Source organism: Hetaerina americana, unplaced genomic scaffold (assembly GCF_022747635.1).
Source record: "Hetaerina americana unplaced genomic scaffold, ioHetAmer1.1.p SCAF_3, whole genome shotgun sequence".
In the NCBI taxonomy this organism is placed as follows: Eukaryota; Metazoa; Arthropoda; class Insecta; order Odonata; family Calopterygidae; genus Hetaerina; species Hetaerina americana.
In genome coordinates, this window is record NW_027286874.1 from 3,962,475 (window position 1) to 4,106,653 (window position 144,179).

General features: G+C 39.0%; 4 protein-coding genes across 4 annotated transcripts; 3 read left to right on the top strand and 1 right to left on the bottom strand.

Moving 5' to 3' along the window:
- The first annotated feature begins 1,262 nt into the window (after positions 1–1,262).
- LOC139690523 (uncharacterized) lies at positions 1,263–66,828 on the top strand. Its single transcript, XM_071587985.1, has 10 exons — positions 1,263–1,518; positions 52,004–52,109; positions 53,591–53,724; positions 55,709–55,821; positions 56,652–56,761; positions 57,863–57,941; positions 59,612–59,748; positions 60,246–60,425; positions 62,414–62,648; positions 63,236–66,828. The coding sequence occupies exons 1-10, from the start codon at positions 1,411–1,413 to the stop codon at positions 63,483–63,485; spliced, it is 1,452 nt and encodes a 483-aa protein (XP_071444086.1). The 5' UTR covers positions 1,263–1,410; the 3' UTR covers positions 63,486–66,828.
- A 3,068-nt stretch (positions 66,829–69,896) lies between these two features.
- Paip1 (Poly(A) binding protein interacting protein 1) lies at positions 69,897–88,742 on the top strand. Its single transcript, XM_071588774.1, has 8 exons — positions 69,897–70,360; positions 70,429–70,571; positions 76,610–76,783; positions 80,993–81,102; positions 82,023–82,323; positions 84,254–84,541; positions 84,715–84,815; positions 86,388–88,742. The coding sequence occupies exons 1-8, from the start codon at positions 70,207–70,209 to the stop codon at positions 86,491–86,493; spliced, it is 1,377 nt and encodes a 458-aa protein (XP_071444875.1). The 5' UTR covers positions 69,897–70,206; the 3' UTR covers positions 86,494–88,742.
- A 9,283-nt stretch (positions 88,743–98,025) lies between these two features.
- LOC139690731 (BAG family molecular chaperone regulator 2) lies at positions 98,026–103,254 on the top strand. Its single transcript, XM_071588253.1, has 4 exons — positions 98,026–98,144; positions 98,231–98,470; positions 98,555–98,667; positions 99,173–103,254. Exons 2-4 carry the CDS (start codon positions 98,248–98,250, stop codon positions 99,488–99,490), a joined length of 654 nt encoding a protein of 217 aa, XP_071444354.1. The 5' UTR covers positions 98,026–98,144; positions 98,231–98,247; the 3' UTR covers positions 99,491–103,254.
- Positions 103,255–105,179: 1,925 nt separating this feature from the next.
- On the bottom strand, positions 105,180–112,444 carry Rab23 (RAS oncogene family member Rab23). The gene is made up of 6 exons (XM_071587806.1): positions 112,272–112,444; positions 111,399–111,520; positions 110,283–110,451; positions 108,004–108,083; positions 107,115–107,323; positions 105,180–106,271 (listed from the first exon to the last, which is right to left on the bottom strand). Exons 1-6 carry the CDS (start codon positions 112,302–112,304, stop codon positions 106,120–106,122), a joined length of 765 nt encoding a protein of 254 aa, XP_071443907.1. The 5' UTR covers positions 112,305–112,444; the 3' UTR covers positions 105,180–106,119.
- Between the last annotated feature and the right edge of the window lie 31,735 nt (positions 112,445–144,179).

A 144,179-nucleotide genomic window follows, 5' to 3' on the forward strand; every position in this document is an offset into this window, starting at 1 on the left:
GATGTTTCCTACAACTGATGAAGATTTTATTTTGCATTGTTTCGAAACAATACAGCGCAGCGTAGTATACACAAGTTTGTGATTACTTATTCTGAATCGAAATGAAAAGCAATTAAATGAGAAAAGTGCAATTTTTTCTGCGACAATGAAAATTAATGAGATACCTAAATCAGGGTTAGAATTTTTCTTGCACTTAAAACTCTATTCTTAGTCTCTGTGCATTGTTTGAGAGCAATACATCTTATCGAGGGATTAAATAACTCTTTAGATAGACGTTGCCTTTAATGAGTCGGTCTAGGTGACAACTTGTTGGCCAAAGAAAATTCGTGACCATATTATGATAATTGTGCAAAAGAATGATAATTAGGAACATAACTGCACTTAATCCTAAAACCAACTCTTAATTTTACCGAGAATTATTTTCATCATAATCATTTTACTTCGCATTCGGTTTCATTTATTCTCTAGAAATGCCTTTTGATTCGAAGATAGTCAAGAAAAATAATTAGGGATGAATCCTTACTGTTCTATTACGGTTGCTATACCTTCTTCTTTTAAGATTACACCATACTTACCCTCGGTAAGCTTACTAAGGGAAGCAATATCAAACGTTTTTCCCGTTAAAAAAACTCATGTCACTAGACAAATTTATGTACATATGCCTATATTGTGCTATCCAAGAAACGTGAAGAATCTTAAGGAATCCAAGATTGGAAAAGTCAATATTCTACGCCAATATTTGTTTACTCTTTTCCCCTTATTCCCTTGGAAGGTTGTGAGGAGTGGTTCCCAAGTATGTACTCAAAACGACGTCCAAGGTTCTTAGAAGAGGACAACGAAATACCTAACTGGAAAGATCCTGCAGCTGTAAGCCGCCAGTTTTTTTTGCGGGGGCCCTGGTAATACATCCCCGCTGGGGTCGCAAAGGCCGTTAAAAATTTTGAACGCCGCCCACAACCTTTCTGTGGAGGGGCACGCGATACCCCCCGTTTATAGTCCTGCTGCGTGTTATGGGTGAAAGTGAAGAGGTGGCGGTAGTGGTGCGACGCCAGCGCCACGCCGACTCCTCCGCCTGCGCGAACGAAAGGGAGGGGGAGGTGCGGCGTTGCCAAACGGGGCGCAGGAATGTGTGTCCAGTGGGCGTAGCGCGGCTCTTGAGCAACGTCCTCATCCCACCACCCGATCGCTCCTTCTCCAGTCCCACCAACTGGAATCCCCGCTCGTCGCCGCCGTGAAACTCGACTTTCAGTCTAGAAGCGAGAGCCGACGGGAACCCGGCCCGCCGAGAGAAGAGAGTTTTGCTCTGACCGCCTGCCAGTGTCGATTCCACTTATTGTGTTCCATTTGTGCGCGTGTTTGTGTGGTAGTGTGTTTGTGAGTGTGTTGATTTGTAACTCGGACTGGGGGAAGATGTGGGCGACGGGCGTTGGAATCTCCGTCGTCGGCGGGAGGAGGCGGTGCTGGTCGACGGCCCTGCTGGCTCCGGCCCTGATTTGCTGTACCCTGTGGGCGTCACTGGTGAGTGGGTGAACTCTCTTTTTCTCGAGGCTACCTCAAGGAGGAAGGACGACGTTGGTTTCTTCCCAAGGACCCTAGGTTGCTATTTTTAAAGAGGCTGTAATATTTTCTTCGCTAACTATCACGCCTTCTACCGATATATCGCATCTGGCCATCACTGCAATGGTGACATCGTCAGCCTCTTGCCTATGTCAAGAGCACCAGGCAAGGGGGAATCGTTCCGGGGACGAAATTGATGTCGACAAGGTGGAATGTCGTCCCCGTTTGGTCCAAGGGCGACCACCGCAGGCTTTTAAATTCGCGGAGGTCTCCGTTCAACGAATACAGATAGTTGGGATAGTTAGCATTCAGGCCGTGTAGGAACTGAGTTTCTCGGAGAACTGGCAGGCAGCGGCGGGGTCCTTGAAGGTGCCGTTCCAACCTCGCAGGTTCCCTCCTACGGGCCATATGCTCCCTCTGTTGCTCCACTCTTTGCTCTCCGTCCTTCGTGATCGGCGACAAGGGTCGTGTGCTCGGATAAGAGGGGGGTGTCGCCGGAGGTCTTTCTCAGGCGCGCCCGGCGAGGGAGCAGGCGGCCCTCCCCCCAGTAGGCCGGGAGAGGAGCAGCCTTGCGGGCGCGTAGGATAGGCGGGTGGGTGTGGGTTAAGGGAGTGCGTGTGGAAAGTGAGGAGGAGGTCACTCCTCTCACCACTTTCGCCTCCTTTCTTCCCGAGCTCCCGTTTCTATTAGCAAGCGAGCTCTCATCACCTTTTTTTCCCGTGAACTCGCATTAGGTATGCCTTTCGTGGTCATCCTTTTCTCAAATGGATGATACTCCCTTTCACAATAGCGGATTTAAAATCCAGGGAGTCCTCTTCGTTCGTTCAGATCTCTCACTTGCAAGGTTTGCGATTTGTGAAATGTTTGAGACGTAAAAAGAGTTTTTAAATTTTCAAAATGGAGTTGCCGGGATTGAAAGAAAATACTTTCGCGTCACGCCGTATTTGTGAAGAGTCCCGGGGTTTCATCGTGGGTGAGGATGAGTAGAGCATCTCTTACAGTCTCTCATAAAAAACATATGACAGGTGAAAAGGGATGTTGGCTCTCACACGGTCTGACAGTTTTCCTTTCGAGTGCTGATGTGCTGTTTATGCTTGTGATGTTTTCCCCCGTCCGGCCAGATTTTCCTTTATGTAGTACGTGCTCCCAGCATACGCATTCGTTATCTACCACCCTATTAAAAAGTCGCGCTTGCCCAATGCAAGTTTGATGGTGAATTGACATTCGAGGGACGACAGTCGATCTGTGCCAGCCGCCAAGAGCCTCCCGTGGCATCTTTTATTCACATATGGCCGTCCCCTTGGACGTGGAGCCCCGTGTAATTTGCAGAGCCCGTGCGTGCGTCACCTTCTCTCTCGTCATTTGTGGGTGGGCGTTCGCACATACGTACGTATGCACGCCTACCGCTCGCGTGTGGGCGCAGGCAGCCAAGTGCTCTCTGAGCGGAGGGAGGAGACGGTATCCGCAGCCGCCGCTTTGTATAGGACCCGGGAGAGGAAAATATCATCGCTTCGGGGCGACGTAGCGGTCTTCGAGGACTCTCACTCACCCCTCCGCCCCCGCCCCGTTCATCCTTCTCCCTCCCTCCCCCCCCTTCGCGTGCGCCGAGTGGGTGCGGCGAATTTCATAAAGCGATCTTTGCTATCTGGGAGTGGGGAGAGATGAAAGCTGAGGGTGAGGGAAGACTGCTTTGGAGGGTGGGACGTGCGGGCTCACATAACCAAACGATAAAACGTCCGCAGGCGCGTTCTTCGTCGTCGGAGGTTGAATCATTTTTCCTGCTAAAAATTCCTCGCACGCCATTCCACAGAACTTGATACTTGAGGGCCCTTTTAAAAAATTACGGAAATTGCCATGCTTTCCGTGCAAAGAAAAGTCTCCTTACGTAGTTCTTCGGAAAATGTTTTAATCCAGTCACCGAAATTCATCAGAATGTTGGCAAGTCATGAGAATTTTACTGCGATCCTCGAAGCAATCTTTATTCACTGACTCTCTTTCCTCTCTAAAGCAAGGTTGATCACTGCGTAATATTTCTTAAAAATGAGAATTCAAATAACGAGAAGGTTTTGTGATATGTAGCTTGTATATGTTAAGTTCATGAATATATGCATGAAATACGCATTTAATATCTGGATAATAGGTATAGCTATTTTATAGGTGTATATATTTGGTTACTAGGTAAACTGCCATTTAAGACAAAGTTCAATATTTTATTTTGATTTTTTCGCTATTTTGGAACCGTTACTGTATTGGCCCCTTTCGGACGTCTTTAGGTTTTTATTTAAGGGTATGAGCTGTTTTACAGATCTTCCATAGTAATTTGTTTTTACTTAAGGTACGATTTCAAAGCTTCAATGGGAATAAAATATAACTAAGTTCACGGTGGGACGGCTGTGAACATTTCCTTGCCCTCTTAACGCCTCACCATGTGGTGCGCGATCTCCTTTAGTCTCCACGCTTGGTGCACGGAGTGAAGAAATTGAAGTATTGTCGCCTTGTTTGCCCAAGCATTCAGAAGTCACTGCTGATCCGTATTTCTTTTATGCCGCCCTTCGAATCGTCACTATACTAGACGGGTTTGCAGAGACAAATCGCAGATTCAAGCCAAACATTTTGGCAATTTTAAAAATTTTAACCCGGAAGGAGATGAGGAACGGGAGAAAATAACGTTTGGAAGAGAGAGCGTCTGAGGGAAGTGTTGGAAACAAATACGGGAAAGATCTTATCTGTCATGTAATACGGATTCTGTGAAGAACCCCAAAGAGTGGACATCCGTAGGGTTTGGGGACAAAGAGCGAAGGTAACCGGAAGACGGCACTTGGGGAGTAAGGAAAAAGTGGAGGGTTGATTGTTTATCTTCTGAACTGCAACATTGTCAAAAGGAAGTCTCGCATATTCCTCCTTTCCCTCCCCCCTGCTTTTACTTTCTCCATACTTTGTTTTGGGGAAAGTATTGTGACCACGAATGAAAATTAACTTTGCGATTTCAATGGAAATGAAAGGTTTTAGGCCCGTTGATATTCTTTTGATTAGTTCCAATGGCTTTTGGTTCGCGTGTATGTGCCTTGTATTGTTTTGACTCACAACTCCAAGTATATTAATCTGAGCAGAGTGAAATTTTATTTGAAGTAATTATGGCTTTGAGAAGAGAACTGACAGAATTTGGATGAAATCCATTCGCCGAAAATGGTGCGTCAATTTGGGTTTTTAACTATCTGGTTGGCTTTTCGTTGTTAAAACTTGGAAACGACACTGAATTTTAAATAAGAATCGTGTTTTCGAACACAACTGTTACCCGTTTTTTGGGTAAACTTTTTTTAATGAAATATTTTTATTCCTTCATAAATTTATTTCCTCATCCATTAATTTCTATGAATGACTGCTTTGTGTAAAGTCTGAGCTCAATTTTCAGTCAAATTTTTGGAAGTAATTAATGCCAATATATTTCAATATTTCTTAAAACGCTTGTATAACTCCATCTATTGGGCAAATCAAGAAAACTGGCTGCGTGAAGAATTTATCTTGGCTTTTATGTACCTAGTAAATGAAGGATTTTTGTTTGTTAGTGAAATAAAGAAGGCGAATACTTCAAATTCTCTATTACCGCACAAAAAATACCATTATGTGTAGCAAGTTGGAACAGATCATCAGTAACTGAAATTGAAAGGAAGGATGTTCTGTTATGATGAGGGAATGCAAGGACGTGACGTAATTATGAACAGAGTAAATTGGGTGGCGGGTAAAAGGAATGTAATTAGGTCAGGAGGATTAGATGTTAATTATTTTGGGTACAAATTCTATTTGGCACATGTGGGAAAAAATTCGGAAGATTATTTACAACTCTCTATGTTACGGTATAATAGAATGTTCACATTAATTTAGCGCTTAATATTAATTTTTACTTTGATGGATTTTATAGGCGAAAAATGATTTTCTATCCAAATTATATATTTTTCCCAATTAATCGTAATAATCTCCTCTCTCCCGAATATTTCTGCTAATCAAGCGACAACATTGAGATTAATCATTTGATATCACCTTAACTTGGCGTTGAACTTAAGGAAACGTTCAGCAATCAAATGGTATGACGCACTGTGTTTTCCTGATTTTCTTTGCAGATGCCAATCGCCGCGCGTATCCTCTCCTTGAATTAATTCGGCATCTGAACAACTTCCGGGTGCTTGCGTTTGTTTGCGCGGAGTCTGTTGTTCATATAAAAAATTCTCCATGCTGCCAGTGTTTTTCTTGCTCGAGGAAACGAATTACCATTTATACAATACGGCCGTGGTCGGGATTTCGTCTCGTCATCTCCACTACCGCGGAATTGGCAGCGCATACGTCATTCGAGATGATGGGATTCGGGTTCGATCCTCGGAAGTGATCGCAACGGCCGAGCAGCAGGGTATCGGTCCTCACTTGGATTAGTACTTGCGTGTATTGCGGGAGACTTCAACGCTCGTCTGGACTTTTTTCAGGAAAATATTTGAAACGATTGTCAAAGACGGGATACACATCCATGGCCATCCAGAGGAGATAAGAGCATAATTATTAGTCTAGGGTTTTGATTAAATTTTGGCATTTGTGAAGAATTATGCAAATTCACGGTAACATAATACGGCAAGTATCAAGACATTCAGGAATTGTAGGAACATGCGGCAGATGACCTCCTATACATCTGTTATATTAAAAGTCATGCCGCTTCTTGGAATCTTAGTTTTGCCCATTTTGTTTTTTTAGATGGAATAATTGATTCTTCATTCATGAGGCTTAATTTAATGGCACTTTTCCGCCTCAGTAGAACTTCGTTAATAGTAGTGGCTCTGAGAATCTGTGCTCCGTAGGGGTTTTTTTATATCATTCAATGTTTTTGGCAATGTAATTACGGCATGTGATAGCTACACTGAAGTAGAAATGCTGTGCAGTAAAATTGGGGAATCAGCCACTCCTGCACATCTAGTTAGAAAATGTATTAATCTATGTCGAGTTAAATAAATCTCATTTTGAATATTTTCTCATATTTCTTCAAGTGAAGCTGGAAATCCCATATACATGAAACAATAAGCGCTCATGCTCATTGCTTGCTCGTCGAATCTCCATCGGCGTTCTGCTATTCCTAGAAAATTTTTTTCTGCACTGCAGTACTCTTTAAACTAATTTGTCAACTCCGTTCTTATCGTATTTTCTTTAAATTTGCATTGAAATCCATACCCAATATCGGTATATGGATGACAACTGTTATTAAGAGTGCGTGATCATTAGGTACGTAGTTTACGAATAAGACGGAGGAAAAGAATGGCGTGAGCTTCGGAGGAATGAGTGTAGATACCATTTGGTGGAATCATTTATATGTGAATTGATTTCGATTTATTCATGCAGAATGCATTCTGTCGCCTCCTTTTTGAGAGGATGATAAGGCAAGATAGATATGCGTTATTTTATACTCAAATGTCACATTTGAACGTTATAAAAATAAATATAATCGACGTATTATTGACCACAATGCATACTCTGCATTCTCCCAAGTTTTCGTAATTTACCGATTCGTGGCATGTGTGCAGCCGGCAATACTCAGTGGAATGTTTGAAATCGCCGGGTGTGTTGTTGCCCAGTTAGCGACTTGTCAAAATCGAGAAAGTGAAAGTCGAAGCGTGAGCGAAACCCGCGCGTATTTAATTCGTGAGTCATGTGGTCACGCCTTCGAGTGCTATTGCAGTCTCACGAAAGAGCAAAGCCGCTAACCGGTTGGACCCTGCTGGCGCGACTGAACTTCGTGAGGCGACTTCCGTCCAACGCTTCCCACCGAATAGGCAAGTCCAGCTCGCGGCGAGCAATTGAATGGCGATGCCGCGGGTGACCCCCTGCGCAGCCGGGCGAAGTCGCCAATAGTCGTTAAGTTCCGCCCATCCGCTGCCAGGAATTCAGCTACCCATCCGTTCATTTGCCATTAGGCCCCCTAAGGCCTCACGAGCGATGATGGGTGCGCATTATGCCCCTTTCCTCCGGTGCCCCAAGTATTCACGTGCGCAGAGAATAATGATTTTTAATACCTAAGTTCTGTGAGCTGTACTGATAGCTAATGGCATTGCTCATTTATATCCTATCGTAGTCAGTGTTGCGTGTCATAAGACTAGGAGCCAATATCAGGGATCCCATGGAAGGTAAATTCATGTTGGATGAGCACGCCAAGGAAGACCTTGGTCATAATCCTCGTCGTGGGTAAATGATCATAATGATAGTCGTAGGAGCGATTGTGAAAATCGTAACAAGTATGAAAATGGACGTCGTAAAACATAATGGGTCTCGTTAAAACTAATGGGTGTCATCACTTACTCATCTCAATAGTTGGGGGTCCAGCGCCCATTGTCGTTTGAATGAGTGTCTTAAGGCGAAGGGGATATGTGCGTGATGCCACCTCAGAGCGCGGTTTTGAAGAAAAAATAATTTCCCGACCCTGAATTTGGTTTCACAATTCCAGTTGCAGTACATATTATTTTGTCTTTCAATTCGAAAAAGAGGCCAATTAAGAAACCTGCATCGACAATGGACAACCAATTGTTATCTGAGAAGCTGCGAAAATAATTGGGAAAAATCATTTCTTCTAAGATAAAGAATTCATTTCAATGGAAAAATGCAGGGTTTGGATGCTTATAACCACCGAAATCGATCGATCGAAATACGCATCGACTGCATGGCTCCAACTATGACGTAACAGCCATTCTCAAGTTTAAGTTACTCAAGCTGACAGAGTACGTGGGCGGAGGAAAAGGCAAAGAATTCACACTGTGGTTTGAGTAAGGGCGTTGGCTCCAAAATCGTGTCCCTTAGTTCACGGGCCGACCCGTAGGTGCTCATTCTCCGTTGGTATTTGTCAGTTCACGATATATGCAAGCTGTGCTCCGACGACAAACGAGCGTGTGTGCTAGTAGCATTTATCTCTGATAATCTCTGGGCGGACGTTGGCGCATGACAGTCCCTGCGCCTACCAACCCGTTAAAGGGCCTCATGTTTTCACACACAAAGATTGTATAGAGTTGACGCGAGCAAGGCGAGGCTCGGGAGTCAAGGGACAAGCCCTCTATTGTCGGTGTGGCTCTCGGAAGGATGTTGAAGGCTGTTGGCCGGGTCTTTGTTTGAAGGGCAAAAGAACAAATGATGTGACGTGTCACGGTAGCCAAGGAAGTTCCGCCCGCTAATAATCGACCTTAAGTAGTTGCGTAGTCTCTCTCGTGGTATCACAGCCTTCTCTTTGTGCCTCGCTGCTATATTATTTTTCTTTTTCAATTTCAATAATTTTTTTCCCGCATCCCATTATTTTTAGTCATATTTTTCTCGCCAGTGTCAATTTTGTCCGGTTTCCAAAGAAATAACAGGAATGATGATACATTCATAAAATTAATTTTTAATAGTTTATAATGAGAATAATACGAATTCCCCTCGTGACTATTTTTATATAAATTCATGTTTGTCCCACCTGGCATTTTTGTAATCTTCAAGGAGTAGTTTTTCCGGGAAGGAGGAATTTCTCTTGCTAATTTGTTCAAAATTGACGATTGGTCCCAATCGAGTGTCAGTTTTTCCGCCTTAAGTAGTTATAGTATTTGCGCTTGGTTTTGTTTGAAAGGGTTGTGATAGATCTTTCAGCTCACATCGCTTACATAAAATGACCTAATCATGGTGCATGATTGGTAAATCTCTGCGTGATATATGATTGATAAATATAAAAAGCTTTTAATTACCAAGTAGTTGCAAATTTCCACTGGTTGACAAATTTATTTCCTCCTAGGTTTTGATGCACTACATCTTTGTGCGTGGAATGACTACATAAGTGATTTTATATGTACTTTTATTCGGTAGCAAAGGGAGTAGGGGTAGTGGAGGGAAGTGCCATTAATTGCTAATATGTTTCAATTCCACCAAATCACTCCAGATACTCTATAACTCATGAAAACTCTTTCTAAAAAACACTTCGTATTTCACTCAAGTTCCAAGTGAATACCGCTTGAACAAATATTTACTGGCAGCATTCTTCAAAATAATATCGCCTTGTTCCCTTGCCATCTCCTCAAGTTAGCTGCAAATTTTGGGAAAATGTCATTTTGAATAATTTATTATTACATGCGAAGTAATTCTTCGATCATTGTTTTCCTCTGATGCAATCATTGTTTTTTTAATTTTTTGAGTTAATATACCACTGTCGGGCTACTTACCACTCGAAGCCCTCATTACTCTCATTTCAATGTATAGAGTGCCGGGAGAGAGGCTCTTTGTGTGAGAAGTACCTCGAGATTGAATTGAAATGAAACGCTTACTTTTCCATGTCTTGGTTGCTTCGAGAATTAAATGACTAATTAATTTCAACGAGGAAACAATCTAGACCATCCTCCTTATTTCCCCCGTAATATTCGACGAATTACGTCTACAGTACATCTTAGAATTCTCAATTGGGCATCTGTGTAAGGATTCTTTAGTTAGTTATTTCATGTGTCGGAATAATTGCCGACTGTGATCACGAAAAACCTGACTTCACTCCAAAAGACGTGACGATGTACCGATGAACTCAAGATTTTTTTAATCATTTAGTAGTTGTAGTGAAGGTGTATTGTGATGAAAAGTTCATTCCAGACTTGTGCTTTGGCGCTATTTTATAGAAGTTTCGGTTGGAATATATTCAGCCAAGCACTTGAACGGCACTTAACTTTTTACGTTACGTCTTTGTAGGTAATATATCTAGGGAACTTGGGACACGCTAATGGAAGAATTAATTCGTGGATGAGGTGACCGCGGCATCATACAGGTAGCTTTCCAAATCGTAAAAGGGGCAGTCTTCGAGAGAAGTTTTTAGGATTCGTCCCACATGTACCTGACGTATCTCATTGCAAATTACGCTGTTCTTGTACATTCATATTACGGAGGTGAATAGACCTTGGGATGGGACCGATCGTGACAGGAATCCCTTTAGCCGCGCAAAGTCCTGTGTATTGAAACCATCTGGGTCCCTCAAAACTGAATTTGCAACTTGTCCATCACCACTACCTCATCGATGCACGTCGCCGAGTGAAGGTTTTGTCGCATTCGAGACGGAAATTTGTAATCGTTCGGTTAATACCATTTAACTATCTTTCAGGTAGAATAAACGAGAGAAAATGCAGAAAGCTTGCGAATAATGTTTGGTAAAAATCGAAGAATATATTCGCAAGAGTGCAAAGTATGAAGTTTGTTAATACAAGATGTTAGGATTACACGAGTTTGACATCGTTAAGTGCTTTCGTCGAGTGTTGTTTTGCGGAGACATCAACGACCGATATTTTTCCGGGCGGCCTGCCACTCCGGCGACTTGCTGCATTCTGCTTCGCGGGCGAATGGTGTGATGACCTGAGCTAGTCGGTCTTTTGCGTCGATGATTTAATATAACTGCTTTCGATGATTCAGGTGTACGCTTAAGGGGTCAAATCGTCTCCCTCCACTATCTCTCACTCCCCCGTCCCCATCCTTAGTGCTTGCGAATTCACCGGCTGCTCCGCGCGAACTACTAATGAATGGTAAGTCGTCGTCGTCGTCGAGTCTGACCGGCACAGCAGAAGGGTGTCCCAAAAGCTTCGCTGTGAATTTCTTAATACCTTAACGGTAAGGTACCCATTTTTGAAACCTCGAAGAATCTTTTCGATTGATGATCCTCGGTGGCGTGCTATTTAAACCGTTTTCACTGACAAATTCCAAGAAAATGGAGATTCCAAGGAGATGTCGCGACAGTAACTTTAAATGGATTCATTCGCTAAGTGTACATTACATTTGAAGAATTTCAGTGTAAAAATCATTCGCCTTGACTATGGCGAATGATTTTTATGCTCTGAAATTGTTGCAATGTAAGTTTTCATTGAATAAAAGTGGTGAACTGTCATGTCTTTGGTATCAATTTCCACGCCGTATCAGAGCTTTGTGAGTTTTGATCGCATGGTGCGAATCTTAAGTCTGGATTGTAATTCAAGAAAGGAGCCAAGTAAGAAGATTTGAAGTCTTATTCAGCGGACTAATTGCAATCGAAAATGTCAAATTGACAACTGTAGGCGCCAGACAGCCTGATTTCGCCATTGATTAGCCACTATATTGCCCACGATGGTAATATGTTGTGGATTCTCTCTTTACTAATAATAAACTTCCCCGTTTTGTAAAACACCATGCGGATTTTTAATATGTTCGTACGATCTTGGGAGAACCACAGGGAATCCCAAACCATTTGGAATTTTGACTTATGTTTTTTCATAATCGTCTAGAAAATTAATAAAAATAATACATTTAATTATACTCATTATACAGTTTTAATGGCGTACTGAAATCCATTTTTTATACGTATGTTCCAGATAATATCAATATCATTGAACATAAGAAAAGTTAACCTTCGAAATATATATATATATTAGTTTGAAAGATGAGCAGATAAAAAAGGTCGCTGAGCAGTAGAGGATATGCATATCCTCTACTGCATAAAACGTTGAGTGGAATCATTATTATTGTCCATAAAAAATGTCATGCCGATATAAAATGGTAATAGGCTTTCGAAGATGGTAGCTGACATTATTGGCGTGGGAAATGGGAAGAGAAGTTGCTCACTGCAATAATGGTAATACGAAGTTCATTGCAGTGCATGAAAGAGTGGTATCCTTATAAACAAGTAATGGACTCACATGTTTTAGTAAGTATAAAAAATGATGTAGAGATGAGATCAAAGGAGTTACGTTTTTTACTTGGAAGAGGATATTGTTTGTGTTTTCATGTTCTTGCTGGGAGGGGACCGGAAAACGGCAATATTTGTGGCAGTCGATAGTGTACGTAGGCTTTGAAGTCGCCGCACTCAGAATCTTATTAGAGCTATTAAACCATTAAAAGCCGCGAGGAAGAACCATAACCGAGAAATCCACTGAAGCCCAAACTCTTATTTTTTGAGAGAACAGTAATTTGAATTCACCCTCTTTTGATTAGCTATTGTTGCGAAACACAAATTTTGCACTGTTAATGCGCATGCGTTCTTCCAAAGCATTAAAAGTATCCCATTCTAGGTATGACGACACATACAATGTGAAGTGTGCGAATATATCTTCGTATTTCTTTCGTTTGAAATTGCCAGACGATGTGGAACTTAATGTATTACGAAGAGCGTGCATTCAACCGGATGTAATTCCCCATAATCTTTCATATTCACTTATAATCTTAAGCAAGTTTTTTTGGTACTCATTTTCTAATCGTCTACTCTGATGTACTAGACGGCTTACATTTGTGTCGTTTTTGAGTGAAGCAGAATACAAAAAAGATAATTTATGAGGAGTTGGAACTATTTGGCTGGAAAACCGGGAGGGGCCCGAGGACTCCATGAATACGTGCACAATCCCATTTTCTGTCGTCGAGGCACGGCGGAAAGCCGTTCTGGGCACCACTTTAAAAGCGCTATCGATGTAGGAAGTTAGGACTAAGTCTTGCGAAACGATGTTGCATCGGAAATATATCAACGCTCTCGTGAGAAGTCTGTCTGAACATCCGTCTGGGAGATATACGAAATAATTCGCGGCAAGGAAATTGTTTACGTTGGCGAATTTGCGTAATAGTGTGGGTGGACACTATGATTTGCTTCTTATAAACATGACGCGTGTCATAATCTCTGGTGTCCTAACGGCGGCTGCCAACTTTCGCTGGCATCGAGTCCGGCTTCGCCATTAACTTCCACGAATGTGGCCGGTTCGCCTCCGTCAGTCTCGCGAGGCCGAGACAAAAGTGGTTGCCCTTTGCACGGTCGCCGCGGGAGGAAAGTGATCTTGCCGAGATCCCCCCACATCCCCTCTCTTCATCTTTCTTACCGTTAGAGATATTCACATAGGAGCATCTAAGTAATGATAGACGATTCCAGTTGAGTGCACAGATTGTCGAGGGCCACTCGTTGCTTGCGTTCTCTTCTCTTCTACCACCTCCCTATCGAAACGGAGATCTCCAAAACTACCAGTACAGGTGGTCTACCTTGCAGATTAGATATGCTCGGTCTTTACAAGCTTGGAGCCACGTTCCAATTTTCTTTTTTATCTCCTGCCCATCTTTATAGCTGAGGGGGGGAACGGGACGGTCTGTCAGGAGATTGTTTCGGGCCGCGGCGGCAAATAACCTCCCAAGACACACGGAAAAGGGGCCTACATTGAGCGCATAGAGAACGCTCTCAATGAAGAGATGAGTTTTGGCAGTCCCTGAAAACAAAATAGGGGACGGGAGGAATTTATAAACAGTGCAAATCACTTTTCTTTCTGTTCAGTTGCCTCCTTTGGCTCCTGACAATTTGCACAGCCCCTCATGGCATCCCGGATTTCCAAGCCCCGGCCTCCCGTCTTCCTCGCACACATCCAACCGCGCCGCCCTCCCTTCTATTGCAGCCTTGGGGATTCCGCAAATACCTTCGACGTTTTCTCCGCTCGCTTTTTCTATTTTCCTCATACAACTTCATAGTTTCTTTTTAATGCAGTCTCACACTTGCTTGTTTTTACTCGACTCTAAGGAACAAAATTTCTCCGCACCCACACGTACGTCTCAGATGCCTTTCATCAGCACTCATTCTCATCAACCAAAAGCAATGTTTCCGAATCATACACTCCTACGACCCTTCTTATAGTTTAAGCTCTATATTGTGAGCTTTCCTTTGTCCCTCCACCCAGATTCATTGCCATCAGCTCTCTCCTATTTGTCAACACATGTTGTAGATTTATAAATATCCATACTCTTTCTCCCTTGGGTATTTGACCTGAAGCCTCAGTGTAGAAAACCTATGTTGTCTTCTGTACTTAAGTAATTTTTCCGTAGTTAGTGTTTCGTCGTCCCTTTTTCTCCCATTTCTTGTTGGTCCTATAATTTTGGCTGCACAAAACTTGGTTTTGAAAAGACTTCCTTTCGAATCTGGCGGTACCTCAAAATCTCCCTCATTGCGTGCCACCTCGCACTACCCAACGCAATCAATCGGTGCATTTTTATGGCAGTCTGAAGGACTTTGCATGTGGTGTGTTAAGTTCTACGTTATTGTTTCCTGTTACAGCCGTCGTTAACGTCGGGCGAAAGAGAACTTGAGGCTCCCGCCATCCTCTCGTTTCCGTCCTCGTCTGCCTCTGTTTTCCACGCACGAAAATTGCCTCCCATCACCTCCGATCGCCCCCGAAATTCTCGGAATACACAGAGCGAGCGACTCGACAAGAGTCGCCCTCCGGGCCGCTCTCGCCCCCACCGCGGGCCGCAATTCCGAGCACGCTCTCCTTTCGAGGAAGAGGCGGCGAAGGGAACAGGTTTGCGGCCCACGCCGCGGAGGTGTCGCCACCACCGACGCCCATCCTCGTCCTTCCCTCCCTCGGCGGCGGCGAGGAGGGCAGCGAAAGGGTGCTTGTCCTTGCAGCGGCGGCTGATCACGCCAAGGGAACAATCCATTCCGTGACCATCTGGGCTGGCCCACCGAAGTGCTGCGACCTTCGGGGGGACTTCTTGTAGCGCCGCGCGCGTGCAGCGTCGCGATTTTGCCTGCAAAATATGCGCGGGAAGACGCCCAGCGAGGGAAGCGGAAGCGCCGCGGCAGAGATTTCGCGTGCGGCGATAGACGCGTAATTTATTTTCTGCGGTCCTGCCGGGATCTATGTATACAAACTCCGGGCGATACACAGTTATATCAATGTATCGACACTCATTAACCGAATGATCATTGCCTCCGCCGGGGTAGAGTTCGTTCGTTGTCGGCGTAACATATTACGTCTGTGTGTGCTGTAATCAAGTTGTCACGTTTCCACCATTAACGCCGGCCTTTTCCATGAGCCTACGGCCGTGAGCTACGAAATTTGCCAGCTTAGATTCTTTCACTCCTATTGACAGCTTTCAATGGAGGAGTTAGGCAACTTAAGGCGCTGGACTAAACGAGCGAAACAGTCAGCGATACGACGCAGAATACCATTCTCCGGCAAATAAATCTTCAGCACCTGTCATTATTCCTAGAATTGACTCAGCTCTCTCTTAGATTTTGGCATTTCCAATTGCTAATACCTCGTCCGGTGTCTTCCAGCATTATTCTCTTCACAACCATATGTTCCCCTCTCCTCTCGTAATCTTCAAAAATTGTGCCGTACTGTGTGCACGCTGTACTAATAATGCTTTATCAATTTTAAATTTTTTAATGCACCCGTTTTTTCACCCACCCTTCTAAGGCCTGCTGCATCAGTTTTTTAGCATACCATTCAATTTTCATGTTTGGCCTGAATAATGTTGACATCTCCATTTCTTGAGGTATTATTTTCTTTCTGCTGTTAAGGCTGGCAGTGCCACATCCAGAGGTCTCCATGATCTATAGGTTTTGATTAAATGTTTTTTCAATGAATCCATAGAAACTGCGAGAGATGTCGCGACATTAACTTTTATCGGGTTCATATGCTAATGCGCAGTGCAATGTAACAATTTCAAAGTGTTAAAATCGTTTGCCTTAACAGGGATTCGAACCCGGATCCCTGTTAAGGTGAGTGCGGCCGAGTGTTTATACGGTGAAGCTACCGAGGCGTCCTCTTACACTTCGAAATTTTGGGGACTTAAAAGGAACAAGATGTTATGAGGAAATACCATGCATCCACACAATGTCACAGGTATTCGTAGTCATGCCTGTTGCTCCGCGAGGTTAAAGCTAATACTATGGTGTTTTCGCCTACTGTTTTTCTTTAATTTCAATAGTTATGTTTTTTCCCATGGGTAGATATTTCTTCGTGGGTAGGATTTATACTTGTACTATTCTGCTCAGAATATCATCGATGCTCTTGACGACATGGAAATTTTCCGGTTTCAACCCAGGGAATATTTTGAAGGCTCCTTCCTCATCTCTTTCACCCCTTCGCAAATATGGTGACATTTCCTCGCCGATTTCCCTGCATTCCTCTCCGCTGAACTCACTTCCGTCGGATCGCTTCGGGCACTCTTTAGCTCGAAATTCGTTTAGTACGAAAGCCTCGTACCGGTTCCCTGCATTTCTTGTTTTAAGCCGATTTCCGCCGCTCCCTTTGTGCGCATGGACTCCTGCCGATGGTTCGTTTCGTAATGGCAGGCACTCGCCCGGAGAGAAAGATCGAAGTTTGCAGTGAGTCCTGCCTCGGGAGTCTCGCGGTGACGTCTTTTCCTCAACGGGCGCCGCGAATGGGTGAAATACGGACACCAATGGACCCAAGGGTTGGACGTCCGGGGAAGTTCATTATTTCGTGCTATAATTTTGCCAGATATCACACGAGCTCGTGAATAGTAAATATTCCCAGGTGCTACGATGGTTTTGCTTTAGGCAACGTCGCAAAATCTGCACAGTTACTATTGCCTATGCCTATTTTGGAATCCGCATTATTTAAGGATGGGAGGGTACTTTTTACCTGGACTCGAAGTATTATCGTTTCCTAATTCTACTTGTGAAATTATATTTGATCGTTCAGGGATAATACGAATCCTTTTCTCCTAGTGTTTGCGTTAAGATGATTTTCTGAACTATTGACTCGGTCGCAGTATTCTGATAGTTGAATGTTAAGCCACATGAAGGGCTTTATCAGAAGCGATTTGGAAACGAAAAAATATTATTTAGCCCCGTGGTGTTATTGAAGTCTAAATTTTTATCAAATGATTGCCGTTGTCAACATTATTTTTCTAGGCGATGTGTACGCTTTCTATTTGCGCAATAGAATTGCTTACTCTAAAGAGTAGCTGTTATTTATTTACCAATATTGTATCACAACGCGCCACCTCATCTATTACTTCCCCTTCTAATAATTAAAATTAGAATGTGCGTGTCCCGATAACTTTCATCTCTTTGTTAGTCTACGGCCGTCCTTCCCCATCTCGTTTCCCTTGCGGCCACATTTCAATTACTGCCAGTCCCCTCTCCCGCCTCCCTCCCTCCCGCCCCTAAACCGCATCCTCTCTCACGCCAGACCGGTCTCCTTACACCCTCCACCCATAGCTCCCGCCTCCAGTAGACGCTGTGAGCTACATTCCATACTTAATTAAAATTTTCTTCGCCTTTCTTCTCGAGGCATTCGTCATTAATTCTCTCATCTCGCATTTGCTGCCGAAATGTGAAAACTGTTCCACTTGCCTCTAATGCATACTCTTCAAAATTTTAATTTAAAATTTAAAAAATTAACTTCACTTTCCGTTTTCCGAACAGCGTCGGGATACCTTGACGCTACTTTCCCAAGGTTGGTGCGTTTTACATATCTCCTCGCTCATATCATGTTAATTCAGCCGAGCCATCCAAAGATGTTCGCTTGAATTCGTTTTCCATCGATATGAATCAAGGTCCGAGGTCGTTGACTCCATACTCTTTCCTTTATGTCGTTTTCTCACTTGTTGTCTTCAATAAACATGCCATACGAAAGCAAGTGGCTTTCCCCCCTTCGCGTCTTTCGCAGTCCTCTCTCTCTTGACTTGTCACCGGGCGGATCGTATCTCGTGAGGATCGAAAAATCGTGCTTGGGGGGGTGGATGGGGAATGCAGTCGAAGTGACTAACTCGAGGCGAGTTTCCGAGAAGACTCCTCTCGGGTTTCTCCGAGGCGGCGACCGCAGCAGCGGGCGACGCCGTCCGACCCCAGGGGCCATCCAGAAAATTCTCGGCGGTGCTACTCGTCACGAGTTACGTCAGCGGAAGTCATCCCAACCGACAGCCGCCCCAATAGTCTCGTAGTATGACGACGCACCGCGATCGCATCCACCCTCCCCCTTTTCTTCTCTCCTCCAAGCGGGTGGAGTCACTGGCGCCCCCTAGCGTCGTCGACGCACGGAATGTTACCCTCCCTCCTCCAGGGTAAAACCCGAAACCACCGTCGACCACCCACGTTCCCGGGAAGGCAAGGGTTATTATATAAGGCTCGGCACGCTGGTGTCGGGCATCAAGGTCGGAAACTGGTCCCCGTCGCCCTTATAGTCAATCAATCTCACATATTTTTGAATCTCCACTGACAGTCGAAAGGTCTATCAGCCATGGGGTTTCGGAAATTAATCGTTCGTGCATAGGTTTCATTCATGTGAATGCTACATTTGCTCCAATTGAGTGTCTTTAGTATTTTGAGAATGGAATTGTGAAACTAGTCATAATGGAGGGGGCATCCGTATTCTTTCATGGCGTCTGATTCGGCCGAACAATTCAGTTGTTAATATGCTATCCGTCATCGTTGGCGTCATTGAAATATTACGCGCTGAGCTCGACATTGATCGCGCATGCGTCGTTTAAATTCAGGAGTATATTCTTGATGTCTTCGTGTGTGTGTGTCGGGAGATAATCTTCGCATACAATTTTGGATTGCTATTCTTCTCAGTATTGCATGAATTAATATGGTAACTTTTGAATCATATTAAATGTCGTCAATCGTAGTTTATTTGAAACTGTGCAAGGATATTGTATTATTTTACATTAGTCGGGTCGACCGACTCAGCTATATCGAAATCGATTTTGACATCCTCCCGAGTTCAAACCGCACCCGACGCGAGGGAAATCATTGGCGATAGCGCACTGTGCAGTACTTGGCGTAATCTAATGAAATAAAACTCGATTGCGATTACGGTTATATGCCACTAGTTTCGATGTATTTCATAATTTTCTAAGAACTACGAAGACATTGGTATAACCTTGTGAATCATCTCCATTGCTGAACCTTTAAGTAATATTTGATTGGATTCATTATGAACTATTTTGCTCCGCGAGTATGAATAAAATACAAAGTATAATGATCATGTCCGTCCCAAAACATGTATTGAGACCTTGAACGCGGAGTATCCGTGTAATTATCCGTACTGGATAATAACCCCGCGGAGTAACAGCGGCTCAAAAACGAAGTCGCTTACTATATGCCCACTGGAAACCATTGGATGGAGTGTTTTATTTCCACTCATTATGTTAAATTGATTTTTTTTAATGTTGAAATTTTAAATTTCGACACGAACCCTCAATAGATCTGAAGAACTGATTAGGGTTTAGTTAGTTTTAGCGTAATTGTCGTTTTTTTATACGAAGCTCTACAAACTTAAAATTTTGGCAGATTAACGCTCTTTCCTTACGAATTACGCATTTAATTTTGAGATACTTTTACATGCATTTTCTATTAATAGATATGAAATAATTATTAGATGTTTGTAACCATGGCAGTATCCTGCGAGTTATGTGTTCAGACACGCATACTAATCGACCCGGAAGTTAGTTCGATAGGCGAGGGCAGAGCGCGTCTGTCAAAAGAGAATTGAGGGTGGACAGATCCCTTTCCCTGTGCCACCCACTTTCCCTCCTTGGAGCCTTCCAGCCGCGATTTCACCCGGTCGTGTCAGAGGCTAATCATTCAGTTGGCATCCTAATGCGTTGTCAATTCGGTCCCTAAAACTGCCACAACTGCAGAATCCGGAAGTTATACACAGGTATATGTAGGTATATGCGGCATTAATTTCTGCATGCACGAAGCCAAGAGTAGGTTCTCGTGTAAAGTGATGGGTTAGTCTAAAAACCGCCTTTATTGAATTTGAAGGTTACTATTTCATTAATATTGAAAAACCCTATTACATATCATGCGAAGCCCGACCGCGGATAACGTAGGCAGACCACGCATCCCCCGGTACAGCGTAAGCATGTAGGCCTTCTGGGAGTGTGGCTGTTATTCTCAGCGCTTCCTAGATTACCGCGTCAGTCACGGAGGTTTGGGCATCGAAGATGGAGGAGAATAATAGTTCCACCGGAGTCCGTCTCACAATAATACATTTCAATGAAGGTGTTTACATGTTTCCATGCTCGAAGAAATTATTTAATTATCACTGTGGGATTTATTCTTTAAAATAATTGAAATGCCACTGTAAATTGGTTATATGTATATGTGTGTATAAATATATGAATTTATATGGGTATATATATCATAAAAATATATATAAACACAGATGTAGATTTTTAAACCATAGAAACACAAAAAAAGAACACTCACATGTGTTCTTTTGACGTTTTGACGGCACGGATGACGACCGCCGTGTCGTAGAAACGTCAAAACATCATATGTGAGTGTCCTTTATTTGTGTTTCTATGGTTTAAAAATCTACATCTTTGTTGATATATATTTGTACGTCGCCGAAGAGCGTTCCATTTCGAATATATATATATATATATATATATATATATATATATATATATATATATATATCTTCGAAAAAGAACGATCTTCAGCGAAGTACAAATATATAAAAACTTTGATTTTAACATTTAAATACAGAGAATGGACACTCATATTTAGTTTTAACGTTTCGACGATACGGCCGTGCCGTTTAAACGTCAAAACTAAATATGGAAGTATATTTTCTCTGCTTTTCTGTGTTTAAATGTTTTAACTATATATAGATATATATATATATATATATATATATATATATATATATATATATATATATATATATATATATATATATATATGTATGTATGTATATATATATATATATATATATATATATATATATATATATATTTATATATATATATACATATATATCTCTAAATCATATATATATATATCAATAATTTTATATATATATATATAATTATTATTATTAGGTAATCTACCGGCTAAGGTAGGTTTTTGGATGGACACAGTTACCAAATAAATATTTTGTGATTCCTAACAAAACACAAAATCCAGCATCCTACTCTAACTCAGGACCCTCTTCAGCTCTGAGTACTTTCTTCCTCCCTTCATCCCGTCCAACATTCCTATCCTGTTCCTTCCCTTTCCTCATTTGCCTAACATTCTCCCCTCTATTACAGTCTTCAACATCCCACTGCCTATCAATACGCCCTTCATACATTTTTCCTGCCTCCATAGGATTTCTCCCAACAAACCCGTCCTCGCCCACCATACCAAGTACTTCCTCATTTGTTTTCCTCTCTGCCCATTTCACCTTCTCCATTCTTCTCCACACCCAAATTTCAAAATCCTCCAGTGTACGTCTATCCTCCTGCTTCAATGACCAGGTGCCGCGCCGTGCATAGCTACGCTCCATATCAAAGTTTTTACGAGTCTTTTCTTAATATCCTTACTCAACGTCCCTGTCATCAACTCCCTCCTCCTTGTGAAATCCTCCTTGCCTAGCGCAATTCTTCTCCTCACGTCCCTAATACTTTGACCTTGTTGGTCCAAAACACTTCTGAGATACGTAAACTGTTCTACCTGCTCTAGTTTTTGCCTTCCTATTTTGATGTTTAGCTTAACCTTTTTCTTTCTAGAAAATCGCATAACCTTTGTTTTATTAGTATTAATTCTCATCCCATACCTATCGCACTGAATTTCCAAGTCACTCAGCAATGCTTGCAACCCCTTGGCTGACTGATAAACTAATGCTTGGTCATCAGCGAACCTAACTGATTGTGCGAATTCCCCGCATGTGTTTATATAGGTAAATATTTATCTTACCTGGCCTGTAGAGTGGGATGTTTGGTCGTGTTTTGTTAGGTAAATAAAAATATATAAATAAATATAAAAAATATTTATTTGGTAGTTGTTTCCATCAAAAACCTACCTTAACCAGTAGATTACTTGATAAATGTATGTGTGTATATACCTATAAATGTATAAATGGGTGCGCGCCCCGATTCGCCGGCCATTCGCTTTCGTCGCTGTTACGGATGAGAAGTTCCCTGTTGGGAAATGAACGTTGTTTCTGAAAGTGAATTCAGCTATGCGTGGGCGATTTTTTTAATACAGCAATCGGCCAGTGACCATGTTCTATAATTAGTTTTAAATAAACAGCTGAAGAGAAGGTGAAAATTAAAAGCTGACATAAATTAATGGTCATCATTGAGTATCTCAATTGTCTCGAAGGAGGTTGTTTCGTTTTCACTAATCAGCGAGGTGAGTGGAGGGGTACTAAGGGTGTCGCGATTCGCTCTGCGGCCATCATGGCGTCGATACTCTCGCTCGCAGATTCCTCCGAGCTTCTCTTTGGTCATAATTTTATTTTTCCTCCGTTAATACAAAGGAATATGAGCAAGCCGTATGGTTGTTCGGAGGAGCTGTCATCGTGTTGACATGCTATTTCCAATGGTGTATGGTCGTACACGGCCCTGAAACGTTAATCGCTTTGGTTCGATACGGCGATATAATGACTAAACCTTCCAGTGCCTACTCGTATATACGTGCCGATCGTACCGAGAAATGAAATAAAAAGATTATTTTATACCCTTCTAGCCTGGTCTTCTTCCAACCGGATGGGTGGAAGTATCAGTTTCTCTGCCCTGGCGAGGAATACATAATTTTTGTTGGAAAGTTGGGTTAATTAATTTTGTTATCTTAAATATTCAATGGGTACGCAGAATTTTTAAATATGTCATCATTCAGATCCCTATGTGAAGGTTGTAAGCGAGTTTATAAAGATAACGTGACGAACCATAAAGGCAAGAGAAAGAAAAGTAAGTTTTTAAAGTGTATCGATCTGGGAATAAACAGAGTTATTAACTCGGAAGGTCGGTTTAATAGGCGAGGGTAGAGGTAACCCAATACTAAGACCAACGGCGAGTGAAATTTACACGTCGACAGGGTAATAAAGCGGGGTCAGCGCCTTTCCTCCTGCCGACTACGGCTTCCCAAGAGGAAGATCTGGAACCCAAAAATCACGCAGCTCGGGCGAAGTTGCAAGTTCCCAGAGGCGTCGCTGAGAATCGAACCCGGGTCGTCCGGTTTGTAACCCAGTGTTTTGCCCACTTGACTAGCACGTCCCCGAACTGGAAAAGATTTCCTGAAATGAAATTATTTCTGAATAATGCAGCAAATAACATGAAATTTAAAAAACATTGCAATTAAAGCTCAAATTTCAGTTTTTTCCCAGCTGTAATACTCAGTTCATTTTTTTCCTTTTAGATGACAATAGATAGCTTTGACATCGGTGCCATAAAATGCTGAATATCTTCATGCGCGCCCACTCTTGAACAGGGATATTTAAATTCTTCACGAATGAATATATAGGGTAGATTCCAATTATTCACGAAACAAATAGCTCAAACTCCATTGCATATCATGTCCAAGTCATTTGCATATTCATTTTCTCTAGGCATAGGGGCTGCATAAAATATTTTATTTATTGACATAATTTGAAAAAGCGGTATAATACTGGAAGAGATTTTTTTTCTGCGTGGCAGAAGTGAGTAGTATCGCCACCAATTCATTGCGCAGAAAATGTATAAAAATAGAATCCCTTTGTCTTGGAGTTCACTTTTTCGCCTCAAATTCCTTTCCGTTGGAATTAGAAATGTCGTTCCCATTCGTCGAGCGCGTTCATGCGCAGTCGGACAAAAAATGAACGTCGTTTCCCTAGCAGGAATACTGCCATTATCTCTCCTGATAAAGCCACGGGCACTCGAAGGCGTCGCACCCGCAGGGCTGCCAACCTCCTCGGGCCCTCCAGAATTCTCTCGCGGGTGTCGCTGGGAAAATCTCGAAAATCTAAGCGAAATCGTTTCCTTCCTCGATTCGGCGTCTTCGGGGACAAATCGCGGCGCTCGAGCGACGGGAGCAAGAGGAGGCGGGCGGCGTCCTTGGTTATCCATCTTGTGCGGGGTGTGGGAAGGAGGGGAGCGAGGGGGGGGGAAGGTGTGGAAGGGATCGTGGGGCAGGTGCTGGCGAGGCGAGGAATATGGAGGGGAGGGGGCGGGTTCGCAAGAAATTCTCGATGCAATGAGCGACGGCGGCTGTTAATCCCGGTCGTGATGCGGAGCTCGGAGGCGGAGCCCCCCCCCCCGGCTCCGATTGTTACTGGGGCTCAACGACGGCTCTGTGACTGAATTGGAGGTCGGTTGAAATCGCACGTCCTCCGATTTAGCGAAATGACTGTGGCGGAATAGCCCATGTGTGAAAAGCGAAAGTACTTTGGCGCGTGCAGACATAAATCACGAGGTGATAAAGATTTCCTCATTGGCCATGCTGACCATCGAGGACTTAATGGCGAACCTGCCAATGTAGTAATCTTGAGGAATTCAGCTCAACTGCACCATCAACCGATTACTTAAACCATAAACCAAATAGCTGAAGAAAATTGAGAATTTTACGATTGTGTTTGGCGCATGATATAATACCATGGTAATCATGCCTAAGTTTGGTTTGATAAATGGGTGCAGATATTGCACTGTTCTAAGCCTAACGACGAAGGTGCCTCGCTCGTGGGCGGGGTAATCACGGTGGGCCAGATCCTTTCCCCGTTACACATTAATTTTCCCAGTTAGACATGGTACTCGAAAAGTCGCACAAGTCGAGGGTGTCCAAAGTGATTCTAACTTTATTCCAGCATCTCCGAACACTCGAACCACATGAGCGTCAAGCTTGTAGAAAACTATGAAAATAAGAGAATTTTAATCTCCTCTATAGAAAACTGGTATTTAATATGTGTGACCTTCAGGTCTGGTTCCCTCGATGCGATTAAATATGACTAAAATACTCTCTGCTCCGAGTGAATGGCGTACATGCGAATAGCTGGAAAGATTTGGGACGTGGTAGTCCAGGGGGTAGAGCACTGGGCTGCTGACCTGATGGCCCGGTTTCGACTGCGGGTGATGCCTCTGAGCTCCCTCAGCTTCACCCAAGCTGTGTGATTTTTCGGTTACCAAATCTTCCGTTGAAAACATAAACAGCACAGGGTAAGGAACTAGTCCCCCTTATTGCCCTGTTGATTATTGAAGTTCGTAACCCGTATAGGGTGTTCAGAATTAGGAGAGCTCTACCATCGCCTATCAAACGAGCCTTCGGTTTGCTAATTGTGGTGGTTTACATGTTAGGCGATGGTGCTCATATGTGCGAGTGCAGCACACACTACAGACTGCAGTATGAGGTACTCTATCTGCGAGCGTAATGGCAAAAGTTTGCATGTTTAGGCAGACCGGAATGTTGACGTAGCTTCAGATTTATTTCTCATCCATGGAAGCCATGGATTACTCACCGAAATCGAATTGGTGAAGAGTTTAGAGACAAGTGGAAGGAAAGTACGATTAATGAGAGAGAAGTTTGGCCTGAAGGCTGTGTTAAGTCAATTACGATCTTCAGCCCGAATAAAAGTAAAAGGTCAGTTTGTGAGGTCTGTTGGAAGACCATTTTAGCTGTACATGGAGCAAGGGTAGTAAGTACTAAGAATAATCAAAACAACATAAGTACAATAAAATAGGCGCACGACTACTCTGGCAACGATCATTTTGGACTTAAAAGAAAAAAAGGAAGACTCGTGACGCCATTTCAGTAATGAGAACATTAATGGAAAGGAAAATGGAATGCGACCAGAATATCATTGCGTGCTTCGTTGATTTCGAGAAGGCTTTTGAAATAATAGAGAGTAAACAGCTGATGAAAGTATTGCGGAATATTGTAGAATACTTGGAGAATCCACCCCAAAGTAAGATGGAAAGGAGTTTGAGCATTGCAGTGGATGTGACACGAGGTGGGATTTGAGCCCACGGCCATCTGATTATCCGGGTAGTAATTGGACCGTTAAGCTAACCCAGCTACTGACTGATTTCACTCGCGTTGGGCTATTCAAATAAGGAAACCGTGATATTATCGTCTCTCTTAAGAATCCAACGCTGTGAAATCATTTGCATATTCTCCAGAGCAACAGGTTGACTTGTGTAAATTTTCCTTGAAGAGATTGTTATTTTATGAAGAATATATCGCGATCAGCATAGGTATTCTCACGCACTGCTAATAAGCGATTTCTTTTTGCGTACTACTATTCTTTTCTTTTTTTCCCATTCCATACTCCCATCATTTTAAAAATTGTGATTAGAAATTTTGGTCATTTCCTTTGCTAACAGGCGTAAATGTGACAAAACTATGCATAAAAATATAATGAAGGTTAACGCGGAGATCTCCGATTTCGGAATAGGGAACGTTTAAAATTTCCTCCAGCTGGCCTTGGAATATCGAATTTCCCTCCAATAAATTTTACATTCCGAAATTCATTACGGTAAATCCTTTCGCTGAACAGATATTTTATAAATAAATCGTCTGAAGAGAATATGTGTATAAAATACTTGCATATGTCCTTAATTTCTCCTTAAAAACCGCACACATCCATGTTTGCTTGACAGAAAACAAATGAAATCCTATTTAAATGCCAAGGACAATGTAAGTTTCTCTGGAAAAGGGCGTGGTGAAGGAAAACGGAGAAGATTGTTAACGTTTTCTTGTCCACAAAAAGTATAGTTTTATTAATGTTAATTAAGGAATGTAATATGTGTGATCCCCCTAGTGTTGGGAGTGATTCGACGTGATAGCAATGTGGGCGAAGCGTTCGACTGCTGACGAGATGATCCGAATACGATTCCTGGTGACTTCGGGCACTCCGAATTCATCCAAAGTGTGCTATTTTTCGGTTGTCGGATGTTCACGGGAAACCACAGAAAAATAATCGCCCCGCCCCTTATCATCTGTTTAATGTGTCAACTTCACGCACGCCTCAGAACTTAGCGCAAGGTGAGCGTACAATTCTTTCACCTACCAAACCAACCACCGAGGTGGGATGGTAGCGTCGTTGGTCAAGAGTTTGGTTTATCCGATGTTTTCAGGCTTAACTCTGTGGAAATTCACTATCACTGAAGTAAAAAAAAACAATATATCTTTCCAATAAATTTAGGTATGACTAGTTTCAATCGGCGGCATCCTCAGATACCCGAGGATGACGCCGATTCGTTGAAACTAGTCGTACCAAATAAAATATTTGGTGGAGAGATTTATTGTCTTTTAACTTCAGTGAAGAGTTTGGTTGCTGCTAGGGGGTTCCCGGGGTACAATATTCTGCTTTTCTCATAAGCATTCCTATGGACAACGCCATCTTGAATCCTTGTGTTCTGTTATGGTTGCTAGAACTTTCTCGTAGGCGGAAAAGAGGCACAGAGATTGCCCCCTCCTCCCCTTTATTGCCATTGCCATGATATGCGAAATTGGCACTCCATAGGGCTTAGTTTGGTGCTATGTCTACCCTTATCGATGAAAACCAACGTTCGGGTTGAGTGCTGTGATGAAGATTTCACTTAATCGATAATACGGGTGCGAAGAACTCAAAGAAAAAGGCTTAAATTTAATTTTCTGTAGCATTAGGAACTCCTTTTTAATCTCCAGAACTGCGAAAGCATATTCCATATTCTTTATCAGCGAATTCCCGTCGGTAATACGATCTGGTGGAAGTAATCATTGCATTAGTCATCTATATCTTCGAGATTTTTTGGTTTAAAGTCCAAATGCGTATCTGAAAACTGCATTTTATTAGACATTGCATCTGAGGAATTTTTAATGCCAAACAAGTTCATCTAGTAGTTTTTTTTCTATCTAAGTTCCCTTATTTCCCAGGAAGTTCCTCGCTACTTTTCATCATATGTTCGTCGTGAGACTGCATCATTGGTTCATTCAAACTCCTCTTAAAATCTGGTCACAGTATAGGTGCTCACTAATTTTGGGTCAGAAAACTTCTCTTACATTTCTGCATCGTTAATCTCCAGGACTTGAACTTAACGCAAAGTTTGACAAATGAGATACATCGCTTTTCATGGATTCTACTCCGAAACAAGATTGATTTTCCGTGTTGGAATATCAATCGGTGTACTTTTTGTGTGAAAGTGTTTTTCCCACTCCGACTCGAGGAAAAAGCAACGGAACTTCGGGTATGTAATTTGAAGTCGGGTAACTGCAAGTGCTATCGCTCGTTCATCTCGAAAACACGTTCCCAGAATACTTTTTACACTCATTATCTTCGGAAGTGGACATTTCACACTGTCGCATGACTCTTTAGTTTGTGTTGCATGCGCACTTGTCGAATTTTCATTGTCGCTCTAAAAGAGGGCGGGTTTCAAACTTTTGGATAGACTATTTTGTCTCCATTCCTCAGCTCACTGAGTCACCCTGGGAGGAGAATAGGTGTTGAAATTTATGTTACTTTCGACTAAGAGACTAAGTCTCTTTTAGGGTCCCTTTCCTACGAGGTCAGGCCAGTCAGTCTCGATTCCAGCGCCTCCGGGGGTGCATTCCAGGCAAATTCAGGTCAAAAACATGACATTGAAGGTTCTTTCTGATGGCATTTCGAGATTATTTTGTCTTTCCTGAGAAACCTGTGTCTTGTTATTCATAGTATCCGCGGTCAGTATAGAACTTTCCCATTACCAACGTCTTCCCTTGAATCTGTAATCTCAGCGTTTAAGTAAATGATAACTTTTCAAGCCGAGAGATGGTGGCACATAGCTGGCTACTTTATACTGAGATACTTGACTCGCTCATCGTGCTTGAAGTACTCGAGGATGAATTAGATTCTTGTGAAAAAATAAAAGTCCGTGGAATAGGCCACCTTAAGGTTTCCTCCATACTACGGAGAATGCTAATGACACTCAAGGTATTTCCCAATTAGCTGATTACAAAGCAATGTTGAATCTGAAGCACAGGAGATTCGAGTTCCTTAAAGGTTCGTACGAATATTGAACTTTCAGCAAAATTAGACCTGATATGTTTTTCACTCCCAAGGATTATTTTTTCTTCTTTGGAAATCGAAATCTTATTCACCATAAGTGTTGCAAAGTTTTTTCGAACGCCTCGTAGAATCACATGGCATAAATAACATAGTTTCTGGCATAACCTGGTGGAAACCGTTCATGATGAAAGGTGACACTTGCCTTTTCCACATCAAAGAGTCTTATTTAAGACCTAGGTTTTGTTAAAGCGTAAAATCTTCAGGTAAATGAACCACCAATTTACCTAAAGATGTTACATTGTGAAGAAACCAAGGTCGTAAATGTAACTATTTCATGTGGATAAGCGTCGTCGTTCATCAATTACATGGCATCTTGCGCAACGCATACACATCTGAAGTTTATGAGAAAAACCATATTTGCGCTTTTCCACAGGTTTATTGGTAACGCGTTTCGGCATCTTCAGATATAAGACTGTACTTGTATCTGCTACCTGAAGATGGTTCTGTGAACCGAAACGCGTTGTATATTACCGATAAACCCGTGGAAAAGTGCAAATTTGTTTTTCTCAAAATAACGAACTTCCACTACATCTCACCTGAATCTGTTGAATGTATCTGAAGTTTATATTCTCGTATCAAATAAATAAGTGCACGCAAATTTGTTGCACCCGCACGTTATTAACTATAGAAGAAGTATTCTGTGTTTCATTTTCTGTTTACTCTAAAATAAATGTTTCACAGGAAATAGCAAATGTATTTGATACGGCCATACATGCGTATATTTTCATTCATTCAATGTGTTCTCCCTATTATAGGAAGGTTATGGACGCTCCCTAAAATGACTTATTTAAATCTACTTATCGAAGGAACTTCCCCTTTTTTCCTTCTATTATTATTTCTTTCGTCATCTAGTCGCACCTTCCACTTAAGAATTATAATTAACACAGGACATGGTTCACGCTTCAAGCCTGGGACTGTTAACATAATCACTGAAGAGCCTGTGATTTTTTCTTCCCGATTATACTCTGCACGCAGCCGAGATCTCGTGCCATGGAAACTGGTTGGTCAAGAAAGGATTGGAGTCCTCTCACTATTTGGAATAATCTCATTATAATCGACCATGGGAGCGAGATGCAAAGGCATATATTTCACAGATGACCTCGTGGGAACAATTAATTAAGATTTTGTTGACGATCGATTTTTTGTTTCGCTACTTACGAAGCTGTGTAAATGGGCCATGGACAATACGAAGTTGAAGTTCGAGTCTACGTCAATGACGGCTGAAATACCTATCCGAGTGTTGTAAACGTCTTAGTTTGTTACTGACGGCTTATGACGTCACATACCAGATAAACATGGGATGTAGTCTTCTTCCGCGCATTATAATCGATCCGTGTAGGTCGCGCGTAAACGTATTCTTGCGCATGGACGTCGTGGCTATTTACGGGATACTTCAATAAAGCTTTTCTAGATGCATTTGAATAAAAATATTATCTCTCCGCTTCGTGCTCATTAAGACAATCTTGATTTCTTTTCAAGGTAGCATAGAAATCAAAATTCTTCAATTTTCTCAAATTTCAATTCCTCAAATTAAAAATATGCCACAAATATGATTAACGAAATGCTATTATCTATGTATAGAAAAATATGTCTAAGGCGTCCAACGATTAAAACTGAATTAGAAAGCATTATATAGTTCATCAACACTCCCATTTAATTTTGTAAGGTCATTGGAAAATTAATTAGAGTGAAGTAAAGAAAATAAAGACGTCACTAGCATATCCAATTTTCTTACAAAAGGTAACCAACGGTCATTACGAGGAATATAACGAGATTCAAATGGAGTGTGGTCGACTTTAAGGTATTTCGACGGCTGATATACCATATCGTAACTCCATCTCAACTTCGTCATTCTACACATCACAGAGTGGTCATCAATGACGCACTGAGAGTAGGCGAAAATAAACGCAAGCCTGGTAAATACATTGAGCACGAATTTCAATCATCTAATTTGTTCACTGATTTCTCTCTCGTTATCAAACTCTGTAGTGAAATATTCTGTACTGCTTTAACAATAGCTATTTGTTCACTCGGTTTCAGAAGTTCTTGGAATGCGTAATTATTTTATTATAGCTTAATTATGTAAGTAGCGATGGTGATCGAGATGGTGCGGGGGCTAACGTACTGGCTTCCCACTCAGAGGGCCCGGGTTCAAATCTTGGCGGTGCTGAATATTTTTCAGAGGTTTCAGAGGTCGGATGGGACGTTAAGCTGCGGACCCCTTGGCGCCTTTCGTGAAGAGTAGACTAATTCTGACGCCGGGGGTTTCTCTCCACCCTTTATCCTTTCCTGTCCATCCCCTATGGCGCAAATGACCTCAGCTGTTGGTCGCCTCCACTAAATACTACTACTACTATTGTGAGTTACGAATGAAGTTAAGATGCCACCTCTTCATGGAATGAAGAACACAATATATTTTTCCACTGTTCTTTATTTTGGTACTTTTAGTTGCAACGCTTAGGCGTCATCATCGACGCCTAAGAGTCAAAACTAAAAGTACCAAAATAAAGAACAGTGGAGAAATGCATTCTGTTCTTCATTGAATGAACGTGAACTTCCACAAAGTTGAGCCAGAAACAATTGAAGACATGTCAGCTCTTAATTATTGTTTAAATAAAAATTATTATAGGCCACTGGAATTATATTAGGGAATCAATTTCGTTGAAGCCACCAATGAAGATATATCGACCTAACAATTCAAGGGATTAAAAAAATCAAGAAACCCGTTCTAAAGTCATTGGACACAATGGAAGACTGACTCGAAGATTTTCAGATTTGGCTGGCGCATCGCGAAATGCGTGCATAATGAATTTTCCGGAGGAAAGGAATGGGCAGGGGGACAGGACTCTGCGGAAATTTCAGTGTCGCGCCATGTCTACCCGTAAGTGGGGGAGACCTAGTTAATGGCGTTACGTATATCTGTGACACTCAACAGGGCGGTGGTCAGAGTGTTGGCAATTGCTTCGCAGAGACGTAGAGAGGGGGGTGGGGGGGCTTTGCAGTTCCGTATCCATATATGCACGGGCGTATTGTTGACGCATATCTGATATAATGCGTGATGCTATCTTTCAATACACGTCACGCAGAGAACTGTTCCGAAACGGAGTCACTTTTCAAATCACCGCAAAAAATTTTAGTGGTCCCAACTACTCGAATAATTTCTTCTTTCGCGTGTTTCGTTCGCTCTCGTTCTGCAGTTGCGCCTGCGCTTTCGTGTGGGCGGTCAGAGGCCGGGGTGACGGGACGGGGGCGGACAGGTATCCATTACCTGCACGCACTTGACTGGCAAGAGAGCCGACAACCCTGACCGCCAACGATTTGCTTAAATTGATGATTATGGCGTAGTCTTCTGCATTTGTTGATGGCCGATCCCAATATGTGTTCAAAAATTTCCCCAAGGACTACGCATTCTTTTAAACTGGCTAGTTTATCTTGTTTTAAATATTCATTTCGAGTAAACCTTTTTATTCACGGATTCACCGAGGTACGTTTTCATACACGCAGTTGTTTAATACGATTAATTATCATTTCATTTTTTTAAATTCATAAGCGTGCCTAAGAATTGAGGAAGTTTCAGGGGGAAATCCGAAAAAGGCTGAGAAAGTAGATGGAAGAAATATTGGAAGGTAGGTAGTGGGATGTTGGATGTGGGATATATAAAACAACCATAAACACAGTAATCAACCTGAAGGTCGGTTTGGTACGTGATGGTAGAGTTCACCCAGTACTAAGCCCGACGGCTTGTGAAATTCACACATCAGGGTAGGTGGTACCTGTTCCTTTCCCTGTGCCAGTTATGGTTTCCCAGGAAGATCTGGTACCCACAAAATCACATAGCTTGGGTGGAGCTGCCTGGCCCAGGAATCGAACCCGGACCCCTCCAGTCAGCAGTCCAACGCTCTATCCCTACATATATATATATATATATATATATATATATATATATATATATATATATATATATATATGTATATATATAATATATACACATATATTTTCATATATATATATATATACTCATTTATATAGAAACAGATATAAGGAAAAGGGATAGGAACACACATAAAGGACGAACACAGGAGAGGTGGGGAAGGCGGAATCAAGCAGATCACGAATGTAAAAATATTTCCTAATCCCGGTATAGGAAATATGTTTACATTCGTGATCTGCTTGATTCCGCCTTCCCCACCTCTCCTTTGTTTTATGTTTGTTCCTATCCCTTTTCCTTATATCTGTTCTGTTTCTATATGAATGAGTATTTGTTCGCCGTTTGGCGGGATTTCGTGTTTGAATGTGTGTGTGTGTGTATATATATATATATATATATATATATATATATATATATATATATATATATATATATAATGGGCTGACACAATATAACACAAATAGAATAGAATAGCAACATTTAAAAGGACACTCACACGGATAATTGTTCGAGCTTTCGGCCCTCTCAGAGGCCTTCTTCAAGAGAGACTATATATATATATATATATATATATATATATATATATATATATATATATATATATACATACATACAGAAGCGGAACGTAGGGAATGCAAGAGAGAAGGGAGCCTGGGGCTCGAGTGCTTACCTTCCTTTAAAATGCTCCCACATTTGGCGCTTCCCTCAGTACATTTGATCGTTGAATCCAAATCCCTCTCTGAGTAAGAGTGAGTAGCATATTTTTAGTTAATTTACTTTGCTGATATTTTATTATTTTGACCTTATTCTCACTCTGAGGACTCTCCGCGTTTACTGACAGTTGCAGAGGGACCCTGCGATGCGATTGGCTGGAGATCGATACCCAAATCCACGATCAGGGTGGGGTGGGGGGTGGGATTGGGGTTGGGGGCAGTTAAGGACGCGCCCGGAGACTGGAGCGATAGGGAACAATGGAGACCCCCTTTTACGTTCATGGTCGCGCGTTTCGAGTTAACGCGAGGATTAAAAGGAGTCGTCGCCGATAATAGAAGCATCATTGCGGCGTCGTTGTCCGTGGCGCATTCCGTGCGAGAGAGATCGGTGACACGCGATATGTCGATCCCGGGCTTGGATGCACTCGCCAATTGTGTGCCTATTCACTTTCCACTCATCGGCCGGCGTGTCATTTGGCTCATTCGCAAGGTCGGAGGTGAGAGACCTTTATTCCGCCGCCACAGGCGTTAACGACCCGACGTCCAAAAGAGAAACAGCTCCGGGATTGGCACTCATGATGTCCGCTCAGAATTTCTTCGTTGATTTGCAAGTTTCGATATCAAAACCTCACGTAAAGCACGAGATAAATTGAAATAAAAAGCCATCCAATAGCGATACGTGATGGGAGAGTTGATGGAGAGGTGTTATGGGACATATCCATCGTGGAAACGTCGGCAAATGGCATGCATAGTAATCCCATTGAATTAGAGCTCTCGCTTAGAATTTGGACGGGACATTTGGCTCCGTTGTCTACGCCAGCGTGAGAGGTCGCACGGGTGGGGATGCTTGGATCACTCCATTTCTCTCACTATTCCGAGATTTCCATCAGTCGCCCTCTTTTGTTAATAAACACGTTTATTTCGTCTTCCTCTTCATTCGACGAGGAGTTTCTTTGCATTGAAAAATATTAGCGCGGAAGATTGCATGTTTTCGTTGGCAAAAATGCTGAGCATTAAAGTTTGATATAAGATCGATTGGGGTGTGCACTTTCAAACATGCCAATATTATCGGCTGCTGTAGTAAACTACACGGCTTGATGGATAAAGTCACCGACTTTTTATGCTAGAGTCCTGGGATATTTCATATTTTTTTATTTATTTCATATTCAGCTCACGCTTATGCACACTCCCCGTTGGACCAAGTACACTCAGGGCGCCAGGGAATCGTAGCGTAGACGCGCCAGGGATAGGAGCAACCACCAAAATCCGTGCGAGCGTACCTATGCGTAGACTTAGCAAAGTGAATCGTTAACCGTGTCGATTTTGCCCATCCCTTGAACTAGGGTTTCCTACCAATTAGGGTTTATGTTTCCCTATTCGTGGCGGTGCGGGGGTCGGTGATTTCATTGATGCATGATGAGTTTTGGTGCCCCCTCTTCGGCAAATTGATGCCAGACACGTTCTAAGTATTTGGCTAAGTTTTCCAAGGGGTAGAGTGGAGGGGTGATCACCCCCTCCCAAATCCCAACCCCCCTTTTATTAAGCTTACACCACCTCACTCGTTCCTACCAAAAATCCAAACCACTTTGGAGGGGTTTGGATTTTTGGTAGGGAGTAAAGGAGGGGAGTAAAGTAATTTTGCGAAATATGTTGTTATATTTCGAATTAATTAAAAAGGTGTGTCATAGTTAATATATATTGTATCTAGGCTGATAGCCTTTGCTGACGATTTTAATTAAAGAAAGATTGGTAAAGGGTGACAAAATACTCTGTAGTATGTGGATATTTATTAAAATAGAACATACGACGCACTACTATCTACGATACAATACGTGGGCGTGGCGTTTTTACGTGGCCAAGGTCCCACCCCCCCTCCCCCACAGACGCAACCACCTCCGAGTGACATCCGATGTGAGAGAGATGCCGAAATGGTCTCTTGGTGAATGAAACGAGGTTGACAAGTTGCCCATCAGGCAACTCCAAATCAAAAGAACGCTCAATCAGTATTGACAACATTAGTATATGCTGCTGACAACGGCGGTCATTATTTTGCTTTACTCATGTAAAATGAGGACGTGGTGGTCTAGTGGGTAGGACGTTCGACTACTGATAGGAGAGCCCGGGTTCCACTCCCGGCGAACCCTCAGCTTTACCCGAGCTGTGTGATTTTCCGGGCGCAAGAACTTCCTTGGGAATCATATGCGGCACCGAATATAACCCTCATACACAGATGTGTGAAGTCCCCACGACATATAGGGATTAATACTGGGTGAACTCTCTACTATCACTTACCAAACCGACCTTCGGATTAATTACTGTTTTTATGGTTTGTGTAAAATTTGATACATGGCAAACACACCATAGATTAATTCATTTCGACACATACCTACGCATACCTGTTATTCTCAAAAATTTTCGGCTCAATTGTTTTTATTCGGCCTTCAAATTATATACCAAATTGAATGGCGTACATAATGGGTCATTAACTTCCCCCTCCCCTGCGATGGGCACCCCAGGGACACTAGGAACACACCCAAGGGAGTAATTAGAGTCGGGAGGACGAGACTCCTTAGAAATACCTTTCAGGGTTAATTTCGGAGGTTTTTCTTGGCTCCTTATATGATGTGCGTCGTTTCGCTCTCGGTCCCAAGGATTTTAGCCATCAATGAGAATCTTCGCGTTTTCACACCTTTTACTCTCATGCAGATGAGAGAACGCCCACGACGGAATGCGGTACGCGGCGCACGTGTTTTCCTTAAGTAGAAACTTCGCTTAATTATCGCTCCGGGTCGTCCCCTTGGAAAGGCACGTTAATTTCTCAACTCACTCGTCGGATCATACCTCGGTCGTTACTGCTATTACGAGTACTGTCATCATCGTCATCTAGGGGAAGAGTTAAGGAGGTTTTGGCAGACATTTGAAGACGACAGAACACGTGGACGCAGGAGATATTGAGAGGGGCAACGGGATGCTTGAAGTGGTGATTGGGAGGAGGATAATGGAAAGCGAGGTGGAGAGAGGAAACGAATGGGCATTTCAATTGGAGTTTAAAGGGGGGTAGACGGTATACAGGGCTAAAGAGTGTTTTATTTCAATTTGTAATATGGCTCTAAGGATATTTTGTGTCGTGTCAGTTAGGGCTATGGAGTGAAGCAGTGTGTAGTGCCAGCCGGGTTCATCAAAAATCTACCTAACTGGTAGATTTTTTTTAATATCGTCGATCGACGCCAGGAGGAAAGGGGGGGGCGGCACTTTCGGTTTCTCCCCGCTCTGCCTCGTGTAGTGGAATTCATGTGTGTGTGTGCGTGCGTTCTAGAACGGGCAACGTCCACTTTCCACGCTTCGCAGATGGATAAACGAATTACATATACACATAGGTGTGTGTGTGTGTAGGGGGGGATGACCTCCCTCCCCCCGCCTCCCTTCAGCCCCATCCCATTCCAGCCTCGTCCAGGAAATGGGACTTTCTCCTCCGAGGTTGGTCGGCGAACCGCTGGATGTGCTGCGGCTCCCTTTCCCTCTCACCTACTCTCCCCTCCCCCCCACCCAGAACAACATCTCTCCCTTCCGTTGAGCCATTCTCAGTGTATGTGACCAAAGTTGTGACCTATGGATAATCCCTGGCAAAAGCGTGGACCGCATGTAGTATACTAGAGAACAGTAGGGTTACCCGCGGGACAAAAATTTGGCACCCATCCATCAGCAAGTATTACCGTGGATACCCTCGGCTCGTCGACTTTGATATCAGCGATGGTTACCGATACACGCACGGCGCAATGAGTACTTTAACCACCCACGGTTAATCCCGCTGAATGAAAGCGCATCCGTGATTTCCACAAGGTTGAAAACGAGTTGAATTAAATTTTAAACGGTTTAAATTTGGATTCATATTCCCGTGTGAAATCAAGTGTTTTAACAATGGGGACTGTTGTTTCTTTTAAATTTCGATGTGGATTTACACTCATGGGAAGTGATTGCTTGGACTAGAAGTTCGAACTATTGTACGCTCTAATTCAAGACATTCTAAATTATCAGATACACGTAATTTCAATCTTCTTGGTTGTCTTTTGATGCTAAACTGGTGGGCAAGCCGCAGGTTTGCTCTTAAATCATACCCATTTTATTAATAGTTTGGTATTTATTTCAGTATTTAGTTGCATCAGTTTATTTGTTGAAAATCATAACTTAACGAGGCAACTAGAATTTTCCGATCCTCTTATTAAAATTTTGAGATGCTATATTCGTTTTCCAACAGCAACTGTCGATATATATATATATATATGTATTTATTTATTTATTTATTTATATATAGTGGGTCGCGGTAGTCCAGTGGGTAGAGCGTTGGACTGCTGACCGGAGGGCCCGGGTTCGATTCCCGGGCAAGGCACTCTGGGCACTTGCAGCTCCACCCAAGCTATGTGATTTTTCGGGTACCAGATCTTCCTTAGAAACCATAACCGGCAAAGGGAAAGGAACTGGCCCCCCTACCCTGATGTGTGAATTTTCACACGCCGTAGAGGGCTTAGTACTGTGTGATCTCTACCATCACCTACTAAACCGACCTTCGTGTTGATTACTGTGTTGTTATATAAATATATATAAAATTAATAATAATACATTACGCATATTAATTATATGCATAATATGCATCTAAACATGACAAATGTATGTCATGTAAGTCATCCGTATTGTGTACATCGAGCAAAAACTGCAGCAGTCATCTCGGATATTTTATCCATATCGCCATATTAACATTATCGTCCTCGTCATAACGACGATAATTATCGATCCTCGACTGGTCGGTTCTTTAAAATTATTCATATACTCGTAAAATTGAGTGGGAGGAAGCGTGGAGACGATTGGTGGAGCAAGTCACGATAGACAAGGAGAGAGAAGTAAGACCGCCAAGGAGAAGTAATATGAAGGCACGAAGGGACAAGCCGAGTGAATAATTGAGCGTACAGCCGCGTCAAACCCATCTTAGGATCGATGACCCGTGATGATGAATCAGAGCATGCCATGCCATGACGGTGAAAATATTTTAAACGATGGTGCATTAAACTTTCCGCAATGGAGAGGTCTTCCACTTCATTCGCTCTTGTTCGTTCCGTGGAAAATATCGATGTCCGGTTATGGAAGGGAGGCTGGAAGTAGGGAGAGGGAATGGGCGTCCGCGGCGTCTGTCGTCATGGCGCGTCGTCTCCCGTCGCCTCCATCTGCTGCAATTGACAGCTGGAGCGGAGGGCTTTCATTGACGACTCCTGCCCATGCCCATACATAGACGGCCGTGGTCACTCCTTTAAGGTGGTAGCCGGTGATCATGCCTATCCATGCTCATCTTGTTGAATCTAGTTCAGTGTGTAAGTAGGCTGATAGCTTGACCGTAAGCATTTATGACCTTCCAATGCTTGTGCGCATCGGCATTTTTTATTTAAGATTTCTCCGTGGTGCTAGTAAGGCCATATACTCACACAGAGCGGCAGCATTCTTTGAAAGTTTAGAAAAAATAGCAGGACGTCAATTCTGGAAAGCATTTCATGCATGGACACTATTACTACGCACAAGCATGGTTATACGTTTACATATGGATTTTCACACTTTCGCACTGACAGTCCTTGTTACTGACGTATCAGTGCTGTTTTTTCCGCGTCAATTCAATGCTGTCTCGAGAATCCAAGGGCTTCTATATGTACCCAATGCATGCGTCTCGGTGAACTTGGTGAGCGAAAGAGTCTGGTTTCCAGCGACGTCTGAGCAAATGTGTGCTCACTGAAGTATGCCGTGGGATTGAGAAATGATGCGAAGTAAGACTCTATTTTGAGAGATTGGCACGCAAGACTATCCGCTTCCCCTCAACCGTCCTCGCCCCCTTAAAAAGTCTCACGCGGAGTGGTCGAAACGCGGTCGTGTTTGCCCAGCGAGCAGATGTGACAACGCTATGAGAAAGGCCGCGTTCGTTTTGTGTATTTAGATCTGTATTTAAGTGTGCCTAAAAAATAATCTCCTGGTAATGGCGACTGAGAGGAGGTTCACTCACTTTGTCCACGACAAAATTCGGTTAAGGTTTCCCCCAAAAATATTTCAAAAACACCTAACTTTCAAACATCTAGGAAGCGCATTTTTGACCCAGGTTTTGGCCATCCCACTCATTTTGGACATCCCATATGCGTCGTTTCCATCGGTCGCATTCTCACAACCTACTTTCAAGAAAAGAAATTTCCTGAAGCTTGATTTTCAGAATGAGGGGCGCAATGCCAGGATTCATTTCTATGCCCCAAGCCGATGTTCATTCTTCAATCAAGGCGGAATGGAAAAGCAGTATTAGTAATTTACGAAATTTCGTTATAACATTGTTATGGCATGAATGGTATGGCGTGAATGTGATAAAGTGATGTTGCAAGAACGAGGCAGTTAATATTATCGACCAGCTCTCGCATCTGATCGCTGATTTTTCGATCACAGGATTTTTTTCTGGTTCATATTTTGTGGAATATGATGTTGCTTTTTTTTTAACGTGAGCATGATTCATCTTGTCACGGACTAAAGGTGCTTTTGGTCAATTATTAAATGTGCATTGATTTAATTGAAATTCGGAAAATACGTTCGCAAAATCTAGTGAAAATCTTCAAAAATACCACAATCTTTTATATTGAAAGATGTCTATTTTTAAAATACAAACAGCGTAGCCGTGTGAGGCACGTGAAATTCCACCCTCAATGCTTTAAAGTTGGTGTTATCACGTTACTACCAAGATTCTCCGTATCATGGAAATCAAATTTTATTCCGACTCGTCGACCAATGTGGATTTTAAATCTGATTGCATAAAACTAACAATCGTCGAATCAATAAATTCAGAGCGTGATTCGCAACGCGGTCGCATCTTTTGTAATTATTACAAAAAATTCAAAGTGTGCTGGAGTCACACAAACTTTGCGGTCTCGCGGCGTGCAATCTCTCGCTCGTTTAAAAAAATGCGGAGGTGGAATGAGTTTCTTAAGTTTTGTAAGTCGAAATAAAAATAATCGTAAAAGAACTCAATTATTGTCTCTCCAAAAGTTATACTCGGAGTATTGCAATGTTTGAATGGAGGTGAGGAGGAGATGGACGGAGCAAAACCGGCCACCGCGACACTTTCACTTCCTCTTGGGCCTACGTAATCAACGATACACAAAATGCGCGCTCTATCTGCGCTCCCTATGAAATGCTAAAAAAAACCGTTATGCAATGGGAGGGGAGGTCGAGGTCATCTCTTAAATGCATCGCGCGCGTCAGGTAATGGACACTCCTTCCCCTGAGTGCCCATCCTCCCCTCCGCGCGGTTTTCTTTGGGACGCTGTGCGAGTGGGAAAGGGTCTCAGATCACATGAATTTTGCACTCATGTTGCCATTTTTTATTAAAATGTCCGAATTGCTCTCTTGCTGGGGATTCTTGACGGGCAGAGAGAGAGAGAGAGGGAGAGATGAATGAGGATTTTAAAATAATGAATTTCGCGACGCCGGGCCCCTTTCCTTCCCCACTCCCATCCTCCACCAAATACCCTTCCCCCCTGCCCCGTTCTGTCCTCCCCTCCCTCTTCCCGGCTCCTCCCTTTCCATACCCATACGAAATTCGTCATCTCCAAGGCTATTTCACGAAAGACGTTTCGTCCTCTTTGGGAAGAGAAAGTGATCATTTCTTTCCTGACAGCTGCGTACACCGTGTTTTTCCCAGTATGAATTTGAAGTTTCCATTTTTGAACAGTCGTAAGGTGTTAACTTTTCGAGGGAATTTTTATTTTTTGTGAATTTTTTAAATGTGTGCGGATGGAGAGATCAATGCAAATCTTCCATTCCTAAGGCTTGCTGTGTTTCGACCCACCTTAAAGCGCATGCACGCTGATGGGAATACAACACTCAAGTTTATTCAGCGAAGTGCCGTGGAGTCTGTATTTCTGGGAATATTAAGTATATAGTATATCCACGTGAACAAAATAAAGGTTATACGCTTTGCGAGAAGGAGAAAAGCTAAGTTAAAAATTCAAATAGAAATTCATAAACCAGAGCATATGGAACAGTTAAAGCATCTCGCAAGTGTTGTTGACCAAAATAGTCCAAGTAGTAGGGAAAAGTAGAAAAAGAAGAAATGCGTTAGGCAAAGAGGCTTTCACGAGGAGGAGAGAATTGATGACAGGGACGTTGAATAAGGATGCTAAGAAAAGGCTCTTCAAAACTTTGATGTGGGGTGTAATTATGTGCGGCGCGGAAACGTGGTCACTGAATCAGGATGATAGAAGTAGTTGGGAGCTTTTGAAATGTGGGTGTCGAGAAGGATGGAGATGGTGAAATGGACCGAAAGGAAAACAAATGAGGAAGTGCTGGCTATGATGGGGAAGGAGAGGGGATTGTGGGGAGAAATTATAAGGGGGCAGGAAAAATGGACGAAGTGATCGGCAGTGGGATGTTGAAGACTGTAAAAGAGGGAAGAATGTTAGGCAAACGAGGAATGGAAAGGAATAGGATAGGGATGATGGACGGAATGAAGGAGGAAGGAAGTATACCGAGATGAAGACAGTCTTATTGTAATATTGGGTGTCACGTTGTGTTTTGTTAAGAGAGATAAAGGAATTTTAGCTGGACCGTTGCATAGCCTATGCCCATCCAAAACCTACCTTAATGGGTAGAATAACAATAATAATAATTAAATACGCTCTTAAACGAGCTGTAATTGTTACATCGTGAGAAATCTTGACAGTGCGAATTAAAAATAATTTTTTTTACTGTCAATTTATTGACAACCTGATAATTAGAATGCATGATATAAATACTAATAGCCCACACATACGTACACCATTCAAAGCCTCCTTCGTACATGTCCTAGATGAGTGCATACATGTGAACTCTATGTGAGGGACTTAACTGTGCATGTACCGATGGCCTTTTATTGTAATGGTTTTTAGGAGCTTCGGAAGTTGAGACCATCTGAATAAATCCGAATTCTAATTGGTTGAGTATAAATGCTATTTTCGCTTAACCGTTTGAATGGCATTGGAAAGGAATCTCCAGTTACATATTATTTTAAATCTGTGTCTACGGACACGTTGAGTCGTACAATTCCAGGGCGCCAAATAGTATCTGGGGGGAAACTAACAGAGCGGGGAGACCTCTTCTAATGCCGAATTACTTGATGGACGACATCGAAGTGTGAATATTTTGTAATCTTATGCCGTTCAGTTGGTATTCACCTATGCCTAATTGCTACAATTTTCCATGTTCGTGCGTAGTATGTAGCGTAGCTCACGCTGGTTGATGACGCGCTTGTCATTTTCTAGATAGAATTTTAAAATACTATGCGCGGTCTGTAGAAATACACAGTCTTTTTGATACCATGACCGATGTCAGGTCATCCAGTTCCCGGCCAGTTTTTCAATTTCGTCGGCCTCGCAAGAACGGATATGCGAACATCATTTCAATGATCCGTCAATATATCCCCAGGGGAATTCTAAATGAACTTTTGGAAACCACAGCAAGCGATCCGAGGGTCGGTTTGATAGCCGAGGGTAGAGCCTAACTTGTACCTAAGCCCAATAATGTGTAAAATTTACACATTATCAGTGTAGGGGAGGGTGGCATTTCCCCAGGTTTCCCAGGAAATTCTGGTACTCGAAAAACCACACAGCTTAGGTGCTTAGAGGCATCCATGGGAATCGAACTCGCCCCCCCCCCATCGGTCAGATTCGCAGCTGCATCTGCTAAACCTCACGCCCCCTATAAAATTTTCATGGGCACTGAATCACGATAAGTTCATGCATTTGCTTTGGCCCCTATGGATAAATGTACGAGAAACTCATAGAATTCTTCAAAGGGGCCATCGATCGGAACGAATACTCAGTGGAATTACGAATACTCTTCCCGTCACTTGTGTTGTCATTTCTTAAAATCATTTGTATAAAGGGGAGAAACAAGAAATCTTTTAATTCCTGGCGACTTTTGAATTGAATTTCACCATATCTTGACCCCATCGCTTCGATCGTAGAGGTCGCCGATATAAAGTCATTGTTTATTTGGATGAAGTTTTTCGATGAACATTATCTCTTGGGGGATAGGGACGGGTGAGAATGTTCTGAGGGCTCCCCTTAAGATTAAATCGGCCCGGGAGAAAACTTTACAGCTCTACAGCTTTACAGCCGAAAAAGTTTTACGACGATTGCGTTGGAATTTATTCTGCGTGAGCGTCGTTCGCCATTTCCATCACGTCGCGAAATTGCGGCGAACGTTCAGATGTGGCGTCGTTATCCTTCAACGAAATGCCGTAGAATCTCTTGGTTATGATCTCTGTAGTGTTTTGCGATATCGACACATCTGGAATCGCCCGGTGTTGACAACAGTCGCAGACTTGGGTCGTGAGTGAACGGCGATCTTGTGGCTTTAAGCGATGTCGAAAATGTTATACGGCGATTGAGGACACATACCCGGATTCATGCCTCTGGGATCATTTAGAATGTTCCATCGGAGAATCTTATTTACTTGCCGACAATATGTTTCGAAGCAATATCCTTGGATACGGCTTGTGATTACATTACGAAGGCACATAAATTAGATATATTTTGATGTGTTCCCGGCCATATGTGATCACTGCTTTCTTCACTCGGTTTTTATTAACACTGACTAGGTGATGAAAAGGTAATTAAGACCAAACGTTTTGACTTTGCGCGAGTTCTTCCGGATGAGAACAGAATTAAATCGATTGTTGACCTTTCCGTCGTTATCGATTGGCAATGAGGTCGATAGTGCATTCCCAGCTGGCAATTGGCCCGGAGAGGGCAACACATCTGATTGGATCGGGAATCCGTTTAGAGGAGGATTGGCCTTCGGGAGGTTTTTGTCGGTTGGGCGTATAATAGGTTTTGCGGGAGAAAAAAAAGAAGCACTCTCTCCGCCTCCTCGGCCCTGCACCCGCCGCCCACAGCACGTCGCGACCGACCTGCCACCTGGCGGCGTGCTCGGGTGTCCCCCACGTCATCGCCAAATATGGATGGGTGCGAGCGACGGCGAGGCGGGGGGACGAGAGCCCTCCACAAACAGAGAGGCTGCGGCGAACCCACAACCCCCCCCCCCCCTCCTCACTTGCCCCATAGGCCAGCCACCCCCTCCCAGTCTTTACCACGATCATTCCTCGCCGCGCGAAGTCGTCGACAGCGGGGTGCGCGTAACCACAGAGGGAAAATGGAAGACCCGTTGCTGGTGGTTATAAAGTGGTTGGATCGACTGTTCTCGTGTACCTACTGATTTTGCAAAAAAAATGAGATTCTGACACATACACTTTTCAAACGCAAAACGATCGATACGAATTGTCATGATGTTCCGAAGAATCTTGAATATGAAATTTGGAATGCTGATGTACTCATAGAAACTCCTCTCTTGATTAGAGGAGAAAAGATTAATCCTATCGTTCGAGTTTAAAAGAAATAGATTATTCCAGGATTTTTTTAAAAACACAAGCCAAGGCACCTCTTTGCGGAGGGTTTATTTCGTTAACTTTTAGTATACGCGTTTATTTAGCATCTTAGCAACTATATTTTTTTCTGAGAGGGTACGAATGCTGAAAATAGAAACGTTCATTTTTTTGTGTTTGCATGGCGTTAAGATACCGACATCATTTTCGTAAAAATGTCGCTCCAAACGAATTTGTAGTGTTTCCAAATTTTGTGCAAATTGAGTAAAAACATTGTCAGTCCGCAGACGTTCAAAGTATAATGTATACTCCAATTAAGAATACTATTCATTTAGTATTTTTCTCTCATTAAATCCTTAAAAACTCTCTCCGGCAACGATACTCCGGCGAACTCCAACAATAATGCAGAAGTTTGTCCGTTTTTTCGTAATCTAGTCGTTCCTAGCCTTTGTAATGGACCCCTCAGTTGGGCTTAAAACGTTTTTTGAATATCTTTCTCCGAGTGCTTACAGGTATATATATATATATATATATATATATATATATATATATATATGTATATATATAAATAATATATATATAAAAATAATATATATAAAAATAATATATATATATATATATATATATATATATATATATATATATATATATATATATATATATATATGATGTAGAAGCAATCACGAGAGTAATACAACATTTGGACGGCACAATACAACACAAAATAAAATAGATAACACGTAAAAAGACCGTCACATTTCAGATTGTTTCAGCTTTCGGCCTTCTCTGATGCCTTCTTTAGGTCATACTCTGAGCACACCTCTTGAGACCTCAGAAACTTATCCCAGCGTCTCTACCACTTTTAAAAACAATCGGCAAAGTCATTTTTCGCAATGGTCATTAGCTGCCTTGTCTGATTCTCTTTAAGTTAAAAATCGTTGCAGTTGCTGGATACTTGCTCCTAGCCGCAAACGATGACCCAAGTTTTTCTAAAGACAGTCATGACTGGAGATGAGCCATGGGTCTTTAGCTATGACCCTGAAACAAAAGTCCAGTCTTCTCAAATGTCGGTTGACGAGATAGAAGAGAATGCGACGAGGTAGCCCAGAAAAGACCATTCCATAAAGGACTTTGCCGATTGTTTTGAGGATTGGAAGGGACGCTGGGATAAGTGTGTGAGGTCCCAAGGGGAGTACTGCGAAGTGGACTAAGGCCCTATTGTTCTGGGTCGGCTATTTCATTCAAAATATTGCATGGCTGAATAGTTTCCGGACAAATCTCGTATACACCATCGATTAAGTAATGATGCCCAGTTTATATTATGTCGTATTTGAGTTGCGCTTGGAGCGTGAAGAGAAAAGTTAAAATAATTTAAAATCCTTTACGCATTCCATCTACTTTGAGCATGAGGGAACTGGAGGATGTGAATAGTGTCGTAGGGCAATGTTGGCCCAAGTGTCAGGGAAGTGCATGTTTCGAAGTAGTGGACAGCGGCCAAGGCCCCACCGGCGCCCCCGATCTCGGGGGGTTGGTGGGAGGCAACCTTCTGGGAAGGGGTCAGGGGGAGGAGGGTCTCCCTTGCCGGGGGTGCATCCTCTCTCCAGATCACGTGACCGAGTCCTCCTCGACTGCCGCATGCTTGTGCATAATCGCTGCTTATTTTTTTCAATCCATTCCGCGGGCTGTCGCGAGTGACGCAACGCAATGTGATTCACTAACGGCGATTCTCGGATCGCAAATTGTTGCCATTCACCGGTAGTGAATCACCGTGCGTCACATTATGCCTTGGGAGTTCGAGTCAATTGATTCGAATTATTCGTCTACAATTCTTTACCTTCAGCGGGAAAATACATTCGCCATCGGGTGTGAGGTAATCGTCCGCGCTCAGACGCCTCTATCACGCCCTGCCCACAGGAAAGGAGTTTTTATTACCTTCTGGACGAGACTTGTGTCCCTACCGAGTGGAGAATGCCATACACCTGAAATATCGGCACCACTGAAGGGCTTTTTTTAATGACTGTAGTGCATTCTTCCCTTTAAATAACCGACGAGGAAGCCGTGGACAGTTTTTATATAATTGAAATGTGGCGAGCCCATTTCTTCAACCCATCTTTCTGTACAAGGCACTGGGGTTGCTTTTTTCTGATATATGGGGCTAATACCTTCGTATGTGAGACTGAAAGCTTGCATTTGGAACAGTGCGTTGATATTTCGCCATTTGTAGTCCGATATCTGGTGGTGTGACATCAGTGTGAACACATTTCATTAATCTATATCACGATTACCACGTCCAAAGTTCAACGGATCCGCTCATTGAAGAGGTGCATATTTTCTATTAATACAGAAAACTGCGGAATTTGGTGCTCTATATATATTCAATGCCATATCCTACTCTTGTTAAGTAGTAAACGTATGTCCAAGGAAAGTCGCGAAGCGCGACCACTTAGGTAGTGCACGTATACACCGTGCAAGGTTTATAAATTGCTGAATGCTATTAACTGAATCGCTAACGTTATTTCGACAGATTATTGTGACTTTTATATAATTATTTGTCCTAAGAATAATTATTACCCGTATTGCATGGGTAGATATCGTGTGTGATCACGCGTAGAATTTCTCTAAGTGCATCTCAATCTGTATCGCCAGTATCGCGCTACTTCATTTTCAATGGAGAATTTTGGCAATTACGTATCGAAGTGATCACCGCATTCGACGATATTTTTTTCTTCCCCTTCATCGATCTTATTTAGTGAGATATTAAGTCTCCTTCTTAAAACATACTTATTCGTCAAATTCGTCCGTTCAAAATTTCCGCCCATTGTCTTGTGCTTGAACTCCACACTTTCGTAGAGATATATCATCCCAGCACTATGTACCATCAATTCCAAAAGTTTATAGGAGCACCGGAATTCAATGCCATTGAAGGTCAATACAAAGAACGTTCTCGCCTTTCCTGGATTTCCCGGTGACTGCCTGTAGATTTGTGGAAGCGACAGGGCGTAAGGTATATGCACACATCAAGCCGGTCTACGAAACGCGTGCTGGGAGTTCAACATGCTGCAATTGTCTTTTACGGGTACATAATCTCGTGAGATTTCATTTTCGTTTTCGTGGTTCATTTGATGAAAAAAACCTTGCTCGTCCGTTATTCACCGATATTTCTTGAGGTAACAAGTGAAATCAGACAATCGCTCTTATAAGCATGAAAACAATAACACAATAAAACTTAGAGACATTTAAAAATGTCAGGGTAATCTCGCGCATTGCGTATACCGTAGTCTCAGGGAGACTACGGTATAATGTATTATTGTTTCAAAATTAAAATGAAAAATAATTTAAAAAATTTTAAAGACAAATATCACCACAATTTGGCAAACGCTAAGCGTACTTATAGCACTTGGCTAACGCAAGGACTGCATCTATATTTGTTCTAATGTTGACGGGAAGGCTTAGAGTTCACAACTTGAAGTCTCATTTCTTATACGTGTATCCTCATGTTTATGGTCACCAGATTTTGAGTTCTCCGACACCAAATCCGCACCTTAAATCCGCCAAGCCTCGTCTAAATTTTGCTCTGAAGACTGAATACTTTGAAGCAATTAATACTATATTACGACAAGCCGTAACCTAATGCGGCAGGCGTCCTCAAACGTGTGGCAGGCGAGCAGGCGTCCTCAAACGCAAGGGGTTCTGTAAACCGATATTTGATGATCCTATCGATTTGTAAAAATCTTTCAGTAAAATATATTTTGTTGTCTCGTATTCCAATTCTATTTTAAAGTCTCTTTTGAGAGTCGGAGTTTAATTTGTTCTTCATTTTCACTTAAGTTCTTAAATGAAAATGCTCTTTTTAAAGTTGAATAAATGTTGAAAACTCTTTGTCGACTCTTTTTTACGTCAGATTTTAAATTTTCTCACTCAACTTGATATCCATTTCGACGCATGAAGCACTTGGGTACAATCACTCGATTTTTGCTGCAAACTCTGATAACACTTTCTAGGAGTATACATTTTAAGCTTTACAAAATAAAATACGATTTTGCGCCTTAGATTTTAAAAGATATGTAGAAACACGTATTTTGTAGATAGTATATTGGTGGCGTCCGTGTCATATATGTTAGACACTCTGAAATAATAGATACAACCTTGGATTCTCTTCAGTTTTCGTGTAAGCCAATATTCGTCTTTTTGTACGACGGCCCAGTTTTCCGGTGGGCAATGCGGCGTGTGCCCTCTTGCTTACCGAAAGAGCGTGTGTTCGAAGCCAACCTCAGCCGTACCTTGTCAAGCCATAGATTATCTTTGTTTGAATTTGCGACACGACGGGGGCATGGTGCTGTAGGGTAGTTTTTCTCCACCACAAGCCCGTGGGTTGTTCTTAAAGTCTTCGAAAGTGAATTTCACTCAACATTTTCCGGAACTTTCTTTATCGGAGAAAGAAAGGAAATGTTGACGTTTCTGTAGAGGTCAAGTTTCCGTGAGAAACTTAAAGTAATGCTGTTGGAAATTCTTACTAGCAATTAATGGGGGGATTCTTGGGAGTATTATATAGGACCCAAAGGGTTAAGGGGCAATGTCCTAGTGGAAGGAAGGTTCAGATACCGACTGGAGGGTACCAATACAAGTCCACCTGACGCACCTGGGCACTACAGATTAAACCTAGTCCGCGTCTACACCACATCTCTCCGGGGAATTGCAAGCGAAGCTAGGAAAAGGAAGTGGTCCCTTAAATTCCGCGATTTCACGCGCCGTTGGGCTTGGCGCCAGGTGAGACCTATCCCTCTCGCGTATCAAATGAACCTCCTGCCTCGATGACTGTGGCGTGCCTTTGGGAGCACCTCGGAGGAATCTCAATTTCTGCTGGGGATCCAGCACGCATCACTAACCACCGTGCTTGCTTTCTCTTCGCATAGCAAAAATCGAATCAGCCCGACAAATAATAATTAAATTAATTATTATTTGTCGGGTATCAAGTTGAAGATGGCATATGATTGAGTGATGCATAGGTATTTGTAATGGCCCTTGCCGTTAAGTGTTAGGATTCCAGTGCATTCTTTCCCACCACTTGGTTACGTTGAGGTAGGGCCAAGAATGACTAATGCTCGAACGCCCACGCGGACACGCACGCGGCAAAGAAGTTCCTGTTTCCCGGGGCTATGTGCTCTTTCGTCGAGATATTCCCTGTGGCAAGGGACGCAAAGCGCGCGTATTCAATCAAGGGGTAAGGAGTTCGTGGTATTCATCGATATACCTAGTCCCACGCTATATGCTAATGTGTCCTGGGTGAACTCTACATCACCTACCAGGCAGACCTACGGGTTTATTCCTCGGCAAAGCACTCTGGGCACCTGCAGCTCCACCCAAGCTATGTGATTTTTTGGATACCAGATCTTCCTGGGAAACCATAACCGGCACAGGGAAAGGAGCTGCCCCCCCTACCCTGATATGTGAATGTCACATGCTGTCGGGCTTAGTACTGGATGAATTATACCATCAACTACCAAACTAACATTTGGGTTGATTACTGTGTATATGTGTATATATATATATATATATATATATATATATATATATATATATATATATATATATATATATATATATATATATATATATATATATATATATATATATATACACACACACACACACATGCGTAGATATCGGAGGATAAGATATAAATCGTTCTATATCTGGAAAAATTATATTCCTTTACTTTACAACTTCATGAATTTAGGTACTTAATTGACAAAGGAATTTTAATAGAATGATATGACAAGGCCTTTGTGGATTCAATAGAATTTCTTACAAAGGCTAGGCACAATAGGCGTTTGTCACAAAATGTTAAAAAGAATTATTGAATGCATTTATAATTGAGTGAACATATGCTAGATGCTGGGAGAAATTTTTGCTTAGCAGCTTGAGGATTTAGTTACTAATCAGATGGCCCACGTTGGATTCCTGGAGACTTTGAGCACCCCAAACTCCTTCCAGATTGCATGATTATTTGGGTTCCTTTTCAAGGAAACCATAGATTAAAGACATAGGGTATGAGGCACTGGTCTCAGGAATTTCATATTCTTAGTCCTCTGAAAAATCTTATTGTTTACAATGCAGTATAACTTTCACTAAAGCAGTAAAACTTTCATCTATATTTTTACGTAGTTACACATCCTTGTCAACCACATTTACTAACTTGAGCCGTATAATTAGCATTATGTATTGATGAAACCTTGACTCAAGCAGTTTTTAAATTTCATCATTATGAAATTTAGTTCCTATACTGGAGGAGTTCCTGCTTCGGGCATTTTTTGAGTAGAGAAGATAATTTGAACATCAATCCTCAAATCCCCTATCCAGCAGACAAAGCATTGTCAGTAACTTAGCCATATTTTCCCCAATGCGGCGACCCATTTTGATCAAAGAAATAGGTGTTCTATTTATTTAAAAATTTTTCATATATCAGTGCATTCACATTTTCTTATTGAGGAAGTTTCTCGATTTATAAATATGCCTCTTAAAGGTGTTTTGTTCAAAGTCTACAGAAACTGACTCCGCACTCAGAATTGCACGTTCAATAGTCTAGAAGATATTTAATACCATATCATATCTAATAAATTTGGCCTAAAATGAAAAATAAATGTGTTTGCCATTTTTATTCCTTTTGTATTTCCCCTCAAATTTCCTGGCCAGTCTAAGTGAACTATTACAATCAGATAGATGCCTTTTATTAATTGACCAGATCATTCACTTAATACATAATTATTTTTTGAAATTGTGTTGTGCTCATTCAATGAATATTCATTTAGTAATATTGTTTTTTCTGTTTAATTTGATGCAGGTGCCCTCTGCCAGAGGTGTCCTTGTTGACTTCACTCCAGCAGTAACTGCAAGCTGCAAGGGAGGTTACATGACCATTCGGGTGGCCACCAACCAGAGCTATGCAGGTAAGGGTTCCCTCCACCTTAGCCCACCTCCTCTATCTTTACGCCCTGAACTGGCTGGGTTCATAATTACATTTTAATGATTAAATTCATCAATGAATGAAAATAATTTATTGTAGGCTAACCTTTTTCCATCCATATGATCTTTCTAAACATCAGCAGGGGAGTACATAAGTAGTTGGATTTTAGTTGCTTTCAATTGATTATTTGCAGTACCACCTCAGTCTGAGTTTTTTTCTGGCCAAAGATACCATGAAACTCATGAAGATAGACAGCAGGAGAGAAATGCAGAAGTTAGTGAACCAAAATATAACCAGTTCACATCAAAAATGGATAATCTTCAAGTTAAAAATCACCACGTATCTATTTAAAAAGATTAATTCTGGTGATAAATTCCATAATAAAATAATGTCTTAATAAAACATAAAATTTAAAATTGACGGTTATGAGAAATTAATACAAATGGTTATTAAAACATTTGCTTCAGTGAAAATTTTTGTTCATAAGGATATTAAATTAGACAATCACTGCTACCAGGAAAATGAGTTTGGAATGTGTGAATGTATCAAAGGATAATGAAAAAGATTGATGTAACTAGATCACTAAATTAAACTATTAATAAGTTTGCCAAGAGGAAAATCTGTGGGAAGCACTGAAAAGGAGGAGTTTTAAAATCTCAGGATTCATATGCTCTGAAATTTGCTAGGCAATTTTCTTATGGTGCATTGAAACAAAATCAAGCAGTCTTTAAAATAATTTTTTGGATTCTCATGACTCTTTTGTAAATTTGTAGTCTTTTTTATAGTATATGTATATGCATACTCCTTTCACAAGGAGGAGGGAGTTGATGACAGGGACGTTGAGTAAGGATGTTAAGAAAAGACTCGTAAAAACTTTGATGTGGAGTGTAGCTATGTACGGCGGCGCGGAAATGTGGTCATTGAATCTGGAGGATAGACGTAGACTGGAGGCTTTTGAAATGTGGGAGTGGAGAAGAATGGAGAAGGTGAAATGGATAGAGAAGAAAACAAACGAGGAAGTACTTGGTATGGTGGGCGAAGAGAGAGGTTTGTTGAGAGAAATCCTATGGAAGCAGGAAAAGTGGATGAAGGCGGTATTGACCGGCAGTGGGATGTTGAAGACTGTGATAGAGGGAAGAATGTTAGGCAACCGAGGAAGGGGAAGGAACAGGATAGGGATGTTGGACAGGATGAAGGGAGGAAGAAGGTACTCAGAGATGAAGAGGGACCTAATGTTGAGTAGGATGCTGGATGTTGTGTTTCGCTAGGGGTCACAAAATATTATTTAGGAGCTGCGTGTATCCAAAAACCTACCTTAACTGGTAGATTACCTTATAATAATATGAATACTTTTGCTACTCACACTCACTGCAAAACTATCTACCCACAAAAAACTTCGTGAACATTGTAATTGTATTAATTGTGCAATGCAATGTTGTTTATATTGTTCCCTCACATTTTCAGGAGCGGTACAGTCAAGAGATTACCGCACACCAGCATGTATGGCCTTTGGCAATGGCAGCCTGGTGACAACCCTGTCAATCAACCTCCTGGCTGCCCCGGGAACCCCAGAGTACTGTGGTGTGCTGGTGAACAATGTTAGTAATAATAATAATAATACTTTATTCATTTTAAAAATGGTACAACCATATTAAATGTCGTCAATCGTAATATTACTTAATATATAAACATAAGTTCTTAAATGTGATGAAGATTGTCACAAAAGAATTCATCCAATGAGTAAAGTGGGTGAGCAAGTAACCAGGTATATACCCTATTCTTGAAACTCTGGATACCATCTGATTTCAACTGAGTAGGCAGATAGTTATACAGTCGTATGTTCATATTGTGAAATGTGTTGTAAGTTGATGACAATCTACAATAAGTAGTATTTAGATTCGATTTGCCTCTTGTGGAATAGTTATGGAGGTTGGATCTTAATTGGTAAGTTTCTAGATTAACTTTCACATGAATCAGAGCCTTAAAGATATACAAACAAAATACAGTCATTATTCTATACCTAATAAAAAAAGGTTTGCAGGAATCATGTGGTGGTATATTAGCAAGAGAGCGAATAGCTCTCTTTTGCAGTAGCAAAATTTGTCTAACATGAGGGAATGACCCCATAACTCAACACCATAATTCAAATGACATTGAATGAAGGCATGGTAAAGTGTTAAACGATACTCATTTGAAATGATAAAGTTGAGCTTTCTTAACATATAAACAGCTTTACTAAGTTTATTACAGGTCTGACTGATGTGAGTCTCCCAATTAAGTTTTGTATCAATATAAATTCCTAGTATTTTAGCAGTTTCAATATCAGTTGTTTTTGATTTAAGACTGCACACAATATGCTGAGTTTTGTTAGTATTTAATTGTAAATGATTAACATCAAACCATTCCTTAGCCTGTTTTTGGGTAGCGCTAGATCGTAACTTTGCATCTTCTGAAATTTTTATTGATAGACATGCTTGCACTGTACATGATTATAATAGTAAACATGAAAAAGCACCAAACAAATAATCATATAATTTATTTTTCCTTTAGAAATGGTATAGGGTCTGGATGTTATCCATTAATAGGTACTTTGTCATGATTTGAAATGTTACTTTACATGCTAATAATAATTAAGGAAATGATATCTCACAATTAAAATAAAAAGCCTTTGCTGCATTGCCAAAGAAGAAAATAATTGATTTATCAGGGAGATCAGTTTTCACTTGGCAAAAGACTACACTTTAAATGCAATTATAATCTCACCGCAAAAACTCCAGTCTTCAACAATATTGCCAAAAATAAAAGAAAATTAAAACAGAGTCAATGGTAGTCTACCATCTCTTGTTTTACTTGCCATTCTTCATTTAGTTCCAATGATTATCATTACAATAGACTTGTAAATGAATAGTGAGTGGTATTTGAAGATTAATTTGATATTGTGTTTCATATAAATTGAAATCCCAATAGTGTAAATTATTTGGCTGAAAATCTCATTATAATTTTCGTATTTATTTTTATATAAGGTGTGATTATGTTTTTATATTTGTGAAGCTTCATTTCAAAGCAAATGCATAGAAATTCTTCCTTTCAAATTATAGAGGCCATATCATGTACCTCATCAGAGATAGAGGAATCCCAAAAACATCTTCTGAATGAATTTGGAAAATGAATCTCTGGGGGAAGCCTTCTTAAAGGCTTTTCTAGTGCTTTATAATGACATTATTAAATTTTTCAGCTATCTCTCAGACTTACCTCTCAGGTAGTGATCTGAATTTCTACCAATGCAGTAGATCATCTACCAGTTATATGTGTTATGTCAAACTACTTAGCAGTATTGTGACATATAACTGACTAAAATGTGAAAAAATATAAGTTTTTCATAGGGATGCCTTTTAGATTATGTACGCTCATATATGACCTTAATTGAATTATTTAATAGGATGTGTTTAAGCAAAAAGTTCCTAGCAGGTATTATTCAGTCCTCTTCATTTTCCACCCAATTTAACTGTCAAACCAAGGTGGGCTTATTCATAATCAGAATGTATGTATTTAATTAGTATTTGATTTTTGTTTCTTCTTCAGAAAACTGAAGAGAGATCAGTTCCTATTGCTGTGAGGATACATCAGAGGCTTGAATTGACAGATGACAAGTTCTATGTCATTACATGTGGGAAGGCAGGCTTTAAGAATGCCAAGTAAGTAATTTTTTTGTGGCTTATTTAATTTTCTATGGCATAAATATTTAACAAGTTTGGAAGACCTATATTGTGAGTTCAAGTCCCAAATTACAGATGAAAAGACTTATGTGTGATAGAATTTACATGTGCTCTAACTATCATGTGCTCTAACATCTAACAAAGCTAAACATACATTCAACTATAAGTGTTTGCCCACATAATGATTCTTCTATTAAATTGGTATGTGCTTTTATATAGGGTCATCATTCTAGAACATTCATTTCCTCTTATTCATTGATGGAGGCTAATTCAATTTCCTCAAATATAAGGAAGAGAATCACTTAAAACCACCCTCTCTCCTCAGGAACCCTTATTCCTATTTTGTGTTCCATGAAAGTAATCCTTGCCCCCAGCAGCTTTCTCTTCAAATTATTATATTAACTTTCTTTGCTGTAGTTTCAAGAAATCTTGTAACTTATGGCTAAACTGTGCAAAACTCACGTCTAATGAAGCATTACCCTCAACACAGTTCACCATTAACTTCTTGTATAAAAAGTGATTGGATGTTTTTGCAGAAAATCATCCTCAAATAGAACTTTGTCAAGATTAGAAGAGGCCCTAACAGTTCTGGAATTTCACCTTACCCCTTCTTTCAATTCCTTATCCCCTTCTAATAATCTTTCTGTAATTAATGCTGTTAATTTCAAAATGAGGTTAAAAATTAAAGGTATTGCAAGATTTTCCCCATATGTCATTGTTTATTTGAAAGTTTTCATTATTTTGAATGATCTAGCCTTTAATGTAGTTTCTCAGAATAGATTATAAAAACCTCTCTGTATCTGTTGCAGGAATGAGACTTCTTTAGTTTCTCTGAAGCTCCTTGAGAAAGGAAAACGGGTCCATGAAGTGGTGTACGGAAGGGCATACACTCTGCGTGCAGACATCTCACGACCAGATGGTTAGTGCCTAACCCCATCTCAAAGAAATTCCCCTGATAGAATATCTAAATAAATTCATCTAAATAAACATACGTATTAGATAGTTTGAATCACCTCAACTAAGCAGTGAGTGCAGAAAATTTGAGCCAGTTTGTGTCATAGTTTGTTGTGCTGCCTGCTGTAGTAGGGCTGGTAATGTTCTGGTATGGCAATATGTAGGTCATGGATTTGGTACCTGTTTCTAGGCTGAGTAACATGTTCCCTGAAAGGAATGAATTCAATTGTATCAAAAGTTTTTTCTTTTATGTATCATCTCATTTTTTGCATGTAACACCAAAGGGGCAGAGGAACTTGTAAACAGCTAAAATTCAAAGATAGCAGAGGATGTGTGCATTTACTCTCAAGTTGCCAGTGGCATTACAGCTTTAATTACTTTTTACCCATTAGCAATACTAGTTCATGAAACGCTTTAAAAAATGTTTGAAATATGAGGTCAACATTTTAAAAAATTATAAACTTATTAAGGACACAAGCATCATTTAAAATAAGTATAAAAATATTCCTGAAAATAAAATTAAGGAAAGAAAAGGCCTGAAATGAATAAGAATCAAAAATTAGAAAAGACATTCTTTTCATGTTATATTTTCCCCCTCATGTTCTCTTCCTGTCATTATTTTTATAGTTGCTGTGAAAATTTGAAATAGTCCACACATCCCGGATGATCACCATTACTTGTGTACTAGTGTAAACTAAGCCTTTATTTGTGCAGTTTTTCACAAAATTTGAATGTCCTTTCCTCCTCCTCTTCCAGCTTGTTGTTACTATGTGGTATTGGGGTTTTACTATGTATGAGTATAATCAAGATAAACCTGAAAATTAATTCATTTCTAATGTAGTTCAATTTTTTAACTCTTGGATTCTGACAAAATACTCTATCTTGTAATTTCTTATGAGAATGCCTAGTTCATTATCTTATTTACATTTCAAATAAATCAATTTGAAGATGCATGTCCTTTGTTAAATGTTACTTTGCAAAAAATAGTTCACTAAATGGAGTGAGATAATTTAATATTTTTGTCCATTCCTTATTAATGTTTTATTTCAACCCCCTCCTCTTCCAGGCACATATGGAATTCAAGTCAAGTCCTGCTTTGCATTCAACAAGAGCAACAGCAGCTTCCCTCTCATCAATCACCAAGGGTGAGTCCTTCTTGACATTCCTGATGCTAGAATTAACAATTTGGGCCGACTTAAATTTGTATCCTTTGTCCTTGATTGATGTCACATTCAATGGGGTAAGATGTATTACTGCAAGTATTCTGTCATCAATTGAGTGCATGATATTGTGCTCATTTGAAATAAATATTTTGGATATTAGATGCTTACTACACATCTTTAAGTACTTCTAACACCCAAACACATTTAAAGAATGAAGCATAGTTTTGTAGTGCAGTGGCTAATTTATGGGGTAAGGGAGTAATTCTCCTTACCCCTTTGAAAAACCATAAAATAATTATTAATCTATTTTGAAGGTTCTAAATTCGATTTTATTAAAAAAAGGTCTAGTCACCTTTGAGTAAAAGTACAGTTTTTCTGTTTCCAAGGAACCACCACATTTAGAGGCTGGTCCAGCCCCTGTTTTTCTGAAGTCTAATGCTAATGAAGATATTACTCTTTTGGATTAGTAAATGTAATTCCTCAAACTTTTCTACTAATATTTTTGCCAAAAAGTTGAAATTATATTTATATCAATGACGAGGTACAAATAATCTCCACATAATCAAACCAAAACTGCTGTTCTCGGTGGAAATATCAACTACAAGCTCTTAATGGTTGCACCATCCAGTTATTTTTTTGATTTTTATTATTGTTTCCTTCCTGAAAAGCTATATAGAATGTAATGTATGTATTTAATGATCAAATACCAACATATTATCATATATGTGTATAAGTAATTCTTTGTTCTTCCAAATAATATGGTGGAGGTTGGTCATGAGTTAAAGGAGCTGTTCCTTGAAGCTATAATAGTTGCTCAAATTAGAGGAATTGAAAAAATCTTGAACCCTAGGTAATGTAGTAAATTCCATTTGTTCTAGCCATCCTAATATGAGTGTGAGTATATGATTTGGATTCATATTGGCCAATCTGCTATGAGTTTAAGCTAAATGGTCACATTCGTTGAGCACAGGAGCCTGTGACCTTGAGTGCTGCACTCAGTATTAAAGTGGTTCGATACAGTCTTCATAGCCTTCCAATGTATCCTTTCATTTGGGAATGAAATCTTTCTACTCACCATTGGTACTCTCAGGACTGTCACTCCAACCCTTATGGCTAGTCATATCCATACCTCCAACCTCCATTTGTCACTTGGAACGAATATATTGAGAGTACCAAAACACTTAAGTAATTCACTTGAAAGACATGCTATAGCTACCATTGGCAGTGTAACTTCTAACCATCTTACAGTCAGTCCTCATACTGTGATTACAATCCATTCGATTTATGATTTAGTACCTTAATAAACACTGTTAGTATGTGTATATCAATTTATTTTATTTAAAATATGAGGGAACTTGTCAGGCACAGTGTATCTTGGGGGAGCTGAAATCTTTTCTGTCACAGCATGATGCTATTGTTTCCTCTCCACTTCACCTGGAACATCTATCTATGCCATTACATGTTTCATAATAGGCATTTACTTGGAAAAAGTAACTGGCACAAGTCTTGCTTAAGACTGTATCCATTACAAAATTCAATTCGATGGGTAATTATTAGTGCAAACAATTTTGAGTATTCTTTATCAAAGCACTCCACTGGCTGCATCAAAAATATTCAGGTCTAAAGTTCTAGTGGCCTCTCTTCTCTTCCAGGTGTCCCCTCAGCCGTGTCATCTCGCCTTTCAAGTATAATGAAAAGTTGGGTGCTGCTGATGCAACCCTTCGCTCAATGTTCAGGTTCCCAGACAGCAATGAGGTGCACTTCCAGTGTGACATTGCTGTGTGCAAAGGTGAGTGCTAAAGCATCTTCATGTCTCCCTTCTCTTTTCCACTCTCTGTGTAGAGTGGATAAGTCAATCCCTTTGAAAAGGGAGGAAGTAAAATAGTCCACTTGCTTCACCATGACCATCAGATGATTGAAATACAGAGTTCCTTCCATCCTCTTAGGTGATTTTCCATGTATAGTGTTTCTGATGCATGAGATTCAATTAACATAGATAACTTAAATTTGGACGACAATATACCACCTTTAGGCCAGGGAAGTATAAAGAAATTAAGAACAAAAAGCAATAATATATTACTTGTGAGTAAACTTGTTCAATTTCTCATGAGTGTAACATAGAATTGCATAATCAATCTGCTCTTCAATGTAAAAGAGTACAATATTGAATCAAACTTCATTTAATTATGAAATGAACTTCTATATGCTCTTCCATTTGTAATTTCACATTTTCAAGTGGGGGAAGGGTTGACTTTGTTTAATGGATTGGCATCTCTTTTCCCACAGGCACGTGCACAGAGCCACGATGTGGAGACAGTGAGGCCCTTGAGGCCCTGCCAGCCCCCCAAGCAAGGGCTCTCTCCTTCGCCACCTCACGAGATGCATATACAACTGATGGTGTAACTGATGATGGGGTGCTCATGGCCAGCACAAGTGTCTTTGTTCTGGAGCCTGGTGACACCCCAAGTACGTCACCTGTCCTTCACTCCTAAAAGGCCTCCTCCCTTCAAGAAATTTTCTGAATTAGCTACCTCATTTTCTCACCCCATAAAACAATGAATTTTCACCAATTCATCAAAATTTCTAGGCCTGATTCAGATAAATTTTACTCGCTTTTAATAGCAGAAAAGTTATTTTTAATAAAGTACCTTTAAATTTTACTTAGCAGAGTATATTTTTTTGTAAATGTAAATGTTTTGTGGTCAAGTTGAACCACTTCTTCAGTTCACGGTTTTTCATTATTTCAAGCTGAACCTAATTTGAAACATTTTCTAACCTGTCACTTTAACTTAGTGTATTCACAACTCACAATTGGTTTTTGTTTGTAACTTTATTACATGCTTTTTCTTTAACAATATGTCCTTGTTTCAAAATGAAAGGAAAGCAAAACTGAAAAAGCAAAATACTCAGGATGCTCTGTCCCATTAGTGATATTATTATTATTACTTTTTATTTACCCAGAGATCACAATACAAAAATACCAGATGGGTGATGTATGTACATGATATATGGCATGTCAAAGAGGAGCGAATACACAGGCTCAGTTAAGATACATAAAAGAAATGATGCTCATAGTTACATAAATGTTTGGCACAAACCCATGAACATTGGCTGTAACATGCACATACAATATCAAATTCAGAAAAATCATTGATCACAAACATGAATCAGACCATGACCATTGCTAGAAACTAAAAGTATGAACTTACTGGTCGGGAATATTGTTGAGATATTCATCAACCGAGTAAAACATATTGCGCTGTAGATATCATTTTAATTTATGCCTGAATGCAGCAGTTCCCTGTGTATCCTTGATACTTTTGGGTAGTTTGTTAAATAATCTGATGCCCATTTCATTGGGTCCTAATTTCAATGCTTTAGTTCTTATATTCCCATAATGGAAGTCATTCCTGCCTCAGGTGTAATGATGATGATAGGCAGAGTTAGGAGAATAGTTGCCGATGTTATTTTTTATATATAGAATTGAAAACATAATGTAGATGCATGGGAGTGGTAGCAAATTTAATTCACGGAAAATAGGCCTTGATGGAGCATTGTGAGGTCTATAGGTACTCACCCCAGGATTTATGCTATAAAAATGAAACCCAGCTCAATTAATTGATTATACCCTAAGAAATGAAGTTTCATGAAAGTCTTGAGAGCTGGCTCTGAAGAAAAGTTTACAGTTATAAATAATAACTTGTATAAAATTATTAAATTACATGCTACTGATTTCAGTAAATTTTACTCCTGACTTCCCCAAGTCTGAATCTAATAAACTTTGTGCTAGATGTAGTCATGCTATCAGGACTAGATTCAAAGCAGTATGTAAGATGGCATGATGAATTGGTGAATTTAGGTTATTATTCAATGTGGATTAGTTTTTAGCTGAATGAGGAAAGGGACACCATTAGTGTTTTGTGTTTAGTGTATGCATGACTGCTTGGTCCATAAGGAGTTAAACCTTGGCTTAATCAGCTGATTTTCACCTTTTGGAGTAACTATGACTTATTATGGGAAGAAAGCAGTCACCTGTCGTCATTCTCGAGGTTTATCACATTGTTTCACATTATTGAATATTGATCTGTTAAATCAGCTTCCATTCATACTCATTTTAGATGTAGTAAGGCTATTGCAGTGCCTGTTTTATATTTTTATATTTACTGAATGTAAACACTGGAATTAGATAAACATTTTTACTGTGATTTCAGTTCACCCCTGTTTTTTTTTACCCTAAAATTCAATCAAAATATTACTCCAAAAGTACTCTAATATGTGGGAAGACACCTCACTCCTCTTTAAGTAAGGCATATAATCCATTTTAAGTGTGTTACTCCATAAATTATATGGGATAGTCCAGTAAAAATCATTCACATTTGAATTTCCCTAGGGGATAGGAATTGTGTGGGAGGATTTCTATCCCTCACATTAATTGAGTCTCGATTGTCCCACAGTGCTGCAGGAATTGTGCGATGACAGCATCAATGGAGTGCGTCCCCCTTGGCTCCTTTATCTGTGCATTGCATTTGGTGTGCTTTTCCTCATTATGCTCGTGGTGAACATGTTCCTCTGCTCAGCCATGACATGCTCTTGTGCTCGAACAGAGATTGTTGAGAAAGAAGCACCACCCAGCATCATTGATGACTACGACCCATACCGAAGCTGGCATGGCTCCCAGTATGGCTCAAGGTAAGTGTCAGAAGTAGTTTTGGGGTTGTTTGGTGCAGTCCATTGACCAGAAACAGGAATCAGATCTCCTAGTTAGTATGCATATTAATGGAAAACTAGAATTCCATGTTCAAAGATAAATAAGCCAATGCAGACCTGTGACTACTTTGGTGCTAGTCTTCTGTTATAAATTAGCTTGATCACGTTTGCAACAAACTTGACACTAACTTTATGTTGCAATATTTCATTCCCTTTTGCCTGTAATGACTTTTGAGTTTTAAATTCTTATTTTCATCTTAGTTTACTACTCATGAATTTTTAAATTATTGCAAGTGGAATTCAAATGGAAATAATCTTGATTATCCAATATAATATTCATAGGAAATTCAATTTAAATGGCTCATCAAAGTCATAGATAAATAGACATTCATAAGCAGTATCACTGGAAGGTGATATATGCAAAATTGTATGGTTGAGAAATTAGTTCTCATATTGAGAATGGCTAAAGAAAATAAGCTGTGTACATTAAATCTCACTGATTCCAATCTGTGGTTCTTTTGTTCATCTGTTGATCATTTCACCTGATCTCTGTAATTACTCTTTCAAAGGTATTCCCTTAATGGGAAACCAGGCTATGCTTCTGGAGGTTCAACAATGAATTCAACCCGATCTGTATCCACCAATAGCGACCACTACGCCATAGTCCATTCCCGTCCCGGCAGTCGATATTCGGTGCCTGCCACTGGCACAGGGCACAAGGGGCATCACCACCAACAGCAAAACCTTGGTGGCAGGGGCCCTGGATCAGGGGGGGCCTCATCCCCACACTACATGGCTGGAGGAGGGAAGATGCAGTAAAGGCAGTGACATGCCTTTGTTATGGTGTCTTGTGCGGAAGCCTCTTCAGTCTCACCTGCATCCTCTGACCCTCATGATGTAATTAATGTCTAATGCTCATATCCTGGTTTTCTAGGGTCCCTAGAAAGCTGAATGGTTTCTTTGATATGACAGTGATGTGGGGTGTCAGTGCAGCGGTGGAACTGCTGTGTTGTGATAGAGGTGATGTGATGACCTCTAAATCAGAGCGAGAGAGGAATTGATGAGAGGAGGTCATCAAGAAAGAGTTATGGATGTTAAATTTGGGAGAGGAATGAATAGAGCAAAGGTGATTGATGGGTGGGTGTGGTAAGTGTATACTAGTGGGTGTGGTGAGAGGAAATGAGAAGAATTTAAAGAAGAGAGGAAGAAAGGATTGTAGCCATCAGAAATATTTTAATTACCACTTATCATGTGATTGGAAATATAATTGCTATTTGGTACACAATTATGACGTTTGTTGGAGTAAGAACATTTTTGTCTGACCTAAAACTATTATGACAATGTGCCACATTTGCATTAATTCAGTTTGACTGAATCAATTCATTCTGAAAAACATTGTTAGAACGTTTGTGCTATATTTGAGGAATTTGTGCTAAATTAGAAATGTTACCTTCAATGCAGATTAACCCCCCCCCCCCCATGCTGTGCTTAGAGAAGACCAGAAAAAGTGTAGAGCTCAAATATAATTTTGATTTTCTCTCCTGTTCCCTGGTTGACATTTAAATCTTTCATTCGATTCTTCCTTTGAAGTTTTGCTTTTGTTGACAGTTTTTATGCTCGGAAGCCCAAAAATTTAATGTAAATTGTAGTTTTATGATTTTTTTAATATTGGGATCTGAAGCAGAACTTAACATCATCAGAAAAAATTTCTTCAACTCAGAGAAAATCAACATCTCAGAAGGTATTTTATCATTTGTTGGAATGCACATGTCAAAGTTAAACAGAATTTAAAATCTAGATTTTGGGAAAATATGATTTTTGGGGAACTGAACTTAAAAGGTCTTGTATATAGAGGAGGAAATAAATCAAAACTATACATTAGGGGAATTGAATCCAAACGCATACACCACTGGGACTCATAAATGAGATTAAAAATATACCTATATATTCTTCTTAATGTGCCAATCATAATTCTCTTTCCTTTGCCCATAGTAATAATTGGAAAGAAAAGACTACTAGATAAATATGCTAATCTTATTTCTCTTTTGTAATCAAACTGATTACCACATGAGAGCTAATCTATAATAGTGGTGACGATCATTTTTAACATTTAAAATTATCAATGCCTATAGGTCAGTAATATCACTAGTGCTTTTTATTATGAGTTAGTCATTTTGATGTATTACTGAGAGATTATACACTATTATCAGAGGGAATATATGGGTATATATTTTATAAATGCATGTGTCCCTCTCAATGCTCTGTCATGCTTTTATGTTTCCATCATAATGCAATTTCAAGAAGACACAATAGAGAACCCATGTACAATGGGATTACATGGCTGTTGGAACTGAGTCAATCAATAGCAGTTAATAAAAATAAACAATTTTCTCATATTTTTTAGATTTTGGGATTGGTTGATGCACTATGAGTGTACATCCTCTGTTTAGCAGCAGGATTCAGTCCCTATTTTACCAATATAATCTGTCTATTTGTTTTATCTGCTATGCCCTGTGAGCCAATTACGTGCATAATATAATGGGATACTCTAAGTATTCTTTTTGTATTCATCACTGAGTGAAAAGAATTGTGCTAATGATTAATATTCATAATTGGTAATATCCATCACTCATCAGAGTTATTATTATCATTTGATAAAAATAGTCTACTGCTGATAGAACTTAAAAGGTTTTATTTTATTATAATTAACTTATCAATTAATTTTCATGTTATAATATAATTCTGAAACAATCTATGAATTAAAGCCAGAGTGTATATTTTCTCTGGCTTTGCTGTTATAATATTTTGTTTGGATGTTCAATTCAATCATTATGTTCAAATGCAAAAAAATATGTGATTATTTGGTCTTGTCTGACAGGTCCATTCTTAGAAAAGTGGTCAATGAGGTTTCATAGTCAAATCAGAAGATATTAAAATGTTATTCACGGAGTAAATTTCAATTGTGAGCATATTATTATAGAGGATGCAGTATCATTACGAGCATTTATTGATCAAGTGACATCTTTGTGGAACATACATAATTAGAGTCTATGTTTGGGGCATTGATGTCACTAGATGCAATCGATAAAAAATGATTGGGTACTATGCAACTGAAATTCCACGGGCAATATTTTAAGTATAGAGTGTATACACTAACATTTACTTACTATAGAGACATTTGTTTAGCATGTGTGTGGTATGGTTAAATGTGTGTAGGCCTAAATGTGAGTTCTGTAGATACATGTGAGAGATATTTGCGTGCATGAATGTGTGATTACTTTCAAAAGTAGGTGAAGAGAAAGAAAGACAAGAGTGACTGGAGAAGTTAGAAGATTCAACTTAAGATTGAGATCCTCGTTGTATGATTTGAAAGCTTGAGTGTATTGTGTGTCTGTGTGACTTGTACATTCCTAAAAAACCTCATGTGGGAATGTTTTGAAAATAATGTTGGCAAAGAGTTTTATATTTTGTTAGCTATTAACAGAATGTGCTCCTGTTTTAACTCATGGGTGCTATCTAGAAAGTAAGATGTTTTGTGTGGATGTTTGCATCAGGATTTTAAAATCATTTTGTACACTAAAATAAAATAATCTAGCCACTTGTACACCATTGAGTGATTGTCACTTCAATGCATGTACCACTAATGCCATTTGAAGTAATACTGGAAGGCCTTTCTGGTCCATGGTCTCACTCTTTCTTACTGCAATGCTGATTGGAGAGGAATCAGATTGTGGTCCATTGCTGTACCCTCAGATTGTGGTAGGTATTGAATGATTTAACTGAGAACTGTTGGCCACTCTTGCCCTGAAAGTATGTGGATCAAGGAACATTGGAAGGGAGTGTGCGGCAGTGGGCTTTCCACTCTGCAGGGTGTTCATTGCTTTTATTAAGTCTTCCAACTTCATCCATGCCATTAACAGATAAAGAAAATATCTGAGAGTGGACCTTAGTGCAATTAAATGTTTGGTTTTATTGTTTTTGAGACAGAGCATCAACTTCTTTTAGTGAATACATGCAGTAGCTGTAATGCTGTAAGCATGTAGTATCAATTATTGATGACTTTTGCTATTATAATTGAGTAATCACAATGCAATTTTTGACTGATATCTTTACCATCAACTTATGCTATGTATTATCTGTCCAATAAATTACTAATTTTAAACCTGCTGTTTGCTATTAATTGACACTTGGTTTGAATAGAGTATTAGATTTATATAGTTTCAAAATTTGCTCCTTCAAACAATCGAGTTTTGATCCACTAAGGCAATTCTTCTGAAAAAAGCAATTAACCATTTACACTGTCGATTTAAAATAATGAACAGAGGTGGTCTTTAATTGAGGTGCAATTACTCTTCCCATTTAAGTCAGTGTTGATAGGCCCTAAAATTCCTGTCTCAATGAAATGTTATTGCAATCATATTATTCATGAAGAGTAATTTTATTGAAATCATTGATGGAGTTCATATATAATATTTATATAAGGCCTTGATGTGAAGTGTTACTGTGAGACAAGGGTTGGTGTCCATCCTTAGACCAAATTTCCTCTTTCAACTTGAGGAATCCTTCCTTGTTGTTTGAGTTAAGGATATTCATTGTTTATGAATTATCTCTGTTTAAAGTAAAATCAGCTGAAAGGAAGCATTTGAGAAAATTCCCATGATTTACTAATATCTGCTCTTACTTCTTGTAATGCAACTCAACTTCTCTCCTCCTTTTTGGTGAAAACATTGATGATTGATGTATCCACTGTTTCATCTTAGAGGTGAAGCAGTGGTTCTGCAAGCCAGTCCACACAATGCCTCACTTATCAGTCTGGATGTAGGGGATGGAACCTTTCCGCTCCTTATCATGAAACAGAATTATCCCTTCCACAGAATTCACATCATCCTCCAAGAAAAACATTTCAGTTCCCTCATCAATTGATGAGCTACTACCTGGCTTACACTAATATGTTGTGGTGGGACATGGTGGTGTCTCAAGAGATCTTCTCCCAGTTTCAAGTCCAAGCGATCCCCTTCGTGGATGATTATTTGTTGCTGGTGAAGGAGGATTTTCCTCAGCATGTCATGTTGTAGTTGTCAAATTATCTACTGAAAAGCCAGGAGCTGAAGAGCTTTCAAACATCGCAAGTGCATGTTGTAGCCAATGCAGTGCAGCCTCTCCCAATACTGCACTGCTGCCTCTCACCAAGCATTTCCTGCTGTGCATTGACTTGTCTTTTGGTGCATCAATGTTAATCAAACAATTATTGATTATCTCTCCAAATGATCCGACGTACTATGCCTTCCTGCCATCTTGTGTGATCAAAAATGTCTTTTAGAGAAAGCTGCACTTGATCTTATATGGTAAGAGCAGCTTATCCACAGTAAATGATTCTTTGCAATCTTCTTTTTATCTGTGTGCAATGATGCTACACCTTGAAAATGGTGATTGTGGTTACTTATTTGAATCCTGGGTAATTTGTGGATGGATCTGCCAGTAAATCGATATACATTTCAGAGAGCCATGGATCCTTACAAGACTACATGATTTCTTTGGACTACTTCCCTAAGGAAGTTGGGATGGTGATGTATACTGCTATTCTCTTTAGAGTTATTCACTTGTGTCTAACATGACATAATGTGATATCCTACATTACAGTAAAACCTTCTTCAATTCCTTCTGCCTCAATTTGGTCTGACATATCCACTATCCTTATCTTCCCCCCCAAGATTTTGACAGAAGGAGAACCTTAGGTGCCTAAGGTTCGCCATTCTGTCAAAGTCTTCAACACCAATGTCTATCAAAATGCTTTGCATCAACTTTTATTGCCTCTTTTGAATTCCTCCCAACAATCTTCTCTATTCCTTCTAACATGTCCAGTACATTCTCATTAAGTTTCCTTCCTGTGTGTTGCACTTTTCTGTTCTCTACACCGGCATCTCAAAGTCTTCAATTTCTGCTTATATTCTTACCTTCCTGACTATGTTTCCCAGCCATACAAAACTATACTCCATATGAAAGTTTTCACTACTATTTTATTTCTATCCTTAATGAAGTTCATTGCCATCAGCTCCTTTCTCTGTACAAAAACCTCTGCCTAATGCATTTATTTTACTGATATCTAAACTGCTTTGGCTATCATTGTCTAAAATACTTGACAAATGGGTTAGCTTTTTTACCTGTGTTAGCTTACCTCCAAAATTAATGTTCAAATTCGTTTTCATGGCTATCGAGAAAATTATCACCTTTGCTTTATTTACCTTCCCATCCCATACTTATCACACTGGCTATGTAATGTGTTCAATGGAGTTAGAATTTTAATCCTTCAGTTGGCTAGCTGAATAAAGGTTGATGATTTGCAAATCTAACCGATTTTATGAATTACCCACCGACTTTAATTCCTACATTCAACTGTTGCTATCCTTCTTTTACCATTTCCTCTGTATAATAGTTGACAAGCATGCGTGATCATGGACAGCAATGTACTTAACTCAATATCTAAAACTCTATTTCATACTATGACTCTCAATATACTGCTGCACTAAAATGGTCTGATACATGTATAGGTTCTGCATAAGTCACCTATGCCCACTCCTATATTCTGCATTAATTTATAAATTTACCTAATTTATTCTGTTGGATGCCTTTCCTAAAATGACAAAGCAGATAAATCTTGGTTGTATTTTCATATTTCTTTCAATCAGTTACCTCAATACTGCTTTAGTTTCATGAATACCACCTAATTATGAACACAAATCGATAATCTGCAAAGTAATCATTTTTCCTCTTTATCATTCTTTTATTGAGGATCATCTCAGCTCACAGTGGCAGTAAAAACCTATCGTCCTTGTACCTACTAGAAGTCATTACAATGAACTGATATAGTATAGTTAAAATAATTTGAAGTACTGATGAACATTTACTTGGTGGAGTAGTTTATTTCCTATTTTGCTCCACATTTGTAGCGTGTATTATTAATTAACATTATCCATCATTTTGGATTTGCACTCGAATTATAATAGAAAAAATTTTGAATTTTATCTATTAAAACATTTGATTCCAGTATCAAATGCCATACATATAACTTCTAAAAGTTGTTTATATTATTTACGAGGAAGGAAGATGATGTATGCCACATGGCAAATTTGAAATTCCCTCTTAAAACAGCTCTCGATGAACGCCGTGGGTGGCAGAAATGAGAAACTCACTAACTGCGAGACACGCTTGACAATCGATTGTCAACTTAGAGGAAGGTGCATCAAGTTTTGTTGCAGCTGACAGTTTCAGTGGCCAAAATACGAGTGTTGCCGTCATTGTGTATGAAATTATCTTTTAGTGTGAGAGAAATTAATTCTTTGTCGAATATTGAAGATTGACGATTAGTTAAGAGTGCGTTTGATTGTGATTACTTCCGTTAAAATTAATTTTCTGACGCCTTTGACTTCATTGAAGATTATTTTGCTTTGGATGATGGTTATCTCAGCGTTTCAGTCTTCAGTTCGGCGAATTTAGCGAATTATTTCCAAGAATTGCCTATACAAATTTTATATTAGTAACAATGAATAATCCCGGAAAAGACGGAATGGGCAGAGGAAGAGGTCGTGGTATGAGGCGCGAAAATCAGGCAGAAAGGCGAGATCATCGTCGTCCTGTCGATGCTGGCGAAAAACAACTTCAGGATGCGTCATCATCTAATGAATTCATGCAAAGAGGTGTGTAACACAAATTATTTGCTGCTAATAATACAAGTATGTTGTGGTGACATGTTGGCTTCTTTCAGGGTCTGGTGCTTCAGTACCACCATCTGTTGCGAATGCGGAACCTAAAAGCACAAGTGATCTTTCTAAGACATCAAAGTTGTCTGCCGATGCAAAAGAGTTCTATCCAAAGGGCTATCTTCCTCAACAAGATCATAATGCACAGGTGAATATCGTTTTTTTTTCAGTTTACACCCCACTTGGTACTTCTATATTTAGCCCATAGGAAAATATAAACTTGAAATCTTACGCTTTGAAATATAATTGTAGTTCAGTTTTTATCCACATTTTTATTCTTGAATCTAATTCATTATTTATAACTGTAAATACTTCCAAAGTGCCACATGGAGATATCTCGGAGTGAGAATTAACCAGTGCCTCGTGTACAACCCTGTGCGCGTTAATTACACAATGCATATTTATTCAATGCTTGAATTTTAAATTGAATCAAATGGCATTGGCCGGATATTACTTGTTGCCGTTGGATGTTCTACTTGGAAGAATTATATTTTCCTCGGCTGATTTTTTGGCCATTTTATGGTTGGATTTGTACATTTTTTTAAGCCCCTACTGTCGGTCCTACAAATCCTCGCATGAAAGTTGATAAAATGGCTGATTGAAAAAAATCCATAATATTCTGCGATTTTTTACAGAAAAGTAAGTTTGAATCTCTTATGTGAATATGAACTATTTGTGTAAAGATGTAGCAAACGCTTTATTAGTCCACAATGGTTTACTGATGCCAAGGAGAGGTTTCATTTTTAAGGGTGAACATTGATGCATTACTTGGGTAAAATTTTCAATCGAATTCTTTTGCCAAATTAAAATTCTTATGAGAATATTGCTATGCAGATATATGACTAAGCAATGCACAGTGCTTATATTAAATCGGCTGTGCTTTTACACTAGTTGGTGGAGTCAGAGGGCTTGTAACTGTCTGTCATTATTGCCTGTGAGTTTCACAGGCAATAATGTGAACCTTCTAACGACTTGTTGTTATCACAATCATTAATAAATAAAAAAAGCCAGCAATGGCATTGGACTTGGACTTGAGGACAATTTTCAGCAGCAGCTCTATAGCTCTTACCTCTTAATCTTATTGGCTGTGTTTCTGCTACAGTGATTTATTGGTGCCACCCTTTGTATTGATTTTAAACTTCTCTTGTCTTGCTGTTGAATTTTCACTCAGAATGAATTTGTCTTTTGTACTACATGGAAATGGTGCAACTTCTTTGGCACTCAGGTTGTATTCATTCCTTATATTTGTGTGAGAAGTGAGTTCTGGGCTTGGTCTTCTATGGAATGCAGGCAGTGAGGGACAAATGGCTTCAAAGTATCATCAAACTAACTCGATGTGAGAATGGGTGAGCCCATGCATATTTATGGGTTTAATTCGTTTGCATAATATCTTATGGTTGTCCTTTATATCCAAGTTTGAAGCTGGTATAATGTCACTTCCAAAGTGTTAAACTTGAAAATATTGGTGTTTCTTGCCGTCTGTCATATCTTGAGGGTATTCAGAAGCATTCTTCATCAGGCCTTTTTCAACTCTTGCTATTGCCAGAAGGACCATTGTGGCACCAAAATGACCTTTGCCATTGCTGCACCAAATGATCCTATTTATGTTGCTACAATAATCTCTAAGGCTGTGTGACCATTTCTCAAGTATGTCATCCTGCATCTCAGATTGTTCCTTTGTTTTTCATTTGGAACTACAGAGGAGATAATCATGGACAAAATATTATTAAAAGGGTTTTCTTGATTTAGTCAATGGCAAATTAATTCTGATATTCTGATTGCAAATCCTATATTCCTCCATCAACCAACTAATATGGGACAGTTTCCATCACTCTTGGGCGATGAAAATGGAAAAATTTTGCTTTTAATAAATAAGAAATTTATCCTTTTGATCACTAGACGTACAAGAGATTTTAGCGTCCGCCATTACTTGAACAGTTAAGGTGAGCTTATCACTTTAGAACAGGCAGAGATTTTAAAAGAAACTATGGGTCTGCGGTTATTCAAATAAGTGTATAAGTGCCACCCTTATTTTCCTCCATCATCATAGCTTCACTTCACTGTGAAATCACTCCCCTTACGCAACCTTTCTCCTCCTTTTCCATTTCCCCCTTGTATGGCCAGTTGTGTATTTATTAGTGAGATGACGATTGAAAGCATCACTCAAAGGCCAAATTAAAGCATTAAAACTTGGGGTGGGGTTGATTTTGTTCTTTTTGTACTGTGTTGATATTAGAACTTTTAAAAAAAGTGGTTTTGTAAGAATTTCATCTCTATACAGCTATTATTACTTAGTATTTTAAAATGGTCATGCTTAGTAGGGAAAACATTGATTCGGCTTAAGTGCTCTTTATTCAATAATATTTTGGGTTTTATAGGAAACATCTCTGTTGTGACCATTTCCTCTTTCAATGAGTGTACATGAAACTTAAGAAATGGCATAGTGATACATTTGTTGCATATTATTACTAGACATAGTATATCAGTCAAGGTAGTTTTTTTATCGACCCATGGTACTAAGCATTGCTAAACTTGTAACATGACCTTAATTTAAAAAAAAACTACAGATTGCCTCTTCTAACATGACCCTAAATTTTGTTACACCCTGGATTGCAATAGACTACTCTTTTGCCCTACTTACTTCCTGCCTCCATTCATTCCATCCATCATGTCTGATCTTTTCCTCATACCTTGCCTACGCAAAATTTTCCAGTCCATCTCTATGCACAGAATCCCTTTTTCTCAATATATATTCCTTTTATAATTCCTCTTAGCTTCCTTCTCTTTTCCCTTCACAAACCAAGAGCTTAATTTGTTTGTCTTTTCATCCGTTTTTCTCCACATCAAAATTCTCCACTTTACAACTGCACTTTTGCCTCAATGACTAATTTTGAATTATGCAAAATTAGGTGCCAAAGTAAGTTGTCATAATCTTGTCTTTACTTAATGTCCTTGCCCTAAATTCCCTCTTATATGTAAAAACTTATTTGTACAGTGCATTTCTTGTTTTCCTTACTACTTGACCCATTTTCATTAAAAACACTGCCTGCGAATTGAAGTGTTTTGATTTAAACTCTCTAGCTATAAAAAAAATTGATGATGTAATGAAGAAATATAGCCTGGTGATAAATTAAATCTTCCTTGTAAAGCCCGGAAGGGATTTGTGAGGAAGGCAGTGGGAGACCACCTCAGCTATATTTCCCATGATTTCATAATGGACCTATGAATAAGAGATGTCTATTTTGATGAAATTTTATTTCCTATGACCGATCCCACTTCATATGTGAGAGTCAGGGTCCAGAGGAATAATTATTTTGGTACAGCTATCGTTCATTAAACCATAAGTAGATTATGATGAGGAATGAAATTGAATCAGGTCAGGAATAGTGAACTGTCATTTCTGAAGAGTGATTATTCCAGGGGTCAAAGCTGAAGTGTGTGTTTGTAAATGGTTTGCAAATTTTTAAATTATGATATAGGCTAGATATAACTGTTGAAATGAAATGAAATAATTTACCTTGTAATTCCACACACTTTATTTAAAAAAACGACCCAGGTTTCGACTTTGAACATGATCATCAGGTGGTCCTCATAGAAGCAAACTTTGTACATATACCTTCTGATCAAAGGAGGGGGGGGTTGGTCAGAGAGGGAGGTTGGAGGGGTAAAAAGGTCACAATGTAGCTGGGAAGAAAAGAGATTTACATCTTTTTGACTCGGTAGAGTGGTAGGTCTAGGAGTGGGAGGGATACAAAATTTTGTTAACAAGTTCATCTTTGCAACGGACACATTTCAAAATTTCTAACTGCTCCAAAGCATCAAGCCTTTAACCTTTATCTTCGAAATGAATAAGTTTTGTCACAAAGTCACGTCTGTGGTCAATTTCAATGAGGTGCTTTCCACTCCAAAAAAATTTAATTCTCTTTTCTTCCCAGCTACATTGTAACCTTTTTACCCCTCCAACCTCCCTCTCTGACCAACCTCCCCTCCTTTTATCGGAAGGTATATATTCCAAGTTTGCCTCTAGGAGGATCACCTATCAAAACCTTTCCATAAAGTTATGCCTGAGAGAATAAATGTTTTAGATAAAACTACTTATTTCAGATACTCAAGTTAATGATCATCTAGGGTTTACTGAATGCAAGTTTCATTTTAATATATTTTGTGCTGGAAGTACGTGCTTCATTAAGATAACTGCTCTATAAAATTTCAAGCTTATTTTCTTGCCTTTCCTTTGACCTCTTTCTTTATTTTTCTACTCTTAGCTACTCTAAAGTTGCAGGGCATTCAAATACCTACTTGGGCCATCATACTTTCTGCAGTGCAATGAAAAGCATTTGCTAAATAACCTTTAACAAAAAAATTGTTGGCCTAATTATTCTATTTTTTAAGGTAAATAAGGCTGAAGTATGTAAGGTTTTATGGATTTAAAAACACTTCATCCATCATAACTTTTTGTATTTAAAATTTTAATTAATTTATCTTTACAAAAATGTACAAAGCAGTATGTTCGTAATGATATTCATTGTTTTGATGATTGGCATATTGTGGAACCGGACTCCAAGAGGATTTATGTTTTTGGGAAGAAAAAAATGTTTATTGCTTTCACAAATCAGGGCTAAATTAGATATATTTATTTATGATACAGGTATGTTAGTCATAAGACTTTCATTTTCTCTTTTTTATTCATAAAAAATGCATAGTGGTTCATCGGCTGCTCTAATAGTCAGGAGATCATTTTAACTGGAATGGGGAAAGTAATCAGTAACGGTGTAGCATAATTGAGTAAAAGTAGCATTTTCTGTATCAAAACTTGAAATTTGAAATAATTGGTACAAAAACGCTTGTGCTTCCAAGGTTACAAGGAAGGATGTGTTTCTTTTTCACATTAAATTTACAGTTATCTATTAAATAGGCATTATTTCTCAGAAGAAAACTGTTGTATTAAGTACAGCACTATGATTGTTGTGGGAAATAGCATAATTTACTAGCACTTGTCACATACTTACCATCCTAAGAAGCTATTTATACACATATTATGTTAACTTTATGCTGTTAAATGTATGTTCACGCTATCATAATTCAGAAATCCTCCTAATCTATTATGTGAATTGGAAGTATTCATGGACTCATTTTTTGGAGTGTTTTAATGGACTCTTAGTGCATATCATATTTGGAGCTTAACAATTTGCCTTCTAAATTAGAACTTTGCTATAGAAGCTCCAATGTCTTCTCTGACAGATTTTGTGGTCTTGTTGCAAAACACTGCTTAGCAAATTGTTGTTGGCAGAATCAAATTTGCTTTACATATTAAAAGAGGACTTTGATATTTTCCAAGAAACTGTAGGGGATGCTGCAGCAGTAACTTATTAAGGGAGTCATCCGCTAATATGCATTTCAACGCAACAATATCAGGTCAAGGGGAAAGATTTTTACACTCTGACATTGTTGCATTGAGGACATTGGTATAGATGATGTAGAGTACACGCTCTAGCATTAAGTATGGTCTCTGTGATATTCAGTTGCTCAAATGTACCAAGCTAAAAAATGAATATGGAAATAAAATGTAAATGTTTACATTTTTATGTCAAATTATGAAACTTCTTTACTCAACATTGTGTGGTTGGTTGGAAAACTATGGTTTTCAAAGGGTTACCATTTGTGTTTGTAAAGTTGTTCTTTTAAAGAGTGAGGAAATATTTCCTACAAAAATTCCTTGCATATGATTATCTGATTGTGGCATATCTCAAACATTGCTCCAACAATTACCCAAAATTAAAGACTAAATTTGAAGTTGCAAATTATGTCATACTAATGGATGGGGTTAATTCATTTTGCTAAAATAAGACCTAACCTTCCAAGGTCAAGACTCATGACCTGATTGTTATTCCAAATTGTTTCCTTATTCAATGAATCGTACGTATTTCAAGTTTTTTTCCCTGGTGTGGTTTGAAATCTCTCAAATCTTGATTTATGTTATTTATTTATTTGGGATACATTGCTGTTAGGCGATAAGCCGGGTGGCAATGACATGATAAACAAACAGTAGTCATTCTTAAAACATATCATAGTGTCATTAAATAGTCATATAGTAGACTTACAAAATAAAAAAAATGAGTTATCTTCAAGAACATGAAAAAAATGCCTCTGGTGTCAAGCATTGCTCACTCCTGTTCACCATTTCAGAGAGGTGGGGAGGAAAACTCAGAGGTCAAGTGTCGCATAGGAGAGCTGATTGCCAGTTTGACGAGGGACCCTGGGGAATTTGACCGTGCCCTCACACCCCTACGTGAGAAATTTGTGCTGTGGCTTCAGGATCCTGGTGCTGTGCACACAATGGTCGATGATATTGTTGAACAGGTAATGTCTCCAGTTTCAGTTAAACTAATTGCCTGTCACACCAGTTGCTTGCATCTTTGAGGTGTGTAACAGTCATCTAATTATGTGTGAGTGATAGCCAAGGGAGTCCACTATGGATACCATTAAAAAAAACTTTGACAGCTTCTTTTTGGGAATATTTTTTTGGAAAAAGCTAAATTATACATGTTATAAAATTCTCCACCTGTAAATGAAGTGGGGGAATGCAATTAAGATCTGTGATCTCAGAATGGAATGGGGTTTATCACAAAGTATTCAGTCATTTAATGTTTAGGCATTCTCTTGTATTATTAATTAGCTCTGAGCTTCTGAGCGCTTGTCAAAATATGCGGTTTGGAATATTCTTGGACCTTCATTGCACTAGTTGGGAACAATTATGCAAGTCTTCCCGTTGACGGTTATGGGTCAAGGGTAAGTTACTACAGTTTTATCATCTTTATATAGGCCATTCTGGCTCATTGCTGGCCTCTTTGGCTAGCTGACCAAGGACACTCACATACAGTATGCGGTGGCTAGATATCTTCTCCGTAGAAAATTCCCTTTCCTGGGCTGAAGAGGCTAATGAACCTGAATGGTGGAGCTTTGAGTATATGCCATTATTCCTTTCATCACGGAAATCACCTTATAGATTACCAAAACCCCAAGGAAGCATGGCACTCCCAAAAAATGGAACTTTGTGATGACAGTATGACCATGACTAAGGGCTAAATACCACTCATTGTATATGTAGACAACTACTGAGTGTGACTGCTTTAGCATGAAATCTTAAGTGTTAAGCCTGGTAGTTCAGTGGGTGTCTAACTGAAAGAACCATAAGAGTATCAGTGGAGAAAAACAGTTAAGCCTATGTACCATCTATTTATATTCAGTATGTGTGTGTAGGTATGGCATGAAGTTTTAAGAGACTAGAGTAAAAGCCAAAGGGAAATAATATTAAGATAAGAAGTTTGAGATGGGATACATGATTGATAAAATGCAGTTGAGATGGAAAAATTCCTGAAAACTTTGATAAAGAAGATGGATACTTATGGAGCATATAGTGCAGAAAAGGGACAAGCAGCAAATCATGAGGGCATTGATGAGCATGAGGTGGCCTACATTAAGATGGTAAAAAAGGGAACAAGTTAGAGTCAACTTTAAGATTCGAGTTAGAATATTGCTAACCATTGTCCACTTAATGAGTGCAGTGTAAACCTGAGAAACATGCTGAGTTCATCAAATATATACAGCAGAAAGCCCTGAGCAGATGTCAGAAATGGTTTTGATTTATTCTAAAATATCATGGGAAAATTAACTGAGTGGATGTCGACTATAACCAGTGGCTTATGGTATGTAGTAAAGATGTCTTTTTCCCATTTGGTCAACATTCAAGCCCCTTGTAACATAAAAAGCAGTGAATTCAGAGACCAGAAAATTTGTTTGAAAAGAAGTCTCTGAAATGTTATTTTAAATGTGATATTATACCATCTAACTGATGCGTTTATAAAAAAAATATTGTCTCTGTATGAGGATGAAACTTCATTGTAATAAGAGTTGTAATATTTATATAAAAATGTACACATTCAATAAATTCTAGGGATGGCAGTGTTCTGTACTTAAGGGGACTCCAAATATCTTAATTATAGTGTCTTTTCGGAAATATTGTTTTTGAATTTTCAAATAAGTGATTCGGTACTGCCTTAAGGCATGACTGGTGTTCACCAGCCTTGAGGTTTTTGGCAATGACCCAGAGATGAAAAAAATCATTCAATCAAAGACAAATGCAAGAAACTTAGCTCTCGTTACTTTGGAAAGTGCTCTGTCAATTGGCATTTCAAAAGTAGGTGGTATCTAATTTTATTGATGTTCCTTCTTTTGGTCACCCAGAATACCTGGAAATATGTTGCATTCTTTTTTCATGTGTTTCCTTTTCAAAGGCCAGCTATCATATGGGAAAGAATGGGTGTTTGTGGCAATGGCGTGACATAAATTTTTATTAGATTTCCATTCACAAAATTTAGAAAAATTTTCTTTAAATGATATCTGCTTTCAAGTCATCGTCCAGAGTTAATAGTTATAAATTGTTGCATTACTTAGATATTTGTGGGTTTGGGTAAATGATTATCTTTTTTGTATTTGGGGTTGTTACGAACATTTTACGAGTCAGACAATAACAAAAACCGTTGAAGTCAGGATGTTTTAGTTGGGAAACGGTCTCAACATTTGTATTTTTATGGCTGGAAATCCAATGAGGAGGCAAGTGATGTTTTACAGTTATGGGAAAGATATTTGGTGAACTCAGTTGATGAAAAGAAATGGGAATTAACTCTTTAAGCATTTGTTTGAATTTCCTGTACTTCGACAAATTCCAAAGAAACTGCGGGAGATGCCACAACAGTAACTTTTAACGGAGTCATCATTTTAATGGAGTCATGTGACATTGTATGTACGGTATTTCGTCACAACATCTTGTTCCTTTAAAAGCCCCAAAAATTTCAAAAAAAAAAATTTCAGAGTTTAAGAGGACGCCTCGGTAGCTTAAGTGGCTAAAGCACTCGACCGGATATTGAGGGATCTGGGTTCGAATCCCAGTCAAGGCGAATGATTTTTACACTCTGAAATTGTTGCATTCCTGTACTTCATTCAGAAGTCTGTCATTTAATTTAATGGTTCTACAAAATTTCACTCTAATATAATATCAACAATTCAGACTTTGATAATGGTTGTTGGTCCCTTAGTTTATGAATTGATGCCTTGGCTATATTTGATCAATATGCTAATGAAGTTTAAAAGCAGTGCCAAAGGAAAGGAAGCAGCATAGAAGCAAGTGATGCCACTTAGCCTGCCCAATTGTGAGCATAATTGTCTGTGGATACTCAATTTCTTCAAAATGCCATCATTAAAATTTGGAGAATGGGCCAAAAGTATTGAAAAATTCAGGAAATTGTTGTGTTCATCAAAAATTCTCAATGAAGACAATTTTCCTTTCAGTCATGAGATCAAATTATGTTTGTCTTTTGGTATCACACATGCGGCCTGGAAATACTAGTTGAATCAACTTCATTGATTTCAATGGCAAGTGAAGTTGGAAAGGTTGAGTCACTGAGGTCTAACCTGATTTCAAATGCCTTTTTGTGAAAACATGTTCATCAGGGAGGTAGAGGATGGGAACCTGGGAAATAAGTGGTCATCCCATTGAAACTTGGTGTCACATGCAAGTCACACCCACATATTCTATTTTTCTTAAAAAATCTGAAAATGTGTTCATGCTTAATATTCAGCAAAAAGAAAATCAAGCTGTATTGAAAAATATCCCCTCGTGGATTGGGAATATTTCATTTGTTTGTCCTGTGGGACCTTTTTTCTATTTTCCCCTAAGAACCCTTCTAGCAACTGACATGACAACTCCGGGGTTAAAATTAATGAATTTTAGTATCAAAATAGTTGAAAATAGAGGAAAAAGTGATTAATCTCTTTAATTTTCATCTTGATATTGTAATATGGCACTCAGTTATACTTCTCAATGCATGTAATGCCCCTTGTGTTTTATGCCCACAATTGAGGGCAGAAATGAAATCAGTGAAGAAGTATAGAAGTTACCTTTAAAATTATTGAGAGATACTTTTTCATTCTTGATATAGATGTAAAATATATTTGCTCTGAAAAACCTAGGATCCATATTCTAATTTTTGGTAATGGTGAGAGGTAAGTCGGAGGGCTTTCTGGAAACTACATTAGAAGTAGCCCTTAAATGAATAGAAATCAGCTGGAACTTTTCATTGGCTAACACTTTGGGATGAGTCTAATGATGAAGATTTTCCCAAAATTCATGGAGAAACAATGCATATTGTTTTTCGTTCAGGATAGAAAATGTGATTTTCTTTATATATGTTGACTTGGACTTAATGTATTCCATACCATTTCCCCCTTCCAAGTGCTAATTTCATTTATCCATCCACCCAAAATCTGGAAATGAAATCCGCATTTAGTTGTTTGAATCCCATCCCAAAGGTATGCCGGTGTACTTTATACAATTTGAGGGCATATAATGGGATCATGCTACTCCTGGAAAGTGATTGTATAAAATATTTGTGCTTGTGCAAGGAGGGCTTAATTGGAGGAAAGGTACTCCTTTAGTACTAGGTAGTTCAGTAGCATAGGATGTGAATTGTTACATTTTGGGTGAGCATTACTGGAATCTCATTCTTTCAGTCTGTCGTTGAGACCAACTTCCGCTACAATGGTGCCCGCCTCTGCAGTTTCCTCTACAACCTGTCTGGCACCATTGCTACCTCTGTGTTTCGAAGTTACTTAATCAGCAGGTATGTGTTTGAGGGAGGGTCATCGCTTTTGCATTATTTAGTGGTGAGCAATATTTTTATTGACATATTCCTGAAGGAAAAACAGTGTATAGTGACATTAATGTAATGTTACTTCATCTCTTGTCTTTTCTTTGTAGTTGATGAAGCATGGGTCTGACACAAACTCACACTGTAAACCTTGCATTTAATATTCTTGTGTTAACCTTTATGTTCATATAATTTTCTCTATATGGTATTCAGCCATTGGTTTTTATCTACTACCAGTGGGGTGTATATCATATGAAGGTGTCTAGGTACTCAAATTTTTTTTTTGTTTAAAACCAGTAGGATATTAGAACAAATTGATGGTGCTATTTTGTAAACTCAAAGAGGATTAATTTTATGGTGGAATGCTAGAGGTCCTGGTGAATCTCAAAAAAAAGTTGTGCTGAGTAGAAGTTTAAAAGATATAGCCTGGCGATTTAGCCTAAAATGCATGCATTCTAATATTTTATCCCAAATTATTTGTGCAAAAAGTGCCCCTATTGGGAAAATTTTACATTTTATCTGTCTTTATTTTGCTTTGAATAGTCAAATTTCTAGTCTCATTTGGCATTATTAACTTGCAACTGTGTATTTTTAAGCTGTTTAATCTTGCAGCTGTGAAATTTTGGGAATAATAGGTAGATGCTGCTGTGTTTTGAATCCACAAGTTGAGCTAGAAATTGTGTAGGATGAAAGTTAGCATAGTTGTTGATTATTTTGATGCACTTAAATGATAAAGAGAATTAAGTGGACTGATCTGATAGTTTTTTATGAAGATTTTTAGCATAATTTATGTGCAGGTGAAAATTTGAGTGGAGAAGCTAGTTGGTTTTAGAGTACAAGGAACTGAGTGATTGGGAATATTGAAGGGGATTTTCCTTTCTCTTTCTGCAAAGGTGTACCAAGCTGTCATCTTCAAGGGACGACTCCCAGCGATCACGATCATATGGTGTGGCCATCTTTCTTGCTGAGCTGTTTATGCAGCTTGAGGATGGAGATGGGGGCAGTGCTGGGGGGGGTGGACGGGGTCGGAGGATCCAAGCGCTGGGGGAGCAGCTCTTCTCCCTCTTGGAGAAGCTCATCATTCAGGCGCTCACCGCCAATGCCTATGCACAAAACTCCAAGTCGCCGGCACCAGCAGCTGTGGCGGCGGAGAATGAGGGCGAAGGCCTCAAGTGTGTCTGCCAAGCACTCAAGGTGAGTTGACGGGGAGTGTGGAAGTATTACTGCTTATTTTAGCATCAATCTCAAACACAAAGTGCTTCCGTGTGTTGATAATCACAACTCCTGTACACTAATGGACACATCAAAACTTACATGCCTATTTATAATTGGTTAAAACCAGTTTTGCTGAGATTTGACTCTGGTGAGCTAAAATGCAACTTAATGATTGAATACTCACATTACAATTTAATGAATCTCTGGAATTCTCACAATGTGTGGGATTTATGTGTTCCCGTCACAGTTTTCTTGAACTTTGTGCTGGTAAAAAATAATGCATATGGCAGTTTATCCCATATTTTATTTGCTTGGTTTATTTTTTTGGCCGGAGCTCATAAAAAGTACATAGTGGTTTATTTTCCTGATGGGTATGTGCCTAGTGATGTGGAATTGGTCCCTCTGTACTCGGCAGCAACAATTGCACTTCAACAGCTATTCAGTGGGAGCATGCATGTAGCAAAGCAGAAAAGGGGACTGAAACCCCTCCCCTTATCATGCATTGGCTGTTATGTGCAAATCGTGTTGATTGACTGTGATTCAATTAATTAAATAGTAACACAGGTTGTGGTTTTGGTAATATCTTGAGCATTCCACAGGACAGCCCCTTGTGTCCTTAGAACAGGTTGACTCAGTCTTCTTATCATATGTAGGTAATATGGACTGGGTCAAATTGAAAGTTCATTTTCATCCAGGAACCTGGTTGTCAAGCAGTCAGGAAATGACATGTAATGAGCCCAGGTTATGTTCAATGATGCCCGTCTTTGGAATCTGACCATCCCTTGGCACCTGTCTAGTCATGCTAAAACCACTTGCACTTAAGAAAACTAATTTATATTGATAATCATATTCTCTCACATTTTAGCCATCCTTATTGACAGCTAATTTTAACAACTTGAAGGAATAATTGTAACAAGGGTCAAGTAGAGTTGAATTTTGATTAGGTGATGATCCATAATATGTATACAAACTAGAATTTGTGTGGATAACTTTTCTCTCCCAAGGAACTGCTCAAAATTGGAATCATCAATAGCTTCATATCAGTGTGGCTTGGTGACCGCTATGCTTTTCCTTTGTCTAAGTCAACAAAAGAAATCGCTGACAGTTTTTAGATGAAGGGAAAAGGAGGGGCCTTAGCTTTACCATGGAGAGTGGTTAAGGATTAGAAAAAGCTACAAAAAATAATTATTTTAACATTCAACTGCAGGAATGAAGCATTTTTTTTAAGCAATAGAATTTCCTAAAAAATGTTCAAATATATGTTGAATTTGACATGATTAGATATAACAGTAATGACTCTATTAAAAGAAGGTTTGGGTTTTGGATGAATTTTTTGTGCGGAATAAATAGCAAAAGTGTAATTTGCTCATAATATATGATGGTAACATAGCAATATGCTAATGCTTAATGGCATGCAATGTCTCAGGGAAAGGTTTGAAATAAACAGTATAGTCATGAGTCAGAAGACCAGATCATGGCTCAATGTTTCATTATAGACATATTTTGTTTGATCCATTTGAAAAAGTACATGAAGTCTGATATTATTGATTAAGGACTGCTCTTAGTTTTGAATTATGAGCTATTTTCAATTAAGTAGAAGTAGTAATGAGGTTTTACTGCAGTTGATGGAAACACTGCGGTCATGTTCTGATTGGGCCTCTGTTTTCCTGCAATATTTTCATTTAACTTGTAATTGTCCCAATTATGTAGCTAACACATGTCTGGGGCCCCACAACAAAGAAGTAGGCATGGATCACATGAGGTTGGCCGAGGGCATCTGGCAAAAGAGCTGTGTGATTGTGTCTGGGGCTTGTTGTGACTTGTGACTGTGTCAAGTAAAGCATTCTGTCATTTAAGTTCAATGAAGTCGCATTGTGGAATTGATTCGCATTGTTTGGCATGTGTGTAGCTTGCGGGCTGGCAGTTGGAGGAGATGAATCGATCACGCATGAACCGTCTGAGTAATGACCTTGCTCATGCGGCTGGTGGCCTGGCTGGGGAGCGTGGTGTGCGGCGCATAGCAACAGCCGTTGGTGACCTTCGGCGTGCTGGCTGGGGCCGACGTAATTTATCGTTCAGTGGAGATGCGACGACAATGCCCTCTCCCTCAGCACCACTCCAGTGCCGTGGTGTGGAGGGCAGTTCCCAGTGGCATGGTGGAGGTGGCAGAGGACGTGGATACTACAACTCAAATGTGGTGGGTGCCTATTGTTTTTTTTTCCTGTTCATGTTTCATCTTCGAGGAGCCTCACTCTTTTCCAAATATGTATTATTATTTCCTTGGTGTGACAGCCAAGAGGCATAGCTAGTAGTGGAATAGAAAACTTGGCATGCCAGTTCATTTCTTGAACGTCTTCTTTTTATGGCTAGGATGACCCAGTGTTCTATGGCCCAGATGGACAGATCCTCACTGCTGAAGAGAGTAACTTCCTCCAGGATAGTACAGCAGCCATTTATGATGATGAATCTGGGTGCGTATTTCAATGTTTACGTGGTAAATAGCCCCTTACTATACTTGGGGCAAAAGAGGTTCTTGGGAGTTATTCAGATCATGCATTCCAAATGTACCATTCCTTTGGGTGTCTTACCTATTGAAGGTAGGCTAAGGACAATCCTTAATGCCCATTTACTGTTACTTATCATGAGAACTTGTTTGCCAGGTATTCAAATGAGGGAAAATTAAAATCTGGGTAGCCATAAGGGTTTAACTACAAATTAAGGTACAGTTTTTTAAAAAGAACATGACAGTTCTGTAAAATCACAGGATTCCTATGTACATATTTGTGTAGCTACAAATCGTAGTAGATTATTTACTAAGTGGTATGCATCAACAAACTCTGTGGCAAGTGGCTGCATGAAGCGTGACTTTAGGGAGGGGGGAGTATGCTTGCAAGTGGGCATACTGGAGGGTTCGGAAGAGCACTCGGAAAGCACAGCTGCCAAATTACTTCCATTAAACTTACGGAAGGCATTTGGCCTCTGATATTCCCAGTTCACAACTATATTTGTGAATGTCCCCATTATGCCTTTGCATAAATACATATTCCATCCTATTTCTTTTCATTGTTGCAATTCTTTGGTTTTCCATTGTGCCTATGATTGGGGTATGGTAGCTGTGTATGTATGTCAGCATCATTGCATGAGATTTAAAACAATGTTGTGAATTTTCATTTGAGAGTTTCAGCATGCTCACCTTATATAGAGAAAAGTTGCACCTGGCTCTTGTCTTGTAATTAGGATTTTTAAAGATAGTTTGCAGGTAAAAAATCCTTCTATAGAATGCATTAATAGGACTTAACCTCCAGGGAAAGTTCTTGAATTGAAAGTAAAATATGGAGATAGCTACATATTGTTGAATGAAAGTTTTTATATAGTTCTGGATTTTGAATATCTTATCATTTACATAAAATATTATTTATTTTTCTCATTTCTCTTTTTTACGTAAACAACACATCATAATCAGTGCATTATGCTTTTGATAATTTATAATTTAAAAGAACTTTTATTTGCATAAGTAAGGATGCTACTCATTCATTAGGACTTGAAATAACCACACGTGTTGCATTGAGACTCACTGAAGAAGCCCTTTTTTTAATTGTCTTTAAGAGAGAGGGATGTTCTATAAATTTTAGTGTCTGTATAATATTTCTTCTGGCTTAATCTCACGTAGCTGTGAAGTAATTATTTTTAGTTATTAATTATTCAGTAACATTTGCTATTTATAGTATACAACACATTTGAAACATGTGGGCACACCAAATTAGAGAAAAGAATGGAAAAGTTGGCAATGAAGGATTGCACTGTGTGTACACTGGTAGGAATGAGGGGGAAGGTGCACTCGCCAACTGCCTTTCCCCTCCCCATTGAACATGTTTCTAGACAAGGGGAATCCCTTTCACTGAAAAGCACTTGGCTCTTGAGCATAAAACCAACTAATTTTGCAATGCTTACGAAAAGTACAGTAGCAGTCCTGCTGCTGACACCTTCTCTGTAAGTAGTGCAATTGCAGTGTTCTTCAGTGTGGATCGTCTCTCTTGTGACAGGGATGGCGAGTGGGGGGATGGTTGGTCGGACGGCGGCATGGATGAAGAAATGGAAGCTGCATTTGAGCAGTTCCTGCAGCTGGGTCAGAAGTCAACCACGGCCTGATGAGCTGAGGGGAGGGGTGACGTCGCTGGTTGTGCCGGTGCTGCCCTCGCTGCCTAGCTCTTGTGGCCTGGCCCGATCGAGAGTGCACACCCACCATCACGTCTGATGCTGATGTGTCAGCTGTGAGTTGAGAGGGAAAATTTTGATGGTGATGTCCTCGTGGTCACCCCACAGTTGAATCACCGCAGCCCATCACCCAGACTCCTCTCGTCTATAATTTCTAGTTTAGAGTATGAGTTTGTGTTCAGTGATCTGATGTGCTTACAACTGCCACAAGGAGCCCAGTATGGAGCGACCTAGCATCCCATTGCGATGATGTTGCAGGATGTTTGTCTGTTTTCTTGTGCATATAGTGTCACTTGACTTCAGAGTTGAAGTGTGTTCAAAGGTGTTGCCAACTGGGTGAAAGTTGATTTCAGCTGATCCATCATGTGGGTTATTACTCCACATGTTTTGTGAAAAGTTAGACGATGCCTGAGAGTTTACCCCCTCCCCCCCCAACCCCGTAGCTCTAAAATGTTAACATCATTTTTGTGGATAATTTTTTTCAGGTCTTTTGTGCATGTCTTTGGTTTTTTTTAAGACTGTAATTGTAAAAACTTGTAAAAAAAACAGCTCATGGTGGAATGAATGTATTGGCTAATGTAGTTCAGTAATTCACCTAAAATGTTGTGTTCAATGCTAAAACAGATGAGGAATTGGTTATGGTGATTGAAGTATTGCTTCGTGTAATTGGAAAGTGAGTGTAATGGAAAGCATCTGTCCATAAGATTTAGTGGTTGCTTGATTCACCATTCAAATCGTTGTATAGTTGAGAATGATTTGCTCCAGTCATAGGACAATATAGTGTTTTTTTTCAGTTTGTGTGTCATATACATACTTCAAATTGGCAGTCATGTAAATTGGCTGTGATACGCAGTGTAAATATGTAGTTTTAAATCTTGTGATGTGTAACAGCGTCAATATTAGATTATATATACATATATATACCTACATACACAAATATACATAATGAATGGACACTCATTTGTGCTTGTGGAGGTAGGAGTGGTTCCATTCATGCGTGTGCATTGCGTGTGCGTGAAGGTTTGCGTGCGTGAGCACACATTAAGCAACACTTGTTGGTTTTTTTTTGTTATCCTGGGTTTTTCGTTGATGGGTATGGTCGTCAATTGCAGCATGCTGAAAAATTTCTGGTTGTCACCGCACCGCCCCCACCCGCCTGCCCTATACGGCTGGTTTGTTGGCTGGATAGTTAATGGGGGAGCAGGTTTTTTGCAGTTAGGGGGAAGGGGAGGGGGGTGCATCATTCATTCATTTTTCCATCAGTATTGATATTTTATGAGGACTGAAAAAATAGTTTTGTATCACTGTGTGTTGCACCATTTTGAAAATTCAAGCATACCCTGATCTCTTTCATTTTAGCATCTCTTAAATGCATTCCTGCAGTTTTATAAATTGCTTCTCAAGGAAAATACAAAAAGTGTCTCCGTGTAGGATAAATTGCCTTCATTTTCATTTACTTGGAAGTCTTTGCCTTTCGTTTATATGTCACTTATTTGCTCAAGTTGATGGCACCATTATAGGGAAGCCAAGTTCACAGACTTAGCCTGAGGCCCTTTGCCTGGTTAAATATCTCACCCTTACTAAGCTGATCACTTGGTCACGCCATGTTTTTTCATATTTTCCCCATTGTTTGTTATTGTATCTTTGTTTCACTCTCTTTCTCTCACACACACAAACACACACACAAGCATTATATTCAGGTGCTCAAGGTTACTACTTCACCAGAGTCGGAATTTTTGTACTAAAATAGCTTTTGTTTATAAGTCTTTCCAGTGCCATAATGAGCTTATTGTCTTGCAAGCTTCCAACTAGAGTCTGAAATCATTGTCTAAAGAGAGTTTATATTTTGCAAACTTGAAAAGATTTGCATATTTCTCACCCCCCGCCCCCCTCCTCGCTCCCCCTGCCTTTAATGATGGGAGACATTCGAATGTGTGTAAAACGTAACATAAAAAAAGATTGCTGGGGTGAGTTAAGTGATGCATTGTATGGTGATTACTCATGATGTGTAATGATCTTTGAAAAGGCAAGGGTGTTGTTGGAGCCCTTGTTTCTTGAATGTTCACTGTGGAGGTGAAGATGTGTGGTGGTTTTTTTTCCTACTGTCTTGGTTGTTGCAGCTGGAGAGTGCATGTGTAAGGGAATTGGGGTAAATATATGGTTGTGTGTTTTGTACGTTTTCATTCATTGTATTTCAATCTCAAGTTAATTGTGAATTTCATACTTGTGTTGTGGTGCACCTTTGTCGTCCCTTGAGCTTACAAGATTCCTGCAAACTTCAGAATTCCAGAAATCAGCTGGAGATGTAAAGTAGTCCAAAGAAACATAGAGATCATGGGGTTTTGATTCACTGTAAATGGTGGAATGAGTGAAGCTTGGGCTTTCCTGGTGAAATGTATTTACATTGAGTTTGTGGGTTTTTCAGCTGGTTGAATTGTTGCACACCTGCTTTTAAGGTTAACTCCACTTCACCCCAAAGGAGTTGTAAAAGTTAGCCTTCAAATCATATGTGATTACAAAGTGTAAAAACAATTATACCTAGTGGGATGCCTGATTACTCTTTGTTCAAATTTTTAAATATTTGAAATGCTGTTAGAGGACGATGAAAAAAGCCTTGGTTCCATGATAGCAAAATGTTCATTGCTTGAATTATTGAAGAAAGGTGTGCATATGTATGTATGAGGGTGATCTGAAAAGTTCTCGGCCTATTGATGAAAATGACAATTTTATGTTTTCAAAAAAGTTTTATTTTTCAACTTGATCACCTATAATATTGATACATTTCATCCAGTGGTGTTCCAGTGCCATTATCCCATTTTTGTAGTGTTCTTCCGGAAGTGCTGCAAAGTACTCATCTAGAGCTGCAATTGCTTCATGATTAATGAAAAATATTGACCAGCATCAAAACTGTTGAGTTTTTGGAAGATGTGGAAGTCTTGAGTGAGCCTAATCTGGGGAATAGGGTGGATGTTCCTGCACTTCATTCTGCAAATCTCTTAGTTTCCCATCGCCAAGACACTTTGGTGGGCAGGTGCATTGTCCTGATGGAAAATGGTTTAATGGTTTTGTAGCTACTCTGCAAACCAGGTCTGCTTCCACAAATTGTTGCATCCAGTTTCGTTAGAATGTTAGAATATTACTTCCGAGTTATGGTTTTACTGTTTTCAAGATAGTCGATCAACAAAATTCCTTTTGCTCCCTAAAAACCAATGCCATGACCTTTCCCACCAATGGTACCATCTTTGCCTTCTATGGGGCTGAAGATCCAGCCTCTGCCTGCGGAAAGGATTTAGTTTTGATTCTGGTGTGTAATGACAAATCATGTTTCAACCATTATCACATGTCAATACAGAAAGTCAACCTTGTTTTTCACAAAGTATTGCAAGCACTGTGTCATTTGAATGCATTTTTGGTTCATGGTGAGCATGCACGGCATCCATTTTGTGCAATTCATAGTCATATGTAATTCCTCATGCAAAATGTAACCGATGCATTCTTTTGATATTCTTTCAATGTTTACGATTTCCCACACCTTTGTACACCAATCTTCCTAGATCATATTATGCACTTTTTCAATTATTTCTACTGTGGTTGTACTTTTTGGATGTCCTTCACGTGGATCATTACAAATGCTTTCACGACCATGTTTAAACTTGGCCAGCCATTTCTTCACATTGTAAATTGAAGGAGAAAAGTCCTGACACACATTTAGTGTTCTCGAATGAATTTTGGTCAGTATTAAACAGTCTTTTGTGAAAAATTATATCACTGCACAATCCTCAATTTTTTCCATTTCTAACAACACATGCACTGCAACCGATCCAAACGACTGTCTACAGCAAACTACTGGATGGAATGGCTTGCATTTTGACATAGCATTTAGTCACAGTTGTACAAGCAAGAGAGAAAAATATCATGCAAGTAGTGATGGGCGGTTAACTTTTCAGAACACCCTTGTGCACACCTTATAGTACTGTGAAAACCCTGTTTTTGTCGATGAGTTTTAAAATACCTGACCTCGATCCTCCCATGTGAAAGTGAAAATCCAGACATCATCCACTCTTCCATTCACATTCAGCCAGTGCTTATCTTGTGTTTCTGCAAATGCATTTCACCTTTCTTTCTATTTATTAGTCTGTTAATTCCCAGTCAAAAATGTCAATTTAGGATGCTACACAATGAATTGTAAATCATGGGAGTCTTAATTTTGTCCCAACTATGTCTACATTATTAAAAAATGTATGATGTATTTTTATTATTATGTATTGGTAATCGACTGGTTGAGGTAGGTTTTGAATGGGCACAAGCTACTGATAGGTACGTTGATAATTCCCTTGTCTCTCTGAACAAAACATTTTGACATCCACATTACAATAAGCCCCTCTTCAATTTAACGTATGTGCTTCATTCCTTCCAACATCCCTATCCTACTTATGCTCCTTCCTCACTTGCCTAAAATTCTCCCCTCCATCTGAGTCTTCAACTACCCAATGCCAATGAAAGATCTGCATCCATCCTTCCTGCCTCTTTTTGATTTCTCCCAACAATCCCATTTCCTCTACCATACCAAGCACTTCCTTGTTTGTTTTCCTTTCTGTCTGCTTTACCTCCATCCATCTCCACTCCCACATTTCAAAAACCTCCAATCCCTGCCTATCATCCTGCTTCAATGACCATGTTTCCAGACTGCAAAAAACCATGCTCTATTATCGCAGTTTTAATGAGCCATTTCTTAGCCTCCTTACTCAACGTCACTGTCAAAAATTGCCTCCTCCTTGTGAAAGATTCTTTGCCTCATGCATTTCTTCTTATGTCCTTACCACTTGGACTGCTTTGGTCCAGAACACTCCCAAGATATTTCAACTTCTATTTACTCTGGTTTATGAACTTCTATTTGAATATTTTAGTTAACCTTTCTCATTCTCAAAAACTGCATAACATTTGTTTTGTTTGCATTTATTCTCATCCCATACCTATTTCACTGACTTTTCAATGCTCTCAGCAATACTTGCAATCAATCATATACAATTCACACAGCATTTTTCTTAGTTATTTGAAATTTTACATAGTGCCAAGCAGGACACTAAACCTCTCCAAACAATATTGCTTAAAGATATCCCATTTCTTTATTTTTTTAAGAAGGCCAATGCAGCTTCCAAGTTAAATGCTTAAATCAAGTTAATTTTCCTGCCACCCAAAGAACATGAATTAAACCAGGTGGATTATCAAGAGTTAAAATCCATAGATTTTACTTAAGTATTATAATGAAGCAAACTGTGATTTAGCACCAATTTCTGAATGGGAATAGCTGTCACTTTTACAATTGTGCTATTTGTTTTGAAGTGGGCCATGATTTCGGATGTTATATGATGAGGGACTTTTCTTGAACTCTTAAAGGGATATATGAGCTATAGTTGCAATTATTTTATAAAATGTGCGTGTGATAATGTACACATACACAGTGGGTGTACATTCTCATGAAAATGGTATTACAAAGATTGCATGTAGTACCTTAGCAGATTTAATTACTTTCAAGGTTTCCCACAGGATAACATTAGTTGATTCCAAGGAGTTCTTTAGTTATGTAAATGCCTGTACAAAGGAAATTTCTACCACTTTTACTCAATTTTCCACTTTTCCCACTCCTGTAGATGCTTCCGTATCAGGTAATTTAAACAGAGCCGAGCTTGCCAAATACTGAAGCACCTTGTCATATTTTAATGTTGATATTTCAACAAGCAGTGATTCTCTTCATGGTACACCCCGCATAATAAGATCAAGAAATTAGCATGTGCATCCTTCACTATATACCCTTCCTGAAAGATTTACTATTTCTTAATCAATATTAAAATTCAGGCATTAAGTCAGATTATTGTCGGTATTCCCATGTGAATGTGTGCTGCACATGTTAATTTGTGCTCTTTTTATATAATAAATGATTTTAGCCACCAAGAAAAATAATATTATAGAATACACATACTCTATCCCAGAGAATGACGTCATACGATCACCTCTACAAATGAACATTGATTCAAAGTTAAGGTTTCTGGATAACAAGTTAATAAAGTGATTAATGTATCAGGTGTTTCATTCGTAGGAAAGGGAATACCTCTATATCACTGAAGCAAAGTATTCCAATTTCTGGAAAACATATGAGTGGAGCAAATTGATGGACATCACTGAGTTCCTCTTAATATAATTATGAAAATTTCCCTGCTGTTTTGTCAACTAGCTAATGAAAGCGAGATAATAAATGAAAAAGAAAAACTTTGTTCCAATCCGCCACTTTATTTTAGGTACGACTAGTTTCGACGCTATGGCGTCAGCCTCGGGTACCTCCTCCTTTGTACCTGAGGATGACGCCGTAGCATCGAAACTAGTTGTACCTGAAATAAAGTGGTGGATTGGAACAAAGTGTTTCTTTTTCATTTATTAAAATGAACTTCCACAAAGTTGAGGCTGAAACTATTGAGATAATGAAAGCAAGATGTTTATGGCAATGAATTGTTTTTATTGGAGCGAGGTTGAGAGTGCATTAGTCACATAACCTTCTGTTCTAAGAAGACCTTGAAAAATTTTATGCCAATACTTGCCAGATAGTACTTAGAAAAGTGTCTGTGTGGAACTAGAAGACCTCTAATAAGATGTTTGACTGGAAGCTATCCAATTTTGGTTTCCATAGTTGTTGGCATTAAAGTGAATGTAGTCAGTGGAATGAAATTTCATGGACCTGGAAACAGAATATTCTCGAGAAAATGCTTAGCTGTTGAATTTGGTTTTCAAGAGTGGTTCCCTCTTCCAATCAGATTCTCCTTCACGGTTTATTTGAGGGTGTATTCAGTGATTGGGGATTCACTTGTGGGCGATGAAAATTTATTTATTTTACATTTTTAGACTTGCAAGTTTCAACCCAATATAAATAAAATATTCAATGATTTTTTTCCTTTGAAAAATATGTCCTTATATTTCAGATGCATATCTAGGTGGCTTGTCAAATTAACCATTTGGCTGAAGTCTCAATAGATAACCTGAGCTCAACTTGCATTTTAAACCACAGTAATCAACCTTAATGTTTGTTTGAAAGTTAGGATAAGCTCACTCAGGACCTATGTAGTGTACATGAAATTCTCTCACCAGAGTAGGATAACCAGGTCCTTTTCCTGTGCCGCCTGTGGTTTCCCTGATATCTGGTACTCTTGACGTCGCAGCTAAGGTTAAGAGGAGGTTGCCCAGAGGTATCCACTGGGGTCTTAACTCAGGTCCACCAGTCAGTAGCCCAGCGCTCTGCTCACTGGACTACCATGCCCTTTGATTTTGACATGGACCCAAAATGTTAACTAAATGCATGTGCAGAATGCTGCCATAATATAAATCTAAATTAACCAATCTAATCTAAATGAGAGTTGGCAGTTGAAAAGCTATAAAGATGATTCCTTGGGGGTCAATGTATTCCAGTCTATCTCCTGCCTGTCATACTCCCCTCCTTGATGATCTTTCTCCTAGTGTGAAGTAGTTCCTATGCCATCAAGGCTACCGAACATAAGGAAATCTTGCAAAAGCCATGAGATTTTTATTTGGTAATGGAATATATGGTAAGACAAAGTTGATTTAAGTTTTTGACCTCTCTCTTCCTTGACAAGGTTTGATTCTAAACATGTTCTAAGGAGGAAGGTCATTTTTTCAAAAGTAATGATTAACTCTTTGTTAGTGAATTCATTTCAACAAATTTGATTACATCCTTTTTTAAAACAAAAATTAGTGAAGTATATAGTATATTTAATTTATTCACTTATTTAAGGTAGCATTATTTGGAAGCTGTGCATTCATGCTTTCCACTTCAATTCTGAGGAAAGGTGAGTTAGAAGGCTCTTGATCTGAAGAAGTAAGGGTGTAATGAAATCAAAATTAATGTGGCATCCCTAGCTTTCATTTTTTGCATTTATCTTAATTTGTCATTGTGATATGTTTGTGTCACTTGGTCCTCCACTTGTGGTCTCCTGGCCATCTTTTCTTCAATGTTACATAGGCCCTCATGTTCTATGTTCAATCTGATTTTCTCTTGCCTAGTTAACAAGCTCTCTTTTTGTCCTCTCTCTCTGGTGTTCCTATGGGCTGAACTATTAGCTGAAGGATGGGCTGATTCAAATATGGGTGAGACCTTTTGGATGCTCCCATCCGTATCCTAACTATTATTCCTTGAGGAGCATAACTTTTCTCTCTCTTTCAGCAGTTCTTTGGTTCGAAGGTTGCCGTTTTCCTTTGTTTAAGTTAGGTGCGTACCATCCCACTTTTGAGTATGGGTTTGATTTCCCTTTGCATTGAACAGCCATCTTGTGTATCTCCAATCTGGTTTTGTAATTGCCAATCTTTCATGATCTATTAGTTGAATAATCTAACATGAGGCATCCATCACACCTTGTTTGCAATGTTAATTTTCTTTATTCTAACATAAATATGTGCATATACATCCACCATTATAGTAGTCTGTGGCATCATATGGTAAAATATCCCATTCTGCGAAGTAATTATTTAATATATGAACAAAGTGTTAAATTTGAACATTTAGGGCATTAAGTCCAGTCCCAAATATATTGCAGAGAGCTGCTCACTTTTGACCTCTATATTGGGAGGGGGGGAGGAGTTATGATTTCATGGCCATGTCATGGGTCTGTAAACATCCACAATTGAATTTTCTAACCCACAAGTCTAATGTCTGCCTGCATTCAACTTGCCAATTCATTTTCACAGTCATCAAACCATGGCACTAATGTGTCGCCAAGATTAAAAAGAGCTCATATAGGACTGACACCAAATTAGACTGATGTAATGCAACCCAGAAAATTTATGAATTTTGTAATCAACAGTATGCTACATGTACTAGTGGAAATGTGAGAAAATAAGCATCTTAACCCAATAATGCGAAAGATTTATAATGTTGAATTTCACTGAAACTGAATTTAATCACCACTGTATGTCACTTATTATTTTCTCTCTCAAAAATATCATGACTAGCAATTTTCATTTCATTAATATATCCCTTCCCTATCCTTAAGGAAATATCTACTGGGTTCAGAAGAGTAACCTTACCATCCCCAACTGTACTGGACTAATGCCATTGGAATCCTACTTCAACTCACCAGTTCCTACCCCACATACTATAGTAGGACTATCGCACTTGCCTGGTTTTAATTATAAATGCATCTCCATAAAAATCTGAGAGAAATACTGCATTAGTTGAAATATAATACATAATGATAGATTCATAAGTTTTCATGAAATAGTCCTCACTGTAATATTTTTTGAGTGGAAGTAACAGAGGAATTATTAACCGAGGCTGAACCCACACACTAAATTGGGAAATTTTAAATAGAGGAATGTGATATATCATAAAAGCTAGTTACTAACTACTGCTGAGGGCTTGCAAACTTTTTCCCATGCTACACCAACTTGCTTCCCTCCATTCTTTTCACCCTTTCCCATATTTTGTCAATTGTGCTGTCTATGAAAGTTGTTCTTAGCCTGATGAAGGTGACCTAATCAACAATAGATCATGTTAGCCCTTTAATCTCATAACACCCCTCCTCTTGTGTCCATCATTCGTTCCTCAGTGACTTGTATCTTTGCCACTCCAAAACCTTGGTGCAATCAGCTTTCTCAACTACACTATCTATTGTCTCCATTTGTTCATGTACGCCTATCTTGGGTAGCCCTTTTAGTGGGAGTGGAGGTCGGTTTTATTCTACTTTAAACATCGGAATGTATTTCTATAGGGGCATACAATTTTGGTTTTAAAAAAGGGCCATTGTCAACACCAAACAAATCGAAGATTAACAATTGAGTCGTCATACAACAAGTTGAGAATAAAAGTTACTCCAATTACTATATACATTTGGTATCTTTACCACAATCATGCTTATAATGTATTATCATTACACTGTGCCAAAACATCGGCAATCAACCTTCCTTCAGACAGTTTTAAATGGGGAATTCAGGCATCTTATGACCTGTCTGTCACAAGGCTCTCTTTTAAAACACACTACTAGGGCAACACAAAGTTCCTTAACTTCATCAATATTAATGTTTGGTTTTTTTCCAATCTTCTATCACGCAATAGCACAACCCAGTGATTTCTACATGGAATTCCAGAATGGGCCCACAGTGGACCCCAGATCCTGGTAAGTTAGCCCAGTCACCATCTTTGGGGAGTACAGACTCGGGTAGAAGACATAGCGAGGGCACACAGTGATTTACGTATGCAAGAGGTAATACATACATTTCTCATACATATCCTAGCTGTAAAAAATAAGCAAGCTTAACCACTCACGTTCCAAAATTTCCTTCCCGCTAAAAACCTTGGTAATCATCCATTTCGGTGGGTCAATCAATGAACATTTACTTTCACCATTCCCACAATCAGTCGCCCACTTATATGGTATTCTTCTTCATAACTCTCAAACCACATTATTTGCCAAAACCCACCAAAATAACCCCATACTTGTATTCTGGCATGAAACCTTGAGAAATATGGACACGTTCAATCAAGGGGTAGGAGCTTTCACTGCTTTAACAATGCATTTCTATAGCCTTTCCCTTAATTAAGCATTCCTACTCCCGTATTGGATATTTTAACGGCTCTTCCTCCTTACCTCCACTACGGCAGCACGTACTACAGCCATATATCCTTCGAGTATTGTACTGCACTAGTGACCTCGCTAAGCAGTCCACACAGCATCAAAGTTTACTTCGCATGAACTTTCCTAATTACTCCCCCCCGATAGTCTTAGCCCAAGTCATATCTCCCGGAGCAAGACATTTTCGGTTACGCTGTGTGCAGCCATTTACAGATAGTTTAGCACTCAAGTATCAACAAAAACGTTAAATTTCTTTAATTATCTCTGCATCCACTTTCTCATGTTCAACTTTTGTTGTACGACAATCGAGCAGTTGTTTATCATGAGGTGACTCACGCGCTGTTATTCACCTTGATGACTAAACACCTTCATTTGCTCATAACATTCATGTCATTTGGAATGAAAAAATTGACTAGCATGCAATGCTATGACATTTTTCTATCAATTACGTCATGACGGAAAAACTAATTCTACCATTGCTATGATCTACAGCGACTTTAACGAGAAACAGGGAAATTTTCACGTTGTGGATCCAAATATATACTGTAAAACCCTGTTTCTTACATTTGTACACTCATGGTCTAACATCGAAAATTCTCGAAGTCTACCACATTATAAAAAAATTAGTGCTGTGCGTTAGTCAACTCGATCATCGTAACAGAGTTCGCTATTTTCAAATCTGTAGTTAATTACTACAAAAAAGAAATGAAGTACTTCAATGATCTGAAAGGCAGGAAATTAATGTTAAATTGTCTATTTTTGGAATGAACTCGAAAGTTCAATCGTGGATAAATAATTATTCTTGCATGGTTCGGTGGATTTGTGATGGCGCTACCGTCGCTTTCTGGTGGCGCTGATAGCTTCGATAGTGCAGTTGAATTGAAATCAACAATTAAATGTGTGCTGCACGCCTACCGTTGAAGGAAATTGGTTGAGCTTGTAGCTGCAGTTTGGGTATACATTTGTCGTTAATCCATTAAGTATTTTTCCACATAATGTCCTTTCTTTGAATCTTAATTCCTTATAAATATGTTGTTTAGGATACTACAACAAGGAAATGGATGTCAAGTGCAATTTCGCCGATTCAGTAACTGAAGAAAAAGTCTCTAGTGATAAATGCACCACTCCAAAGGACAGAGTAATTGACTTATTGGACGAAGTAGATAGACATGTAGATATATTGAGGCGTGATTTGTTGCTTCTCGATGAGAAAAAAGATGAACTGCTCACAACGCTGGATACTATTCGACATTGTGATCTAGTGGCACAACTTTCAACTGGTAAGCCTACTATTTTTGAATTTTTGCTGCACACATCATGCCCTTGGTGATTTTATACTTACGGCATTTCGTTTATATTTTCAGATGAAAGCTCCGAGATTGAAGAATATGCGGATCGACTGGTTAGAACGTGCTCGGCTATAGATATTAAAGTTACCACGCATCGGGATCAACAGCAGGAAGATGCATTATTTCAAGTGAGTGTCCAAATCGTGGGAAGATTTTCTGTTGTAATGATTAACATTTGCTGATGGCAAAGGGTTTACCTGTTTTAAGATTTTAAATGTGTTTAGCAATGCATATCCTCTGCTATTATCATTATCTTGGTGCCTGTAGTTGTTAGTACTTCATATACTAGTTCTTGAAAGAAATGTAAGAGATACTTACAGGTTTTATCAAGTGAAGTTATACTTTATTTTCCATCAATTTTATCGGTTTGATCATATTTTTCAATCTTTTGTTGGTATCATTGAACTGAACATTTACTGATCCGACCAAGAGAGAGTCGTGGGCCAAGTTCAGTATACTAGTTAAGCAGAGGTGATTATCCTATGTTCAAGCCATGACATGAGTAGTAGTGTATTTGTGAAACGTAACGTTTAATGTATTGTATCACTTAGGAATGTTGTAATAATCTAGGTGGTTTAGGTGGAAGGTCAAGTATTGAGATATATCTCCATGTAGCCTTATTTTTGCTCACAGGTGAACAGGTTAATTGATTCCTTGGTGTTAGTGTTACGCTCCGACCCGAAGTCTGCCCGTGCCCGCTGCCTGTCTTATGTGAGTGCTTGCAGCAATCGCGGTACGTCGTGCAAGGCCATCGAGGTGGATGCAGAAGAGGAGGAAGAGGAGGAAGCGGCTTCGTCATCATCTCAGCAGCAATTCATCCCTGATGCCGTCTTTGAGGAAGTCATGTTTTTATGCACACCTGACGATCGCAAGAGGGTTCAGCGACGTCTTCATGGTCTGCTGTCATACATAGAACGGGAGATGGTTCCTTTATTGCCAACGACACTGTGATTCCCCGAGCCCAAAATGTGCTACCACCTTAGCCTGGAGACTGCTTGAAACTTAAGCTGATGAATCACCAGGTAGGCCGCTATAACCAAAGTTCAAACCTGGGAGGATTTGGCCATCTGCATCAAGCCTAAGTAGACATTTCTTCATTATTCCATGCCAAAAATTTGTAAACCAAATTTAATTCCATTTTGAAATGTACCTATGACTTGTATTATTGCTTAGATTTTATTTTCCTGTGCAACATTAATACCTGTTTCTGGTAAAAGTGATAAGACACTGTGATTAATTTGATGCATTATTTCCTGTTGACTTAAAGTTTGTAATGATTTTAAGTCAGATTGTCTATTAAGTGTCCCGCCAAACACAGGAAATCGAGGATGTACTCTTTATTGTTATTCGTACCTGTTCTTATAAGTTTTGTTTGTATCTAAGACTGAAATTGATAGATTCTCTTCTCATGTAAGTTTGTTAATTTACCAAAGTTAAAATTATGGATAATTGAAAGTAATTTTTCACGTATGTTATTTACTTTCATGTTTCATCCCTAAGACAGATGGCTATTTGCTCTTAATTACTGCATAATAGTTCCAATGTAATGGAGGAATGAATTACTAAATGAAATATCATGCTATCTAATTCTTTGCATTATTTAACCTGTACGAGAATCCTTACAAATAATCTCCTGTTCAACCAGAGCATTGTGATTATGCAACGTCTCTCTGCCCAGGACATAAAAATTATTTTTGCAGGTTCACCTGCCTGTTAAACATTTCATGTCATCAGGTGTTCCTATTATAATGTGCCTTGTTTATCATCGTTTTATATGATATTTCTAGTTATAGAGTAAAATTCTCAGTTGTCATGGTCAAGGTAATAGTCGACGTAGAGTTCAACTATAATTATATTGTGTACATTGATTTATTTGTAGGTTTTACTTAAAATGAATATCCGTATATAGTTGTCTGAAGCCATTTCCAGTAAAGATGTAATTTCAAAATTTGAGATATTTCACTATCGGACAATGTCGTAGTTCCACAATTTTACTCTTTTACCTTTGAATGTTGGCAGATTCCTGTAAGGTAATCCCTATAAATATTTGATCTAATTTTCAATTGAGTGTACTGGAAAGGAAATCTAATACCAAGTGTCACTATAATTCAAGCACTTTAACTATCTCTCCCTGACATCAATTTTCCCCTATAACCATCAACACCAAATCCTCATTTCCCTTAGTAAAAGTATAATAAGTAATAAGGCAAAATAAAATATAAAATCTATCACTCCTTGTTAATTGCCTAGTTGACATATTATATAGTCACCTTGTATCAACACAATTTTTATTCTGAAGTTTTTTATTGCTATATCCTTTCTTTTAAAACCTTCAAGAGATTCACCAGGTACCCTTTTGTAGTCCACAGCTGGAGATAACTGAGTGAGACTTCTTTCTCCCTTCCATCAGTTCAGCTGGTGACATTCCAGACTTAAGGGTATATTCCTCTAAGCCAGCTGCTCCAAGTTGAGATCTTTAGTCGGTTCTTTTTGTGATATCCATTGCCTTATCTTCATTGAATTGGGGGGTAATGAAGGCTATCCTTCTTTCAAATCCACATTCCTGTGCAAAATCTTTGACCATCAGCACGTAAGGAATGCTGAAGTATGCTTAGATTTTTTACACATTCCCTTAGCTGGCAGAGCAAAGATTTTCCTCATGTGGAACTAGTGTAATATTGAAACATGTATACAACAAATTGATAACAGTGTAATATACATGTATGGAAATATATTTTGAAAGGAGAAAAGGGAATCCACCCTTCCCTGAAATATACTAGGTCCCCTATAGAAAAAAGCAATTGGAATTACGTGGGACCTTGGCGTAGCACATGAAGATAATTACTAAGGTCACTCTTGTCCTGTTAGTTTGGAAAACTTGTTTTTATGTAATGGGTTGACATGTTATCAGCTTTCACAATGTTAGAGTAAACAAATCATGATTCCAAAACGATACATAAAATATGCAATGCCATATTCATATGAACTGGCTTGTTTTGAAATAAAATGCTGTTAATTTCATCCAGCCTTTACATGATCAGCTTATCTTTTTCAACCATAAAGGAAGCTTCTATCAATATTGGTGCCATCCTGAACTTAAAAAAAAAAATCATGCCAAAATGCTGTCATGACCATGAAAAGGATGTCCCAAAAAATGTTTATTTTGCTTTGTGAAGGGTAAAAGTTAGCTTGAGCATTGTGAAGATATGGGATGTTAAGTAGGAACTAGTTGGGTAATTACACTGCATCTCTGGTTGAACAACCCTCCGGAAATATGATTTATAAAAATTTAATTTCAGTAAGATTGGAAGGCTTAACTAGGAGATGTAAAATTCCTTTAAAATAACTGCCATTATTATGTTTTTCATTTTTGGAACAGTGGTATGAAATTATTGGAGAAATGTTCCCCATTTGGTGCTGCTATTTTCAAGGCAAAATTCTCCTCCATTGGCAAGTAACAGACATCCACAAATTCATTGATTTTCTTTCTTGGGTTGTTTATTACAAATATGCCACAAATTATGATCACGTGAGAGCTTTTGTGACTTTGCGAAGGCTTCACAGAAAAAGCCAGGGAATGTATGGCTGGGATTTCCAAACGTGGAGCCTTTAATGTGAAACTGCTTAAAAATATAACTCAATTAACTTATTTTTGCATTGAGAGGCCAACTGCAGAAACGTTCTTTTACTATTTAAAACAAGCACAAGAATTTAAAACATAAATGTAAAACCTAATTGTGTCGGTAAATTGATTTAAAACTGCAGCGTGGAAGCATTTTTTATGCACATGCTATATTCATTTTTAATACACAAAATGTCATGGCAGAAACTCATTAGGTGTCAGCGTGAAGAAAAACTTAAAAACAATAGAAAGCTTGCAGCACCTTGGTCGTTGCGTGGTTATTATTGGCTCTTGTCGAAATCATGATGTTTCTGCTGATCACTGTTAACCGCTCTCGCTACATTTTAACCACAACGTCATGCCCCGTGCAGTGACGGCTGCACAAGGCCCCACTCACTAGTTAGACCTCCTTTGTTAAGCCACTAATGATGTTGGAACTCACCAATTCACTCTTGAAATTTGTTCACAGCATGGCCCAGTGATGAGATCAGTCAACTATAAAAAGGAAAGTCGCCCTGTTTAATTCCTGGAGATGTGTATTTTTTTGCTAAATATCTTGAGCCTCATCTTCGTTGTATACCCTCAGTTTTTCTAGAAACCAATGTCCATGTTTTGCACAACTTATCAATTAACTGGCCTATAGAGCTCATCATTAATGTCTGCTTGTGGTTTTAAAAAAACACTAACATTTAATCACAATAAACTCTTGGAAATTTGCCTCCAAATTTCCAAGACAGTTTATTGTGATTAAATTAGTTATTGCCTCCATTTGTCTGCTTGTAAACCTGTGTGTAAAAATGTTGTGACTTGTGTTTGGATCATTTTCAAAAGTGATCATGGCAAATTTCCACATTCAAGTATATTATTTTTAATTACATGTCATGCTCATTCTTAATGGCACATCCCTCATTCTAAGAAATGATGAGCATTGAAGTAAACAAAAAAATTGTTAATAAAACAAAACAGTGTTAAAAATAATGACTTTAGAATTTTGTATACTTTCTGTCTTGATTATGTGAAAGTTACTATTTATTGAAAAATGTTCTGCAGTTTTGGCTCATCTGTCTGAAATATGAATACATACTTTTGCCTTTCTGACTAACAATTGCTGCTTTTCCACACTTACCTCTCTCCTACCTTTCATATATCCGTCAGTGTTGGTGACTTTATCTATCTCAATCATCACAAAGGCATCCAACTTACTTTTAGATTATTTTGCTGGGGCATTTAAGATATCTTTGCTTTATGATTATTAGGTTTTGAACATTCTTGGGGATTTTTACCTTAAATTAACCATACATTAGAGGACAAAGATGTTTCCACAGGATCATGAGATAGCCAGTGTGTTGTGGGGAATGTGAAGTAGGTATTGCATCTGAAATTGCAGATTTGAAATGCAATTCTTTATTTGAGGAATAGCTAAATGAGAGATAGTAAACAAAATTGAATTCTTAATTATGTACAATTCTCTTAAGCCTAGACTTTGCGACAGCGCTGAGCCCTATTTGGGATTAAAACTGAAATTGATCATCTTAATTGGAGGTGACTTCTATGGTGGAAATAGTGAGATTTAATGATTCCCATTGTGAGAAGTCGACATACATACAATATTAGTGATGACCATCAACAACAGTTAACTGACTGGAATCATGAAAAAAGAGTCTGAGATCAGGGAAACTGCATGAAACATTTGAATTTCTTATTTCTTCATAATAGGAGTTAGAAATTATTTCATTATCGATGTTTAGAAGGGCTTAAGCTGTGCACCCAGTTAATGCAAATATAGTTAATATTAGTACTTAATGTTTGCCAATTGAGAGTTAAGACATGTTCATAAGTTGGTCAGAAGTTGAATAATCACAGGGAAAGTTAAGGGTCAGTGATGTGATTATAGGATTATAGTAAATTATATATAGCAACTACTACAGCTCTGCTAAAGTGTGTTAAGCTAGCTGCTGCCATTGGAGCTCCACAATTTTTTCAAATAAGGTTTTATCCTCATCTTTCCATCGTATAGCTAATTCAGTTGAAGACATAAGATTTTAGGGAGACTTGCAGTAAAAAGTGAGACAAGTGTAGCAAAATTGAACCTCATCCCAATGCTAACCCCCTTTAGATGAGCTGCGGCCCACAGATTATGCTATCAAAGTCAACTGCTCCACATTTCACCTGCCAAGCAAGCCCATGAGTTCCTGGGCTGATTTGACCCACAGTCTCCCAAAAGAAAACATAAATTCAGCGAGTGCAACGGAATCTGATGATAAAAAGTACAACAGTGATTTAGTAAGTTTTATTTGAGATAACAAAATATTACAAAAAGTACAAAGTAGTAATGTAATAAAATATTTGCTCACAAAAATTTGTGTAAGTGCTGTTTTTAATAAATAATAATATTTATATATAAAATATAAACAAGTTAGTATAGATAATTTTAAGTTTAGATTGAGAAGGGAATTGAATTAAATTCCTGGTGTGCCAAATTACTCTAGAGAGCACATGGTTTACTGCCTCCCTTAAATCTCCAGGACGGAGCTGCCATGACTCACAACAGAGAGTCATTATTATTTTTCTCTCACAACTGAATGTTAATAAATGTAATTCCATGAAAAATTATTTGTTCTGGCTGGGATGTGTGCTTTCTATTACAGGAATGTATTGTTATAGCATTGTAAATTGTTTTTATACTGTAATTACTTATCAGATGAAAAAAAACTTCATTCTGTCATACCGAGCTGTTGATAAAATCTCTCTAGGTCCACAAAATTGGTATCCATTGTGCATGTTCTTAAAAGAGTGGAAATTTAAGAATCTGAAAATAACTTTTTCTGTGATAGATGCAGGTCAAGGGACAGAAGTTTAGTTTGTGGTCATTATTTGGTAGCATTACCTCAATCTAGGAAAGGTATTAAGTTTAGGAATAATCAAAATATAAAATCCATTGATATATATATATATATATATATATATATATATATATATATATATATATATATATATATATATATATATATGGAATATTGCATGGTGCTCAAAAGAAAATCCATTAAATTTCTGAATTCATTATTGTTAGGCATATATAGTCGGGGCTACAAAAACCTTGCATGTATATATTTCAATACATGCCAGTATATGTTGCCAGTCGTCTAAAATTATGACATTTTAGATGACTTATTTTAAACTTTGAATTCTGGGACCTAATTGTTCTTCCACTTCATATTTGTAGAAGAAATCATGCTTTATAAGAGCAAGGTAGATGTGAAGCTCTCTTGGAATGGTATGAACTTAAACAAAACCGGATAGTTAATTCGTGTACTAAAATGCCCACAACCATAATAAAAGTTACAAAATTAGACTGATTCCAAAAATCTTCATAAAAAACTAAGGCTATTTTTTAATTCATCACAGCACTTAAGCATTTCACAAGCATTTAGTTTCCCATACCTCAATCCAATGGGTAGTATCTTGTTCACACAGTAAATGCAAGTAGTCAATGGACGGAATAGATTAAAACCATTAAATGATTTGGCAGCCAAGGTACAAAAATCATGTTTCTTTCTTAAGCCATGCCCTTGTCCTATAACTGTCTTGACCACTACGTAGGCCCTGGCATGTAGCCTGACACATGTGAAACCAATATAATTTAACACGGTTTCTTCTTTGCTTCATTGCTGGCCCAATCAGACTTATCCAGAGAATTACATATTAGGCACTTCAAAGGTCATGGATATCTTTGGCAAACAGATGTACATTAAAACAACCCGAGTATCCAACGGCATCATCCATACGCACATGTTCTTTTGAGTCAATAACATGGCAGTAGCCAATAACAACATACTCAATTTGCAATAAATATTCTTAACACTCCACCCACACTGTGTGCTTAACTGTAGCTAGGGGAAAAGTTCATTCTTCTACGACGTTACATATTTAAACTGAAGAAGTGTACATTGGAGGCCTGTTACAGCAACTGACAAGCACCATCCAAAACCCCTCCCAGCTTCCTGGCAAGACCTGAGCTGCCTCGCCTCGACCCCGTTTGGCCCTTGCGCAGCACTACGGTTTCACGCATGGTAGGGGATCGACTTGAGTTCAGCTTACCCTGCGGTGCCCCTGTGGGAAGATGTTTTTTAGTTTATCACCAAGAAAAGCGTTTGGGATTTTCCCTGCAGTAGCATATCTCATAATAATGTAAGAGGCATTGGAAATATTCAGTTATTCTTAATTTAAATTTTAACATAGGAAAATTTTTTCTTTCAGATAGTCATGCAGTTAAAACAGCACTGTAATACGCCCATTCTCTTTCAAGCTTATTCATAGTATTTGACTCTTTCCCTGCACCATTATGACTGCTTACACCATGTGTTCCCCAAAAAACCACTTAAGTATATTAATATGAAATATGTCTTAAGTCCGATCATTATTTTGCCTTAAACAGGATGCAGTGCCAAGATATTCGTATAATCCACAATTCATCCTGCATTGAATAGCCCTTGTCCTTGGGATCAAAGTGATCATCAAACCATTGAACTAACATGTATCATATCTCTTATTGTCCATGCATGCTAACCTCTCCAATCAATTCCAGAGGAAACTTTAATCCCCAAGGGTCATTGATATATCAGAGGATTAATTTTACACGTGTGTTGTGATAACATTCACTTATTCCAAAACAGTACTTCCCCAATATTCCTTCAAAAGCGATGTTGATTCCTTCAAATATGAGACATTTGGATATTCATTAAATTTCCAGTATTCCTTCTAAACATAAATCCTCGAAATTGCAATATTTTACTCTCCCAATTTTACTTTGAGGCATTATCATGTTTCCTGTATCACTCTGCAGTATAGGGGTTGAAAAAAAGCATTGTCTCAACTATAATGAAACCCTGGACATTGCTGAAATTTTTTTCTTCAACTCTTTCCCTTCTATGGACTTTCACAATGACAACTTACCCACACTCCACATGGTCCCATGTATTTGGCGATGCATCTCATTTCCATGGATACTGTTGTCATTGTCATGGTACATTTCGTCTTCTCTCATGGCAGCGGCGCATCTCTGGGCAAGATAAGTGAAGGGTGCTGAGACGCCAATCCCCTCTCGCACCGAGGTTCGGAATAGAGGGCAACCTAGAGCCTGGGCCAACCGACTTGCCTCATCACTGGACATGAAAAGAATTCACAAAATGATGGATATGCAATTGAAGAGTGGTGCATTTTCATATCTGGCCACAGATGCTTATTTAAACAATGTGGCCACTGCACAAGACTTAAAGATCAGAAATATGGATGATGTGACACCATTAGCACCAAGAAGAAGAAGCCATGTGCAGAACCAATCGCATGTTTCTGTTAAGTTAATATATAGAATTACCAGGATTGATTTTGTTTCATGCATGGATGCATGCCAGAATTGCTGCAAAGCGAGCATTAATTGAATATAACATACCAAATAATTGTGAAACTATATAGTTACCCTTAGCTTAAAGGTATTAGGCTCAACTTTATGGAACTTCATTATGTGACAGCGATACAACAAAGCTTTATAAGTTCCACAATTTTTCCTTCAAGCAACCAGTTTAGCCGACAAAAAAATTGTACAAACACAGAGTCATGCTTAATCACTGATGAGACAAAGTTGTTGTTTCTATGGAGCATCGTCTCATGCTTATCTGCATGGCGAAGGAAAAACTTCAATTCAACTACATCAAAGCAAGATTTTCAGAGTGTATTGGGAGATAGAGAAGTGGTCATGCTCCACAGAACATAGTGATTTCCTTCATGTTAACCGAAACTGGCGCAATAATGCAATCCAAGGCATCAAGAGACAAGGGCCACTCACTCAAGTACCACACACTGGTCAACCACATCAATCTTGTTCTGCACAAGTGCCATTGGAATATCCCCACATTCCTCCTCCACCTGCAGGAGAAAACAACATTGAAACAATAAAAATTTGCAAGTTAGGGAAGTGGATAATGGATTGCATATTATTATGCATCACAAAAATAACAAATGGGATGCTACCAGATGGTCAACTCTAAGAAGCTAAGTCACTCAGAAATACAAGATGTCTTTTCTTTACAACAGGGATATATCATCAGGAGATGTACATTATGATACTTCACTTTCCCTGACCATTACTGTATGAGGGAAATCAATGCTGCTCCTCATTATTTAGAACTTCATCACTCAAGGATTTTTGATTACATCAGCACTGAGTTAACATTTGTTATACCACAGTCACAATGTGATGAGAGAATTTAATGAACAGCTGTAACATCACAAATGAAATTTAGAGAACTTCAGCTGCACTAATAAATGATAATATCCTTCAATGCACTTAATGGGTGGTGATATATTCATAAAATTAAAGTTTTACTGTTTTTTAGTTTCATACAAATTTTAAATTGTATACACTTATACGAGGGTCATCCGGAAAGTAGTACCCGTTCGTGCCGCATGAAGTGCTGACGACGCGAGTAGCCGCTGGACGAGGTCAGATAGCTTCAGTGGCTTGTCTGCCTTCTCTGAGCCAAGTTGCGTGACGCTAGCATTGCCTGTGTTGTTTCTGTGATTGTTTACAATGTTTAAAAAAATTGAGAACGCCGCCAGTTGTGAAGTGAGGGCAGTGATTAAATTCCTCAATGCAAGAAACGTTCGCCCATGTGATATTCATCGCCAATTAAAGGAGGTGTATGGAGACAATGTAATGGACGAGTCGTCTGTTCGGCGGTGGTGTCGCAACTTCAACATGGGGAGGGGGAACACACACGACGATGAGCGTTCGGGGAGACCGTCTGTCATTACAGACCAACTGGTGAGCTCAGTTGACAAATTCGTGAGGAACGATCGGCGCGTCACAATTGATGACATCTGTGAGCATTTTCCCAATGTTTCTCGAACAATTGTTCATGAAATTGTTAAACACCATCTGCATTATGCAAAAATTTGTGCAAGATGGGTCCCTCGCGTATCTCAATGAGCTGGCGGCGAAGGACTATGCAGCAGGAATACAGAAACTTGTCACACGTTATGACAAATGCCTTAATTTGCTTGGAGATTATGTTGAGAAGTAGTTTAAAGTATCCTCTTTCAAATAAAAATTTTTATGTTTGTTAATATTTACTTTTGTGTCTTTATTTCACGAACGGGTACTACTTTCCGGATGACCCTCTTATTATCTTTTTCTTGTACAGGGCCACAAATCATTTGTAAAATATTTCCATCTTAAAAATGTATATCAATGGCATGAGCATTATTTTTGAAAATCATGGCTTTTGAACACTATAGGGTTAATTACTGACATTGACCATTATCCAGTTAATGCCAAATCAATAATTACAATTCAGGCCATTTAGAATATCTATAATAATTAAAATTCCAAAAAATTGTACTGCTCTGTAATTAACAAAAACTTTTCTAACTACAATGTGGAGTTATCTTCATAAGTAAAATGTATACATCACATACTTACTTGGCAGACTTTTTGTACTAAGGGTTTAATATAATTATGCCCGCATATTTACTCAGAACTCAAAAGTGTCTCTTATTAGTATAGATCAAGTTCCATCTTGTTAAACTACACCAGGTACTTGCCACAAAATTCTACTAAATACACTTTGCGGCAGTTTCTAACAAATTTGGCTCTTTACGGGAACAATTTTACATTGACCTTATGCAGAGAGCACAGTAGTATATTTCTGTAATTTCTTAGGGATATTCTCAAATCCATAAGTATTGATCACTGTTAAAAATATGCTTAAACAGAATTATTCATTTATTTGATAGATGAAATGAGAAATTAATATATTTTCACAATAAAATCTGGACATCAAACCAATTGTGTGATAACTATTAGTGTACATCGTAAAGTTATTCAGAGGCAATACATCTGTGTCCTCTGTTTATTACAAATTGTCCAGCTGTCTTAAATATATTTCTTTCTGATGTCACCAGTTGGTCATCCTCCATTGAAGAAGGAGAGAGTACACACCTTTTGAGACTTAAACTTAGCTTATACTACAGTCTGCATCATGAAAGGAAGTACCATGGAATATTCTTTCACTTGCACAATAGTTTGTAGGAGTAGATCATTGACTCCACTAGTGACAGACTTACCTTCCTCTTCCACATAGGCACCGCGAGGAATGACAGACGGTCTGTGGCAGAGAAGGCTAAGAGGCAGGCATGGGCACCGCGGTAGTATGCCTTGGTGAGTGCATCAAACTCCTCTTGTCCTGCTGTGTCCCACAACATTAGGCGTATTAACTCTCCCCCAGGGGAAATCCTGGTCATCAATTGGATAGAACAAATTTTTAATGGTGTTAGATACTGTTGTAATGGTTACATGAGTCAATTTCATGGCTTATTCTTGACATTTTTTTTACCAGTTGTAAGTTCGCGTTCAATAAATACATATTTTGTGAGCTAGCAATAGCTCCTTAGGTTTGGAGCACAATGAGAGACACCGCTGCACCAGTGAGAGGGCAGTGTAGGGATGGTGGAATACATAAAGGGGGGATGTGAAATGGATAGATGGTAACTGCAGAGACTGCCCATTCTGCATGAAAAATTAACTTTCTTAACTGTGTGATCCCTCCATATATGGCATCATGCAGCATGCCTAACTTACTTAATCTGCCGATAACAGAGGGAAATGAAATGGTGTAGTTACTTAAATACCCCTGGAGTACCCTTTAAATTATACAATAATATTCAAAGCCCATTCAGTAATCATTTTCACAACAGTTCCATGGCGTGCACTCACTATTATTTTGTTGAAATTCGACATTTCCTTGACAAAAAAAATCAGCTTTAATAGATTTATACATTTCGGAATAAATAAAAGTCTGAAAATGTGTAAAAATAAACCAATAATATAGTCAAATAGCAGCAGGCTAGGTATATTTAGTTATATTCGGGTAGTGTTTTAACCATCAACTATAAACGTTTTTAGATTTTTTGGAATTAATCAAGGAACAGATATTTAAATTTGCATGCAGGTAATTACGTGGGCAAGTAAAATGGATTGAGATGAGATACACTGTAAAAATCACTGGATATTAACCAAAATATGTGCCCGTTTTCACCAGCAACGACCATGGCATGATTACCGGTCATGTCCTCATTTGGCCATTGTTTACATTCCACAAGCGATATTGAACGGATCGATGGAATAGTGAACGCGCGCGACGCCGTTTTAGCAAAGGAGGGGGGCCAAGGGTTCGAACTCACTCTATCTGTCTTTCGAGGAAGTCCACTCCAATGGTCTTCTTGTAATCTTTGGTGAAGGTCCCCTTGCAGAAGCGCTGGATCATGCTCGACTTGCCAACAGCACCATTTCCCACAATCACCACCTGTTGACACACCAAAGGAGCAGTGAAAGGGAGAGAAAGCCACGAACGATAAGCACATGAGAGAACAACATAAACGATCTATGGCGTGGAGTGAGCGAAATAATTTCGTGATCCATCCGCATATGTTATATCGGACCCATTTCCATCACCCCTCCAAGACTTAGGACATTTTGTACTGACTAAAGGACTCGGTCACCAAATCTTGCTGTCGGAGTCCATGGGGCAATATATAAGAATTTGTCAGTGAAATCAGGCAGAGGGGCTTGAAATTATTTGTATGACTTGGATAAGTAAGGGCGACTTAAGGAATAAAAGAGAGAATTGGAACAATGCCGCTCCGTCAGAAACTTGAAATACAAACAACAATTTGGCACTGCATCAAGTGCAAAAGATGACTATTCACAAGAATCATTCGAAATATGAGACTTACAAGTATTGGCATTAGAAGTTTACATAGGCGGTCAGGCACTTGAATTGCGCTACCGCGGGGTCCTTTCTACCAAATTTTCACCTCCATAGCTTCATTATAATTTTCATAAAAGGTACTCCATAATTTAGCATTAATTAGAAAAAGGTCACTATCATACATTGTATTCCTTTTCGACGTATTCTAAAAAAAGGTAGGCTTGGGAGGTATGCAAAATACAGAAGAAGTAAATAAAAACCCCTATAATCCCGACCTTAATTTTCTTCACTGACATTCCTTCAACTGTCCTCATTAGGACTACAGTTGAAGGTAAAGTTTCCTCACCTTGATCGCAACTTCTAGATCCTCTTCCCTCATGACTTCTGGCGGCCAAGAGGCCGATTACGTTTTCAGCGCCACTGCTGTAGTACCGACTGTCACTTATAATTGCTTCTTTGGCATCCAATCATACTAATTTACACTAGAGTTTATGAGGTCACAGTACTACTAATCATCTCTGCGTGTTCACGGACAGGCATCGACGTCGACATCGTTAATATATCGCTGTCGAGAGAGCGTCGACTTGGTCGGCATAGCTACGGCCGATAGATCGAAATCGCAAGGCGGGCGTTCAAAAATATATTGCGACACCAAAATGAAAGAAAGTTGCTGGCCTGTAAGATACTTCGTTTTTTTCTATCGTATAGATTTGATGAATTTGGATCGTGGAGTATGGGCTGATCCATAGAAAAACTATTTAAGGAACATTGCGAAAAACTGTTGCAATGCTTACAGAGTGAACATTGTGACTGTTGCATATTTGTTTAAATTGGCTGTTTCAGCTTTTTCAATGCCCTCAAAACGTATTTATTTAGCAGCAAATGGAAAATAGAAATTAGCTAACAATCAGAAAAGCTGAATACTGATAGGGATCATAATGTGATCGAATGACGGCTGGAAATGAATGATGGGAGATTGTAGGTTCTTAAAGTTTAGGGTAGCATCGAAAGTGTAGCTTATTTAATGCTTTAATTTTTTTATGCATTCACCTTGTATTATTCATTTAGTGACTCATCAATGATGATTGAAGACCTATAAACCACCATAGCATTATTATCTTATACCATAAAAGTAGACAGTATCGCATGGTTTGTGCATAATTGTACTTAAATGGAATAAAAACCTGTGAAAAAACACGAGGCGATTAGAAATATAGAGACGAAAGATACAAAAGTTGAAGTTTGAATATAGTATAAGCGATTATATTGGCGTTTGTGCCTGTTAATGCCACCAGAAATGCGCAAAAAGCGATTCTGTTGTCTGTCTTTATTTAATACCTAATGCTCTATCTCTACCATTACTTACCTTTAAGAATTCAAAGTATGGAATTGAGAGTAGTCTAGCAGCATTGAATATTGCATTAACCGCCAAATGGTGAAATTAAACTCCAATGATTGATTCATTTCGCACCAAGCCACATACATGTACTGGAAAACGCAGTCTCATTATTTTTATTGATGATGACGACTGATAGCGTTTGTCCAATACGCCGTATCTCTACGGCGGTTATCCGACATTATTCACATTTCTTCTGAAGAGATCCAATTAATATAAGCATGTAATACTTCCAATTTCATTCAAGTCTCGGTGCTCCATTGGTTTATCTAAATTGAATGTTTCAGAAATTTTATCACTCGTGCCATAAGCATGCGAGAAAATAAGATGGATCTGACATTTTACCCAGCTCTGCATTTTTCGCACCGAGCATTTTTTTAACGAATCAACTTTCCCGTGACGCTGTCCCCGATTTTTTCAAAACTTTCGGTTCCAAGGTCGGGAAAAATGGGACTTCTCCCTCAAAGCAGGTGCTTTTTCCCGCGGTGTTTATCCTGAGGTGACCCTGAAACGCCTGAAAATGAAGAGGAATTGCATTTGTATCATTAAGTTTTCAATTGGATTGTCCAAATTGACAAAGCGATGAATTGCGTATTCGGGAGCTAGCCTCTCATCTGCCAGCCAATTTTCAAATACTGTTGGAGACACGACATAAATATGGATCATACCTCAAAACGAAAGAAAATTAGTTGCTTATCGGTTATTCCCCACCTTACCGCATTTTCAAATATGAAAATGACAAATTTATTGGAAAAATATTTATTTAAGTGCAAATTTGCTACACAATTGGCCGGCATTGTTTACTTCCTCCTTTCGCTCTGGCCAACAGAGAAAATACCGCACAATGCGCTGCTTATAGAGTATAAGTGTATTTTCAAAGGGCACAGATATTCTTTCTACCTACCGAGAATGCCTTGCGCCATTCAGTTCCTGACGGTATTATCAGACGGTAGGATGAAACATAGAGTCTTTTGAAATAATGTTTAATACGCAGCAGTAAATCAGGAACAATTTTAATGACGAAAACATCGAAGATATTGTCGATTCAGATTGTGCCATTTGAGCAGCGCTGCAAGCAACTATTAAGGTAGAGAGCCACTGATCGTTCACCGGCCGTTCAACCACTGACCGGCCACAGATCCAGGTCTTCAGACACGCTTTTCGTTGCCCAAGCTGAGTGATTTTTCGGCCATGGCACCCCCCGCTGGGATACCTCGGGCGTCATAGGGAGAACTCCCTCCCATCCCGCCCTTATGTTACCAATTAATCCGTACAACTCACACGTCGTGCGATTTCACATTTTCCCATGCCGTAGGGTTTGGCAGATGTGTGTTCTACTCCAATTCATGAAATTAATCTTTCATTGGGTCACATGCGGGACGTTGACGGAATCAGGGTGCCAAACGGTTGAACAAATCTGTTTCAACCAATTTTTGGCCGTGTCATCCTTCATTATCGTTGATTGTAGGATTTTTGTGCCGTTCGTTGGTGCAAAGGTGTCTCGTGAATGACTTCCGCGAGCACGGCTCTGGGGGTCATCAGAGCAAGAGAGGCAGAGCAAGCCAAGGTTGTGGTCCACGAGGAGGGATTTTAAATTGGTCATTTTTGTTTCTAAATAAAACCTACGTGAGAAACCGTCACTGAACTTGTTTTTTTAACAAAATGTCCCGTTCACTTTATCGTATGGGATCTCGCGCAGCTTGGAGGAAAACTCCTGGCTACGCGTCGAGACGAGTTCTGAGGCCAACTACGTTATGAGGAAAAATAGCAATTCAGGTTTATTTGAACCTTTGGATACCCGATTCTTATGCGATGGCGCCACGCGGGTACCCTTCCTGCTTCGAACCATTGAGATTTCTTTTTCCAACGTCACAACGTCTCTGAACGATGTTTGGGGTCCTTAATTCTATACCCGTGACTCCGAGAGATGATAGTAAACTTTCCGGTTCTCTTCGTTTTTAAGTCCTATGGTCCGATCTAATTATAGCTTTCAAGATCTATTTCCCATGTGAATATCATGTACCTGCATGCCATGAATGCCTTTTCGATTTTCGCTATTTAGAAAGAAGTATTTTTTTCCATTTTGTTCGCTTGGGACTCAGGTTTTTGAGGTGAAAGTAGGTCATGGTTTCTGTTAAGTTTAAGCGGAGTCGACCATTGGATTTTATGATAACCATTGCAGAGATTTTTCGTGTTTCCGGTTCACTCAATCTGTTTACTGGCGCTTCTACTTTTAATGAGGCGGGTGACAACCTGTCTCGCAAGATTGGCGAGCACGCTCGATACTCCATGACTTTTTTTTGGAAAATTGCGGTGATCTGACCACTAAATGACACTTAACGGTGCTCGTATGGACGGGTCAATTTCCACACAACTCTGTCCTCTCTTATCGCGACGCTTCTTACCGTCCACGTTTCGTGTTACGAGCTGTCTAATATCGGACACTTTTCGTCGCTTCAGCTTCTGTCCTATTCGCCCTCTTCTACGCACCTTAGGTGACGACGAAAAATATTAGGGATGATAGCTCTAGCAACCTAAGGAATGAGATCGCTTACGATTACAAGATATCTAGGGCGAATGCCAGGAAGGAATTTCGGAAAGCGTTTTGCGAATTCAAAAGGAAAAGATTGGCAGAATATTTGAAAGAGAATCTGAAAGCATTTTGGTTGTGCAGCAGAGAGGTCCAGGGAAATTATCCGACAGTTAATTCACGCAAAAATGCTAAAGGTGAAAGAGTAACGAGCAATTTGGAAAAGGCTAACTTATTAAATTCCTTCTTTCAAAGCGTCTTCTCTATTGTGTCACCGAATCTGTCCGGTGGCTTACCAAATCGTCCCGGCCTAACTGATTCTGAAAATTGAAATTTCATATGATGGAATAAAATGTATACTGAAAAATCTTCAGCCTAATAAATCCTCCGGGTATGATGAAATACCCATTCGAATATTTAAGGATCTAGCGTCGGAAATTGCACCGTATCTAGAAATCACATTTAAGAAGTCGCCTTTAGACCACAAGGTTCCCAGAGATAGGAAAACGGCTAACGTAACACCAATATTTAAAAACGGAGACAGGAAGGAACCGAGCAATTGCAGACCTGTATTTCCCTCACATCCATTTCATGCAAGGTTATGGAACATATAGTGGCTGGTTCGATCGTGAGACACCTTGATAATCATAAGTTATTAATTAAAAATCAGCACGGTTTCCGAAAGGGTAGATCCTGCGAGACACAACTGATGCTTTTTGGTCGTGACATTCTTACTTCGGGAGTGAGCAATGTTCAAGTGGACGCGGTTTTTCTAGATTTTAAGAAAGCTTTCGACAAAGTACCTCATAGTAAACTACTCACAGAGCTAGAAGCATATGCCTGAGATACAAATATCCGGGGTTGAATCGAAGAATTAGTGAATGGTCGGGGAGAAAGGCATTGATGGAATTGGCTTAAATGCAGAAGAAGTTACTTCAGGTGTTCCCGATGGAAGTGTTATCGGACCTCTTTTATTCCTACTTTTCGTTAACGACATTGACTCCGTAGTCGCCAGTAAGATAAGTTGCAATGGTTTACCGTGATATCCGTGATCCTGAAGACACAGCCGCTCTATCAGATGACCTTAATGCTATATAACGCCGGTGCCACACTTGGCAATTAGAATTAAACTTAAAAAAGTGCGTTGTCATTATTTTTTGGAAAAAGAGCAATTCCCTCCGGAACGCCTACTGCATCGGTTACATCGAAATGGAATGCGTACTCAATTAAATACCTAGGTGTTACCCTCACTCACGACTCTCCTGGGTGAAACACACCCGGGGAATTGTGGACAACCTAAAAAAATAGGATTTATTAGAATAGCACTGGGTAAATGTGATGAAAAGGTTAAAGAGAAATGCAACTAAAAATACTAAATACGCCAGAGGCTTCCGTCACCCGCAGTTGCAGGGAATCATTACCTAGTTTTCGTTGGCTTATGATATTACATTTTGCATAGGACAAATGATTGAGGTGATTCCGCATTGCCTATTTTAAACGGGTGTAATAAGCAATTTGAACTGTCACCCCACTGAGAGCAGACGTCTCAGTGTGGAGGAACTAGATGGCTAGATGGACTGCCATTCGAATTAGCTGAGTGCCTACCATAATAGTCGACTCCACGATTGTCGTAGCTCACTCTTCTCTCCAGAGCGGATTTTACAGTCATCAGAAAACGTAATCCTTTACTTCAGGTCAAGTTCACCCATGGTGCGCTGAATTATAAAAAGACTTTCAATGAAACTTTATTAAGCAGCAAAAAATATGGGCGAGAGAAAATAATTGAAAAAGTTGCAGGAAAAATGGCCAGATAAGAGGAAGGGAAGACAGGAAAACTGTTAATATGTTACGTGAAATTTTTGTTTTCTGAGAATTCTTATTTTACCCGTTTCCTTTTTTGTAAATATGAAATAAAAATTGAAATATAATAGCGTCTATTTGGGGATCTAAAACTTGCTGCCAAATAAAATTCTAATGTATACTGTATATAACAATCGGGTTAAGTTGTTTTTGACTTCGTGTTCTTCTTGAACATTTGGTATAAAAATTAAACGAACTCAATTAATTAGAAATATGTTGACCTACAGAGTAATATTCCGTATTCTATGATTGAAACCTGAACTTTCGTCACTGAACTGGATTCCGAAACAAGCTATTGCGTTCATACACTCACGTATGACCACCCCTGCACATCAGGTGATATTTAATTAGTTGACTTGTAGGTAGGCGGCATTTTGGATGCTGGGAGCTTGTTCCCCGTCGAGATTCCCCTTTGACTGCTGAAAGCTTGAAATTGAATCTATGTATTCTTTTTAAGAAATTTTCGGACGCACGCACCCTTGAGAAACAAGTAGTAGTAGAAGCCAGGTCTCCGACTCCCACGAAATCTTCCTTTCGAGCCCATGCCATTGTAATTCATTATCTAACACAAGTTATCTGAAATTTAATTTTAACGACTTACATAACTCACGAAATGTCGCTAATTTTAAGTTTTCTCAGGAAATGCCACTAATTAGACAGATTGCAGCCTTGTGTATGTACATATAGAGAAGAAAATTTTTTCGTATCAGAAAATGTCCAAAACACCAAATTGAAAAATTATAAACGTTTACTCCCGAATTCTCCTTGCTAATTTCTCCAGGGAATAAAAAAAATAAGTCGAAGTACACTTAAAATTTAAAGATTCAGAAATTATCAGGCAAAATTTTCTTAAAATGTTATGCAGGGAAGGGCATTCTTTTAAATCAGTATTAAATTACTCATTGCCAAATCTGCATTTACTCTCTTTTAATTTAATTTGTCAGCATTTACTTCGTGTCATTGCAAGTATTTCAGTTTCTCCGGCGATAGAGAACATCAAAAGTTCAGGGTAGCTTGGGTGAAAACCAATATCTTCCGATTGATTTTAAGTCCAATGGATTATTTTTCTCGGATGCGACCATTCCTCTGATATATTTTGTGTCATTTTATCGGAAATGTTTTCATCTCTGAATAATTCTTCAAATCGTTGAGTCTCAAATTTTGAATAATTGATGGCCGCTAAAATCCTTTGGAAAAATTCGACGTTTCTTTCATTTAAGTGCCTATGGGGAAACCAATGCCAATTAAATAAAAGAGGCGAGGAAATTTACCCAGTGATGTTCCTTCATCTTGATGAACGTTTAACCATTTCCTTTAATTAATTCCTGATACCATCTCTTATGGCTCATTTAATTCCCATGTTTGCTAAATATCTAGGTTTTACACATATTTTACTTTAAATATTCCCTGTCTCTTTACAACCGACGAACAATTGCTTATATATCGTAGATACCGTAGCCACCGCTACGGTGTAGTAGATTAGGTGTTATATCTCTCACCTGCCTCTGCAGGTTATTTATTTTTGCACATGTTATTAGACCATTTGCACTCTCGAACCTCTCACACCTTCCTTAACCCCTCTTCAATAATTTTGTTTTTGCTATTGAAATGTCCTTGAAGTTAAACTTGGTTCAAATGAACACTGCGGAAGCAATTTTTTTAAAGGCTTGTCATCAATCATGAATTGCTTATGTGAACCGTCTTGCATTCAATCTTTAGATGATCATTTCCAGCTCCCCTACTGTCTCTCTCTCAACGAGTGTCTTTATTTAGGTGCAGATTTTCCATTGCTCCATAAGCCATAGCTTAAATGTAGACCACTGCTACTTTGGTCGTTTCACTTGAGAATTGGACAACGGTTGGACATTATTGCGGACAAAACATTTGCGCCTCGTGAACACACTGCTATTCACACGAATTCCCAAAATGTTTACACAGTTTATGGAAAATTAATTATACTGCAGCAAAAAACTGAAAAATCAATATCGATACGAATTTTAACACTTAGTAGTAAACTTTATGCGAAAACTCACGTTACTTCTGCAACTAAAAATTATACAAGTGACTGCACTAAGGGACCAATAATATTGTTCAAGATGGTTCTACTACACACTCAAGATGGAAACTAGACTACCTATGTATTTTCAATAACATTTTGAGGTTTTCATTTGGAATCACTTTAAAAAAAGAATCGAAATTATTGTAAGATACTCGCTATTTTTATGGAAGGAACGACATAAAGAAAAGCAATGATGCACTCGACACTACCCATGGTACTCTTTGTCCGATTCTTTATCATTTCAATTGCAAATTATTTGTCGCATGATAAATTATGGCTCCGTTGAATATTCTGGCTCACGCGCGCATATTTTTGGGGTAACTCAAGTATGTTGCAGTAAGTGCAGGGTGTCCATCACATTTCGCCACTAATGCCGGATTCGGCGCGGAATCTTGGTGAAAACGAACCATGCGAATTTGCAAAGTTGACGTTTCCATAACAATAAAATGCTAATTGCCTTGGCCTCATTTTTCCACATGCAGAGAATTTTACTTCTCATTCCACACACCTGTGGCTTTAATAAATAATAGTTCGGCTCACCTCTATTCCAGCTTATTTTTACGGTGCTGCTGAGATTTAGTTTTCACCCAAGTATTAGGTGCAATATAGCAGAGTTAATCTAGAGTATTTATAGATACACTCTGCGCTATTGCGAGCATACCATGTGCCATCACATTGGATAACTTGCGATTCGTATCTTCTCATGTGCGAAGATTACTCTTAACTACGTGGGTAAGTCAATAAATAACTCACAAAACAGGATAGAGCCAATAATAATCTAAGTAACTTCCTGAAATGAATTTAACTTTTCTAAATATTCACCCTGTAAATTCGGTAGATCCCATCTCTTCGCAAGTCCGGACTAGCCCGATGAAATAATTTCCGGAATTTGAAATAAGAACTAGGTTTTGTGTTTATCTTAAATTTAATTGAACTAAAATATATTTTTACTTCCACGAAACCTTTTGACAAAGTATTTATCCATTTCTGTAAGACATAATCTATTACTTCAGAATCCTGACAAAGAATTGTACAATTCTCTAAATAGGATAAAAATGCCTTTTTCTGTAAGTCGAAGTCATCTCGCTCCCTCTCCTTTCTCCTCGCGTTTACACCAAAATATATGCATCTCATGAGTTTACCCTTTCTTCTCACGTATTAGCTTTTGGAGCTTTTACGTTCAGTTTCAACTACAAATTAAACACGTTACTTAAAGAAGTTGATAGGTACGTTGAATTAATTGAAAATTTGCAATTTTCCACAAGATAAAATTTAATACGACCGGTTTCACTGCAACTAAATCATAAGTTACATTGAAACCGGTCGTATTAAATTTTATCTTGTGGAAAATTGCCAATTTTTATCTAATCATAATATTCCACCATATCACGCCTGAAACGTCTCTTTTTATACGTATGTTGAGGACTGTTACGAGAAGAGGGTAAGCGAGAGTGTCTGAGGAATTAGGTTGGGAGCTTCTTGATTCTCGAAGAGAGCAGGATGGACTTAGATTTTGAGGAATGTAATAGACACCTGAGATTTCTTGCGACACTGAGCGAATTATTTGTGCACCAAATTATGCCGGTAGATCCGACCACCGATTAGAGAGGCAAATACACCGACACAGATCTATTCAAGTATTTGTTCTTCCCTCGAATGATAAGCAAACATAACAAAATCGAATCTAAGATCCATAAATATTAACTTAAATACTAAAATTTATTTATTAAGTCAAAAACACCGATGAACGTTGCCCATTGGTGTACTATGGGAAATTATGTGTGCATGTGCTAATTTTTTTGTATATTTGATAATCTAAATTCAAGTGTATGCATAAATTAATAACTCCTGCAACTATGGCTGGTACCCTAATCCACCCTTGCCTCGGCTTGCGGGGAATCGTGTAGATGTCCCATTTTACAAAGGGTATAGTAAAATAAGGTTACTGGAGCGATTTTTCCGCCGCTCTGTGCAGAAGGAAAACCCTTTAAGACCAGGAGTGCAAGTACAATAGCTGTAAATAATCCTCTCCTCCAAGAGAATGTCAATCCAATTGCAGATGGGAGCTCCAAGGAGGTGGGGTCGTCCTGCGCCTGCGTTCCCACTCATGCCCTCCCCCTTCCCCTCTTTACACTGCGGAAACCGTCAGGGAATGCGAAATGTGTGCCTGCGACCACCGCACACATTTCGCAGCCTTTCCCTTCCACCTTTCCTCTCTACCCACCCCTCCCACCACAGACGGCAGCGTACACACTCTCAGATCCCGAACAAAAATGACATTTTTATTATAGCCCACAAATGGAATATTCAGCAGGAGAAAAATCTATCCAGCACATACGAGCACGTGCTAATTCACATAGAAAATTAAATTTTTACAACAATTACGCAATTAATCAAATTATTTTTACAATAATTAAATTCCATTACAGATTGTTTAATTGTCGTAAAAATGGCTATTTTGCAAACTCGCACGGTTCATTTTCGCCAAAAATCCGCTCAGAATCCGGCATCAGTGGCGATATATGACGTGCAGGGTCAACAAATCCCTTAAGTTACCCCCAAAATATGCGCGCGTGAGCCAGAATATTCAACGGAGGATAATTCATCATGTGACAAATAAAGGGACGCACCCAAAAGTGGTAGGACTGATTTTTTAACAAGAATTTTATTGACGATATACTTACATCGACTTAATAATCTTCAAAGTATGCTCCTTGAGCTGCTACACACTTAGTATAACGTTGCTCCCATTCCCCATACGCCCGCTGGAAATTTTCTTTGGGGATGCCGTTGATGACCCTCGTCGAAGCCTCTTGAACGGCCTTTATCGAGTCAAAACTTCGTCCCTTGAGCTGTCTTTTCATCAGGGGGAAGAAGAAGAAGTCCGGTGGTGCCAGATCGGGAGAATAGGGCGGGTGCGGCAACGTGGCAACGCCGTATTTGGCCAAGAGCTCTCTGACGACGAGCGCGCCATGACACCATCTTTCGGCACCATCTTGGCGCACACCTTGCGCATGGCCAAATCCTGTGAAATAATGCGTTGGACGTTGGATGGAGACAGACCCAACTGGTCTGCGATTTCTTCACTGGTTAAGCGCCGGTCTGTGTTCAGCAGTGCCCTCACTCTGTCCACAGGTTTTTGCCGTCGACGGCCGTCCGGAGCGATGGTCGTCTTCAACGAGCTCCCTACCCTCTTTAACCAACTTGTACCACTCAAATACTGTGGAACGACTTAAGGCAGTGTCCCCATAAGCCTGCTAGATCATATCGAGGGTCTCAGTTGCCGTCTTCCCGAGTTTCGCACAAAACTTCACGGAATAACGTTGCTCTAAATTCAGATTCATTTTGTTTTTCGACGCGGACAAAAAACTTGCTTCACTAAAAACGACGTCCTCACTCAACGACAGCCCGCAGGTGACTGAGGTTGGTGTTGGTCTGTTGTCCAACAGTAATCAGGAAAATCAGTCTTACCACTTTTGGGTGCGACCCTGTAATTTGCAATTGAAATGATAAAGAGTCGGGCAAAGAGCACCTTGGGTAGTCTCGAGAGAATCATTGCTTTTCTTTATGTCGTTCCTTCCATAAAAATAGCGAATATCTTACAATAATTTCGATACTTTGCAAATTGATTCCAAACGAAGACCCCAAAATGTTATTGAAAATACGTAGGTAGTTCATTTTTCACTTTGAGTTAATAGTATTACGTTAATATCATTTTATGCAAGGGATTTAATCTACCTGAGTTAAACTTCGCTCTGCGATTTCGCGATAGTTTCTCTTATAATCTTAGATGCGCTACTTCAGCTTGTCTTAGCTGTTCCACGGAGTTACTCAAAAACCGATAGTGAAACCCAAAACAGCATATCAGCCGCTACGAACAAATGAGAAGCGAACAGAACTCTGGTTTAAGGCTGCCAGAAGACCCCATCAGCCAATCAGCAGATATATATAGCATTCATTTTCCCTGCTGTGCAGACCATTGTAACGGCAGTGAGAATACATTTGCATCTTGAATAAAGTACGATGAAATCGAGTGATAAACATATCAGCCTTCGGAAAATTGTCGTGGTTCCTCTAACAATTAACAAATTATAGGCATTTTAAGCACTTTTTGTTATTAAAATCCTTGTACAGAAATTAAACCAGGAAAAAAAACGGAAGTGCGGTGCTTGGAAATATAAATACACATCCCTCACACGTCGGCAGCGAAGAAAATGGCCATTTTAAATTCAATTGACACATGAAAGAAATTCCCATAACTAAGGCTTCCTCCTTCTCCATAGATAGCGTGGTGTGTGGGTGTATGTATATAATTTCTTTTATTTTGTCAATTGAATTTAAACACGTTTTTATATTACTAAGCATCGCATTTCCGTTTTGTTTTCCTGGTTTAATTTCTGTACAAGGATTTTAATAACAAAAAGTGCTTAAAATGCCTATGCTTAGGCCGTTGGGGTGGATAGCATTCCTGTGTAACTACTAAAATGTTTAGGAAAATGTGGGAGGAAGAGACTATATGGACTGATTCGTAGCATCTATTAGGAATGAATCTGGCCGGAAGACTGAGATCAGTGTTAGTTCCTATTCCGAAAAAGGTAAAGGCTACATCATGGGAGGACTACAGAACAATAAGTTCGATATCCCACGCAGCTTAAGTTTTTCTCAGGATCATCAACAAAAGGATATAGAGTAGGGCAAATGATTACTTAGGGGATGACCAGTTTGGGTTTAGGAAGGGGAGAGGTACGCGTGATGCCATTGCAGTAATGAGATTATTAATCGAGAGGAATATAGAATACAACCAGGAGGTATTTGCCTGTTTCGTAGATTTCGAAAAAGCGTTTGATAGAGTGAATTTGGAAACAATAATGAGTATATTGAAGAAAACAGGGATAGATTGGAGGGAAAGAAGGCTAATCCGCAACCTGTTCATGTCTCAGACTGCTCAGGTGCGGGTGGGGAACGGGGAGTCCGGATGGGCAGGGTTAGGAAGAGATGTATGGCAGGGTTGCCCATTATCACCGTTGCTGTTCACCTTGTATGTATAGGAAATGATTAAAGAGGCATGGGAAGAACTGGAGGTAGGAATGAAGGTGGGCGGAAAATTCGTAAAATCAGTTAGGTTTGCTGATAACCAGGCTTCAGTTTGTCAGTCAGCCAAGGGGTTGCAAGCATTGCTTAGTGAATGGGAAAGTCAGTGCGACAGGTATGGGATGAGAATTAATATTAATAAAACAAAGTTTATGCGATTCTCTAGAAAGAAAAAGGCTGAGCTTGACATTAAAATAGGAGGGCAAAAACTAGAGCAGGTAGAACAGTTTACGTATCTCGGTAGTGTTTTGGACCAACACGGTCAAAGTAGTAGGGACGTAAGGAGAAGTATTGCGTTAGGCAAAGAGGCTTTCACGAGGAGGAGGGAGTTGATGACAGGGACGTTAAGTAAGGATATTAAGAAAAGACTCGTAAAAACTTTGATATGGAGCGTAGCTATCTACGGCGCGGAAACGTGGTTATTGAAGCAGGATGATAGACGTAGATTGGAGGCTTTTGAAATGTGAGTGTGGAGAAGAATGGAGAAGGTGAAATGGACAGAGAAGAAAACAAATGAGGAAGTACTTCGTATGGCGGGCGAAGAGAGGGGTTCGTTGGGAGAAATCCAATGGAGGCAGGAAAAGTGGATGAAGGGCGTATTGACCGGCAGTGGGATGTTAAAGACTGTAATAGAGGGGAGAATGTTAGGCAAACGAGGAAAGGGAAGAAACAGGATAGGGATGTTAGACGGGATGAAGGAAGTACTCAGAGATGAAGAGGGATCTGATGTAGAGTAGGGTGCTGGCTTTTGTGTTTTGTTAGGAGTCACAAAATATTTATTTAGTAGCTGTGTCCATCCAAAAACCTACCTTAACCGGTAGATTACCAATGAAACTATTTCTCTTAAATGATTGTTTGACTAAATTAATCACAACCGTTTTGTATTCAGACCCATAGCCTAGCAATAAGTAATGCGTATTTTTTTAATGATTCGTCATTCTTCTCTTCTTTTTAATGTCGAGCTGCTCTATTGATTTCTTATCTAAATTAAAGTTTTGAACTCATTTCTCAACATTCATTTCTTTACCTTTCGTTTAAAGCGTCCGATATTTTTTTAACGATGTAATTTTTTTAACCTTATATTTTAATGAGTGATGGATGGCACTCATCATTTCTTCGGGTGAATGATCATTTAAAGGTCAGTCAATCGGATTGATATAGAGTATAGAATTTAGTATGGAGTAGATAGAATGACTGAGATAACTGGAAATCGGCATGGCGGTGAAACCGTTCCCCCCTCCCCCCCCTTTACCTTCACTCAAGTGCATAATACAAGTGCGCTAAAAACGTGGCCGAGCTCTACTCGGTCCCCATATCATAACGGCTTTGTAATGCGAAATTTCGGCGAAATCGGTTCATACTTCGATGAATAGAGAGCACGGATGGAAAGAGTGGTAAGATTCTGTCGAACCAGTAAATTTATAGCAAAAAAAATAAAGAAAATTTAATCGGAATAAAACAACCGGAGCTATAAACTTCAGAACGCTCAATTTTGGGTAATCGATACATTCCTATTTCTCTCTCAAGACAGACAAGTGTCGTCCGGGGAAGCTATTTCTTTGGTTCTCTTCGTCTCTTCCCTTTACGCACACTCATGCTCGAACAAATCTCTAAAACCCTTGTACATGAGTAAGGCAGTAGTCACGTGTTGAGTCGATATATTTAAACATGTATTCAGGAGACATTTTTTAGTTACTTCACACGCAGCAGGACAAAGAATAACGCTTAAAATAGTTACAGAGACAGTCACCTTTTATTTGTGTGCTGTGGATGGCCTCTAGTCTTCTTCTCTCACGTTGCTCATTAATCTTCATCATTCCATCATGAGGTACGAGTAGGTACCACCAAAATAGCTTCAATCTAACGGCGGCCGAAGAGAAGTAGAACGTTTAAAAAATGCTATTAGGAAGTCTGCTAGAGAAGGCGGTCGTTAATGTCATGCTTCGGCAAGCAACGCACCATAAACTGTGACAAGCGATAGGGATGATTTCCCTCTGCAGGTATTTGCGAATGAGCTGGTACGCCAGGCGTCAATAGCCACGTGAAATTAATCTTTAGAGGGAGCTCCCCTTCGACCACGCCGCGATTCGCAGGAGAGGGGTTGGAGTCACATTTCAGGCGACAAGTTCTGCCCGGTTCCAGACCGACAAAACCAAGGGGAGGAAAATGCGCTGGAGCATCAATTACTGGGTATGAGTGGTCAGTTAATTGGCTTCCTAAGCGGTGTAACTACCTCGGCAATTTGAATCCAGTTCAGTGCAGCTTTTTGATTTTATACCGTAGAGACTTTTTTATTGCGTCAATGTTTGTCATTTTCCAAGTTTTTTATCACGCAACATAATCAACCTTACATTCTACTATTAAAAACCGAATCTTCTTTTCAGTATTTACTTCAAGCATTTTTTAGAAAGGAAATTGTTAATATTAATCATTTCTATCCTCAGAAGTAAAATATGCACAATTGAACTGCCTCGATTTGTAATCCCACATCGAAATACAAAAAGTTTTAAATTCACGGCAAGACGCTTTTCGGCAAATGTAAGTGCTCGGCTGTGATCTGTTCAGTCTGGCGATTTTTTTTGGCTTTCCAGTAGATCAGTTCTACTTCCAGCTTCCGAACCTTTTCTAAATATGAAGGCGTTCGTGGCGTACAACTATCTTACTATCGAATATCGGAAATCGTCAAAACTATCGAAAGTTTCCAATAATTTTCTTTACTTTCAGGCTAGCTAATACCGAAGGTCAGTAAACCCCCTTGTAAACTTAAGGTCGTTCCAGAGGTGCGAGTATTTTAAAGAACGAAGAAGCTGAAAGAAATCTATTAAGTCCATGCTTTTGTTACCTTGTAAAACAAGGTTTTTGTACATGCTATGAAAAAAGCACCCTATGTAACAGGTACTCACCAAAGAAAAGTTTGAATTTCCTTCTTCTGTGGGCTGCGCTGTTAATTTTTTAAGTGATGCCAAGTTTCCGAAGAAATTAAAAAAAAAATAACAAAGTTGGGTCCATTCAATTCTCATTGTCTATTTCCTGAAAACTGCTGGGCGGATTGTGTAACGTACGTTTTCATTTAATGTTTTAGCAAATGACGGAAGAAGATAATGTTCAGATTTTGCCCAGAGATCCTGACATCTGAAATTAAATCCCGTACAGCCAAAAATATTATTTCCTGTTTTCCGGGCGAATCCAAAGTCATTCCATTAAAAAGTTCATCACGTTGTAAGTACCGTGTGTTTAAATTACTGAGCAATCCCCGGATACACCTTAGAGCGCATAGCAGGAGAAAAAGTAATTGGTAAACCTGAAGAGTTAGATTGTTTACTGAGAGAAACACCGTATGTGCTATGTTAGAGCCAAAATAATTATGTATCTGACCGAACTCAATTGAAAGATTATCCAAAGATTTATCTTATTTAGAAATCTGAGAAAATTAAAATGTTATCATTCTGATTTGAATCCAATAATCTTGAAAGAATATAAAAAATCACCGATTGTTCAATTGCTCTCTGTGTTAAACTGCCGGTTTTGCTACGTGTAAGTTGCCATAGAATCCGCTTTTAAATTCTCTATGCACAGTACCTATGTGGTTTTATTTCTTGCAATAAAATTGCATTTCCTCTGCCATTGCAAAATCCAAAGCCGTATTGCTCATTAAATTTTGGGAATACTGCCTTTTGATAATTTTCAAGATGCTAGGTATTCAGACTTTCAATAAACACATTATGCTGTTTGGATGCTTTTTCAGTATTTTGATAACATTTGTGGTGACCCCGAACATACAGTAAGTACCATTATCCTCTTTGTGAACATGGATAGATCTATCTATCTACATCAATATCCTCCGAGCCACCAAAAAGGTGTGTGGCAGGGGGTGCAGCACCAGGAGGAAAGGGTAAGGAATGAGGGGGTTAGGGTTTTTCAAATGGATGGGGAAAGGTAGGGGGAACCTGCAAAAAATATATATAAAGTGTAACTATGCGCAGTCGCTACCTTGTAGGTTAATATTCATTATGTCGAGGCGACTAGTGCGGAATTTCGATTACAAGCATTCTGGTCTCTTATTGTTCTTGGAAAAAATCACCATTTAAACCTGTCAGCCTTGCAGTCTATCTCTCTAATCTTATATTCGTGATCCCTCCGCCCGTAATACGTTGGGGTTCGTATTATGTTCTTGATGTCATCGAAAAATCTTTAAATGCTTTTAATAAGTTTCATCTATATTGTAAACGCCGCTGTGTAAGGGAATCCCAGCAGAAACATCTTTAAATGTTTTTAATAAGTTTAATCTATATTGTAAACGCCGCTGTGTAAGGGAATCCCAGCCTAAATTTTCTAGCAAAATAGTTACGCTACTGCGTTGGTCATAACAATTTTTGACAAATCTAGCCCCCCTCCGCTGAACTCGATCTAATTCAGAAATCAAATTTATCTCTGAAGGATCCCAAACACTGGCAGCTTACTCTAGGTGGGGCCTGACTAGGGCAAGAAAACATCTTTCCTTCACTTTTTCGTCACATTTACCCTGCACTCTTTATACAAATCCCAATTTTTTAATGGCACCACCGCATATTTCTCGTATGCGCTTTCCCCAGGACAGATGGTGCGTAATTGTTACACCCAAGTATTTAAAGGAATCTACCCTCGCGATTTCTGTTTGTTTCACTTTGTAACAAAATGGGAGGGAATTACTCCTTTCCCAAAAATGTATTACTACGCATTTTTTCAAATTTAATTCCAATTGCTATGTATCGCACCAAGTCTGAATTGCATTTAGGTCGTTAGCTAACGCGACTTCGAATGTCCCCAAATCACCGCATCGTCAGTAAAAAGACGGAGCCTGCTTTAACCACGGTTCTGAGGTCATTTATGTAAATAAGAAACAAGAGGAGGCCTATGACACTTCCCTGTTATAGATAATGTGGTCAGTGGGTTTGTTTTACAAATAATTTTAACAGAGAATAAATGTCCATTCTAGCTTATGGCAGGAATTTTTTCTGTAGTATTGTTGTCACAATTTATTAAACAGCTTGGTCATAATGAAGTAGTCTACAAAAATTCCATGTAACCCATGTAAATTTTGGTGGTTTCCATGTAAAAATATATTATTATGTAATCCCATGGCTGGAAATGATCCGGTAGGCCGAATTTAAGGATTTACTTATGTATAATTGTAATTAATATACGATTTTCTTTTATAGGTTGACTTTGAAAGCCTTGAGATTATGGATGCACTAGCCGATTGATAGGTTTCTGAGGTTTTACAGCCAATTTGTGTGATCTTCATGGAGATAGAATATGCTCAACGGAAAGGATGTGAATGCCATTGATTCAGTTGTGCTCTCTGTGATAGTAGGTTTTTCTCATAACACCTTGTTTGGATGAATATCTCATGATTTAAAAACTTCTGCTGTTATCATTGATGATTGTGCGATGGCATTAAATTATTAAGTAAATCAACTTGAAATGGTGAAATACTTATGAAAAGACAAGTTTTAAAACTTTGATTTCAAAATCAATGTTTTCCTGATGGAAGCTTCATGTTGAACAATGGCTGTTAATATGTTAATGCTCACATTATTATGGGAATGCTCGGCTTACAGGTGTCATTAATATTTTATGCACAATATTAAGACATGCTTTGGCATCCTTCAACTGGTTTTAAAATACAAGATCATGAGATATCACTCTCAACTTTGTAATCTTTTTGGCCAACGTTTTCATTTAGAAATATTTTTTTAAGTTTAAATCTGTGCTTTTTGTTTCTTATATCTCATCAGAAGTCTTGATCTTAAGTCCTCATCTTTTGATTTCTCCTTAAAAAGTAACATCACTAGACCCTGGTCATTCCAAATATATTCATTAAAAATTATCCCCTCTAGATATTTGCATTGGTGGCTAACACACTTTGCTTATATTCATGTAGAGTGATGAAATAAATGAGTATTTTAGGGGCAAAATGTGAAAAATCTTGTGAATTCTGTATTTAATGCTGAAGGAATTGGCTGCATTAATGCAGTTACTGTGAGTAGGTAAGTACCATCTGAATCGCAGACCTTTTGGAGCCAATGGCAGGTGATTGATCTCCTGATGCAACTTCTGTCAAAATATTAACCTCCTGCATGTTAAATGATCCATTAAATTTGATTTTTCAAAAATAATTTCCCGTAAAATACCCGATTTGAGCTCTTTATCATATTCATAATGGAATGCTATTGAAGTCACTCCTCGAGTGATTTTATTTTTGGTTTCACCTCCATAAATCATACCTTGTGGAAATCAAATTTTAATGTATATTTTCCATTATTTCTCCTCTGATGAGGATTATCACTTGATATTGCTAGCTAATGTTTATGCATTAAAAATATTATAGTACATAACCCACAATTAAGTTTTGTTATTTGTTGGCAGTATGTTCGGCACATATATTAGGATTCCCCGCTGCAATATATTTTTGTGGCTTTTCCAAGAATACCTCTTTTGAAATTCATGAAACGAATTCATTGTTAAGGTATTTTGAGGCAAATATTTCTATTTCCATTAAAGTGAATGCTTAGTATTTTTTGTCTATGAACAAATTGTATCTGAGAATCTTGCTTTTTTTCTTGAAATTTCAATGGTGAAATATTTTTTTTCAAAATAAATTAATGAAATATTGACATGGAAGTGGAATAATATGTGCCACATTCAATGACCCCGTAAAATTCACATACCTGATTTTTATCTCTCCCAAACTAGGCAACCTCAGTCTTCCCTAAACCAGATAAAAGGAAGTGTCAGCTATTATCAAATTCACAGACTAGCTCTTGATAAATTTTAATGTGGAATTGCACTGTCCTCCTAGTGAGTCATTCCTTTCTTTTTCCACTGTTGATGACCTCATGCCACTTCTATTCAGGTGGTGACATCTTGAATTAACGGACTTCTTTGATGAATCAACATATTTAAAACACTAGGGGACACCTTGAAGTTATGTCATCTGCTCAGTAGCACCCATTCTAAACATAAAAATACATTTAGTGGTGATGAAATTCAAATTTCAGTGCACATGGCTGCTTTTTATAGAATGTTATAACTATCAATGAAAATTTATATGGAGAATCCTAGTTTATAGAAATGTAGGAGTGACACTTGAATTTTATCATTTGAATAGTCTTAGGCTGATAACAGTTTTTCATGCATGATTTCACAATTATTTTGAAAGACATATATACATATAGTCATTTGAAAGACAAGATATACAAGATTCCTATGTCATAATTTGGTTTAGAATGTGTGATTCTAAATGGGTACCAGGATACTGGATGATGGTTGTGTTAAAGGAGGATGGAAGTGCAGGATGTGCGAGAGAAATTAAGGCAATGGAAAAATAACCAAATGCTGCAGGCATTACTTCTGAAAGCTATAAGTGAAATCCTAAGTCCTCTAGAAAAGTACAAGGACATATGAGGAAATAATGCAATAATTGATCCCATTACTTATTTTGGAAAGTTCAACTAGGATTTATTTAGAAGAATAAGTGGTTTTGAGAAAATATCCTCTCGTTACCAACAACAGTTTTGTTAGTTGGGAGTAGTTGTTTGTTCAGAACTCCATTGAACAGTTTTTAAATGTAGTTGTTTATCACATTAGGCGAGATAATAATGCGTTTGTTAATAACGTAGCAATGTGTTTCTGCATGAAAAAGGCAATAAAGTTAACTTTTGATAGTTTCGCGCTGATGGGCTTAGGATTACGAATTTACAAGAAATTTGAAGTAATTTAATGCACATGATTGTGGCAATTGAAGAATTATCTCTTCAAATTGTGGCCGAGAGATTTGCTGTAATTAATGCAGTTTTCAGGTTGCTCACGATTTTTGGCATTTAACATTAAAAATTAATTTGGAATTTTGAACTTGGTAAATGTGTCAAAAGAAAACTAAATTTTCATTGATCGTATGTCACTTGTTCATGATCCCATTTCTTATGACTTCAACCGAGTACGGATTACGATTTTCAATATTTAAGCCATAAATAACACCTTCATTAATGTAAAAAGGGACGACTACAAATCACCTTAAATTACATATCATTAAGAACCGCATCTCGGTATGCTGCTCTCGTATAGAATCTTCATTTAGATAGAAGTTACAGGAAAATTACGACCCCCATTGACTTTCACCAGTCAACGTTTACCATAGAATTAATGTTTTGGATTTTAGTCGTTCTTTTTTTAACGATAGTGGCTCCATACGTCAGTGAGAGTATGTACTACGACATCAGTGGGGCTGAAAAGATGAAACCACACTCCATCTATTGACCAACATTGGAACTGAATAATAAATATTAAAATTTTCAAAAGTACAATTTACGACCGTCGCATTAGATTGAGGATAAGGCCGATAAAAAATAAATTGAAATTTTTATTTGATATCGCGATTATTTTCCTGGCTGCCCGGCGGGAAAAATATGAGACCGTGTGACGCAAAATGTTCAACAGTTAATGGTTATCCCTAACTGTGCAATATTTTGGATACTAGAGCATCCTGGGAAACCATAGGCAGCAAGAGCAAATGATTTATCACCCTAATGAGTGAAATTCCCTTGCCATTGGGCTTCGCTCTCGGTGAGCTCAATCCACGCCTATCAAACACCTTCAGGTTAATAACTGTGGTTGGCTTTATGGAATGTGATGCAATGTGATGTGTAAACCTCTCTCTCTTCAAATTACACTTCCTGTGAGGAAGACCAATTTGAGCACATCACATCACATTTACCAAGCTCTGCCAATGGGAAAGTGCACGTGCAAGAGGAATTTCACAATTTCTTGAGTGGAGCTCAACAGACCAAGATCTCATGCGCCATTTCTCTGGATAATTAATAAATTGTTAATGACCCGAATGGTGAAAAAAGAAGTTTCAGCCGGAGTTTGAAAACACATTTTTAACAATTGCTCACACTTGCTTTGGACCAACTGTATATTTCAATCTTACAATGTCAATACATTAAAGATGCATCCTCCTTTTGGAAAAATGCAGTCCTCAATAACAGTTGTTTTCCCTCTTAAATCTTCCCCTTCATTCATAGAGAGGTGAAACATTTAACATTTGAGCAAATGTTTCACCTCCCTGTGAGATCCATTTATTTTACTACAGGTAGGAAGGAATACTGTCACCGATTGTATAAAACGTTTTAAAGTATAACTAATAATTAACTGACATTTATGGTTATGCCCACCATCTTTTCTGGAGTATTAATTACAGATGCAAACCCCATTTAACCAAAATTCTTGTCCAACCACGCAACGTTGCATACCCATATATCCAAAGAATTTTTTCTAATGATAAATTTCAAATAACTTTATTTTCTCAGATAGTATTTACCATGTGTCGGGGCAAGAGGTGAAAATGCAACAAAAGTTAGAGGTGCATCGTCAAGAACCTTTTAAGTGGCAGGAAAAATGGCAGTTGGGAGTATCCCTGAAAAGTTCCTGGCAAGATATACACTTATTGTGCTTCTTTTCTTTGCATGTATATACAAATGTACGTATTCACATAAATCCTATTGTGTTTCAGAAAGCAGATGAAAGTTGATGAGATGAGATTTTGCAGCCATCACATCCCTATTCACTCCATGGACAAAAGTGTGTTCTGTTATCAATAGTTTTTAGATGACTTGGAGACAGTGTAAACAAATCATACGTCGAAGAATTGAAGCAGGGAGCGGAAGTGGAGAGTGGAGGATACTACACAAGCAGATAGACAGGGAATGGGAAGGAATGATGGGATATGTAGCAAGCAGAGCATTGCTCAGTGGCTCTACAAACAGACCCAAGGGTCTGCACAGTATAGATGGTAAAATTGAAGTTAAGGGCTTAAATATCCTCCGGGTGAACTGTTGAAGTATCCTCAACAAAACTAGAGAACTTCATCAGGGTAGCAGCACAAAACAGCTCACTTCCCTAGACAAATGGTATTTTCGTGGAGGACTCGTATTTTGCGAAAAAAATTAGGAAGATGAGAAAATATAAGTCAGTGGTACCAGATACTGTATCAATTGATATTCTATACCGCAGTAGCTTTGTACCTGAGTCATCTATTCAAAGTAACTTTAAATAATGATACCTTTCAGAAAATAAATACTTGGTTATTCCACATATATTTTTATCAAACACGACCCGGGTTTCGACTTGCAAAGTCATCATCAGATAGATGACTTTGTCAGATGATGATGACTTTGTAAGTCGAAACCTGGGTCGTGTTTAATAAAAATATATGTGGAATAACCAAGTATTTATTTTCTGAAATGAATCACTTCCACAAAGTGATGCCTGAAACCATTCTATTCATAATGATGCCTTGCCTAGTGATTAGAGAAAAGCGAACATTACACCAATTTTCAAGAAAGGGGATAAAACAATACCTAAGAATTATATTTCAGTAAGCATAAGATCAGTTGCTTGCAAAATAATGAAAAAAAGAATCTTTGACTTAATTCGGGCATGGTGGACAAGAGATAGATGGCTATTCAAACACCAACATGGGTTTAGAATGGGATACTCGCATGAAATGCAGCTTTTGGGATTAAGCCAATATATCGGCGATGCAATAGGCGAAGGAAAGGATGTGGATGCAGTAATTGTTGATTTTTCGGCAGCTTTCAACCGAGTGCCTCATGATAGATTATTGTTTAAGTTAGAGTGGTTACCATTGGATTTAAGGGTAGAGCAATGGATAAATGATTTTCTTACAGGCGGAATCCAAAAAATAAAAATTGGGGATGCATTTTCAAAAGAGAGGAGCGTTATGGCAGGAGTTCCACGAGGCAGTGTTCTAGGGCCATTACTCTTCCTAATTTACGTAAAAAATTTACCAAATAATTGACACTCTCAAGTAAGACTCTTTGCTGATGATTGCATTGTATACAGATGGGTAGAGCATGTAAATGACCACGTAATACTACAAAATGACATCGATCGCCTGGGTGACAAATAATAATGTGGAACTTTATGTTAGCAAGAGTAAGCATATAAATTTTTTAAATAAAAAGCATGCAGAAAAGGATATTTACACCCTCTTGGGAGAAAGAATCCCATGTACCAGTCAATGCAAATATTTAGGCATTTCCTTAACTAGGGATCTTGGGTGGGGGGTCCAAGTAGATAATTTGACACGGAAGGCATCTAAAGTATTGCATTAGGTAATGAGAAATTTAAAAGGAAGTAGCGTAGCCACAAAAGGAAAAGCATATAAGGTACTGGCTAGCCCTATCCTAGAATACTTGTCCGTAGTATGGGATCCATATGAAGTGGGACATATTGAAAAGACAGAAAAATTTCAAAGAAAGGCAGCAAGATGGGCCTTGGGAAGGTACAAAAGAACATATAGTGTCACGGAAATAGAAGAAAAAGGATTATGTTAGGTGGGATTGAATTAGATTGTTAAAAATGATGAAACATGGGAAGATTTATGGAAAGAGATAGAAAAAGCAAACTTAAACGGAAAAAACGACCATAGTTTCAAAATAAAAATAAGAACGCAAAAAACAAAGGAGAAAAAATATTCTATTTTGAACATAACTATGGTTGAATGGAACCAGCTGCCCGTATATTTGTTTGAGCCCTTTCCATCCAATTTTAGGAGTTCTAAGAAGTGTAAAGCAGCCACTAGGTGATAAACTTCATTGATCAGTGATTATCATACTATTGTACTCATTAAAATATTGTATGTATGTGATGTGCATGGCATGAGAAGTTTTGTTGCAAAAGTGAATGTCTTAAGGGTGCCTGAATTTGAACGGTATATGAAATTTAAGAGCGCGTGATATGGACGGAGTGTGGAGAAGGATGGAGCGTTGTAGGTATGGCGTGAATTAGCCCTTGAGTGATTGTAAAGGTTCAGTTGGTAATCTTAAAGTGTTGTTGTACTTAAGACCTTTTTGTCTCATATCTGTTTTTCTTGTGAATGTACATACGTACACCTGTATGTATGGGCATTGTAAGAGTGACTGTTGACCAGACTTTACCTTCTCCACCAGGACAATTGCCTAATTGCAACGAGATTTATATAATAATATTAGTCTAACTCTACACTTTTACAAACTTCACTTCTATAAAATAAAATAATTAAAAAAGTATTGCATAAACATATTACATACCTGTATGCTTTTTATGTTGATATTTTTTGTGCAATAAATTATTTGAGAATTTTGTTCATTGATTTGTGTTGAAAATTTGAAGTTTGAGAAAAATCAGTGTTTAGGCTTGATTTTGCAATGATGCTGAAAACAATGTTAGCCCACATCAGCGAGACAACTTGCTCAGTTTTTAGATATGTTTACGATTGATTTAAATCACATAGCGATGAACTTTTAATTAAATAATTTCTTTAATGCAATATATATATGGATGCCCTCCCCGGACTACAACCTTGACGTGGTGGAAGGGCTTGGGCGTTCCGATGACCCCTAGAGCTGTGCTGGCGGGAGTAATAAAAATTGCTCCTGGTAGGGTCACCCATGCCAGATAGGTCGAAGGTTAGGAACCAGACGAAAGGTAGTCCACGCAGCGTCTGTTCCTCAGTGAGGCGGCTGCAATGGCGTCTGACCCCAGTGGGGCGGCCAGTAAGTGATGGTGTCATGTTAAAAACACTATTGAGGAAGGCAACGGAAAACCACCTCAATTATCATTCCCTAGAAAAATATGATGGACAATAGAGATATTTTGAGTCCTGGCAACCACGGGGCTCGGCCCAATCGGCCGTGTGTCGTGCCCGGCAGCGGGGGAGGCAAGGCTTCCGCGATCGTCATCCCACGAAACCCTTGCAAGGGAAAACCAGCAGCAGCAGGACAGAAGACGCAGGAGAAGAAAACCAAATTAGTTAGAATAGGAACGTGGAATGTTAGGACAATGATGAGGACAGGGAAATTGGAGAATGTTAAGCGAGAGATGGAAAGGGGAAATATAGATATTTTAGGTCTATGCGAGGTGAGATGGAAAGATAGCGGGGATTACTGGAGTGATAAGTGTAGAATAATATACGGCGGTGGGGACGAGAGCCAACGAGGGGTTGCCATAGTATTAAATGAAGAGGTAGGAAGAAGCGTAGTCAACATAGAGCAGGTAACGGATAGAATACTACTAGTGGAGATAAAAGCAGAACCGACGAACTTAGTTATTATTCAGGTATACATGCCACCGAGCAACCATAAGGAAGAAGAGGTCGATAGGATATACGATCAGTTAGAGGACATGATCGCGTGTGTTCCTGCAGGGAAACATTTGATAGTGATGGGGGATTGGAATGCGACGGTAGGCGAAGGAAGAGATGGTGATGAGGTGGGCGACTACGGTTTAGGCACGAGGAATGACCGCGGGGAGAAAGCAGTTGAGTTCTGCAGGAGACAGGGGTTAGTCATCACCAACACTTGGTTTAGACACCACAAAAGACGCAGGTATACATGGAAAATGCCAGGTGACTCAGGAAGATATCAGCTAGATTATATCCTGGTTAGACACAGGTTTAGGAACAGTGTGATAAATTCGCACAGCTTCCCGGGAGCGGATGCGGACTCAGACCACAATTTAGTTGTTATGAAATGTAGCGTACGTTTCAAAAAGATAAGGCAGGGGCGGCGAGTTAGAAAATGGAATGTAGAAGCATTAAATGGGTTGAAAAGGAAGGAATACAAACAGGCGGTAGAGAAAATCATGGAGGATGGTAAAGAGCTAAGTACTATCGAAGAAAAATGGGAAATGATCAAAAAAGGGTTGTCTAAAGCCGCAAAAGACACTATTGGAACCGTTAACGCTAAAAGGACTAGGAAACCATGGATCACGGATGAGATGATTACAAAGATGGATGAGCGGCGAAAATGGAAGAATATAAATACAGAATTAGGCAAAATGAAGTACAAAGAATTGAACAATAAATTGAGGCGGGCAACAAATAAGGCAAAAGACGCATGGTGGAAGACGCAGTGCGAGGATATGGAAAGTCTGCAGAGGAAGGGTGAAATCGGTGCGCTGTACAGCAAAGTTAAATCGTTATCGGGAAGTAAGAAAGGAAGAGCTACGCTAAGAGTTAGAGATAAGGCGGGTAAGGTAATAGTTGACGCAGGAAAGATCCAAGAGAGATGGAAGGAGTATATAGAAGAACTGTATAGTAAAGACCTCAGACCAACAAAGTTAGACATTGAAAAAGAAAATGACGTAGAGGAAGACAGCTTAGGTCCAGGCATACTAGACAATGAGATAGAAAGGGCATTAAGGGAGATGAAACTAAATAAGGCCGTGGGGGTGGATAACATTCCCGTGGAACTTTTAAAATGCTTAGGAAAATGTGGGAGGAAGAGGCTATATGGGCTGATCCGTAGCATTTATGTGGAGGGAATCTGGCCGGAAGACTTTGTGAGAGCAGTTTTAGTTCCGATTCCGAAAAAGGTAAAGGCCACGTCATGTGAGGACTATAGGACAATTAGTTTGATATCCCACGCAGCTAAAGTTGTTCTCAGGATCATAAACAAAAGGATAGAGAGTAGGGCAAATGATTACTTAGGGGATGATCAGTTTGGGTTTAGGAAGGGGAGAGGTACGCGTGATGCCATTGCAGTAATGAGATTATTAATCGAGAGGAATATAGAACACAACCAGGAGGTATTTGCCTGTTTCGTAGATTTCGAAAAAGCGTTTGATAGAGTGAATTGGGAAAAACTATTGAGTATATTGCAGAAAATAGGAATAGATTGGAGGGAAAGGAGGCTAATCCGCAACCTGTACATGTCTCAGACTGCTCAGGTGCGGGTGGGAAACGGGGAGTCAGGATGGGCAGTGTTAGGAAGGGGTGTAAGGCAGGGTTGCCCATTATCAACGTTGCTGTTCAACCTGTATGCAGAGGAAATGATCAAAGAGGCATGGGAAGAACTCGAGGTAGGAATGAAAGTGGGCGGGGGATTCGTAAAATCAGTTAGGTTTGCTGATGACCAAGCTTTAGTTTGTCAGTCAGCCAAGGGGCTGCAAGCATTGCTGAGTGAATTGGAAATTCAGTGCGACAGGTATGGGATGAGAATCAATATTAATAAAACAAAGGTTATGCGATTTTCTAGAAAGAAAAAGGCCAAGCTTAACATTAAAATAGGAGGGCAAAAACTAGAGCAGGTAGAACAGTTTACGTATCTCGGTAGTGTTTTGGACCAACACGGTCAAAGTAGTAGGGACGTAAGGAGAAGAATTGCGCTAGGCAAAGAGGCTTTCACAAGGAGGAGGGAGTTGATGACGGGGACTTTGAGTAAGGATGTTAAGAAAAGACTCGTAAAAACTTTGATATGGAGCGTAGCTATGTACGGCGCGGAAACGTGGTCATTGAAGCAGGAGGATAGAAGTAGACTGGAGGCTTTTGAAATGTGGGTGTGGAGAAGAATGGAGAAGGTGAAATGGACAGAGAAGAAAACAAATGAGGAAGTACTTGGTATGGTGGGCGAAGAGAGGGGTTTGTTGGGAGCAATCCTATGGAGGCAGGAAAAGTGGATGAAGGGGGTGTTGACCGGCAGTGGGATGTTGAAGACTGTGATAGAGGGTAGAATGTTGGGCAAAAGAGGAAAGGGAAGGAACAGGATAGGGATGTTGGACGGGATGAAGGGAGGAAGAAAGTACTCAGAGATGAAGAGGGACCTGATATAGAGTAGGATGATGGATTTTGTTTTTAGTTAGGAGTAATAAAATATTTGTTTGGTAGTTGTGTCCATCGAAAAACCTACCTTGACCGGTAGATTACCTTAAAAAAAAAATATATGGATGGGTTAGAAATTGCACATTGGAAATAATTCCTGATTGAGATTACTGACTTGACCTGGCAAAATATGTCATTTACAAACTGATTATTTTTTTATGATTTGAATGAGCCAGGTATTATTAAAAGGGTAAGGAGGGATTTCATTTGGAAGCAATGACTTCAGCCCAGTCCAAACTACAACTAAGCACCACAGTCCAGTGCAATTTAAATCCATCTCAGTTACAGCTGTTCCCATAACTTGTGTCACAGCCCACTCCATGCATATGTATGTGTGAGTGCACCTACCCTGACAGTTCAGTTTCAGTCCATGTTATCTTACCCGAGCACTGCTATTTTTCCAGATGTGGTAATCGCACCTGGCAAATACTATTCTTTGGTACACATTGGGCACTCAGACATCATTTCATCAAATGTCATAGGGACAGTGATTGGAATGTGCAAAAGCAAATCAATAAAAGTCTAAAATTTATGTAGTGAACTAATAAGCACATAATTTTGGGTGAAATTATCATTTGTAAATTTCGAGGATAATCAATCACATTTAATCCAAACCCTATTAATTCATGAATTTAACAAACACTTAAAAAGTTTATGTTTTACCTTAAATTCCTATGTGAAGCAGATAGTTCCTCCATTTCCCCATGACTATCATTTACTCATTGACTATTGTATGCCATGCTGAGTGGGTGCTTCCAATGAATCCTGATATCTTTTCATAAGAAATTTTAATCTGAAAAAAATATTTGACATTACTCTGTCTATTATGTCTAGTGGGGGGACCACAGGCTACAAGACTCGTAATAGGGGGGTTATTCTGAAGAATTAAGTTACAGAATGTGAGGCTCAAAGGGATACCATAATTAATATTCAAGTTCACAGTCTCTCACAAGAAATAGTTCTCATATTTAATGAATTGACTTAACGTTCAACATCAATTATTTCATGAAATATTCTTTTACACATGAAAATACCCCTAAATTTGGAAAAAATGACAATATAACAAAAAATGATTCCATGAAATACTTTCTTATTATCTAGCAAAATCTGGTTTTTATGACTACACCAATCTCAAAAGGGAACAAAAGGTATGCATGGGAGTAAGAATCTCAACATCTTTCCCAAAGAAAATACAAATAAAGAGATTAATTGAATGAAAAATAATTAGATCAATTTAAATATTTTGCATTCCACCTAACCCCAAGATATTGCAGCACTCAACAAATTGCTGCTTTGATCAAAGCAATCATGATGGCCTCAAGGGAAGAAAAATGATATGTATCCATTTTGGATCATCTCCACTGATTTAAATTAAGTGAACATATTCACAGTGCAGAGAATTTAATTTCATTATAAGAGAGCCAAGCCCTTGTCACCTCTGAGGATCAGATTTGCACAAATGAATCTAATCCCAGGTCTATAACATACGAAGCTAGTTGACCAATAACTCAAACAATCCAACCTTCATTAGAATTATACATTACCACCAAGGCCATAACAAGAAACATTAAAAAAAAGCAAAAAAAATGTTGGGAGAAATTGATTCTCCTAGTTGCACAAGTAAAGCATTAAAATTCATTTAAACCACATAAAAGTAATGATTCAAACTAGAATTTTTACTGAAAAATTATTTGTTGAAGGATTGAATTTAATTAGTCTTCTAAATATGTGCTTGATATCACTGTATACATTAAAGTAATTGCACAGTTTCAACAATGAAGTTAAATGGTGATACCATTCATCAATCTGAAACTTGGATGGTGTAATCATTTTCATGGGTACACGATTTGCTTACCAGATTTTAAATCAAGCAGAGAAATTCCATGAGACATAATCAAAAGACTGAGGATGGTGGGAAGTATGCATAAGTGTTTAAGTTTCTTATTTCAGAGCTACAGGCAAAAACATAAGGTAAGACATGAATGCAAGGTCCTGTTATTAGGTGCTAACTTGCATGGAAAAATACCAAAATATTCCCAATGGCTTTAAAGATTCCAAGAAACTGAGGGAGATGCTGCAGAGTTCAAAGACATTTTAGTGCTCAAGTGATTTCTTTTTCTGGATCAATAACCGCCAGGATGTTCTTTTGAGCATTGTGGATTTTGAGAAAGTATTTGAAATAGTGAACAAAGCTGATGAAAGCACTGTGGAAGTATACTTAAAGAGGGCAAATAACTCATTGAAACCCTCAGTTTGATTTATCTAGCACAAGTAAGGGGAAGAACAATTGGGATGGGAAGTGGTATGCAGGGGGGCCTACTAAACTTCTTCACTTATATACTTGGAAGATATTAAGGGGGGCTTGGGAAGGGCACAGGTGGGAAATAAAAATGAGCATTGATGACATTAAGGCACTAAGTTTAGTTAAGAGATGATCAAACAATAGTCAAATTGATGACAGCCAGCGGATTGCTGTCATTCTTGAGTGTTATATACTAATGCACAACCAATGCAAGAATCACAAAATGTAGGTTAATCACAAGGTTCTGTAACCTGTATTGGATTAGCCTAAATAGGTTCAATCCGAATGGTCATGAACTGATAACACTACCATTGATTTTTTTATTTCATTTACAGATATTTCTGTTTAATATGAACAAGTATTTTGTTACACTAACTTTAAATTTGATGCAACTTACTATTTATTCAATATTATTTGTCAATCAAATACCAATAACACCTTTACAGAAGAAAAATTCATATTTTACAATCATGCCTCACTACCGTTAGTGATTTTTCAAATCTTAAATCTCTCATTACGCCCACTTATGGAAGAATTGACTTTTACATTTTTCCTCAATTTGCACTTTATTTTCCATTTTCATGAAATCATAACTGAATTCATCGCTGAAGAATTGGTGTTCTCCGCCGAATATGGTAAAGATGGGGTCCCCACATTCATTAATTCATACATTTTTACGTTGCACCCAATACTAATGTCGATAAGATTTATTAAATACCATTGGTCACTAGCATTATTTAAATGAATACGAAGCAATTAAAATCACACAGTTCATTTCTCGCACAAGGAAAATAAAGTGGTTCACAATCACCTATCTCTTACCAATTGAATTGATTTTTTTTCAAGGAAATCGATGCAATCAAACTATATATTTGCAAATTCGTTCAACTGTCAGCAAACTTTCTGGGTTATCATGAGATTTCTCATTGAGTGAGGAGATCGCAGACATTCCTCATTAAGTGAGGATGTCTGCGATCGTTTGTCCTAAAAAAGCATAGAAATTGATTTCTTCAATGCTTTGTGAACTCTGTTCTCCAGCTAAAAGCTTCATCTGAAAATTTTAAATAAAGCTATCTATCAAACTTCATAGAAAGAACACATAATCTACCTACCTGTCGCTCCAACTCGCAGAAGAACCACAAATTACCATGCCCTTGTATTCCCGTAGTACACTGGCACGTCATAAAATTTTCCTAAGAACATAAATCGAAGTTTGTAAATGGTGTCATTCCTTCTTTTTCCCAATTCTTAAATAAAAGGTGGATAGCTGAGGATTATTATAGGTATTAACTTTCAATTATTTTGGTCTTGAC

Bases quoted from the DNA above. Each gene is read 5' to 3' on its own strand.
- LOC139690523 (XM_071587985.1), top strand. From the start codon at position 1,411: ATGTGGGCGACGGGCGTTGGAATCTCCGTCGTCGGCGGGAGGAGGCGG. The intron at 55,822-56,651 runs GTAAGTAATTTT...TATCTGTTGCAG, and splicing joins GCAGGCTTTAAGAATGCCAA to GAATGAGACTTCTTTAGTTT. The intron at 62,649-63,235 runs GTAAGTGTCAGA...ACTCTTTCAAAG, and splicing joins GGCTCCCAGTATGGCTCAAG to GTATTCCCTTAATGGGAAAC.
- Paip1 (XM_071588774.1), top strand. From the start codon at position 70,207: ATGAATAATCCCGGAAAAGACGGAATGGGCAGAGGAAGAGGTCGTGGT. The intron at 70,572-76,609 runs GTGAATATCGTT...TCACCATTTCAG, and splicing joins AACAAGATCATAATGCACAG to AGAGGTGGGGAGGAAAACTC. The intron at 82,324-84,253 runs GTGAGTTGACGG...GCATGTGTGTAG, and splicing joins GTGTCTGCCAAGCACTCAAG to CTTGCGGGCTGGCAGTTGGA.
- LOC139690731 (XM_071588253.1), top strand. From the start codon at position 98,248: ATGGATGTCAAGTGCAATTTCGCCGATTCAGTAACTGAAGAAAAAGTC. The intron at 98,471-98,554 runs GTAAGCCTACTA...TTATATTTTCAG, and splicing joins AGTGGCACAACTTTCAACTG to ATGAAAGCTCCGAGATTGAA. The intron at 98,668-99,172 runs GTGAGTGTCCAA...TTTTGCTCACAG, and splicing joins AGGAAGATGCATTATTTCAA to GTGAACAGGTTAATTGATTC.
- Rab23 (XM_071587806.1), bottom strand. From the start codon at position 112,304: ATGAGGGAAGAGGATCTAGAAGTTGCGATCAAG. The intron at 108,084-110,282 runs GTAAGTCTGTCA...TTTCTCCTGCAG, and splicing joins TGCCTATGTGGAAGAGGAAG to GTGGAGGAGGAATGTGGGGA. The intron at 106,272-107,114 runs GTAAGTTGTCAT...ATCTTCCCACAG, and splicing joins TGGGACCATGTGGAGTGTGG to GGGCACCGCAGGGTAAGCTG.